Source organism: Canis lupus, chromosome 30, assembly GCF_011100685.1.
Source record: "Canis lupus familiaris isolate Mischka breed German Shepherd chromosome 30, alternate assembly UU_Cfam_GSD_1.0, whole genome shotgun sequence".
Taxonomy (NCBI): Eukaryota; Metazoa; Chordata; class Mammalia; order Carnivora; family Canidae; genus Canis; species Canis lupus.
This window is the reverse complement of record NC_049251.1, coordinates 40,527,127-40,643,782: the sequence shown is the minus strand read 5'-3', so window position 1 is coordinate 40,643,782 and position 116,656 is coordinate 40,527,127. Positions and strand designations below refer to the sequence as shown.

The 116,656-nt window shown below is 41.6% G+C and overlaps 2 protein-coding genes across 6 annotated transcripts; both read left to right on the top strand.

Moving 5' to 3' along the window:
- Positions 1-19,296: 19,296 nt before the first annotated feature.
- On the top strand, positions 19,297-77,969 carry UBE2Q2 (ubiquitin conjugating enzyme E2 Q2). 3 transcript variants are annotated; one of them, XM_038581090.1, is made up of 13 exons: positions 19,297-19,591; positions 29,653-29,754; positions 33,927-34,031; positions 41,913-41,969; positions 45,801-45,941; positions 49,134-49,218; positions 50,724-50,784; positions 51,533-51,623; positions 56,754-56,812; positions 68,389-68,437; positions 68,876-68,971; positions 74,496-74,562; positions 76,368-77,969. In XM_038581090.1, the coding sequence occupies exons 1-13, from the start codon at positions 19,406-19,408 to the stop codon at positions 76,397-76,399; spliced, it is 1,131 nt and encodes a 376-aa protein (XP_038437018.1). In that variant the 5' UTR covers positions 19,297-19,405; the 3' UTR covers positions 76,400-77,969. The 3 variants fall into 3 exon arrangements, 2 of the variants coding, with proteins under 2 accessions (XP_038437018.1, XP_038437019.1); XR_005381903.1 differs by lacking the exon at positions 56,754-56,812; XM_038581091.1 differs by lacking the exon at positions 33,927-34,031 and having other exon boundaries at positions 19,374-19,591.
- A 2,831-nt stretch (positions 77,970-80,800) lies between these two features.
- On the top strand, positions 80,801-108,630 carry FBXO22 (F-box protein 22). Of its 3 annotated transcripts, none has more exons than XM_038581088.1 (7): positions 80,801-80,970; positions 81,164-81,302; positions 86,276-86,363; positions 87,334-87,429; positions 91,733-91,897; positions 104,433-104,598; positions 106,641-108,630. In XM_038581088.1, the coding sequence occupies exons 1-7, from the start codon at positions 80,837-80,839 to the stop codon at positions 107,056-107,058; spliced, it is 1,206 nt and encodes a 401-aa protein (XP_038437016.1). In that variant the 5' UTR covers positions 80,801-80,836; the 3' UTR covers positions 107,059-108,630. The 3 variants fall into 3 exon arrangements, with proteins under 3 accessions (XP_038437016.1, XP_038437015.1, XP_038437017.1); XM_038581087.1 differs by having other exon boundaries at positions 86,273-86,363; XM_038581089.1 differs by lacking the exons at positions 80,801-80,970; positions 81,164-81,302 and adding an exon at positions 85,226-86,088.
- Positions 108,631-116,656: the final 8,026 nt, after the last annotated feature.

The following is a 116,656-nucleotide window of genomic DNA, read 5'->3' as shown; positions in this document are numbered from 1 at the left end:
ACCCCCCAACAAAAAGGGCCGGATGTGGCCTCACTGGGCCCTGGGTGTGCCCCACAGATCCAGGTCGCTGACCTAGGGCAGCCCTGGGGATCCCGGGACACCCCAGGGCAGGGCAGCAGGGGCAGGCCCGTGGGCCCCACCCGCACCCACACCAGGAGGCAGGTTCCTCCATGTGCTGGGGCTCCAGCAGTCAGTCACCCGGCCCCAGGGGGCCCAAGGCCAGGGTCCAGCTGCCCTGCGGGGACCCAGCGCAGGAGCCCATGGGCCGCAGGTCCAGGTCAGCCCTGCTGTCCCCAGAACCGCCTCTCAACGCCCCAACCTAGGACACACGCCCCCACCCGGAGTCGAGTCCGCACAGGCTCCCAGGTGGGGGATTCCAGCACCCGCACCCCTGTGGGATTCCCGCTTTCCTCTAAGGACAGGAAGGTCTCCCAGGGGAAGGCACGCACCCTCGGCTCTGAGTCCCTGTTTGCTGTTGCAAGTTCAATAAAGTGTTGTTGTGTGAAAATGCACGGCCGGCTCATTTCTGCATCTCCCGGAGCTCTGTGCACGGGGTAGGGAGACACCCCCAGAGGGGAGGAGGGGGCACCGCCCAGGCCCCGACCAGCCCCTGCAGGGGCGCCGCCAGACACACACAGCTGACGTCCCCACGTGCCTTCCAGGGGCGGCCAAACGCCAGGGTCAGGACCCCACAGACTCTACTGCGACTCAGCCTGTGCCCGCGGCCAGGACGGGCCTGGGACAGAGTGACAGCTGGGGAGCCTCAGGTCACCAGGGTCTGTGCAAAGTGCCCTGGGAGGTCTGTGCCCCCTCTGTCCAGGGGGCCTGGGCTGCCCGGGCTCCGGGGCACTTCCTCCCCTCCCCGCCCCGGGCCTGTGCGTCTGGGGCACAGAGGGCCCGCAGGGCGGTCAGCGTGGCCCCGGAGGGGACGTCAGGACAGCAGGCCCTTGCAGCTCTCACACCTGGGCCACCCTCACCCAGCGGGCTCAGCGTGCACACCTGGTGCTGCTGGATCTCTCGTACTGGAGTGTGGAGGGCACCCTGCATGCCCTAGAGAGTAGGGGCTGGGTGAGCGTGGGGCTCGGCCTGGGGGCAGGCAGTGCAGGATGACCGAGGGACCCCAGCCCCGTCCCCACCCCGACTCCCACACACAGGCAGCCCCAGGGCTTCCCCCATGGGCAGCCGGCTCCTCAGGAGCTCCTCTCAGGGCAGCCCCGAGGTCTGGCTCCCCGCTGGAGAGGCATCGGGGAAAAGAGAAGCAGCCGGCGCTCAGGGGGGACCCACTGCCACCCACGGGAATGTGGCCAAGCCGGACCTTCCAGCTCAGCTGACCCTCGGGCGGGAGGGCACGGCACGAGGGAGCCCGGGTCGGCCAGGAGAACCCAGCTAGCCGCCCAGCGCCAGCACCAGAAATGATGGTGTTTCAACCGTTTCGGCGTCAGGACGACGTGGCCTGAGGATCAGATCGTGGCACGGCCACAGACACACACACACCCCAAACCCAACAAACGTCGGAATCCCCTGATTGTTGTCAGACCGCAGCCGGACAGTTACAGACACGACGCTGGGGTCCCTGGTAGGACACACGGAGGACGCTCCAGACCATGGCTGCAGAGGCGCTGGAGGCCTGGGGATGTGCCTGCGGGTGCCGACGGGGAGTGCGGGGCAGCGGGAAGCACCCTACAGAGGGGGGCCCCTCCTGGGAAAGGACGCTGGGTCCCCGCGAAGGCTCTGGATGCTGATATCTGTCCTCCTCTCCTTCAGCTTCTGGTTTCCCCCCTATTTTGTTCTTCCTGCTTCTCCTTCGGCCTCCACCCTGCATCCGAGCCACTGACCACATGGGCTTCTTTACTATGTCGGGTCCCAAAAGGAGGCCGAGCTCTGGCTCCCGGGATCGGGAAGGACCATCGCCAAGGTTTATGCTGATCCCCCGAGCTCGTGCCTTTCCGGGCTCTTCTCTCTTGCAGAACGAGGGGAGGCAGGGGCCTTACAGGGAAGGAAGCCCACTCCCACTCGGGCGGGACCGTCCCTCGTGGAGGACGTCATCTGGGCCCAGGAGTGCAAGCGGGGCAATCAAGAACAGGTCGCAGGTTAGACATAGTCCGCTTTGAGGTTTGTCCTGAAGCGAGCACTCACCTTCCATGTCATGCTTTGTTAGTTCATCCATTTATTATTTGTTAAAGATTTTATTTTTATGTTCTCTCTACACCCAACATGGAGTTCAAACTCACAGTCCTGAGATCAAGGTCCCCCGACCAGGCCGGCAGGCACCCCAGGGCCATGTTTCTCATCTCTTTGCTGGCTCGCCTATCTCTGCACCCAACTGGGACATCGAGTCCATGACGGGGGAGCTTTAGCTACCTCCGAACCTAGAACGTTCTCGCTGTATCCCCATCCTAGAACGACCTTCGCCATTGAATAGCAATTTAAATAAATTGACAGCCAAATGACTCCTGGTAAAGGAAATGGCCAACTTGTCACGTGTGTGGGCCCCGCTCCCTCGGCTCCCGGGGAGGCTCTGCTTTCTTTAACATCGATCAAGGTCCCAATGACTCCACCGCACCTTGACGAGGGGGCTCAGTGTCTGCCCTGACACAGGCAGCACGTCGGCTTCAATTAATACCTAACAATCAATCAAAGGGAGCCTGGCCGCTCGGTGTGGTTCGTAAGAACACGCGACTCTTGTTCTTGGGGCGGAGAGTTCAAGCCCCATGTGGGTGTAGAGATGACAGAAAAATAAAATCTTAAAAAGAAAATCAATCGGTCGGTCTGGGGGAGACGCAGCCCCGGACCCCACAGGGGCAGGGAGCCAGCTGACAGGTCTACGCACAGTATTAGAAGCAGCAGAGCATAAAGTCAGAACTTCCAGAAGTCTGCTAGAGTGGGGGACACGCCGGCCTTGACGGTGCTCGGGAGGCGAAGTCGGGGGCGGCCCCTGTAGCGACAGGGTGGGCTCAGGGTCCCCGGGGTCCCAAGGACGGTGGCGCCAACGGTTCCCAGGCTCAGGAGCGGGGACCCCGGCAGAGAGCCGCGGGACTAGGGCCAGCTGTCTGCCCTGTGTGGCCACAAACTGCAAACCCCTGTGCAGTCGGGGCCGCGTCCCTGGGCCGGGCCAGCAAAGGCCAAAAGTGGGAGGAGACCTTCCCGGGCGGGAGGAGCACGGGTCTCCCCCAGGGCAGTCCCTAAAACTTGGAGGTTTGAAACTCAGTCACTTGTCCGAGATCAAAAAACAAACAGAAGCTGGGCCGCAGGCAGGGTGAACGCAGGGTCTGCAGAAGCGGCGGAGGCCCGGGGCCCGGGGGCTCCTCTGCGGAGGCCCCTGCAGACCGGGGGCGGGATGCTCAGCCCCAGGCCTAGGGGACCTGCCCGCCCCCCCGCCCACATCCCGCCCTCAGCGCCAAGGCTCGGGGGCAGCACAGCGCCGCCCGCGGGAGGCCAGACCCTGCCTCGGACCCGCAGGTGCATCGCTCCCGAGGCAGGTGCATCGCTCCCCGAGGCAGGTGCATCGCCCCCGAGGCAGGTGCATCGCCCCCGAGGCAGGTGCATCGCTCCCGAGGCAGGTGCGCACCTGATGTCAGCGCCGAGGCTCGAGGAGCAGCACGGCGCCGCCCGCGGGAGGCCAGACCCCGCCTCTGACCCGCAGGTGCATCGCCCCCGAGGCAGGTGCATCGCCCCGAGGCAGGTGCACACCTGACGTAAGCGCCGCGGCCCCGCCCCAAGATCCCGCCCCAACCCCTCACTGCCGCCAGTGGACGGACCGCAGAGGCCGCAGAGCTCCAGCTCCGCGGGGAGAGTGGGGTCGAGCTTCCTCTGTACTTTGTGCTTGCTTTATTTTCATTTCTTTTCTTCGACTCTTTTTTATTAATTGCTTGATTTTAATTTTCATGTATATACCTTATATATTACTTAGTTTTGTTTACTTTCATTGTACTTTGATTTTCTTTCTTATTTTGGAATTTAGATTAACAAGCAGGCCAAAACATCTAGTGGGGTTTTTTGGGTGGTAGGTTGTTGTTGTTATTGTTTTCTTGTTTTTTTTTCTTCCTTCTTTCTTTTTGGATAAAATAATGAGATGGAGAAATTCACCTCCAAAGAAACCTCCTGGTACTCACAGCTAGGAAGTTCATCAATACACAGATATGATGTCTGACTAGAGTTTAAAACATGATTTAAAAAGATAGCAGCTGGGCTGGAAAAAGAGCACAGAAGAAAACTCGAGAATCCCTTACTGTAGAAATAAAAGAACTAAAATCTAGTCAGGCCAACGTTAAAAATGCTATAACTGAGATGCAGTCCCAAGTGGAAGCCTTAAAAACAAGAAAGGTTATGGACCACAGAGGCAGACTTAGGGAACTCAGCCACTTATTAAAACAATAACATTCATATCATAGGAGACTCAGAAGATGAAGAGAGAGAAAAGGGGGCAGAAGTTTTATTTGAACAAATTATGCAAACTTCTCTAACCCGAGGAAGGACACAGACACTGAAAATGAAAGCACAGAGAACTCCCACTAAATTCAACAGAAGCCGACCATCGCCAAGGCACATCATAGTCAAATTCACAAAATACACAGACAAGGAAAGAATCCTGAAAGCGGTGGAGGTGGGGTTTGTGGGGGGAGGGAGTCCTTAACCTACAAGGGAGGATGAATCAAGTTTGCAGCAGATCTGTCCACAGATTTGGCAGCCCAGAAAGGAGTGGAAGGAAATATTCAATATACTGAATGGGAAAAGTATGCAGCCAAGAATTCTTTCTTCAGCAAGGCTGTCATTCAGGATGGAAGGAGAGATAAAGAGTTACCCAGACAGGCAAAAAATAAAGGAGTTCATGACCCCTAAACCAGTCCGGCAAGGAATTTTAAGGGGGACTCTTGTAGTGGGGGAAAAAAAGAGACCCAAACCAACAAAGACTAGAAAGGACCAGAGAACATTGCCAGAAACACCAACTCTACAGGTAACACAAAGGCACTAAATTAATCTTTTTCGATAATCACTCTGAATGCAGATGGAATAAATGCTCCAATCAAAAGATATAGGATATCAGAGTGGATTAAAAAAACAAGATCCGGGATGCCTGGGTGGCTCAGGGGTTGAGCCTCTGCCTGCGGCTCAGGGTGTGATCCTGGAGTCTGGGATCGAGTCCCACATCGGGCTCCTGGTGGGAAGCCTGCTTCTCTCTCTGCCTAGGTTTCTGCCTCTCTCTCTCTCTCTTTCATGAATAAATACAATCTTTAAAAAAAAAAAACCAAGATCCATGTATATGCTGCCTACAGACGCTCACCTTAGACCTATAGACACCAGCAGATTGAAAGTCAGGGGATGGAAAATCATCTATCACGCTAATGGACATAAAAAGAAAGCTGGAGGACCCATACTTATATCAGACAAACTAAATTTGAAACCAAACACTGGGGACACCTGGTGGCTCAGTGGTTGAGCATCTGCCTTCAGCTCAGGGTGTGATTCCAGGGTCCCAGGATCGAGTCCCACATCGGCCTTCCCTTGGGGAGCCTGCCTCTCCCTCTGCCTGTGTTTCTGCCTCTGCTTCTCTCTGTATATCTCTCATGAATAAATAAATAAAATCTTTAAGTTAAAAAAAGAAAGAACAAATACTGTAAGAAGAGATGAAGAAGGGCATTATTTCATAATTAAGAAGACTCTCGGGATTCCTGGGTGGCGCAGCGGTTTGGTGCCTGCCTTTGGCCCAGGGTGCAATCTTGGAGACCCAGGATCGAATCCCACATCGGGCTCCCGGTGCATGGAGCCTGCTTCTCCCTCTGCCTGTGTCTCTGCCTCTCTCTCTCTCTGTGACTATCATAAATAAATAAAAATTTAAAAAAAAGAAGACTCTCTATCAATCTCTATCTGATTATCAAACAACTGTAAATATTTATGCCACCGACATGGGAGTACCTAAATATAGAAACCAATTAACAACATACAGAAACTCACTGCTAATAATACAACGACAGGGGATTTTAACACCCACTTACGATCATCTATGCAAAAATCAACAGAGGAACAATGGCCTTGACTCTCTGGACCAGAGCGACTCAACAGATAGAGTCAGAACATTTCATCCTAAAGGAGCAGAATATACATTCCTTTCAAGTGCACATGGGACACTCTCCAGAACAGATCACATCATGGGCCACAAATCAGCCCTCAACAGGTACAAGAAGATTGAGATCATACCCTGTACATTTTCAGACCAAGACACTATGAAACTCAAAGTCAAGAGCAAGAAAAAATTTGGACAGACCAAAAATACGTGGAGAGTATGAACATCCTACTAGAGAATGAATGGAGCAACCAGGAAATTAAAGAGGAAATTTAGAAAATATATAGAAACAAATGAAAATGAAAACATGTTTCTCCAAACCTCTGGGATGCAGCAAAGGCAGTCCTAAGAGGGAAGTACATAGCGATACAGGCCTACCTCAGGAAACAAGAAGTCTCCAATACGCAACCTAACCCTACACCTAAGGGAGCTGAAAAAGGACAGCAACAAAGCCTAAAGCCTGCAGCAGAAGGGAAATAATAAAGATGAGAGCAGAAATAGACAACACAGAAACAACAAAACAGTAGAATGGAATAGCGAAACTAAGATCCGGTTCTTCAAAATAATTAATAAAATGGATCAAGCCCTAGCCAGCCTTATCAACAAGAAAAGAGAAAGGACCATCTCTAAATAAAAATCACAAATGAGAGAGGAGAGATCATAATCAACACCAGAAAAATAAGACAATTATAAGGGAATACTATGAAAGATTATACGCTAACAAACTGGGAGACCTGGAAGAAATGGACAAATCCCTAGAAATGTGCAAACGGGCAAAACTGAAATAGGAAGAAATAGAAAATGTGAACAGACCCATAACCAGCAAAGGAATTGAATCAGCAAGGCACCTGGGTGCCTCGGTGGTTGAGCATCTGCTTTGGCTCCAGTCAGGAATCCTGGGGTCCTGGGGAATTGAGTCCCACATCAGGCTCCCTGCATGGAGCCTGATTTTCTCTCTGCCTGTGTCTCTGCTCTCTCTGTGTGTCTTTCATGAATAAATAAATAAAATCTTTTTTTAAAAAAAGAAAGAGACACGACCCAAATAAAATCACAAATGAGAGAAGAGAAATAACAACAAACACCACAGAAATACCAACGATTATAAGAGAACATTATGAAAAATTATATGCCAACAACTTAGAACCTGGAAGAAATAGATCAATTCCTAGAAATGGATAACATAGCAGAAATGAAAAAGGAAGAAATAAGAAACTGGAACAGACAGATAACCAGCAAAGAAATTGAATCAGCAATCAAAAATCTCCCAACAAACAAAGTCCAGGACCAGATGGCCTTCCCGGGGCAATTCCACCGGATATCTAAAGAATAGTTAATATCCATTCTTCTCAAATTATGCTCAATCTACACATTTAATGCGATCCCCATCAACATAGCAATGGTATTTTTCACAGAACTGGAACAAATGATCCTAAAATTTATATAGAACCACGGAAGATGGGCTGCCGGGGGTGGGGGGGGGTGTAGGGGGGGCTCAGCGGTTTAGCACCGCCTTCGGCCCAGGGCGTGATCCTGGAGACCCGGGATCAAGTCCCATGTCGGGCTCCCCGCATGGAGCCTGCTTCTCCCTCTGCCTGTGTCTCTGCCTCTCTCTCTCTCCCTTCTCTGTGTATTCTCATGAATAAATAAATAAAATCTTTAACAAAACAACAACAAACCACAGAAGATTGAAAATAGCCAAAGCAGTGTTGAAAAAAAACCAAAGCTGGGGTTTCAGATTTCCAGTTATATCACCGAGCTCTAGTGATCCAAAGAGTATGGTGCGGGCACAAGAAGGAGAGCCTTAGATCAATAGAACAGAATGGAAAACTGGAACAAGACACACACCTGTAACTCTATGCTCAATTAATCTTCAACAAAGCAGGAAAGAATATCCAACGGCAAAAACACAGTCTCTTCAACAAACGGGGTTGGGAAAACTAAGCAGCCACATGCAGAAGAATGAAACTGGACCACTTTCTTACACCATGTATGTAAAAAATAAACTCAAAATGGATTAGGGACCTAAATGTGAGACCTAAAACCATAAAAAGAAGAAAAGATAGGCAGCAATGTCTTTGACATTGGCCATTGGATCTTTCTAGACACGCCTCTGAGGCGAGGGAAACAAAAGCAAAAATAAACTATTGGGACTTCATCAAGCTGAAAAGGTTCCACACAGTGGAGGAAACAACCGTAGCAAAAAGGCAACGTACAAAATGAGAGGAGATATTTGTAAACGATGCATCCGATAAAGAGTTAGTGTCCAAAATAGATAAAGCAAATATAAATCTCAGCATCCTAAATACAAATTACCAACTGAAAATGGGCAGAAAACATGAATGGACATTGTCTCTGACAGGACATCCAGATGGCCACCAGACACACGGAAAGTCACTCAGCATCACCCATCACCAGGGAAATGCAGACCCAAACCACGATGAGACGTCACCTGACAGCCGTCAGAATGGCTAAAATTCACAACACGAGAAACAACAGGTGTCGGTGAGGCTGGGGAGAAGGGGGAGCCCCTTACACTCCTGGTGGGAATGCGAACAGGTGCGGCCACTGTGGAGAACGGTGTGGAGGGGCCTCAAGAAGTTAAAAGTAGAGCGACCCTACGATGCCGGAATTGCGCAGCGAGGTACTTGCCCCGAGGATACAGAAGCACAGATTCGAAGGGGGACGCGCAGCCCAGTGTCTGCAGCAGCATCATCAACAGCAGCCGAACGGCGGACCGGGCCCAGGCGTCCACCGACAGATGAGTGGGCACAGACGATGGGGGAAATACAGTCACTGCGACGTCGCTCGGTCATCAGAAGGGATGGCATGAAGCCATTGACAACGACGTGGGAGAACCGGAAAGGACTGACGCTAAATGAACTAAGTCAGTCAGAGAAAGACAAATACCATACGATTGCGTTCACGTGTGGATTTTAAGAAACCAAACAAACTGGCAAAGGGCCGGGGTGGGGGGGGGAGATGAGAGAAGCAAACCAAGAAACACACTCTTAACCATAGAGAATAAAGTAATAAATACCAGAGGAATGGGGGGGGGGTGGATAGGGAAGTGGGGGATGGGGATGACGGAGGGCACCTGTGACGAGTACCAGGCGTTGTAGCCAAAGGTTGAATCACTATGTGGCACACCTGAAACTATGTTATACTGTGTTAACAAACGGGAATTCAATTAAAACTTTAAAATGACAATTGTTAGTATTGATGGAACGGGTGGGCACAGCGAGATAAAAACAGGAAGGAAATTGAAAATCCAAATAAAGAGTACTTAGAGCCGCAAATCCCCTCCCTAGCTCAGGAGACGCCTGCCATGGCTACTGTCACCTCAACAGAGGCCTGGAGTTTGATCCTCTGGAGAGGCTTCTGAATGGATGGATGCCAAGCACATACCCTAACCCCAAACATAACTAGAACACTTAAAACTAACCCATTGAAGCTACTGGGAGTCCCAGTGTCAAGCACATGACCAGATCCAATCTCTACTGTTACAGACAAAAACCCTAACCCTAATCGTAACCCTAACCCTAACCTAGCCTAACAGCAGACCTATCAGTAACCGAAACCAAACACTAACCCCTAGTCCATAATCCATATACCTAACCCGGATTCTAACTATAACCGTAAAACTAACCCTAAAAACCCTAACCCTAACCGTAACCCCTAACTCCTGACCCTGACCCAAACCCCTAACCCTAACTCTAACCCTAACCCCACGGCCTCCCTGAGCCTCCCCGCGGGTCCTGAGGAGGCCGGGTCCCTGTCAGCGTGGACGCGGCCCCACGGCCTCCCCGAGCCTCCCCGCGGGTCCTAAGGAGCCGGGCCCTGTCAGCGTGGACGCCCCCCCCACGGCCTCCCCGAGCCTCCCCGCAGGTCCTAAGGAGCCGGGCCCTGTCAGCGTGGACGCCCCCCTCACGGCCTCCCCGCGCACCCAGGCTCCCCTCAGCAGGCGGACGAGGCTACTGCGCACGCGCCCCCTGGTCCGGGCCTGGGCTCGGGCGCCCCCTGCGGGACGCGCAGGCGCTGCAGGAGGCCGAGCGGGAGGCGGTGTCCCCGCGCCCAGGGCCGCCCCCGCCTCCGTCCAGGCTCCAGCCGAGGCCTGTGAGCCGCCGAAACGTTTCCCCGACGCGGAGCCCAACCCCGGCTTCCCCAGGACACTGACGGACGGTGACCTGGAGCCCAGGGACGCGACGTGACATGTGGACCAAACTCTCACCACGTCCAGCAAAACTCACTGAACGTTGTACGTAAATTTAAAACACACAGCTATCAAAATATCAAAAAGAAAACATAAAAGAAAATCTACATGACCTTGAGTTTGGTGGTGCGTTTTAACACACAACATGAAACACTGATCCAAAAAAAAATATATATATATATATATATACATAATGTGAACTTTATAAAGGTAAAACTTCTACTCTGTGAAAGACTTTGCCCAGAAAACTAAAAGACAACTCACAAACTGGGAAAATATTTGCAAAACACACATCTGATATTCAAACTACTTGATTTTTATCCAATCTCTACAAAAAACGCTCAGAAGTCCACAATAAGAACATAGCCGTATAACCACGGGTGGATATCTGTGCAGACACCTGGACAAAGCGATGTACCAATAAAAAACAAGCCTGCAAAAATATGGTCTACATCCTCTATCACTAGGAAGTTACCAATGTGAACAGCAGCGAGATAGTGCTACACACCATTTAGAGATGCTAAAGTCCCAAAAAAGGATCCCAGTTGCTGGAGGGTTGTATATGACAGGAACGCTCCTTCATGCTGGGGATGTGCATACGGTTGCTTTGGAAGACAGTTTAGCGGTTTTTTCCAAGGCTAAATAAATCTCACCTGAGGGCCCAACATTCATACTTCTAGTATTTAGACAATTGTTCTGAAAAAACTGTTTCCACGCAAAAACTAGCATGCGAGTATGCACGGTAGCTCTATTCATCATAGCTAAAACCTTAAAGAGATCAGGATGTCCTTCAATACATGAACCCATAAGCAAACTGCGGTGCATCCAAGTGAAGGGTGCCAGGAAGGCCGCACCAGCCTGCGAGAAGGGTGCACATGGGTCCGGCTGGGCCCGTGCACACAGCCCTGTATGAATCCATGCGTGTCACCCGAGTGCCCTCACCGGTCAGGGCTGTGCTGGCCCCTGGAGCCGCCTGGGCAGAATGGGGCCAGGAGCACTCACTCTTCCCAGGTGGGGCAGTGGAAAGAACAATACATAACCTCTGACACCCTCCACAACCCCTGACTGGGTTTGGGTTGGATTTGAAACAGTGACCAGGTAAACATTTCATTCTTCTATTAGATTCTAGGCACTAAAAAAAAAAAAAAAAAAAAAGATTCTAGGCACTTCGGCTATTCCAAGCCCTAGTGTAATTGATTATAGCAAAGCCCAAATATAGAATCAAGTCTGTGTTTCCATAAACTCCTCCTGGAAATAGCACCAGCTTGAAGCACTAGACTGTGCACAGGTGAGGCCTCTACACCCAGCACTTGCTCTGCAGAGAGGATGAAAGGCTTAATGGAAGCCTTGGCAGGTGGGCCAGAGAAGGAAAAGCCTCTGCCTAAACTCAAGGCATAAAGAGCCTTCAGTCACCTCAGTCTGGGGAGAAGGAATTCATCCAAAACAAAAGTGTGAGTTGAATTGATTGTGTCAGCTTCTGAGCTGCTTCTAAGCCAGGTGTCCTTTTGTGATCGAAAAAAAGGCAGCTACATACCCACTGGCCCTTTAAAATTCCTTTGCAAACTCCTTAACTGATTTACCTATCTCTACCTTAAATATCTAGAAATCAGTTTAAAATTATTTCATTACATAAACAATACGTTCAATGAAAATATTTCGGAAAATATAAATAAACAGAAGGGAAATTGAAATTGATTGAAAAGTCACCACCGAGAAATGACCACTGTTAGCATTTTGGTATATCTTTCCAGAGCTATACACAACTTCACTCTAATGGCTGCAAGCTATTCCATTGTTTGAATATACCAGACTTACGGCATATCCAGTTCTAAGATACTTGGTCCTTTCTTGTCTTTTACTACTATCAAAAGAGGTGGAATAAATATTTGAATCAAATCTTTATTTATTTCATTGACAAAGAGCTATAAAGATAAAGACCCTCATTTAAGAAAATAAAATGGTAATAATACTACAGTCACACCTAAATAATTAAGTAATAATTGCATAGTATCATCAAATATTTAATGTTGAGATTTCTCTGATTGGCTTATCAATTTTTGATGTTTTTAGTCATTCCCTCACTTTTGGTAACTAAATCTTGATATATTTGCTTAATTAGTTATTTAGGATAACTGCTTAGATTTGAAATTACTGTGTCAAAAGTATATTATGCCTACATCTACAAAAATGTTCTCACTCATTAGCCTCAAACATTCCAAAAGAACATTTTGTTGGACTGTGACTGTGGAAGGCAGGAGGAGGAAATCTTTCTATTTGAAGCTTTCATATGGTAGCAACAGAGGGAAGATAAAACTCAGAGGTTTCTAGGTATTTACTCTGGTACATTCCGGGCTGATTTCCCTCCTGCCTCCCTTCATCAGCTTCAGTGGGTTCAGGAGGCTAAAGAGTGTCTGTGCCTTCTCAGTAGCCCAGGTGTTTTTTGAAGAGCTGGCATCTCTCACTCAGCAGTCAAGAATTTACCTGTAGAACCAGGGATCTTCCCAAGAGGAGGATCTATATTTCAATTCAGTGTGGTTTGTATGCCACCCTGCCCTCTCAATGCTGTTATTATTTTATATTTATCTAAAGTATTTACATTTATTTATATTTATATTTATGATTTATATAGAAGCAAGAGTGTAGTGAAGACAGCTAGACAGACCTGAGTTAAAATTTTGACATTATCAGTTATGGGCTGCATGAGCTTGGGCAAACTATTTCCCTTTTCTGAAAGTCAGTATAATGATAGTTTCCTAAGATTGCTACAGCAATGAAGTTACTTCGCACATAATAGGTACTTAATAGATATTTGTCTAATAAGTATTTGCTTACTAGAGTCTTTTTTTTGAGTTAGAAGAAATCTAAGTGTACATCCTTTTTATTTTAGAAACGTAATAACTAAGATCAGAGAAAATATGAAATTTGGCCCTTCAGTTATTCACTCAACAAACATTGATTAAACACTGAACCTGTATCAGGCACTGAAGATACAACGCGTAGTAATAAATGGTCACTGTTCTCAAGGAGTAGGGATGGCATGTTTTTAAAAGTGCTCCACTGGCTCTATGTGCTGTCATAGTTATCTACCACTGTGATGCCCAGTACAGTCACCGTTAGCCACATGCGGCTATTTAAATTTTATTACAATTAAATAAAATTAAAATCCAGTTCCACAGTCACATTCACCACTTTTCAAGTGCTCAGTGGCAACACATGGCTGGTGGCTCCTCTGCTGGACAGCACAAGTACAGACAGTACTACACGGCGCTGCTCCGGACCTTCTCCCCAGAATAATATTCATATGTGTATCTATTTCAAATTCATACACTTTCAATGTATTTGTATCAAGGTCTGAAAGCCCCTTACAATACGGGCAAGAGAGAAATGATGGGTGTTGGTAATGAAGTTAAAATCAAAAGTAGTTTTAAAAAATTTTTTTTTTAAAAAGTAGTTTTAATGTAAGCCAGGGCCCAAACTTGTGAAAATATGACCTTAGAACAGTTTCTCACTGAGTTGGCTGTGGCAGAATAATGAGTCACTTGTTCATGTCAACAGGGATGGGCTCCGTTTCCTGTGCCTTGTGAGGAGCTCTGTGGTTGTCTGGGCACATGTGGCCACATGCTGATGTGTGCACACTTCAGCCAGGGAGAGGTCACAGCTTCCCTGAGATTTCAGTGAAACTAGACCACTTTTCTCACTTACTTGCAGTCTCTTTAACTGAAGGCCTTACATGGATTTCACTTCTGGTGGTCTGTGGCCACTCAGTGATCACGTATTGCATAGTTTCTATGTCCCGGGGATCGCATTATGTGTTACAGATATGAAGATGATTTGACAAGTTTATAATCTAGCAGAGGAAGATAAAACTAGCTAAAGGTGAGAATAGCCAGTCATCAGCCAAGGTGAAACCAAAAAAGTAAGTGCTGGAACAGACAAGGTACTGAAAAATTAGAGAAAAAGAGATTAAATTTAACTTAGGGGGACCAGAGAAGGCTTGATAAAAGAGATGGCACCTGAGAGCAGCCCTAAAGGATATGTTGGGACAGAAAAGAACGAAATACACTATCACTGAGAATTATTCTGCATTGAAGTCCTTGAAATAAAAACTTTTTAAAAGATTTTATTTATTCACGAGACACACACACACAGAGAGAGAGAGAGAGAGAGAGAGAGAGAGAGAAGCAGAGACACAGGTAGAGGGAGAAGCAAGCTCCATGCAGGGAGCCCAACGTGGGACTTGATGCCAGGTCCCCAGGATCACGCCCTGGGCTGAAGGTGACGCTAAACCACTGAGCCACCCGGGCTGCACAAAGTCCTTGGAATTAAAAATTCTTCCATACAGGTTTTGATTTCTCCCACTCTTTCATACAGAACTTGCTCTGATTTCTAGAGACTTCCACTCTTACCCCATTTGATTCTCATGGCCCTTCAGACACATCCAGGTGGGATCCTATGGTCAGAGTTCTCAACCAACTTTTGTCAGCACTCCATTGTTCTCAGGCTTCTGTATTTCGGTCTTGCCCATCCCCAAACTTGCCTTGCTGAATTCCAGGTCATTCCGTTTGAGATCCCTTAATAACCCTCCATTGCAACGCAACATTTCTTAGTCTCCCTCAACCCATTCTCCCCATGAGTAACTCCTTATCCTCTCCTTTCCCTCCTCTTCCAGGGCCTAGTTCTATGTCGTATCTCCCCATGTCTATCTTCAGTTTTCATTGCCTAAAAACGACTCTAATTTTAGGGGCAGATCCAGGTTTTATTCAATCTCTGGAGCGTTCTTCAAGAAAAAGAACACAACATTACAAATACCAACTTAGGAACAAAAATGAATATTTACAGTCGGCCCTTGAACAATGTGTGGTTAGAGTCCTGATCCACCACACAGCCAAAAATCTGCATCTAACTTCTGACTCCCCAAAACTTAACTACCAAAGCCTATGGACCAGACGCCTTAAGGATTGTATAAACAACAGATATTTTGCATGTCATATGTATTATATACTGTGTTCTTACAATAAAGACAGAAAAAAGAAAATGTTACTATGAAAACCATGAGAGAAAATACATTTACAATACTGTACTGTATTTATCAGAAAAATATCTGCGTATAGATGGACCTGCTCAGTTTAAGCCTGTGTTGTTCAAGATTGAACTTTATTTAGAAGAGGCCTGTACAAGTGTAAGGAGCCCTGAAGGTTAGGCTTCACAGTAAATCCACCCTCTGTCTACACTGTAATAAAAACAAAGCAAAACCCTAAAACTTCCTTTCTCTTTTTCTCATCACTCCGAAACCTTTCCAAGAAGTAATCTACACATCGTGTCTGTGCTTCTATCCTGTGTCCATTCTTCTGCAATGGTTTTCTCTAAAACACTATTGACCTCCTAATCCCTAAAGCCCATAGATTTTTTTCTTGGCCCTTATCTTTCTTGTCCTTTCCACAGAGAATCTGACACATAGGTCATCCTCTGACTTCTCCAATGACTCCTTACCACTAAATTACCAATGGTATAGCCTTACACAATGGCCCGAATTGTCTTCTCTCCCCTGTGACTCAATGATCATACCCACACCCAAGGTGTCTACTATCATTCTGTGTGGCTGAGCTGATCTGCAGTTACATCCCTTGCGATGACTTCCCTCTTAAACTCAAGGCCTATAGTACACATTCTCTACCTGAGGTCCCACCGTCACCTCAAATTCATCTTTTTCTGGCTGTTGCAATAGCATCACTCCCTCTCAGCCACCTACTCAAGAAATGTCAAAGTTACTTTAAATAAAATTCTCTCCCTCTCTCTCTGCATCACCTCTAATATCTAGCAGTTCTACCTCAGAGATATCCCTAGAATCAGCCCAGCTCTTTCTATCCCCACTGCCACATCTCCTACTTCAGTGTTTCTATTGACTTGGACCTGTCCAAAAGCCTAATGTCTGAAGCTGAAGAAACTCAGGGCTGGATGTGACTCGCCCTGTTGAATTAATGGCAGGTCAGCTCTAGAATCTCCGTTTCCTGCGTCTCCTTGGTGGCAACATCACAGTTTTAGACCCACCGAGATCTGTTTTGTAAACACTAATGCCAGGTTAATCTTCTTAAAAGTGATGATTCATCAAATGAAAGTGTAGTCCCTGGCATGTACTTCAGGGCCCTGAAATCAGGTGTCAGAGAATACCTCCTCAACCTTTTCTTTTTGCATTGTACTGCGTAATCGACTGGGCTCTTGGATATTCTCTGAATATGATAATATTTTCATGCAAGTAATTTCTGGAATTAATTTCTTCCCTGCTATGTAGTAGTTCAGTAGTTCAAACTTCTTATCAATTATGGTCTGGTGTTGTCCTTATTTGCATGTTTGTAGTAGACACAGTGATTGCCTCAGCATCCTTCCCATCCCAGATGATTGTGAAGTCCAAAGAATGATCCAACCTATTTCCTTGTGATTGGTTTAGGGATGGGCATGTGATACACTTTGGCCAATGACACAGAAGGGAAGTCAGCCAGACAGAATCTTGGGAAGGTCCCCATTTCTTAGGAGATATGGAAGAAGCAGTCCTTTCTGACTCTAGATACTCTCCTGGCTGGATGTGACCCACAGGAACAGCCATAGCCACCTTGCTCCCCTGACAAAGGAGATGGAGAGGATCCGGGCTATTGATCTTATTGAAGATCTGATCAACCGCTCTTGTATGTAAAGTAATATATCTCCTATTGTCCTAGCCATTTTAAGTCACAGCTTTCTGTTATCTGCAGCCTAAATCATCAGGAAACAGTGTTTTGTTTACAATGCTAGACCTTAAGCTTCTTGAATTCAATTTCTATTTCTGCCTAGCCCTCTCGTGGCTTGGCACACAGCAAATGCTCACAACATGATTGTGAAATTGATACTTATATATTTATTTCTGATATAACTAGTAAAAGCATTTGCAATTTATAAAGCTCTTTACTCATAACAATTTAGAGATAACAAAATAAACCTTAGATTAAATAATATGTTGAGGGCATTTTATTTTTCAAAGTCATGTAGGTTCTGAACAGGTTGTTCCCCTTTGTCTGAAATCCTTGTCCATGACTCCCATGCCTGTTAGGATCCCAAGAGTACTGAGGACTGATGGAAAAAGCAAGCAGCGGGCCCCTCCGGTGTCTAATGGGGCAATACTGCCTATTAGTATCCTAGTTATTTCTGACTTAGAGCTCGGGACTGGAACTCCCTTCTCCTCTCAGTCCTTATTCATAATGCTATCTCTAGGGCCAGGGCAGACCACGAATCCCCACAAATACAACACTTTATAAGCAGAAGTATTTCCCCAGGAAAATGGATCATAGCTTTTATTAAGTTCTCCAGAGGGTCTGTGACTCCCTCAAAGCTGAGTAGCGCTATAACATGATACAATGTCTCATAAATAAATGAAAATAAAAGCTTTAAAAATATCCCTCACTCAGTGGACCTCGTATCTCCCTGTGTTGTTCTGTGGTGTGTGATCTAAGGGACCAGTAGACCAGGGACCACTTGTAGATCAGGAAGCAGGAGACACTTAGGCAGAGAAGGTTCGATAGGTCTTGTCAAGACTAGTGTAAAAGGGAAATGCAGAGCTCCTTACTGAAAAGTCATTAAGGATTTCAAAAGAGCTACAGCAGAGCATGGAACCAAGCGCAGGGCTCTTCTAAGCTGGAGGCCCTGTGCACCTGCAGAGGTCGCACAGCCAGGGAGTGAGTCCTCCTTCTAGGCCCCTGCCCCCCCCCCTCCCCCGTTAGGCTCGGTCCGTTGGAGGGACCGCCAGGCATCCTCCAGGCATCCTGCACCCGCACGGAAGGCGCCGGGGCTTGCAGCACGTGCTGGGCAGGCCTCCCAGGAGCATCCAGGCAGGGACGCTGCGTGTCCGCGAAGGGCCTTGTTCCAAGTCCTGGATGCAACTCTGAAGAAGACATTCGTGTTGGGCAGAGACGATGGACAAATAAGCAAAATATCAGTGATTGGTGCTGAGTAAAAACGTTAACCTAGGATGACGCGGTGTTGGGTGACTGGGCGGCCCTCTGACACATTTGAGCTAAGACTTCACTGAAAATAGGCCAGTCCTGCCTCCTGGGAGCTCAGAGGGTTTCCTTAAGCGTGGGAAGGGGACCAACGCTCAGGGCAGGAAAGGAAAGGAAAGACGCTGGCAGGGGCCCGGGCTAGCGGGGCGGGTCCGGGTGCGAGCAGCTGTGCGGCCCTGCGCCCCCTGCGCCCCGTCCCCACCCCGCCCAGGTGGCCCGCCGGGCTCGGGGCAGAGGCGCGCAGGGGTCTGCGGATCCTGCAGGTGACGCGCCCCGGGGCCCGCCCGCCCCACACCCCGAGACCCAGGGCCCGCGGAGCGCGGCCGACGGGCGGGGCAGAAGCGCGCGGGGTCAGGGCGGGGCCTAGGGGGGCGGGGCCTAGGGGGCGGAGTCGGAGAGGGGCGGGGCCTAGGGGCGGGGCCGGAGAGGGGGCGGGACGTGCAGACGCCGGAGCCGCGGGGCGGGGTCGGAGAGGGGCGGGGCCTAGGGGGCGGGGCCGGAGAGGGGGCGGGACGTGCAGACGCCGGAGCCGCGGGGCGGGGTCGGAGAGGGGCGGGGCCTAGGGGGCGGGGCCGGAGAGGGGGCGGGACGTGCAGACGCCGGAGCCGCGGGGCGGGGTCGGAGAGGGGCGGGGCCTAGGGGGCGGGGCCGGAGAGGGGGCGGGACGTGCAGACGCCGGAGCCGCGGGGCGGGGTCGGAGAGGGGCGGGGCCTAGGGGGGCGGGGTCGGAGAGGGGGCGGGGCGTGCAGACGCCGGAGCCGCGGGGCGGGGTCGGAGGGGGGCGGGGCCGCACGGGGGCGGGGGCGGGGCGTGCCGGCGCTAGAGCCGGAGCCGCGGGGAGGGGGCGGGGCCGCGCGGGGGGCGGGCGCGGGGGGGCGGGGCGCGGGGCGGGGCGCGGGGCGGGGCGCGGGGCGGGGGCGGTGGCGCCGTTGCCCTTTGAAGCCGCGGGGCCGCGCTCACGGGCCGCCGAGTCGGTTGCCGGGAGCCGCCCGAGGCCCCGCCGCCCCCGCCGTTTCTCGCCGCGTCGCGCGGGCCGGCGGCCGGGGGGCCCTGCGGGGCTGCGGCGGCCGTGACGGCGGCTCCGGGCCCGCCGGAGATGAGGGCAGGATGTCGGTGGCGGGGCTCAAGGCCGAGCTGGAGCTCCTGGCGTCCGTCTTCCACAAGGACCACGAGCGGCTCCGCGTCGTCAGCTGGAAGCTGGACGAGCTGCACTGCCAGTTCCTGCCGCCGCCCCCGGCCCCGCCCGGCAGCCCGCGCCCGCCGCCGCCGCTCTCGCTGCACTGCAATATCACGGTGAGGCGCGGGGCTCGGCCGGGGCTCGGCCGGGGCTGGGGGGGAGGGGGGAGGGGAGGGGAGAAGGGGGTTAGGGGACGGGGCGGGGGAGAATGGTTAGGGGAGGGGGCGGGAGGCAGGGGCAGTCGCCCCTCAAGGCCCCGGCCCCTCCCCGGCCCCCGCGGGGCGCAGGCCGGGCCCTGGAGCGAGGCGCGGGTGGAGGAGGGGGAGGAGGGGAAGGAGGGGAAGGAGGGGGAGGGGACGGAGGGGGAGGGAGGGGGAGGAGGGGGCTTACCCCCACCTGTCCCGCGGGGCGGCCGTGGGGCTGCGGGCGCTCGGCCCGCTCTGCCCCCTGGGCCCGCCCGTGTCCCCGCGGCCGCCACACCCGCTGTCCCTGCGGCAGGGGGAGCCCCGGCACCCGATGGGGGGCCCCCTACTCTGCAGTCAGCTGTCCCTGGGCTCCCTTATTCCCCCAGCTACGTTTAAGGAAGAGCTGACGCGGGGAACTGCCGCCTTCCAGGGAGAGTGGAGAACGCAGCGTCCGGTGCTGCTTGAACGACCCCTTCCTGCAGGCCTGGCTCCGCGCGGGCGGCCGAGCCCCAAGGGCGCCTCGTACCGGGCTCGCAGGTGCTGCCGCGGGCTCTGGCCGCCGGGCCCCCCTGGGCGTAAGCCTCGGGATGATCTGCAGGCAGAAGGGGATGTTTGTCCAAGCCTTCTGCCCGGAAAGAGGATTTTAGGCCACAAAGCCCAAGCGGCAGTTTAAAGCTCCCTCTTTGGGTTAAATTGGAGGCTCGTTAGGAACAGCGGGATTGGCGTTTCATAACCCTTTCCTGGGTGTGTTTGAGGGAACGGTGACCCGTTGACTTGGGGTGCTGTTCCCAGCCGCGGAGTAGCTTCTGACAGCAGGAGTCCAGGTGGCCGCCGGGCGCTCCCTGGAGCCAAGTCTGGTGAAGCCGGTGGCACTGGGGAGTTGGAAAGGGCTGGAAGTCATGATAACTGACGGTGAAATCATTTTCAGACGCTCTGCGGGAGCAGCTGTGTATTTTTGAGAGACAGAGACAAGTGCTGTGCTGGGGAGAGCAGGCGTGCAGCGTCTAGGTGTGCTGTTCTAGGGCCGGTTTGCAAAACTGGGTAGAGCAGTTTTCAGAACAAAATCGTCTTTGGGGAAGAGGTTCGTATGACCGAGGGTTGTCAAGCTCTACGGGGTCGTTAGGAAAGCCCGAGACAGCACTTAACTAGAGTTTGGTGTGTGTGTGTGTGGGGGGGTGGCAGTGGAGTGGGGCCTTCACAGGTGAGTAGAATCTTGGGCGTGGAAGCTCGGTTCAGGCAGAGGGAACTATCCAGAAAAGACACCAAAGCTTGAGAAAATGGGGCTTGCCTAGAAGTAGACAAAGTATGAGGCTATAGGCTGGTAAAGGACAACATTTCCCACACATGGGAAGCAGGAAGTAGTAGTGAGCATGAAGGAGACTGGCCTGAGTGCTGACCATTGCAGGGAAGCTGCCCAGGACGTGGTAGGGCTGCCTTACGTGCTCAGATGCACCCTGTAGGCTTCTGGCAGCTCCTAAATTCCTGAGGTAAGTCGGGAAAACTGTGCTTGCCCTGGCCAGAAGGAGTTCTCTCCGGGGTGTGGTCTCAGGAAGTGTGTGTGGATGGCTGTGGTCACCTCGGTGGCCATAGGGTCACACCGCTGCTGTGCTGGCGCCTAGTGCCAGGGCTCCAGGGGTGACAGATGTCCTTTAGTGTCCAGGCTGTGCCCACAGCACGACGCCGGCATCGTCTCCAGTGAGAAGCAGAGGAGGCTGATAGGAATCAGCTGCACAGAGCAGAGCACAGCACGGGGGTGGATTAGAAACACCGGGTGGAAGGAGGGTGTGGGATGGACCAGTATGAGGAGCTACTCAGGATTGTGAGAGGTCTCACTAGAAAATAGTTACCATGCTGAGTGCTCAGTGTACAGGAACGTGTATTAACTTTTTATGGAAAAACCTCAAACATGCACAAGTTGAATAGTGTGGAGGACCTCCATGTCTTCAGCCTCATCAATGGTCAATTTTTGGCCAATCACCAATGTCACCTGTACCCCACCTCAGATTAGTTTGAAGCAGGTTCCTGGTCTGTCACTCCATCTGTAAATATTTCAGTGAGTATCTCTAAAAAATAGACGACACTCTTTAAGCATAGGTAGGTGTTTGATAAAATCTACATGGCTTGCTGGTGCCCATACCGCTTGCTTAGAGGGGAAAGAGCAAAGAAAAAAATGAGGTTGGATTTCCTGTCTATTGTGTTTGTGAATTGCTATTCTCTAAAATGTTATAGCTCTTAAAAAAAAAAATACTGAATTTTATCTGTTTTTTGTTTTTTGCTCTTATTCCCAGATATTTATTGAGCTCCTCCACGTGCTAGGCCCTGTCTTTTCCCTTGCTCACCAGGAAGCATACTTACACAGTGTCTTTAACATTTGAGAAAACTGCGCCTCACCCGTTTCCTTGCACTCCTGCTTGCCAGTTTCTGAATAGTCTTCTCAAGATCCTGTGCCCCCCTTTTCCTTTGAGGCTTCTGAAGCCATTTTTCCCACGTGGAATGTACCCCTTACCCACCCCGATCTGTCTCCACATCTGACCATCCCTCAAGGCTCTTCTAGGAAGTCCTATTCAGTCACTGGTGGTATTTATTTCCCCTTCCTCCCTTCTAGAATCTTTACTGCTTTGGTTATGTTTCCTAATGTTCTCTTCTAATAGTTTTAGATGTTTGTCTCTTTTTATGACAGGGGAGAAGAGTCTCTATGCTCTTCATCTTCCACTCAGTAAATGCTCAGTAAATATTCTATTTTAGCTATATTCTGTTTCAACAAAAATCTTAACTCTTGTGTAAGTTAACTGCCAAGAATTTGTCAAAAGTGTGGAGGTAACATCAAGACATATTTTAAATATTTCAGTATTTAATAGGTCCCTGGATAGGAAATCTGTAATTTGACTTCATATGAAAGATAGTTTTAAAAAGGAAAAAACAAAACATAGATGTTCTTTGACTCTGTAGGCCAAGGGAATTGAGCTAAGTCTTTTCCTGTTATATAGATTTGTCCTAATCTTAAAATATGAAGGGAAAAAAATGCTACTTTTCCACCTCAAAGAGTCTTTTTTATTACTTGCTTTGTGTGAACTCCTGATACGGAGTGTCATGCAAACAAATCTAATTGCCAGTTTCCACTAACACTAACATGCAGTTGTTATGCTCACACCTAGAAGCAAAGCAGCATGTGCAGCCTTATTGGGAGCTAGTATATGGCATTCTTTTAGTCCCTTTGAAATATTTAACATAACTTGGCAACTCCATTTCTCCTTATATGGACTTCTGGAAATCTGGTAACTCTTGATAGGGAATTAGTATTTCAGAGTGAAAATCTCCCCTCCCTCACCCCACCACCCACGGTGTAAATTAGCTGGCAAACAAAACTTCATACTAATGTTATTGTTTGTGTAGCATAAACCATAAACTCTTTTTTGCATGAGTGGCTATTTGCCAGGCTACTTGTGTTTGCACATTTTCTTTGTTTTGCCAATTTCTACTGGTCATTGCCAAAGTCCGTCCCCCCCCCCCCCCCCCACCTACAGCAGGGCACTAACATAACAAACATTAGAACCCTGAGTTTAGGTGAGAGCAAAAGGTTTAGTCTATACTTAGTAGTTGGGGCCTTAAATCACTTTTTCTACTGTGTTTTTCTAAAAAAAAAAAAAAAAAAAAAAAATTAGACAATACTTTTTGTCCCACATGAAAGCTTATGTAAGAAAGCTCTTTAGTAGTCATAATGTTTTCTACAAATATGAAACTGATAGTGTCCCTTGTGTCTGGATAACAATTTATTTTGAAAATCCTTTCTAACAGCTTTTCATGGGGAATAAATCAGTGCTGTTAATGAATTTTTTTTCAGGTTTCTTTTCTTTACACTAAATAAAAAGTAGCCCTGTGAAGGTTATACAAAGGAAATCATGAGCCAACTTGATTAAAGAGCCCAATACCTTTTCTTTGGTCTGCCCTTCTGGGACAGATTACCTTTCCAAATTGAACTCCTGGAGAATCATTTGGAAATAACACCTAAGTGGTACTTTCAGGCCAGAGGAATCATTGTTTTCAATCATCTGACCAATTTATAGAGTCAAATTCCTAGTCCTTACCTATCTATCCTCCCTTATTGCCATTTTTATACCCTTCCTTGAAAGAACAGACATGTGAAAAAGAGACTCAGGTTTCCATTTTATGAATGGTGTATCCCTGAGTAACTTGATGTTTTTGTTGTTGTTTTGTTTTTGTTAAACTTCCTTAGACCTGGGAAAGGATAGTATTAGATGGATGTCAGCTAGTGGAGAGGTGGGGACTTGAACTGAAACAGTCACTGCCAAACGTAAAGCATTCCTGGAGAGCCAGGGGATGAAGCAGAGTCCCTGTTTCCAAGGCCATTGTAACAGTGCTCTGCTCTGTTCTCTGTTCTAAGGGATTATTCTGAAAGACAAAGTAGACTCAGAACCAAGGAAACTGTCCATTGGTTTCTGCAGATCAGGTGGTTTGGATCTTCTCCAGCATCTTTATTTTCTCTGCCTCAGTTTAATTAGAATGATGTTTTGATTAGCTGCGATTTGCTACTCAAAACACTTAAGCATTTTTCAGATCACAGGGTATGTATGCATTTTTCTTTTACCAAGTGTTGATTTTTCACTCTGCTTCTCTGGGCTCTGATCAAGTTACTTCGTTGTTTGCTTGCAAAATGATTAGCAGGGAGCAATTTCTTTCTTTGGGTAGCCTTTTTTTCCCAGATGTCAGCATTTAGGGGCACCTGGGTGGCTCAGCAGGGTGTCTGCTTGAAGATTCCCTCCCTCTGCTTCCCCCCCCCCAACTCATGCATGGGCCCGTGCATGTCCACTGTCTCTAAAAATAAATAAATCTTAAAAATTAAATGTCAGAGACTTTTTTTAGACTCTTATTAGGGCACTGAACGGTAATTCTGTCAGTATCATTCTTAACCCCAAATTTCTGGAACACAGTGTGAAAGTAATGTGTCCTATAACTGGTCTCTGAAAGAATTAGAACTGTTATGCTCCTGAACCTTCAACAAAAGTTGTATGTGTCCATCTTCAGAGAGTGATGAAGTCCTTGCAGATGACCACGTTCTATTATTTGGAAAGATAGTAGAAACGGACCATTCTGGCAGAGTTTTGCTGGTGGTCCTTGATATGGAGCCACACATTGGGGTTAGTGGACTCATGTAGAAAATAGACACAGAAAGTTATTTCTGAATAAGACTGATGGTTTCTCTCTCTCTCTCTCTTTTTTTTTTTTTTTCTATTTTAAATAATGCTTTGGACTCTAAGAGCTAGAGCTAAATCCTTACGTGTATAGGTAATGTCCTTTGAAACTTCCCTGGAAGTGTTGGCTTTCCATTCCTATTCAATCAGTTGGTTTCTGGAGACAATACAAATTGCATAGGAACTTTTTTCCTTCCACGTAGGAGCTTTTATTTAACATTGGTAAAAATGTTAGCAAGTGTGCCGTGAAATGGGTGTTCTCACAGTCATGACAGAAAATATGACCCTCTAGAAAACAATTTGGTTTGCATAATCCCTCTCTGTTTGGAAAGATAAATACTATCTCAGGGTGGCCAACTTTGTCCTTAAGACTCTAGAGCATCCAGAAGGTGAATTTTAGTTCCAGAGAAGACCTCGATTTGTCTCACTTAGCCCATCTGACAGCTAATCACTGGGAGTAGGATGGGCTCATAGAGACCTGTGCCCAAGTTTTGGGTCAAGGGAAAGAGATGGGCAGATGGGAACAAGTTGGGGAAACGAGCTCCAGTAGAACCACATAGGTTAGTAGAGAGTGGTGAGGGATGTTTCTTGTAAGGAAGGGCTGGGCTGCAGGAGGTGTGGAGAAGGCAGCTATTCTAAAACTTCTTGGAGTTAACACTTTCATACTGTTTAAAAGTGAGGGGTGCCTGGGTTGCTTAGTTGTTGAGCTTCTGCCTTTGGCTGGGGTCTCGAACTCAGGGTCCTGGGTTGGAGCCCTGTGTCAGGCTCCCGATCAGCGGGGACCGTGGTTTTCCTTCTCCCTCTGCCTCCTCCCCCAGATCATGCGCGCGCTCTCTCTCTCTCTCTCTCTCTCTCTCTCTCTCCAAAAAAAAAAAAAAAAAAATTCTGAAGATGAGGGGCGCTTGGGTGATGCAGTCAGTCAAGCATCTGACTCTTGGTTCATGCTCAGGCCCTGATCTCAGGGTGTTGTATGGAGCCCCTCACAGGGCTCTGTGCTCAGCATGGAGTCAGTCTGCTTAGGGTTCTCCTTCCCTTTTCCCACCCTCTCTGACCCTTACCTCCTCTAAAATAAATAAACAAATCTTAAAAAAAAAAAAAAAAAAAAAAAGAGAGTACTGAGGGCCCAAGGAGCTTTTATGTAGGTTAGCTATCAATATTTATCATTAGAGATTTAATGACAAATACTTTAAATAGTCATTAAAATAAACATATGAATAAAAATACTATTATGAAAAATGGCCATATTTTGTCATCTAAAACATTTTAGTAAGAATAGTGGCATAATTTTACATTTCTTATGAACCTCTTTGATGTCTGGTCTGTCATTTGTTTTTGCATTCAGTCTGTGAGGGTATGTTGTTTTGGTTGAAATATGAAGAAAATTCAGCCTCCTACAGATATTTGGTTGCAAAAAGTAGGAATATTTTAATAGTTATTTAGATAATTATAGATATTCTTTTTGGATAGTTCACCAAAACTTGGTCTTTCTTGAACTGTGAATGGATTTTCTATCTTTGCATGATCTATAACATAATGTATTGGTCATGTGGAAAATATGGCTCGCTGAAATCCTCTAAATGTTGATCTGTTTCATTATGTAATAAGACATTATATTAAGATCAGCGGCAATCTCATCAGAATATTCTTGGAAAGCTCTCAGGCTCATAGTAGTGGATACAGATTTTCCAAAATTCTAGTTTTTGCTTGAAAGCTTGAATATTATTATAGGCAATAAATACTGTTCTTTGTTTTCCTTGAAATGACACACTCTTTATTCATGTTTCAGAAAATGTCTGTCAGAAACCCAAGTTGAAATAACATTGTCTATCAGTCATCCTTTCAAGTAAAGTTGGGGTTGCATTAAAGTGGTTGGTTCACTTCACAGCGCAGCCACACAAACGCTTTTTCTCGGGTGTTCTCTGAGTTCTCGTGGGTGTGTTCCATTTCATCAGCTGCACTATTTAAAAGACCTACATAAGGATTCAGATTTAGTAAAGGAACTTTTACTACTTATTCAGATATTCTTAGGTAAAACACCTTTTTCTCTGTCTTTGAAGCATGTTGAATGCCCGGTGGTGAGGAATACCGGGACTCCAAGCTTAGTTTGTGGTTCCAGCGGCGTCACTGCCTTTTATTTGCGCTGCCGGCTCAGCAGGTTCCCCTCAGGGGTCGAGGACCTCACTTTGGAAAAGGTTGAAGTAGTTGCTTAGACCGACCGTCCATCCTACCTTCTCTAGGATTAAAAGAGCACGTCCTAGGTACTAACTGATCTCAGTCATGTTTTGTTGTTACAGGGGTCATGATATGGTTTTAAGGGGTTTTAGTCCAGAGCAACAATTTATATATTTTATTTTGGTTCGCAGAAGTTTACTAGACAAACATAATCTACACAGGGAAGTTCTAAAATATAGTTGGCTGGGGGTTTTAGTTTTAGTTTTTGTGTTTTGTTTTGTTTTTTTGGCTACAGATACAAAACTAAGGCCTAGATGGTGTGTTCCCAAACAAGGCTGAAGAATTTGAAGAAGAAAATGTAATACTCAATAAGTAGTTTTCTTTAAGAGCAAGATTAATTTTGAAGATAGTTTTTCTTGTAGTCTGTGAAGAGGTTTGGGACACAATAAGAATTAGAAGAATGAGAATATAGAATAAACCACTACTGAACAGATTTAATGATGTCCTCCTTCAATCCAAATTTTTGTTCTTTAAAATTGAGAGCTTCAAAAATAGTCCGTCTCTTTGACTTCAACTTATATTGTAATTAAAATTATAGTTCTCAAAGCAACGCATCTTTAATACTGTGTTTCTGCAAAATTGTTTCTCCATAACTAGAACCTCATGGTTCTGTAACTAGTATCTAACAATAATGAGTTTCCCTAATTTGTAACAGAAAACAGTAGAGAGTAAATGTCTATTGGGAGGTGAAAGCATGTAATACTTTATTCATTAACTTTTAAAAAACCCATGTGATTGTACTTTGAAAAATATGTAGCTATAGCATTTCTGGTTAGTACTCAGTTTGTGATGGAATAAAATATTGGAATTTTATGGGGTTTAAATTAGTTCTGTATTGCTCTGTAACAGACGTGGCCCCCTAAAACAGCCACCGGTGCCTCAGTCTCTGTGTGCCGGGATCTGCCCGGCTTCTCCGGCCTCACTGGGGCTGCGTCTCCTGCAAGGCAGTCAAGGTGCTGCTGGTGCTGCAGCCGGCCCACGGCGAGATTGCGGGGAACCTGCCTGCAGCCTCTCTCCTGCCGTAGGATTAGTTGCCTCTCCTGGCAGTTGGGCAGAGGCCTCGCAGGTCCTTGCCAGGTGGCTGTAGACTTCTCCGAAAGGAGATGGCTTCCACCAGAGGGAGGGTGAGCGACAGAGAAGGGCCCGTCTCTTTGTCCCCTAACCCCAGAGGCGACCTCCCCTTGCCTGCTGGATTGTGTGTTAGAAGCCAGTCCAGGGGCGGGAGTCCCACAGGAGTATGAATCCCAGGGCTAGGGCTGCTGGGACCACTTCCGAGCTTGCCCACTAGGCGCTGAGGGACGTCGTGGCCTCGGAGCTGTAGCACCCAGGCGGGGGCTGTGCAGGGAGGACGTGCAGGGAGGACGTGCAGGGAGGATGCCATCTCAAAGGCTCGCCTCCGTGGCCAGTGAAAGCTGTACGTGGCGCGTGGTCACCACGGTGCTGGCTTGTTCTGCCTTCCAGCACAGCAGTATTCAAGAAACAATCCTCGCCTCGTTTAAGGAAGCTGTTCCTTTAGAAATTCCATCCCTCCCTACGATCTGAGGATCTGAGGAGGCTTGGAAAGGAGTAGGAGAAAGGTGAAATCAAATGGGATTGATTTGGGGGCCAATTTTCAATGGAGAAAAATCTCAAAGAAATTTCTGTAATTAGAGAGCAAGGAGTATAGTAAGATTTATAAAAATCATTTTAGAATTTATAAGGTTTTAAAAACAAGTGCCTAGATTATACTCCTTTGCCCTACCTTTAAAAATTAGGTTAGAGCTCCTCTAGATGAAGTTTAGAAATGTAGCTTTGTTTTACTGAAAGGCAAAAGTAGTATGGTTTGAATTTATAGATTATACTTCAGGGTTGTGAGGTGGTTGTATTTGGGGTTTTGGTTGTTTCTGTTCTTTTTTGTTTTGCTTTTTGAGGGATTTATTTATAATTCCAGATTGTAAAATCCTTAAAAAATGTTAAAGCTGCAGAATCCAGGCCATAATTGACCTTTCATTGTAAAGGAAAGAAGCCCATCTTTCCTGGTGCCTGAGTACCATTTTTTTTCCCCCAGCTTTCAATAAAACCTAACATTTTGCAGTGTTCCTTTTTTTGTTTTAAATAGCTACTACTGACTGGGTAAACTACTTTTTTTTTCTTGATTTTTTAAAAAAATATTTTATTCATTTATTTATGAGAGACAGAGAGGCAGGGACACAGGCAGAGGGAGAAGCAGGCTCCATGCAGGGAGCCCGACATGGGACTCGATCCCAGATCACACCCTGAGCCAAAGGCAGGCACCAAACAGCTGAGCCACCCGAGGATCCCCATTTTGCTTGATTTTTTTTTAAGTGTACAAGTTATGTAACATGGAGGAGGCAAAATTACACCATAAAACTTCTTTAAAAAAAAAAAAAAATTAGAAAAAAGTTTTCTCCATGCATAGATTTTAATGTTTTGCTTTTCTTCACTGTGATGTATTTTACTTAAATCCATTGTCATCTTGCCATCTGGCCAACTTGCATACCCAGATTAGTCTGTATGTAAATGTGTTTAACATAGATGTCTCTGTAACAGGAATCTTATCCATCCTCTTCACCAATATGGTTTGTGGACTCTGATGACCCAAATCTGACGTCTGTGCTGGAACGTCTAGAAGATACTAAGAACAACAATTCGGTGAGAGGATAAGCCAACCTACTCTCTTCCCCCCCCCCCCCCCCACCCCAAAGAATGTTATATGCAGAACTTAAGTGTTAAGAGGTAATAGGATATAGAAAAGTGATTAGTGATTATTTGATAACCTTAAAGAAGCTAACCACCAGTTTCATTTGTTTTTTGGCCTTCAGATTCTGTACTACCGGACTTCTCTTTTTTTAAAATATTTATTTATTTATTTATTAGAGAGAGAGAGGCAGAGACACAGGCAGAGGGAGAAGCAGGCTCCATGTAGGGAGCCCGACACGGGACTCGATCCCAGGACCCCAGGATCACACCCTGGGCCGAAGGTGGTGCTAAACCACTGGGCCACCAGGGCTGCCCCGACTTATCTTTTTTATTCCCCATAGGTTAAGCCTTGATTTAGATAAGGAGTTAGGTGGTCTCTTTTCTGTGAAATCTGATTATTAAACCAAGCAAGCATTTTTGGTAGGGACCACTAGCCAAGGTGGAAGATAGAAAAAGGAAAAAAGACTGCAGTGGATTTGAGGGAGAAATCATGCTAGAATGATATCAGTGCTAGTTTTGGGGAACGGCTTTCTCGATCATGAGTCTGTGACTGCAGGAAAAGCCATAGGTACACAAAGAAAATGTTTTTTTTTTTTTCAATATATGAAGAAATATAACTTTCCATTTTACAGAATTTGGAAAATCTATTTTCTATGATTTTAAAACTAAATGACTATTGTGAGAGAACTTAGTTAAAATGAAGGGAAATAGAAATTTTGGAGAAGATTTCTGCCTAAGATAACCACTGTAGACATGATAGCTATTTTCTATCAGCATTTTTCCCCTTGCTAATAAAATGTATAGACTCTAATAGATATGCTTAAAGAGTTGAGGTCATATTCAATACAGTTTTATACTCTTTTTTAAAGATTAACATGGAATGAAAGACTTGACTACCATGTTCCTGGATGGGCAGATTCCATATTATAAATATGTCTATTATCTCCATAGCTTTATGTTAATAGAAATTGAATGCAATTAATTCCCCTAAAAATCCCAACAGTCTTATTTTTGGAACTTGACAAAATGAGTCTAAAGCTTGTTTTTTTTTTTTTTTTAAAAAGCTTGTTTTAAAGAGTAAATAATTAAAAAAAATTAAAACTAAGGAGAGACTTGTCCAATTAGATATTAAATAAAAATATTACGTACTGGCGTTGGACTGGACAGATAGACAATAGTTTAGACACAGTCATGCAATTGAGAATTCAGAGTAAGTTAAAACACTCAAAGAAACACTTAAGGATAGGGGAAGTTAGAATCTTACCTCAGATTCTTGTCAAAATAAGTGATGGGTGGCTTAAACACATCTATTCCTAAAATTAACAGCAGAAGAAATCAGTTGAAGAGTATTTTAAGAGTAGAGACTGGTCCTGAGAGGCAGGAAGGATAGAGGTAAAAGTAAAAAGCTAGACAGACATACGTTTGCATCTCCAGCAGGAGAGAGTGACAGGACAGGGAAATTAGTCCCTTTACTGCTATCTTCTTTTAGGACGGTAACTCTAAAAAGGTCCAGAAGTATGAGTCTTATAATAGTAGTAATGACTGTTTTCCGCTGTCTAAAATTTTTCATCAAAAAATGCTCACAAAATGAAATGAGCTAGGGCATAAAATTGGGTCTCATTGTATTTTTTAAAAAATTAATATATTTACATAAAAGAAGAAAACCAAATTACCCTCTATTCTTATAGTCTACCAGTTATTTCATAACCTCATTCCACGACAGATGTTGTATTTCCTCACCTTTGCTTTACTTAATTCGTTATAGTCTAGATTGTGCCTTCATTTTTGCACTGAAAAAGAATTTTTTTTTTTTGCACTGAAAATTTTTATGTCTAGTTGCCAAATACAGGGACTCCTTTTTTAACCTTAAAACTGACATCTTTGCAGCAGTTTCACAGTGGTAATTTTTCCCTTATTGAAACATTCCTCCATTTAACAAACATTTATTACTTAAAGTCGCCAATAAAAAGTCAGTTAAAGGCTACCAGTTTTATGATATAATAGTTTATTGTAGTTAATTCCATAGGAATGCATACAACTTTCCAAGATGTGCACGTGAAAAGGCAAGGCATAGAATATTGTTCTAATCTGGCCCTTTTTGCAAACAGTGTTGTAAAAATCCGTATTTGTGTGGGTTTATAGTTTTACTCCTCCTGGGTGTGTACAAGAAACTCTTAATAGTAGAACAGAGAGAAGATTTTGTTTTGTTTTAATTGACTGGCTTCCATATCAGGCTGTGTCATCAGCGGTGGGTACAGAAGTCAAGTCAAATCCCTCTTCTCTGGGAACTGATAATCTTACGAGAACTTCATCAGGTCACTGTCTCCTGTTCCTGTCTCTGAACCCTGCCTTGGTCTTCTCAGAGCTCCCTTGGTCTTCCTCTTCTCATTGCATGCTTTCTGTGAGAAATCACTTTTACTACTGTTACTTAAATCACGGTCTATATTCCATGGATTCCTAAATCTGTACCTTTAGCTAAAATTTATGTCTTGAGTCAAGCCGGTGTATCTGTCTATATATCCTGTAGATCCAGGGAATCTCACTTGGATGTGCCATGACTGTTTAAAATGACTACATCTAAATTTGAGCCTACCTACCTATGGCACTCCACCAGCCCCACCCTTTCCCTTCAGTCATTCTCTTTGTGATTATGAGCGGGACAAGATGAAATAATGAAGCTTGTCACCCATGCCTGAACCTGGGAACTAAAGGTTCTGCATACCTAGATTTCCCGACACCTCCCCTCTCCAAGCTACCTACTGAGTTGCTAAGACCTGTCCGTCTACCTTCTAAATATTTCCCACCATCTTAGTTTCTTCCATCCTTCAAACGCTTCTTTGGGGGAGGGAGTGTAAAGTTGAAATTCCTGAAAGATGTACAGCCCGAGTTTTCCTGTTTGCGCTGTGACTCCACCACACTGCCGCTGCTCCCCGGCACGCCCATAGCTCTTCCTTGGCCGGGGGTTGGAGTGTCTGGGTCTGTGTCCAGGTCACCCCTTCTCATCCTCATTATGTTCTTCTGAGCTTATCGGAGGGCTAAATCCACAGTACCTTTTAAATTTAAATTTAAGTTTTTTATCCTAATTTATTACTCAACTTTCCTAATATCTGCTTGTTCCTTTGATAACTTTGGAAAATCTTACTCTGCTGGTAACCCATTCTAATCCTGTCTCTGCTTTCTTAGTCCTTCATAAACCTGCCTTTTCATCTCTTTTCCTGGTCAGAGACATCCAGGAAACGGTTCCTAACCAGGTGAAGTAAGTTACCTTATTAGCTCTGGGAAAAGTCTACTCAGTGTTGAACATTCTTAAACCATAATTCCTAAACGTATACATTGAAAACAATTTTTTTTCAATAATGAAAAACATGTTTGTGAACGTAATTTACCTCGCTGCTTTGCTTTGATGAGTAGATATGCTTACAAAACAATCTGGGTGTAAAGATGGGAACTTAATGAGTTACCCTTATGGTTTTCCTAGTGCATCTTTTTCCTTTTTTTTTTTTTTTTTTTTTTTTTGACAAACGTTTAAGAACCTAAGGGCCAAGTGTTTCCACAGAAGATTTTATTTCATCTTTACCATTATAAGGAGTTTTTAATTTCCTTATTTTACAGATGGGAACCCTCACACTCAGGGAATTAGAATGATGCCTGCTGTATCCAGGGTCCTTTAGATTCCAAGAGTCTGTCTACTAGGCCACATTTGCCTCGACTTTTAAATGAATATGACTGAAATGTATAATTTTATAACCCATGTGTAACAACACTACCTCTATTTTTTTGTCACCTCATTAATGTAAACGTATTCTTGTCTGAAGTTGTAAGTTACTAAGAAAAGTAGCTAGCAGCTAAAAACTTGACAGCGTCTAGAGCTCCCCTTCCTCAGTCTTTGTCGTCATTCTGCTAGGTGTTAGTTATAGGGATTGTATTCAAGCCATAGTCACCTTCTTACACTAGCAGCCCCTAACAATATTTCTTAAGGACGGTTATTTTATCTGTGGGCTGGAATTGAGTTGTGACAAACTTTTTTCATTTCCTACTGGATTGGTTTACGGTAGTCATAGCATTATTCATGTCTTCTAAGGGCTCTTTAACATAATGTTTATTTACCGAAATGTGTTTTGTAGCTTCGTCAGCAATTGAAGTGGTTGATATGTGAACTCTGCAGATTATATAACCTTCCTAAGCACCTGGATGTTGAGATGCTAGATCAACCAATACCCACGGGTCAGGTAAAGTAAAAATTCTCCAGTGTTCAAGAGTTAAATAAATTGTCTCGAGCAAAAGTAAAACTAGGATGATTTTTCTTCTCACTATACAACTTACTTAGAAGTTAGTCTTGTTGAATTGTTTTGTTTTAGATACTAAAAATAACCTGTTTATTCTCTGGAGCTGCTGGTATTCACTATGAGGAGAAACACCTGCCTCCCTCCCCCACTTACCACCTTTTTGTTGGTACCGCTCCTGATTTCTGTAACCATTCCTTCAGTTACCTTCACCTGGATTGCCACCTCTAAGTCTATCTGTGCTGCTTAAGGCCTGACCCAAGGTTACTTCTCTGGCAGCACAAATGCCCACTAGTTTACCACCACCTCTAACTTTTCTGGATTTCCAGATTTACCTATTTAGGGCATAATTTATTGACTTTGTACTATAAATAGATATAAGGATTTAACTCTCATGCCACGCACATTCCCACCCACTTCCCTTCCTAAAACACCATTTATATTTAGTCCTATGAACAATCACTGTTTATCATTAGGACTTTGCAGTGTCGAGTTTTCTATTTTGGCATTTCTTATAGAGCTCTTTTGTTTTGCAATGTCCTCCTTATAATAATAATTCTTAATTTAAAAAGTGTTGCTTGGGCAGCCCCGGTGGCTCAGCAGTTTAGTGTCACCTTCAGCCCAGGGCGTGATCCTGGAGACCCAGGATCGAGTCCCACATCGGGCTCCCTGCATGGAGCCTGCTTCTCCCTATGCCTGTGTCTCTGCCTCTTTCTCTGTCTCTCTCTCTCGAATAAACAAAATCTTTTAAAAAAAATTAAAAAAGATAAAAATAAAAAGTGATGCTCTGTCTCTTTCCTGTGAGCTCTTACTCTCTTCCAGAGCCTTCGGTTCTTTTGCAGCAGCCTTGCCAGGTTGTCCTCTGGGCTGGCTGTGCAGCTGTCATCTGGAAATATTTGTCTCCTCCACTAGTGTGGATCCACTGTCATCTGATCTCATGTCCTCTTTCTTGCTAACCCTTTCTCATTTTGCCTGAGTACATCCCCAAGGAAAATCCTAGCTTGAAGGAATAGTACATTTTCTGAGTTCTAACATTGAAAAATATATATCCAGACCACTGTAGGTTTGAATCTTGGTTCTGCTACGTAATAGCTGTATGATCTTGAGATGATTACCTAACCACTCTGCTTTAATATCTTGTTTGTAAAATGGGGGAGATAGTAGTATCTCTATTTTGGGGGAGCTATAAAGAGTAAATGAGTTAGTACATGTAAATCATTTAGAGCGGTGCCTGGTGTATAGTAAATGCCCAATAAATGTTACTTGCTATTATATTTTACAGTCGTATTTGATTGATAGTTTAGTTGAATATATATAATTCTAGGTGGAAAATAATTTTCCCTCAGAATTTCAAAGACTGTGCTGTCGTCTTCTAGCCAAAGGTGGTGTTTAAGCCTAATGCCATTCTAAGTCTTCCTCATCTGTGCATGACTCGGGAGACTTTAAAGAATTTGTCTTGGTGTTCTCAAATATTGCAATGGTATATTTTTAGTTGTGGCTTTTTTTGTGTGCGTGTTTTGCTTTTGTTTTCATTGTTGCTGGACACTCAGTATGGATGGTTCTTTTCAAATGTTGGACTCCTTTATCTTTCTCTGGGGGTAAGTGTGCTTGTATTCTGTGATGACTTTCTCCTTTCTGTTTTCTCTATTTGTTCATTTTTAGAATGCCTACCAATGGGATTTTAGACCTCTTTGAGTCTTTGCATCCTTTATTCTCTCTTTTTTTAATTTCAAATTCTGGAAGTTTTTCAATTTTTAAAATTTGGACAGCATAACCTTTCAGTTGTTTTAATTATTTACTGCCTCTTAACCAGTTACCCTGAACTTAATTTGTTTTATTTCCTACAATTGTGTGGGCTGATTAGGCTTAGCTCCACAGTTTTTTTTTTTTTTTTTTTTTTTTTCTGCTGGCCACACTGCACAGTCAGATAGTGGCTGGGACCAATGGTCATTTGGACACGACTGCACTGCAGTGTCCAAAATGCTTCTTTACTGGGACACCTGGGTGGCTCATCAGTTGAGTGTCTGCCTTTGCTTAAGGTCATGATCCCGGGTCCAGGGATCGAGTACCGTGTCGGGCTCCCTGCGAGGAGCCTGCTTCTCCCTCTGCCTGTGTCTCTGCCTCTCTCTGTGGGTCTCTCATGAATAAATAAGTAAAATTTTTAAAATAATTAAACAAAACAACAACAACAACAAAAAAAAAAAACAAAATGCTTCCTTACTTACCTGTCTGGTACCTTGGTATTTCTTCACATAGCCCTTCTTTTCTCCTGACATCTCATCCTCTTCTTGGATAGACCTCTTCTTGTGGCTTCTCTTTCTTCAGAAAGGTAGTCCAAATTCCTAAGTTTTAGCTGCCAAGAGTGCAAAAGTAGAAGCTGTCAGCCCTTCTTAAGGCTTATTAGTTCTGGAACTGGCCCAGTGTCCTTTCTACCACATTTATTGTTAAAGCCGGTCATGTGGCCAGCCTAGATTGACTGTGGAGGAGGGGACCATAAAAGGGGATGAATGCTGGGGGATGTGGTTCATTGGAGGAACTCTCCAATGGTGTACCATAAGTTCTAAGAACTTTTTCTTGTTCTAATTATTCTTTATTCATATTATTTTTGATTTATAGATGTAATCATAAGTGTCCTTAAGGAGTTACTTTGATATCCTTGTCCTCTCCCTCTCTGGCATCTCTATTTTCTCTTTAATACATTTAAAGAGAAATGTATTATCCCCCTGGTTTATCTTTGTTTTTCTTTTTGAAAATTTCCTCAAATATCTATTCTATGTTATTCATATTTTTTTTCTTTCTATTTCCTTTCTTACTTCTATTTGAGTGAGGTACTGAAAAGATAATTGAGAGTTCTTTGTGGCCAAGACTTGTCAACTAATAGTGTTTAGGAGGAATTTAAGCTGACTTCCAGCTGCTGTCCCCTACCCCCCTGTTCTGTGGTGTAATAATAAATGGAGGCTGGAACTACTTGGTTTCTTTGGACACGACATTTTATAATCTCCTGTTTGAGGTAAATATGTCTGCCTAGGTGCTGTGTAAGGACACAGGGGAAAGCATTGTGTTTCAGGGACTGGACATGTTCTGTGTTTTGGCTTTTGGTTGATCTGTAATTCCTGCTGTCTCGTGTACCCAGTGTCTTGGAGTCTAGAGGCTCTCTAGGGTGCTGTGGGGCAGATTTGCCTCCTGTAATCCCTAACCTACTGTACTTGTTTGCTCCACTAATTCCCATTCTTCCACATATTGTCATCTGTTAACACGCGTGAATTTTCTTTTCTGCTGGTCGGCCCATTTCCTTTTTTTGTTATCATTGTGTGTTAATACAGTTTTGATTCACAACAACTATAATTCTGGTGCGGCCTCAGGAAAGAAACAAGATGGGGAAAAACATATATAAATGCTATGTTCAATTTGCCCTCTCTGGAATGTCTGCAACTTCTGTTTCTCACTTAACAATATATCATGAACATGGTATGTGTGGATTTATCTTGTTTTTCATGGCTCTGTGTATGTAGAGATACAATTTGTGAATTACATGTAGAAATTTACTAATTGTGAATTCATCCTTATGTTCATAATACTCAGCACTTTCATGGGTGGTGGCTGGAGGGACAAGATGGATATAATAGTACTTTATTTTTGGCTTTTTCTACTTTAAGTGAAATTTAATGTAGTTTGGTTTATTTACTTCCTTTTAGGCTCCTCTTGTCTCATTTCAGAATCAGGATTATGTAGTCTCATAGGATGACTTGGTGAGCTTTGTGTATTTTTTTCTAAAATCTAGGACAGTTTAAATAAAATTTCAAACTGGATCCAGTTTTGCCTCCCATGAGACATCTGGAAATACCTGGAGATAATTTTAGTTGTCACAACCAGCTGAGGGGGGGGGGTGTGGTGTGGGCATTTTGTGGGTAGAGGGGATGTTACTAAATGTCTTACGATGTCCAGTCCTGCATGACAAAGAATTATGTTGTGCAAAATATCAGTACTCCTGGGGTTTAGAAATCATGTGTTTTGTTTTTTTTTTAAGATTTTATTTATTCATGAGAGACAGAGAGAGGCAGAGACACAGGCAGAGAGAGAAGCAGGGAGCCCGATGTGGGACTTGATCCCGGGGCTTGAGGATCAAGCCCTGGGCCGAAGGCAGCCGCCCAACCACTGAGCCACCCAGGCGTCCCAAGAACTTTCTCTCTTAAGTTTAGTCTCACTTTGCATCATAAAGCACATAAAGGAGAAAAGCCCAATGAATGCAGTCAGATTCAGAAAGCAGAAATCATGGTTTAAATAAACGTCTGAGCTGGATACGTTTTTTTTCTACACATGAATCTCCATTTTTTTTCCATTCCTTTAGTCAGTTTTAGTAATTTTAGATTCTAAAAAAAAAATCACTCATCCTTACTTTTGAATCTATAGTTATGAAGCTCTTTTCATTTCTGAAGTTGTTTTCTCTATTGTGACTACTTGTCAGAAGCTTGTCTGTTTTATTATGTTGGCCTTTTGAAAGAATCAGTCCTTTTCTTAAACCTAATTTTCTTGAGTATTTTTTTCTTTTGCTTTTCTCGTTTATGAGATCACCATGATTTAAATTGCTTTAACAAACATGTAAAGGTACACATTTTCTTCTGTGTGCCATTTGACTTCATTGCATAGGTTTAGTATATTTCTAAATAGTTTGTATTTCCTAAGTGCTTTGATTCCATCTTTTGTTCATATTTGTTCTATTTCACAAGAAAAAGTTTTATATGTATTGAAAACATAAGTTACAGTGAATACTTGGGAACTACCACCCAGCTCCACCCAGGTGAAGAAACACAATATTGCTAGCACTAGAAGCCTTTTGCAGGCTCTTTCCAGATGATGGATCATTCCCTTCTGTGCTAATCTTTTCCTTTTCCCTAGTTTTGTCACATATCTATCTGCATCTCTGAACAAGATGGTTTAGTGTTGACTGTTTTTTTAAGCTTCATATTAAGAGTCGTACTATATGTGTATTCTTTCTCATTTGTCTTTTTTTGCTTGACATTGTGTGTTAAACTTATTCTTTTTAGCTGTAGGTTTTTCATTGCTGTATTTGTTCCATTGTTTGAATATACCATAACGTTTATCCATTGGAGTTGATTGCAGTTTTAGGAATAGTGTGGGGCACCTGGGTGGTGCAGTTGGGTAAGCAGCCACTTCTTGGTTTTAGCTCAGGTCAGGATCTCAGGGTTGTGAGGTCAAGCCCCATGTCTGCCTCTGAGCTCGAAGTGGAATCTTCTTGAGATTTTCTCTCTACTCCCCGCCCTGTTTGTGGTTTTGCTCATGTTCTCTCTCACTCTGTCTCTCAAATAAATAAACCTATCTTAAAAAAAAAAAAAAAAAAAAAAAAAAGAACAGTCTGCTGCCATGATCATTCTTGTCCATATTTTGTGGGATACTTGTGCAAGTGTTTTTCTGGGCACATACTTAGAAGTTGGATTACCGGGGCATGAGGGTCAATTTCTTCTTAAATTTAAGAGTTCTTAAGAAAAATTTTTTTAACATTCGCAGATGGCATTTGGGCTATTTTTAGTTTTTCACTGTTTACAATATGGCCTATAACTTCTCAGCTGAATTGTCAACAATTGCTTAAACTTAACCATTGGTATTATTAGGTCTTTGCTTATTGCTGTTTCTCATATTCCATGGTTGCTTCCTAACTCTGAAAATAACATCCCTGAATGATGTCCTTTATTTTCATTTCTAGAAAGGCTTTCTGGGAATGTGTGTGGGAAGTGTTTTTATTGTTCATCGAACACCTATCTATCTGACTCTGTGCAAAGTACTCTATAGAAATGCTGAGTAGGGATCCCTGGGTGGCTCCGCGGCTCAGCAGCTGCCTTCGGCTCAGGGCATGATCCTAGAGTCCCGGGGTGAGTCCCACGTTGGGCTGCTTCCATGGAGCCTGCTTCTCCCTCTGCCTGTGTCTCTGCCCACCCCTCTTCCCTCTCGGTGTCTCTCTGAATAAATAAATAAAATCTTAAAAAAAAAAAAAAAATGCTGAGGATCCAGTGGCAGAGAAACACAGATGTGCTGTCTGTCCCGATGGAACCAGATACAGAATTGAGTCTCTTCTAGGTTCTTTACATTTTATCTTCCAGTACTTCTTGTCACAAGTGAAAAGCCTGCTGTCTGGTTCTTCTTTTTCTATATTTTTTTCTTTCTGGAAATTGGTAGGGTTTTACTTTTCAGTATTCCTTTTGGGGCATTCAGAGCCACTTAATATTCTGAAGTCTTTCTTTAGCTTGACAACCTTTGTCTTCTTTCTTTCCCTCAGTCTTATGGATAAATAGTTCTCTGTATTCCTATCTCCCATTTCCCTTACCTCTTCTAGTTTGGTACCCTTTCCCTCCCCATACGTGTCTCCTTTTTCTCCACATTCTAAGGGAATGTCACAGTTTGGTCATCTTCTAAATTGCAAATGCTTTGGTCATTCAAATCTATTGAGCTCTCTGGCCCTTCTACTAGTGTTTTTTTTTTCCCTTTTTTCTTTATCTTTTTTTTTTTTTTTTTTTAAGAAAATCTTTTTGATTTCCCAGAACCATCTTTTCCTTTGCATATAATCTTTTTTTTATATTTTGTGGATACAGCAGTGTCTTCTCAAGTACTGCTAAGGATTCCAATTAGGTTTTTTTTTTTTTAATTATTATTTTATTTTCTTCATTAATAATGCTTCAGGTCACTTGTTCTTTTTTGTTCGACTTGGTGCCTTTTTTTCCAGATTGCTTGTGTTCTTCAAATATCTGGTGATACTTGGTTACCTGCTCCTTTATAGATGAAGTATACCATTGATCATTGTCAGTGGTGGATGTGAGTCCCGTCAGCAATTGTCGCTCTTCTCTGCTGTGGCCTCCCCCTCCGGGTTTGTACACCTGTGTTCTGACTGTGGCATGTGAATGGGGAGGTACTGACAGGCCGACTTTTCCAACTCCTGAGTTACAGGAAGAGATGCATTTGTTAGATTTTGTTGCTTGTTGAGTTATATTTTTTAAAATGTGTCTTTTCTCTCTGGTTCTGACACCCCTAGTAAGAGGTCATCAGATTAGGCCTCCTGTTCCTTACCAGCTGTAGTTGGAACAAATACAGCAAGTATTTCTGGAAGGAAGAAAAAATTCCACTAACTTTATTGCATTGCATTGTGAACTCTGCTCTGGTTCAGAAAACTTGCCAAACTAGGTATGAAGACCCTGCCTAAAATCCCGTCAGATTCTTTGTGAGTGAGTGGTAAATTGTACCTTGTAGAGAAGTATTCTGTGGTAGGTGACATGCTGTGAAAAAGAAAAATGGTTCTTTAGTGAAATGGTGATCATTTTATAATTTTTTAGTTTTGTGAAATGTCTACTTTCTAACACGTTTTACCTTTTATAATGTAAGGCAGTGGAATTTATGGAAAGAATCAAGCCTTCCAAAGTTAAGAAGGTAGCTATTTTAAGGAATACATGGTTTGGGATATTTATTTCAAGTGAAAGAAGCTGTTGACCTTATATACATAGCCCTATACGTGAAATGTTTCCTTATTTTGAATTAGGATGTTCTAAATTTTTTTCCAGTTCTGCTTTATATTGGACTATTTGCCATTGTTATTCTCAAGGTATCTATTAAGTTGAATTGGTCAAAATTGTTTCATTTTCAAAAGCTGATAGATATTACTTGTCACATCAAAGCTGGATTTAAAAGTAAATATTCAACTTTAGTAAATTCTGTTAGTGGAACTGTAGCGATAGAAGATTGATAGTTTGTCCCTAAAGTCTTCTAATGTACTCAGTATGTGCTTATTCTGTGTGGCCCTAGCAGATTCTTTTTCCTTTTCAGAATGGGACCACAGAAGAAGTGACTTCAGAAGAAGAGGAAGATGAGGAGATGGCTGAAGTAGGTATTTTATGTGAGAATCACCTTTTATAAATACTGTATCTTCATTTTTGAATATTTTAGTAATACTCTAATCTCCTTTATAAACCAGTGTTAATGTAGAATAATGAAAACCACATTGTATTTGAAATTTAATGTAATTTCTAAAATCTGGCTTTAGCTTTATTTTTTTTTATTTTAAAAATTTTATTCATTTGTTCAAGAGAGGCGCGTACACACACACACACACACACACACACACACACACACACACAGGCAGAGACACAGGCAGAGGGAGAAGCAGGCTTCATGCAGGGAGCCTGACGTGGGACTCGATCCCGGGTCTCCAGGATCACGCCCTGGGCCGAAGGTACAGTGCTAAACCGCTGAGCCACCCGAGCTGCCCTGGCTTTAGCTTTAACTAATGATATGTTTTTGAGCAAAATGCTTATTCGATTTCCTAGAAAATAAATGCTCTTAACATTTAGCATTAAAATTATATTTACATTTTATATTAATCAATATTTAACTCATATTTGGTTGTTTTTAAGAAGAGGAACTATTTTCAAAAATTCTGGATTTAAATAATTTGAGAACATTTCAGGGACTACTCACTAGAAGTAATGAAGATATCTCATGTTGAAAAATCCTATAAGAATTTGGTAGAACAGATTCTAAGACCTTGACCTTAGGCCAGTTCAGTTGCCAGCCACTGATACAATTTGAGGTTTTCAGGCTCTGAAGCTTTGTTTAAATTCAGAATTCAGAGTGGAAGTATGTGTCTACATTGATCATGTAAAACATATCTGAATTCTACAGTCTTGATTTTAAAACCTTCTTACTGTTTTTGGAGTTTATTTTTTAATTTTATTTTTTTAAGATTTTATTTATTTATTCATAGAGACAGAGAGGCAGAGGGAGAAGCAGGCCCCATGCAGAGAGCCCGATGTGGAACTCGATCCCAGGACCCCAGGGATCACACCCTGAGCCAAAGGCAGGCACTAAACCACTGAGCCACCCAGGGATCCCTGTTTTTGATTTTAGAACCAATTCTAAATTAGTGCAAAATCTTAAATTTAAATACACTTCTTAGGATGTCTTAAAACTAAAGAAGTAGTTGTGGTTTGTTCTGTGAGTCTGGGCACAAAATAATTCTTAACATTGTCCAACTTGTATGGCTTTTTTGGGATAGAGCTTGTTTTTAACATTTACGTGCAGTGTAACTTAGGTAGGATAAACTGCAGGAAAACGTTAAACCTTTCCCGTGGGTTTGGTATGCAATGAGGTTGACATTCTACTCAGAGTTTACGTTCTTCTCATTTTCCCTTCACAAGATAATATAAAGAAGGGATAGCAAGATTTAGGGAAATCTAGAAAGATAAGAGCCTGGACCTTGGAGATGTCAGATCAAGACAGATGAAAAGAGGATAAAAAGGCACAGAGCAACTTTTGGGCACGGTGTGTTTAGGTGCATTAGAGCTGTCTTTTTGGAAGAACAAGATTGATAAAAAGCAAGGTTTCCTAGAAAAGCAGATGGCTAAAAGTCTTGAATTAGAGACAAATGTTTTTATTTGTTGTGATTGTTGACAAAAAGGCCTTAAGCAAAGGCCAATGGGCTGAGAATGTTTTATAGAGATAATCTGCACAGAACAGAATTCATCATTAATGCTCAAGTGGAGATTTAGGAGTAGGAATGTGGCTGAGTTTGAAGATATAGGAGTAGGAGATTTAGACTAAGGGCATTTGTGAGAACTGAAGAAAATAAGTGTGGGATAGAACATTGGGGCTAAAGGGTACAAATCAGGGGAGGGAGCTCCGTGAAACACAGAGTCATGGACAGGGTCTGAATACGAAAAAATTGTAGTAAGGGTGGAAGAGATGAGGGAGTCTAAGACCATTGGGTCTGGATGGAAGTGGTTTTTAAACTGGTCTACAGAGATCTATAGATCACAGCGAATTTAGTTTCCTTAAAAAAAAAAAAAAAAAAAGGAGATAGTAAGTATGGACTCTATTCCTTTAGAGATTTTGATGGCTGAAGTAAAGAGAAGATAATAGAAAAAGGGGATCCCTGGGTGGCTCAGCGGTTTAGCGCCTGCCTTTGGCCCAGGGCTTGATCCTGGAGTCCCAGGATCGAGTCCCACGTCAGGCTCTCTGCATGGAGCCGGCTCCTCCCTCTGCCTGTGTCTCTGTCTCTCTGTCTCTGTCTCTCTGTCTCTCTCTCTCTCTCTGTGTGTGTGTGTGTGTGTGTGTGTGTGTCTCATGAATAAATAAATAAAATCTTAAAAAAAAGTAATAGAAAAAGGTTAGAATTTTAAAAGTTCTGCATAGATTTCTTTAAGAGTAGATGATACAAGAAAGGAGGAAGGAGACTGATGTAGTAATTAAAGATGTCAGCCAAGGGCTATTATTCAAATTCCTCTTCTGACTTTTCTCCTAATTATAAGAATCAGTAGGTGCTCAGTATAGAAAACTGAGAAAAGAAGGAAGAGCACTAAATGTCTCTAGCGTTTAATTGTTATTATTTCACTATATGTCCTTCTAGTCTCTTTTCTTTTCTGTGCTTATTTTAGTGTGATTGAGATTATATTCAGTTTTGTATTTTGTTTTTCATTGCATTATTTTTTCCATTTAATATATTTTATTTAACCTAATATATTCAAATTATTATCATTTCAACGTGTAATTGATATAAAACAAAGAAACGAGCTCTTTATATCTTTTCTCACTAAGTCTACCGAATTGAGTATGGACTGTGCACTTACAGCACATCGGAGTTCAGACGCGCCGCATCCCAAGTGCTCAGCAACTGCAAGAGGCGAGGGTCTGCCCCGTTGGACAGCGCAGCTCTAACTAGTACAGGCCCTGCGGTCGTCTAGGGGTGCCCAGTCCCCCAGCTCACCCCAGGGCTGTGTGGGATCCTCCCCTGACGGGTTCTCAGGTGTGAGTTGGGGCAGCTGCTCTGCCTCACGTCTAGGCAGCAGCCAGAAGCAGCAGGTGGGAGCCAGCTGAGCACAGAACCTGGTGCCCACAGTGGCCAGCCTCATCCACTCACCTCGCCACCCCCCCGACAGAAGGGATTGGCATCCTGCTGCCCTCACCACTCTTTTATTTCATTGTTGATACAGAAGAAACAATTATGCTTATGTTGGCATTTTAATGGTCTTCTAATATTCCATGGAATTGAGTTACCTGCTCTGGATTTTTTTAAGATTTTTATTTATTTGAGAGAGAAAGAGTGACTACAAGTGCAAGTGGGAGGAAGAGGCAGATAGGGAAGGGAGAGGCAAGGAATCTCCTCACTGAGTGGAGAGCCTGTCCCTGGGCTCCATCTCACGACCCTGAAATCATGACCTGAGCTGAAACCAAGAGTTGGATGCTTAGCCAACTGAGCCACCCAAGTGTGCCTCCCTGCTCTGATTTTTTTTTTTTTTTTTTTTTTGCACATGCAGTTTGGGGGAGGGGGGAGGTTGTGGCTATAAAGTTTAAATAGGCATCTTTATGCTTGAGTCTCTGTTCACATTTTAAATTAGTTCCTTACAATAGATTTCTAGAAGTCAAGTTACTGGAACAAGATATAAATAAGCTCCTTGATATCTAATGCTTAAACGGTTTCAAAGTTCCTCTCAATAGGAGTTTTTTTTTTTTTTTTTTGGTAATTATAGCTTAACAAATCTATTAAATATGCTTTACTCAGATTCTAGCTCTTAAACAAAATGTGAGGTACAGAAGGAGGGAAGCTGAACTGAATGTGAATGCTTTTTTCTCTTCCCCATTCTCTTTTCTGTTTCCTATTAAATCAAGAATAATTGAACTTTTGGCATAAGCTTCAACAAACTAATAGCTTTCTTGTAGGACATAGAAGACTTGGATCACTATGAGATGAAGGAAGAAGAGCCTATTAGTGGAAAAAAGTCAGAGGATGAAGGAATTGAAAAGGAAAACTTGGCAATACTAGAGAAAATTAGGAAGACTCAAAGGCAAGACCATCTCAATGTAAGTATGTGCAAATATCTAGAACCTGGACTTTGGGGATTGAGTAATTATAGGTAATAATTAATATAAAACTGGGCAGTTCATTAGGATAGCAGTCTAAGCTGCCCTCTCCACTTTCTCCTCTGTTGTACACTCAGCCATGTTTTGTTTACCTGATGGGTTTTTGTTGTTGTTGAAGTTTCTCATCTGTTGGTATCTTTCTTCCATGCTCCTGTGCTTTTTACGTGCTGGAATTAACCTGCTACTCATTGTTATGGCTCCTTTCCAGCCTATTTTATGCTTACCCTTCTGTGAGATCTGTGTATTTAGATTCAGTGTCTTCTACAAAGTACAGTTTAAACTCTTCCCCACCAAGCTGCCCTCCGATCTCTTGTGCTCTAACGAAGCCAGAAGTATTTTTTTCTTTGACTTAACATCTCTTTTATGTGAAGTGGAATGGGGCGTGAAATGAACAGTGAGTCTGGTAATAGACACAACTCAGTTTCCTCAACTCTAAAATATGGATAATACATACTTTTTGGTTGATTGCTGAGAAGAATAAATGAGAACGATGCATATAAAATGCCCAAAGTAGGGAAACGTGTACAAGTCCGGCTATTTGCCTCAACACTTCCGACTTACTTACTGCCTTCCATTAGAGCTGTTTATCCAACCCATGACATCTGAGGACCTTTGCTTTAGACACAGGTTCTCAGAAGCCAGGATTCAATTACTATGTAGGGAGATGCTAGATGTTGTAAGGAGATAGATTAATCTCTCTCCTTCTGTCTTACTGTATTAATTTAATCGGCAAATCTTTTTTTCTCTTTTTAGAGAGTAATTTAGCTCTACTTATCTTGATTACCTAAAAAAATCCTTGTAGCATTTAAATTAATGATTTACTTTCTGTCGTGATTGCTTTCAGTTTGTATATTATAGTCAAAATGACTACGAATTATTGAATATTTTTGCAAGAGAGACACTAAGCTAGGTACTCTACCTTCCGATTTAACCTTTGTAGCCACTTTATAAAATATTGTTCTTATTCATAGGTGTGAAACTAGGGTTTAAACCAGTTAAGTAATGTATTCAAGGTCACAAAGGTAGAAGTAAAAGCTTTGTGAATCTGATTGCCACCCATCTCCCAAAGTATAGTGTGGACATTAACATTTTAAATTTTACATGATCCGATCTTTTTTAATTAAGGAATTCTAAATGTTTTTGTTTTATGAGAAATAGTTGCATTCATATTTATTTTTTTATTAAGATTTTATTTATTTATTCATGAGAGAAAAAGAGAGAGACACAGGCAGAGGGAGAAGCAGGCTCCATTCAGGGAGCCTGACGTGGAACTCGATCCCAGGTCTCCAGGATCCCGCCCTGGGCTGAAGGTGGCGCTAAACTGCTGAGCCATCAGGCTGCCCGTGGCATTCATATTTAGTCTTAGAATAAGATATTGGTACATTTTCATTTTTAAAGAAATCCCAACATGGAAAAGAACTGAAACTAGTTGCATACAAGTGCAACTTGCATTATTTTTCTCAGTTTCTTTTTTTTTAAAGATTTATTTTTATTTATTTATGATAGACATAGAGAGGGAGAGAGAGAGAGGCAGAGACACAGGCAGAGGGAGAAGCAGGCCCCATGCCGGGAGCCCGACACGGGACTCGATCCAGGAACTCCAGGATCGCGCCCTGGGCCAAAGGCAGGCGCGAAACCGCTGAGCCACCCAGGGATCCCCTTTTTCTCAGTTTCTTAATATGTAAAGTAGGCATTCATTATTGCATTCTTGCCTATAGTTTGACTAATGAAACTGTTTTAGTTGATAGTGTAAAATGGTAAGGGTTTTCTAGTATTTTCAAAATTGATGGTGACACTACATAACTATAAGAATAGCCCCCCCCCCAAAAAAAAAAATTGGGGCAGCCCGGGTGGCTCAGCGGTTTAGCGCCAACTTCAGCCCAGGGCGTGATCCTGGAGCCCTGGGATCGAGTCCCACATCTGGCTCCCTGCATGGAGCCTGCTTCTCTCTCTCTCTCTCATGAATAAATAAGTAAAATCTTTAAAACAATTTAAAAAAGAATGGTTCAAATCAGGAACACTGACAACACCAAAGACAGGTGAGGATGTGAAGCAATAGGCACTCTCACTCGTTGCTGATGGGAATGCAAAATGGTACAGCCACTTTGAAGAATCCTGGCAGATTCTTACAAAACTGAACAGTTTTTACCACGTATTCCAGCAGTTGCACTCTTTGGTATTTACCAAAATGAGTTGGAAGACTTATATCCAGACAAAAACCTGCATACAGATGCTTATAGCAACTTTATTCATAATTGGGAAGACTTGAAAGGAACCAGAGTATCCATCAGTAGGTGAATGGATAAACTGTGGTCTTTTCCAACAATATAGAATGTTACTCCCTGATAAAAAAAAAAAAAAAGAAATGAGCTGAAAACTCATTGTATTGGAAACTGTATGTTTCCAACAAAATGACATTCTGGAAAAGGCAAAACCCTGGAGACAACAAAAAGATCAGTGCTTGCCAGACTTGGGGTGGAGGGATAAACAGAGCACAGAGGATGTTTAGGGCAATGAAAATACTCTGTATGCTACTATAATGGTGCATATGTGTCGTTATGCATTTTCCAAACCCATAGAGTGTGCAGCACCAAAGGTGAGCCTTAAAGTAAATAATGGATTTCGCTAGTAATGATGTGTCAGTGTAGACCCTTCAGTTTACGAAATATGCCTTCTGGTGAGGGATATTGATAATGAGGGGGGCTGTGTGTGGTGGGAGCAGTTATATGGGAAGTCTCTGTACTTTGTCTCAATTTTTCTGTGAACCTAAAAATGCTCTAAAAAAATAAATCCTAAAGAGAAAAAAATATTTTAAAAAATCAGTGGAGTTTGAAATAGGTTAATACTAAGTTCTAGGCTATTGCAGGAGCCATGGTGATCTAGACTTGTGGTTAGACATTTTTTTGTTTTTCAGATGTTAACAAAGAGCAAATGAGCCAGACTTGTCCCCCATTTTATATTCCTATTTAAACTTCATAATCGTCAATTAAACTTCTTTGATTTTTTTTTAAATGTCTAATTGTGATCTGTTCTTATAATCTCATTGTAAACCTTCATTTCAGATTTCTATACCTGAAATCTTCAGTTATTTGACTCCATAGATCCTGGTAAACAGCAGTTTTTATGTTGCAGGGTGCAGTGTCTGGGTCTGTGCAAGCTTCAGATAGACTTATGAAAGAGCTCAGGGACATATACCGATCACAGAGTTATAAAGCAGGTAAGGACCTCTGGATCTCTCCTCTCCTTAATGCTGTTTTTAATTTTCAGAGAGAGTAATACTTCAGTTCTTATAAGTAGATAGAAACAGAAATGGTTGTTAACTTTATTTTAGGAATGTAAAATGTAGATTTAATCAAGTTAGCAAAAGATGTGGAAGGTAACGTAGGATGAGTTTACTTGGTCTTTGGATTTTTGAAAATGGTTATAACTTTTTTGTCTTCTTGCTGATGGGGATTAACTCATGATTTTTAGCTTCTGGGAAAGATATAAGTGATATCTGCTTTAGAAGGTAATTAAGATACATATATTATTGTATGAACAAAGAACTGTTGCTGAGTTGATTTTTCCCCTTTTTTAAAAAAATAATCAGCTTTTATTGTGTATTTATGATATAACTTTAAAAATAGGTGGGTTAAGTTAATTTCATAGTTTGTTCTTTCTTACCCATTGTGACTTAAATATTGTGGAACCTCTAATTGAAGTAAAGTTCCTTTTTATTGTCACAGAGATTCTAACTGTATTGAATAAGGGAAAGAGTTTAACTTTAATATGTTTGAAGGTAGCTTTGTTATCCATTCAATAATTCTCAGAGTCATCAAATCTAAATCATTAGAGCTCACTAAAAATAAAAAACAAGTAAAAAAAATTCTGCTTTAGGGTGTTTAGGTAAACCATCCTTGTGTGTGAGTTATTAGAAGTTTTGGCATCCTGTTTTTCTTGTAAGAAATCTAAAAGTTTATCTGTAGAAACCCAATCAAATACAGTTAAGTACTTACCTATGGGTTTACTTTTAAATGTTAAATAATTATTTGTATAGCATTGTAGTAAAACATTAAAAATTAATAATCAGATACTACATGGAATTCGTTAAATTGTGGTATATCCATAAAATAAATGTCCATAGAGTCATTAAAAAAATTTACAATAGACTCCTTATATACTAAGTTGAAAAGATGCACTGGAAAGTTGAAGAAAGATTATAAAACTACGTAGAGGGATTCCATTTTTATAGAAATACTTACATGTATATAGAAGAGTCTTAAAGTACATTTGATTTTGCATAATTTTTTTCTTCCCACTCACAATTAGTGGTTAACAGTTTCTCAACTCATTAAAGAAGCCTTTTCATTGATGGCTTTAATTATCTGTTAAGAGCCTAAGCTACTCAGGTCCAATAGCAGAATATTTACAATATAGCTTAGTTGTTCTGTGTTTTAACAGCAAAATATCTAGATTTTATGGTTATCTAATGTGTTCATTTACACTGAAGTAATAATTAAAAAGATCAAATAAAGAGTAACCTAGGGGGCACCTAGGTAGCTCAGTTGGTTAAACATTTGATACCTGATTTGTGCTCAGGTCTTGATCACAGGATTGAGCCCCACATCAGGCTCCAGGCCAGTTTGGGATTCTCTCTCCCTCTGCCCCTCCCTGCACCTATCTCCCTTAAAAAAACAAAACAATAACAAAAAAAAAACAAATACATGTTCTGTATCTTTACAGGGATTTATTCAGTGGAACTCATAAATGACAGTTTATATGACTGGCATGTTAAACTACAGAAGTAAGTGACTCTTCTATTGCTAACCTAATCTTCGTAATGATGGACTATCACAGTGGAAATCTTTTTCCCCCTGATTTGATGCCTCTATGATATGGTTTCTACTTAGAACTGTGTTTCTATAGAAATACTTCTCAGGTTATTAAAATCAACTGTATCTTAGGCTAAAGTAAGTAAAGTCAGCAAGAGGAAGGAGAAAAAGGGAGGACCCGCTGTGGGATAAAATGTTTTATGGAGTTAGTGAGATAATTGGGAACTGTAGAAACAAGTGTGTTTAATAACCTAATTGACCATGATAATCAGTTTACTTTTGGAATAAAGAATTTGAGTACGACCTGCATATGTAGAACAGTTGTAGACAGATTTTTAGATTTTTGTTAATGATTTCCTTTTTCTGGTCCTGTCCGTGATAAATTTCGCTCCTTGAGCCCCTTGGCTTATAATACAGTTTTAGAAGAGCAAAATAATTTTTTGAGTTCTGGAGAAAATTTATGTACTATGATTTTCCTTTAGAATGACTGCTAACTTTGAATCCCCTCATGGGCATGGATTTAAAAATACAGTGATCTTCTTGGACATTGAATCCCAAGGAGTCAGAGGCTATTGTGATTTATTTTTCCAGGGACCATATACAGCAGTTTTATGTTTGAAACTTACCCAGGGGCTCTGTTAGCTCTTGAACTGGTTCATTTTTGTGGTTAGTAAGAAACCTCTCTTGGTTTTTCATTTGAATTGCTTTTGTGATTCCTAGGGTTGATCCTGACAGTCCTTTGCACAGTGATCTTCAGATCTTAAAAGAAAAAGAAGGCATAGAATATATTTTGCTTAATTTCTCTTTTAAGGTAAGAAAATGTTAAGGAGACTCCATATGCTTCTAATGGGAATGTATATTTTTAGAATTGCTTTGGAAAACAATTTGATATTACTTGGTAAAGTAGAAGGTATTCATTCCCTGTGGTTCAGGAATTCTCAGAGTGTATACTGTGCTGGAAATGAGTACTTAGGTACCCCAAGAGACCCATACAACACTGTTCAGAGCAGTGTTGTTTATAATAATTCCAAACAGAAAATAACCCAAGTGTGTCTGTTACAGTAGAATGGAAAACTGTGATATTCATATAAAAGGAAATAGAGCTATATGCAGAAAGGTGCGTGAATCTTAAACACAGTGGTGAGCAAAAGAAACCAGATCCCAAAGCATGTTTTGTACAATTTCATGTATATAGAGCTCAAAAATAGGTAAAACTAAATTATATTGTTCAGGGCATGCATTCTCAATAGAGACAATATCCCCACCATTGGGGTGAAAACTGGCCTGTGGAGTGAAAAAAATCTTAGATATTATAATAGTTGGTGGCCTTATAAGGGGACACAATACAATACAATACAATAAACAACACAGTATGTATATCTGTGTTGGGGGATAGAATAAAATTTTTTTCTAAAAAGCCTTAGTGGAGCAAAAATGAAAAGCCTGAGAAACACAGATTTATGGATTCAAACTTGGGTAGTTACTTTCAAGGAAAGCAAAGATGTGATTACCATACAGTTGAGGATAGGGAGTACTACGAGGTGAGAGGGAGGGAGTTATGAGCTGAAAGGAATATCTGGGGATTTCTTGGATACTGGCTCTGGCCTGTTTTCTCTAGGATGCTGATTACATGGATGCATATTTGATAATATATAATGGTGTACCTTTATATGTTATGTACTTTTGAATTTATAGGTTATATTTAATATTTTTAATGTTAATAAAGGTTGAAAAATAGCAATGAAATTTAGATAAAATGTAGTGATTTAATACGAAATATGGATAAATGTAGTCTATTTTAAATCTTTGTTTCAAAAAAATTAGGAACTGATTCTAAGGAGTTATATATTTGAATTCTATGGAGCTTCTTCTTCCGGTGTTCTTTTAAATTGGGAAGAAAACATTTATGTAACAATTGTCTTAGAGAGATGTATATTTTTTCCATTTCAGTTAGGTAGACTTCAGTGCATTAGGGGCTGTGGAAGGCTTGAGGATATGAGGCATCTACATATAATTCACGTTCTTCAAGAGCCTGTATTCTTCCTAGGGGAGAAATCTGTGATGAAGGCCGTAGAGCTTTGGAGACCATGATGAAGAACCTGGGATCTTAGCCTTTACAGTAAAGACTTACTAGAGGTTTTTAGGTAGGGGCATGATTGATCTGTTAGGCTTTTTATTATTACTTTTTAAAACAATTATTAGGTCTTCAGTATCCGAATAGGGTTTGGATAAGATAGAGTAGATTTCTGGGAGACTAGTTGGGGCTTTGATTTTAATCTGGGCAAGAAGGAATGAAGGATGATGGTGGTAGGAATAGGTGAGAATAGACGGGTATGAGGTTTTTTTTTTTTTTTTTTAAACATTTTTTAAAAAGATTTTATTTATTCATTAGAGAGAGAGAGAGAGAGAAGCAGAGACACAGGCAGAGGGTGAAGCGGACTCCACGCAGGGAGCCTTGATGTGGGACTTGATCCTGGGACTTCAGGATCAAGCCCTGGGCCAAAGGCAGGCGCTAAACCACTGAGCCATCCAGGGATCCCCAGTATGAAGGGTTTTGAAGGAAGAAAGCAAAGACATGAAAGGGTACTTTATACTTGCAAAAAAAATAATTTTCTGGAAGCATCTTTTGCATGTATATATTTTTGTCTGGGGATATATCTTCATTTATGATTCAACTTTCTTCAATTTACCCAAATGTCAAATGTCTGTATTTTCCCTCAGTTTTGTTATTATAGAAACTCTTGTGGTTGTCAGTTGAGATGCTTTTCAACTGAGTATAGGTATTCCCAGAGTGAGTCTGGTATATATTTACTGAAGTTGCTAATGACTGCATTTTTATTGATTCGTATGTTGAAAAAATAAACCAGGACAGTAGCTTTTTAGAAAGAGTGTGTGTGTGTGTGTATTTGTGCAGAATATTTTAACGTGAACAATCTATTAAATCATATTCCCACATGTCCAATACCAAGGTTAAGAAATAGAACCTTACACCTGAGGGATCCCTGGGTGGCTCAGCAGTTGAGCATCTTCCTTCAGCCCAGGTCGTGATCCCTAGGTCCTGGGATCGAGTCCCACGTCGGGCTCTCTGAATGGAGCCTGCGTCTCCCTCTGCCTGTGTCTCTGCCTCTCTCTGTGTCTCTGTCTCTCATGAATAAACAAATAAAATCTTTTTTTTTTTTTAAAAAAAAAGAACCTTACACCTGAAACTGATATAAATTGTGTTAAAAAAAAATTGTCCTTTTGTTTTTCATCAGGACCTTTGAAAGCCCCCTGTATGTCCCTGCCCTCTCACTTCTTTCTCAAGAGATCTCTTTAAGGAAATATAAAATGTTGACCAGGCAACTGAAAGACTTGTGGCTGCACTTAATGTTTTCATGGTATTTTCATAATCTAGATAGAACTTCAGGGAGGGGACGATCTGGAAGGTAAATAGCTGAAATTCTGTATTTGTCTTTCTGGACCATGACTCCCTGCCAGTTTGCTAGGGCTGGAGTATTTGTTAAAAGGACTAGGAATAATATGATTGCTCTGAACTAAGTGACCGTTGCAAACTGAACTACTGAGTTATTAAGTATCAGGATTCACAGATTTTGGAGGTATGACTCAGAAAGAAGGATTTACAGGAAGGAGCATCAACAGTGTTTGTGGCCTCAGATGTCCATGGTGACAACTTGAAAGTCATAAGTAATAAGAGAATGGAGCTTGAGATAAAATATAACACAAGTTTGGGGATTGTGGACCTACTAGATTCGTCTGCAGCTAGGCTAATGTGTTATGCTGTGTTTTTTAAAGAGGTGGTGGTCTGGTTTTTCAAGCCGTATGTGAACTACTGAGCTGAATTCTGAGGTGGTATTTTGGGAAGGGGTTATCCAGACAAATATAGGTTCATTTAGAGAATAGGGGCAAGGATTTGAAAGCTATTTCCATGTCCTAAGATAGGTGGTTAAACTGTAGGTTTGGAGAGAAGAACATAGGGATCATGAGAGCTTGTCTTCAACTATTTAAAGGAATAGTTATGTGGAAGCTTTTGTCTCGGTTTTTGATTAACACAAAGCATGACATTAAAACTAGTAAGTCAGACTTTAAAGAGATGCTTTTCAACTGAGTATAGGGAAGTGATAACTATGTAGAGCCATCTGGTGCCAATCTTTCAAGAGTAGAATGTTCCTCATCATTAAAAGTATCTTGAAAGCCCAAGGTATTGAACTGGAAACCTCATGATCCTTGTGAACCTAAAGATCCTCAGTTTTGGAGTTAGTATGCCAAGATAACTCAAATTTCTATGTTCACAGTCATCCCCATCCTCCCCACAATAACCCTTTAAGGAACTCTTATTTCTGTAAAATATTGATTACTGAGTTCCCGGGTGTAGTTTATGGAACAGAGTCCCTCGGTCTTGATGTGGAGGAGTTACTCTGAAGAATTACTTAAAATGAAGGTAGTTCTCTCAGTCATATAGTCAATTAAAAACAGTTTATCATTTTGGATCAATACGTAAAGATCTAAAAAATAGATTAAATGACATTGCACTTTATTTACCAAGCTTTGCATCTGTGTCTTTCATTACATCTGCTAAGTAGCTCACCTTTTATCTACAATTTATTTGGAAGTAGATTGTAATAATTGCCATTAAGTTGGCATCTTGTGTGGGTAGGTTCTCCCTTGCAGTAGAAATCTATTTGTCAGAATACTCATAGCACTTAAATCTTGTGAAGTCTTTCTGTTTTGGAAAATACTCAGACATTCTCTCCAAATACTGCATCAGTCCCGTTCTCTCCTCTCCTTCTAGGACTCTACATAAAATAAGCCTATTCAATACATTCACCTGTGTCTTGTTATTTTCTGTATTTTCTACCTTTTTCTCTCTCTCGGCTTCATTTTGTATGTTTTCTGGCCTGTGTACTGAATTTCTCTTTCACTGAGTCTCTACTTGTGGCTAAATTCATCTGTTAAGTTTCAGAATTTCTATGTAATTCATTTTTGTTATTTTAGTCCTTTGCCAAGGTTTTCAATCTTGTCTTTTCTTTGCTTGTACATATTCAACATAGTTATTTTAAAAGCTATGTCTGATGGTTCTATTTAATCTTGCTCTCTTACAGGTTTTGTGTAATTTGCTTCTCACTTCCTGGACATGCTTGTCTTTAAGTCTTGTGTAATGGGCTATTTTTAATAATAGACATTACAAGTGAAAAATTAGCTAATTTGAAGCCTTGGATGGTATTCTTCTCCAGAAAGGGTTTACATTTGCCCCACTTGGGCACTAGCAACCAAGGATCACTGAATCGGGTCAGGGATTAGGTGATGTAAAGCTGGACTTCGGTGCTTGTCAGTTAGGGCAATTTATCACTTGTCCTTCAGGATCCTGACCTTAAGGTGTGGGAGACTTGTCTAGGCCTCTCCTTGGCCAACCCCAGCTCCAATATCTACCTCCCCAGCCTTGTGAGTGTGAGTCTGAGTTATACTGATCTTGACTGCTTGTCTTCCTCTTCTATAATTGAAAGAAAACCCAAAGTGGGAGTGGGGTGGAGGGAAGAAAGGACCCACTCTCTAGGGCTCCCTTTTTCTTCCAGATCTTGGCTCTGTAATTGTCATATTTTGTCCACCTCTTCTAGTTCTCGACTGGAGGATTGATCTAAGTTACCTAGTCTATCATGATTGGAAGGGTTCCTTTATATAGTTCTATTGCAAGTGGAGCCCCTTCATATTTTTCATGACTCTATTGAAAGCACTGTTCTGATTTGGTAAAATCACTGACCTTGACTTCATTTTTATTTGCTTTGGTTTTTACTTCATCTCAGTTTTGATGCGATTTTTACTTTTATGACCCTCATCATCAGATAATAAATGCACACATTCTTTACAGACTATTTAAAGGTCTTTGAAATAATACAGTGTTCAGGATTTTCTTAAAATGACTTAAATTTGCGTATTTGCTTTTTAGGATAACTTTCCATTTGATCCTCCATTTGTTCGAGTGGTGTTACCTGTTCTCTCAGGAGGGTAAGTTTCAGTAACTATTCTCTTTGATAGTGTGCATCAGAATCATTTGGAGGGCTAGCTAAATGCTAGGAGGCCTAGAATGCTGGGCTTCACCCCAAGGCTTCTAATTCACTAGGTCTGGGATGTGGGAAAAGGCTGAGAATTTGCATTCTACATTTCTAAGATGGTCTCAGGTGAAGCTGATGTTGCTAGTTTGGGAACCATCATTTGAGAACCATTGGTTATGAACTATTATGTTATCAGTAAGAGTTTATTATGTCTCCTGTTTTTATATATTTTACCATTAAAAAAAACAAATGTTTTTAAAATATAAATTGTGATTGAGGATTTAGAGAAAGATTTGAGAATGATTCTCACAAGCCTGATACCTGGAATAATCACAGAAAATCTCATGGCCCTGTGGACCTGGCCATCTAATTCCTTGCAAAGGTGGTGGTTTCAGTTTGGTAGAATCAAATTGTCTTGCATTTTTATTGAAGCTTGTATTGCTTTTTTGTTATTAGAAGTCTTATGAAAGATGGCGAAAAGATCAGAATTGGTACCTAGGTTAGTTATTAAATGTTCTGCAGGTCCTTAAATTAGGAGCAATTAAACTAATTAGAGAATTGTGAAATTGTAAATTGACCAATTCAACCTTGTGAGGTAATCCATATTATGGTGTAAGATCTAAAAATCTTCAGTCCAAAAAATAAAAAAAAATAAATCTTCAGTCCTTACTTTGATCATTGCTATTGTTGACATAGTAATAATTTCATTTAGATAAAAAATATAGATGGCTATAAATGATTAAGGAAGAGATTTCAAAAAATTTTTGTCAATTCAGGATAAATGTATAAAAATATTCTTATCAGATCATTTTGAAATCTGATCTAACCTTGAATAGCATAGATTTTTCATATTTTGTCATGAGAAATCCTAAGAAATTTAAGTATTTCTGATCTTTAGTTTACCATCTAGTTGTGGAGACAAAGACATGAAGTTGAATAATACCAATTTCAGTTTAAAAATCTGTTACATAGTTTCTCTTCATTGCTGTCTTTTTCTTTTGGGTGTTATTAATCCCATTATACAAATGAATGATTTGAATAGTAAGTCAGCTTGTCAGCTTACCCAAATAAACCTTCTAGTAAAATGTTTTTTCATTACACCAAAAGCCAACAACTAAAAGGAGATTAAAAGTAAGAAAATTAAAAGTCAAAAAAATAAAAGGAGATTAAAAGCATTAAGTACTTCATTGATTTGCAAATGTGAAGTGTGGACTTGAGTTCTTTGAGGTTAAAGAAAAAGGGAGTTGCCTCCAGTATAGCGATCTGGGAAGACTGTGTCCCGCAGGTGGGATCTGGGGGTGGGGGTGAGGGGTGGGCATTGAAGTAAGAGTGAGTTTCGCTGGTGGAGGTTGAAGGAAAATTATCTACATAGGTGAAAAAGTAAATATAATCACATATCTAGGAAAGAATGTGATGTATTCATAGCACACCAGACCAGACGAGTTTGAACTAGACAGCAAGGTGGGTAGAACTCCTATGGAAGAGTTACATGAAAATGTGGTTTTTATAGGACTGTGGAGTGGTGCAGGGCTTTTTGTTTTTTTGTTTTCATTTTCTTTTTTCCTGGTAAGCAAACTATGACCTGAGGGTATTGAATTTCTCTCTCATTAGCTGGTTCAGGAACAGGAAAATACAGGAAAGAGAATGTTTTAGAAGGAAATATAACAATGGAAGAAGACAATGGTGTTCAGAAAGCCTAGAAGAATGCAAGGCTAGTTAAGAGCTGATGGCCCTGTCTTGGGGCATCTGAGTGGCTCATTCTGTTGATCATTGGACTCTGGAATTCAACTCAGGTCATGATCTCAGGGTCCTGTCAAGCCCCGTGTTGGGCTCTGCATTCTGCATGGAGGCTACTTCTTCTCTCCCTCTGCCCCTCCCCCTGCTTACACAGGCTCTTGCACTCATTCTCACTCTCTGGCTTGCTCTCTCTCCCTCACAAATAAATCCTAAAAATGAATGAATGGAATGAATGAATGAATGAGCAAGCAAGCAAGCAAGCTGATGGCCCTGTCTTAGAGTAAAGTGAAGACACCCTAATTTGGTACCGTGGAAGTGGAAAGATGAATGGAAGGTGAGCACTAATGTGAAGCAGAACCGCAGTGACTTGGTCTTCATAGTCCACTGTTACATGATGGGGAGGACTTACTGGCTGATGAGAGAAGAACTAAAAAAGGTGAAGGCCTGATGAAGGATTGATAAAACACAGAGCCTTGGAACCTCAGGCTCAGCCTAACACTTAAGCACTGAGTCTGATGAGATTATTGAGCTGTTTTTGTCCTATATATGTTTTATCCTCCATCTTCTAGCTATCATCCTCTTCCTCTGTTTCTTATCACAGCCAAACTATTTTTTTTAAGATGTTATTTATTTATTCATCAGAGACAGAGAGAGGCACAGACACAGGCAGAGGGAGAAGCAGGCTCCATGCAGGGAGCCTGATGTGGGACTTGATCCCGGTCTCCAGGATCAACACCTGAGTCAAAGGCAGACGCTCGACGGCTGAGCCACCCAGGCGTCCCCACAGCCAAACTATTTTTTAAATAACAGTTTCATTGCTTCGTTGTGATACAATTCACATATGCTAAAACTCAACCTTTGAAAGTGTACAGTTCAGTGGTTTTTGGTATATTCATAGAGTTGTGTAAACATCACCACTGTCTTATTTCAAAACATTTTCATTACTCCCTGAAAGAAATCCCGTACCCGGTAGCAGTCATTTCTCATTCCCACTGCAGCCCCCCACCCACTGCCAACCACTAATCTCCATTCTGTCTCTAAGGATTTTCCTGTTTGGCACCTTTCATATAAGTGGGACCATACAAAATGTAGCCTTCTATGGCTGGCTTCTTTCACTTAGCAAATGTTTTTAAAGTTCATCTACTGTAGCATATATTATTAATTCCACTTTATGGATGAATAATACTCCGTTGTATGGCTGTCCCACATTTTATCTATGGACATTTGTTGTCTCTGCCTTTGGCTACCATGAAGAATGCTTCTATGAACATTCACATGTTCTGATCTGCATGCATATTTTCATTTCTCCTTATATATACACCTATGTGGAATTACTAGATCCTCTGGTAACTGTTAAACTTTTTGATGAAACGCTGGACTCTTTTCCAAAGTGACCACCCCATTTGTACTCCCACAGCGACGTTTCTATAATCACACTCTTCACTTTCTGGTTACTCTTCAGCCTCTCTAGTCTGGCATCAGCGGTTAATATTCCCCCCACTGTTGCCAACAGGGACTTCCATGTTGGTAAACTCAGGGGGCCCTTTTCAGGCTTTATCATATTTGATGATCTGAGAAATCAGTATTGATTTCTCAGTAACATCGCAACATTTTTCTCTTGGCTGCTGGCTGTTTCCTCTTGGTCTCTTTAGCTGGTAGCTCCTTTTGTTCACCTAACTTCTCCATGTTGGAGTTCTTCAGAAATTGGTACTGGGTCTTCTTTCTTTTGTCTTTTCCTTCTATTCCTGTGGCTTTTTTTAAATTGAAATGTTTGAGATAATTGTACATTCACATACAGCTATAAGAAATAATAAAGATTCCTTGTACACTTTGCCAGTGTAACATTTCACAAAACCATAGTGTGATATTATGGTGAGACCCTGATACAATCCATAGACCTTAGATTTTCTGAGTTTTTCTTATATCTCATTTGTGTGTATGTTTGTATTAAGTTCTGTATAACTCGATCGCCTGTATAGGTTTGTGTATCCACCACCACAGTGAAGGATATTGAAGTTCGAAATACACAAGAATCTGTCTTGTCTTTTCAAACCACACTCACCTCCCTCGTATACGCCCACTTCTCTAACCCCTGGTGGCAACCACTAATCTGTCCTGCATTTTTAATATTTTGCCATTTCAAAAAACGTAGTTACATAAATGGAATCCTCTATTTTGGAATTGTAACTTCTAGGGATTAGTTGTATTTACTCACCCACTTCCCGGGAGATTCATCTACATATATGACTAGTTTGTTCGTTTTCATTGCTGAGAAGCATTCCATGGTTTAACCAGCCACCTGAAGGACTCCTGGGCTGATTCTAGGGTTTGGCTCCTGCAAAATGAAGCTGCTAGGAGTGCTTGTGTACACTGTTCTGCTTTCTCTAGGGTATGTGTCCAAGAGTGCTGTGGCTAGCTCATATTCTTCTTGTAGTATATTGAATTTTTAAAGAAATTGTCAAACTGTTTTCCATAGTGGCTTTACCGTTTTATAGTCTTACCAGGGATGTGTAAGTGATCTAGTTTCTCCACATCTTTGCCAGCATTTGGTTTCGCCACTTGTTTTTATTTTAGCTATTCTGATAGGTAGTGATACCTCATTATAGTTTTAATCTGCTTTTCCCTAAGGCATATTTCCTAATATTGAGTATCTTTCATATGTTTACTTGGCAACTTCATAGACTCTTTCGTGAAATATCTGTCCACATCTCTTGCCAATTTCTCAATTTTGGAAAAAATTTTTTAGTGTGGTCTACATAATAGTCCTTTGTTGTAATAGATGGTTTTTAATTTCTCCCAGTATGTACCTTCATTTTGTCTTCCTAACAAAATCTTTTGTAGAGCAAAGGTTTTTAGTTTATCTATTTAAATTGAGATGTAGTTGATGTATAATATCGTTGGTTTTGGATGTACAACCTAGTGATTTGCCAGTTTTAAGCATCAGAAAGTGCATACTGTGTCAGGGTGCCTGGGTGGCTCAGTTGGTTAAGCGTCTGACTTTGGCTCAGGTCGTGATCCTGGGTCCTGGGATCGAGTCCCGCTATTGGGCTCCCTGCTCTGTCGGGAGTCTGCTTCTCCCTCTGACCCTGCTTGTGCTGTCAAATAAATAAAATCTTAAAAGAAATAAAATGCATACTGTGATAACTGTAGTTACCATCTGTCACCATACAAAGTTATCACAATAGTATTAACCATATTCCCTATGCTGTACTTTCCATCCCTGTGACTTATTTTGTAACTGGAAGTTTGTACCTGTTAATCCTCTTCACCTATTCCCCCCACTCCCCTCACCACCTTCCCCCTACTTATTGGCCTGGCAACCATGAATCTGTTGTCTGTATTTTTTTGCTGTTTGTTCATTTGTTTTGTTTTTTAAGTTCCACATAGAAGCGAAATCGTGTGGTATTTGTCTTTCACTTTTCTTATTTCACTTAGCATAATACCCTAGGCCTGTCCTTATTAACAAATGGCAGGATCTCATTCCTTTTTAAAGCTGAATGCTATTCCACTGTGTGTGTGTGTGTGTGTGTGTGTGTGTGTACACACACACCCAGAAGTGGAATTACTAGATCATATGGTAATTCTCTTCTTAGTTTTTTGAGGAACCTCATACTATTTTCCACAGTGGCTACCAATTAACCTTCCCACCAACAGTGCATGAGGGTTCCCTTTCTCTACATCCTAGCCAACACTTGTTTCTTATCTTTTTGATACTAGTCATTCTGACTGGTGTGAGTGGATACATAATTGTGGTTTAGATTTGCATTTTCCTGATGACTAGTGTTGCGCTTCTTTTCATATGTCTGTTGACCATCTGTAGGCCTTCTTTGGAAAAATGGTCTAGTTAGGTTCTACACTGCTTTTTAAATTGGATTGTTAGAATTTTTGGTGTTGAGTTCTATGCATTCTTTATATATTTTGGATATTAACCCCTTAATGCATATATCATTTGTGAGTATCTTTTCCCATGCGGTGAGTTGCCTTTTTGTTTTATTGATGGTTTCCTTTGCTGTGCAAAAGCTTTTCAGTTTGGTGTAATCCCAATTGTTTACTTTTGCTTTTGTTTCCTTTGCCTGGGGGACATATCCAGGAAAATATTGTTAAGGATGGTTTATAAGAGTTTACTGCCTGTGTTTTCTTCTAGGAGTTTTATGGTTTCAGATCTTAAAATTAGGTCTTTAATCTATTTTGAGTTTATTTTTGTGTATGATGTAAGAGAATGGTTTCATTCTCTTGCATGTAGCTCCCTGTCCAGTTTTCCCAACACTATTGAATAAATGGTCGTTCTTCCCCATTGTGTTTTCTTGTCTTTGTCATAGATTAATTGACCATGTATGTGTGGGTTTATTTCTGGGCTCTCTGTTCTGTTCCATTAATCTACGTGTCTCTTCTTGTGCCAGTACCATAGTGTTTTGATTACTATAGCTTTGTAGTACAGTTTGAAACTTGGAATTGTAATACCATCAATACCAGAGCTTTTTTGCTCTTTCTTAAGATTGCTTTGGTTATTCAGTCTTTTGTGGTTCCATACAGATCTTAAGATTTTTTTTGTTCTAGTTCTCTGAAAAACACTGTTGGTATTTTGATGGGAATTACACCAATCCATAGATAGTTTTGGATAATATGGGCACTTAAACAATATTCTTCCGAGTCATGGGCATAGTATGTCTTGCCGTTTATTTATGTCACCTTTTATTTCTTTCATCAGTGTCTTAGAGTTTTTAGAGTACAGGTCTTTCACCTCCTTGGTTAAATTTATTCCTAGGTATAATTCTTTTTGATGAAATTGTAAATGGGATCATTCTCTTAATTTCTCTTTCTGCTATGTCATTACTAGTGTATGGAAACACAACAGATTTTTTTTTATTTTGTGTCTTGCAAAAAGTTTTTAGTTTTGATGAGTTTCAATTTATAGATGTTTTTCCTTTTATGGATAATGCTTTTGGTGTCAAATTTAAGAACTCTTTTCCTTGTCCTAGATCCTGAAGAAAGTCTCTTATTTTGTGTTTTCTCAGTTTTATAGTTTTACATTTTACAGATGAGTCTGTGCATCATTTTGAGTTAACTTTTGTATAAGGTATGAGATTTAAATCAGAGGGTTTTTCCTTAATGGTCCGATTGCTCTAGTGTTGTTTGTTGAAGAGGCTCCCATGGCTTTCAAAATATCTTCCGTGTCAGCGACTGCCAGGTTTTATAGCTAATGTTTTTGTCTTTTTTTTTTTTTTTTTGAGTTCAAAATTTGCCAACCTATAGCATATCACCCAGCGCTCATCCTGTGTTTTTGTCTTTTCTACTCCCAATATCGACCTGCCTTTTTGACATCTCTACTTGAATGTCTCTCTGTTTTTAAAAATATTTTATTTATTTATTTATTCATGAGAGGCATGGAGAGAGGCAGAGACACAGGCAGAGGGAGAAGCAGGCTCCATGCAGGGAGCCTGACGTGTGCCTTAATCCCAGAACTCCAGGATCACGCCCTGGGCCCAAAGCAGAGCTCAACCGCTGAGCCACCCGGGCGTGCCAACATGGATGTCTCTGCACGGGCATCTCCAACTCTATAGCATGGAAACTCGAACTCCTCTTCTTTCCAGGCTCTTTGCCCCATCTTCTCCATCTCCGTTATTGAATGTAGTTCTTCTTTATACCCTCCCTTCCCACCTCCAGTCCTCTAATTCTCCTCCTCAGAGAGGTCCCAGATCCAGTTACTTGTCTCTGTTTCTGTTGCTACCACCACCGTTTCTCACGTGGACCACTTCCGAGGCTTCCTGACTGGACTCCTGCTTGTGTTCCTTCTGTCGTGTAAGCTTTTAGCGTGATCTTTTATAAATTTGTGTTTGATTATGTTGTTCTCCTGCTTGAACTCATCCCTGTCTTTCCATTGCTCACAGGTTGGTGCTCTTCCCGTATTCTGTAAGCTGTCTGTGATCTTGCCCTTGGCTTCCCCTCTAACCCTCTTGGACGCTACTTGTCCTGTCAAAGCTGGTGCCCCACTCAATGTCTTTCAGTACCGGCATGTGTTTTCCCTCCTAACCTTTCTTAAGCATGCATTCCTCTGCCTGGAATGTTACTCCCGCCCACACTTCTACCTCCTACAAATCTCGGCTTGTACGTTACTCGTAGAGACACCGTTCCTGACCAGCACATTTTTAAAGAGTCCCCTGGTTATTCCTTCGAGAGCTCTGAGTCCCCTTTCCGTACTTTATTTGTTTAGCCCGTGATCTTAACTAGATGGTACACGTGAAGGACAGGGTCCTGTCGTTTTTCTTCAGTGTATCCTCTCCCTGGTCGGTGTGTAGTATATTTTTGTGCGGTAAATATTCATGAGTCAGTGAATTACAGTAAGTTAGCAAGATGTGGACAGCTTAGGGTAATACGTAATTCCAGGCTTGGTTTATATTTTTCTGAAATTGTGTTTTGGATTTTATTTATTTGAGAGAGAGAGAGAGAGAGAGAGAGAGAGAGAGAGAACACGAACATGCCCAAGTGGGGAGAGGGGCAGAGGGAGAGGCAGACTTGCCACTGAGTCCCAGGACCCTGGGATCATGACCTGAGCTGAAGTCAGACGCTCCCAGCCTCCCCCAGCCTCCCCTACCCAAGGCTTGTTTTTTTGTTTTGTTTTGTTTTTTTTTTTTCAAGGCTTGGTATTTTAATGAGCCATCAGTACTTGGCTATCTTTCTTGCTTAGTCCAGGTCAGAGTATAGTAACTTAAAAGAGAATCATAAAGATTATTTATTTTTTATCTCATTAATACATTGTGAGCAGCTATCCATAGGCAACTGAAAATACTTTATTGGTTAACATAATGTGAATTTTTATTTGTGCCCCATTCATCCATGAAGAGAATGTTTCTACTTCTAGATGACCGTGGGTTGTTTCTGTCTGTATTAAGGGAATGTGTTCTGAATAGTCTGGTTTTAAGTGCCAGCATTTTCATTTATTCCTATCTAAAGTCTCTGTTCTTACAACGTATAGTTTATTTCCTTACCTCAAGAATGGGGAGGGTCATGACTGTTTTATGTGGCCTGGGTAAGCCCTCCTTTTTTTTTTTCCCCAATGTGACTATTGTTTTTTTTTTTTTTTCAATGTGACTATTGTTAAGAATTTGACTATAATATAAAATTTTTATATTCCTCATCTCTCTTTTTTTTTTTTTTTTTAGCATCACTTAATCATGTTCTATGAACACTGATAAATGATTTCTGTTGTTTCCTCATCAATGCAATTTAAGTGATCATCCTAGCTTGTGGATGAGATTAACTGGCAAACATTCTTGCAAGAATTTCCTAGTATAACAAAAATTATACATTGCCTAAAGAGGCTAAGCTTTAGGATAGTGTTTGCTATGCAACTTTGGCAACTGAAGTTATTTATTTGTTTTGGTTGGGGATTTCTTTTTTGTTTTGGTTTTATTTTTATTATTATTATTTTTTTTTATTGGTGTTCAATTTGCCAACATATAGCATAACACTCAGTGCTCATCCCGCCAAGTGCCTCCCTCAGTGCCCATCACCCAGTCACCCCAACCCCCCTCCCACCTCCCTTTCCACTACCCCTTGTTCATTTCCCAGAGTTAGGTGTCTCTCATGTTTTGTCACCCTCGCTGATATTTTCATTCATTTTCTCTTTTCCCTTTATTCCCTTTCACTAATTTTTTATATTCCCCAAATGAATGAGACCGTATAATGTTTGTCCTTTTCCGATTGACTTATTTCACTCAGCATAATACCCTCCAGGTCCCTCCACATCGAAGCAAGTAGTGGGTATCTTGTTTTTCTTAAAGATAACTGTTTTTAAGTAATCTCCACACCCAGTGCCAGGCTCAAACTCCTAACCCCAAGATCGAGAGTCGCACATTTCACCAACTGAGCCAACCAGGCGCCCACAACTGAGGTTTTTTTAAAATTGAAACTATTACCATGCCCATATGTGGTATATTATCTTTAAGTGACCCTTAGATTATTATTATTTTTCCTTTTTTCTAATATTCTTGAATTGTCTCAATATTCAGCAGGAACTATTTGAAGGCAAAGAACAATAAGTATTTGGAGCATATATTGATAGAGTGAATACAACTCAATGTGGAAGTAGAATCAATCTCTCCTTTTATAGGTGTAAATGCTACTAATAGTATGTGTTAAGGAAAAGTTTGCTTTCCTCACTTTTATGTAGGTTCTAGAGCTGTTTCTTGTGTTTAGAGATCCAACAAACATTTGTGTAGTTAAGGCCTTGTAGAAAATTAGTTTCTTTTGGCCCGTGAATACAAAATCTTGCCTTCTTCCCACCTGAAAGACTCTCCATGCCCAGAATGAAGAGTGGGTGCTAAAAAGAAAGGTGGCAGGTAATTTGTAACTTGGGCTGGTCTACACAACTCTTTTTTCCTAAGATAATAGTCTGAGTCCCTGTCTGTATTTAGCATTTCTGAAGTGTAAAGATCAGTAATAGTGTTAACTCATTAACAGATGACTAGAGTTTGAGCAATTTATGGAGAAACCAAAATTCAAATGAAAGCATGGATCTTCTAATTCTGTTAAATCAACAAGTGCTTATTTAAAGCCACTTTATACAAGATACTCTTTGAGCCCATTGGGAGATTCAGATGATTGGAGATGTCTGTGTTTTAGAGATCTAGGAGAATATACAAACAAGTTTGTAAATCTTCTGATTCTCTACCCAAATTTAGTGTTTTGAAGTGTTTTTCTTTCCCTCCTATATTAACTGTGGAAGTTCCCAGAGTTTGGTGCAGTCAGGTTAGGGAGACACTAGCTTAAATTCTCCAGGATGTGGGACTTACTGAATAAATTCCATTACTGAATAATTTTACTATAACTAATAATGATAATGGTCTACAATAGAAGTTTTTAGATTCCTTACTTTTCTGTAATTTGGTTTAGTCAACACAAGGAGGCATTTGGGTAGCCAGAATGCAAAATCTGTATACTAGAATGGTCTTGGCAAGCTTTACTGGAGAAAGATACGGCATTTGGAAAAGTAGGGAGCCAAAAGAATGTCAGGCAAGGGAAAGACATGGGCAGAATTCCAGAGGACAAAAAAGTTTGTAATGGCCTTGGTGTTCAGACTTGTGGTCTTAGCTTATGTATTTTCAAGATTTATCAGTCTGTCTTCTATAATTATTCCCTTGATTTTATTTTAGGCATGATATTTAATATATTTTGAAGGTCAAAATAACATTAAAGGAGAAATGAAATTATTTTGTTTGAGGAAGGGTTAAAAGGTTGAATAATCTTGATCTAAATAACGATTTCCTAAGAGAAATCTGGGAGATTTCCAGAAGTTGTCTGGTTCAGAGAACAGTTCTCAGGATTGGAAAGAGAAATTGAGGAGTCCCAGAGAAGGGACTCTATGATGAGAACCACTTGATCCTCACAAAGAGATGGATGAAAACAATTTAAACCACAAAAATACCATGTCATGTTCATTATTACAGATGGGGCAAAACTGGTGTCATTGGCTAACATAACTGTTAGAGAAATTTTCAGATGAATGTAATACTCCCATTTCCTGGGATATTCAGGAGTAAGTTCCTAGTTTCTGATATCCTTAGATTAAGTATTCTGTCTCTAAGAACTATTTTTTTTTAATTAAGACAGTTATAAAGCAATGACATTAGAATTGTTTAACTATCCTTAGTCCTGGAACCCTAACCACTATTCTCATTTTTGGATGTTATCTTCTAACCTTGACTTGTATGTATTCCTAAGTGGTGGTACTTTAAATAAAAAGGAACGCTGACATTTAGAGAATTAAATATGATTTCCTTTTCTCTTTTTAAGGTATGTGTTGGGTGGTGGAGCACTATGTATGGAACTTCTCACAAAACAGGTGACTGGTTTTCTTGTGGTACTCCTGTTTTTCAATTTCGGTGGAGTGTTTTGATGATGTTAAATTAGATTCTGAGTGAAAAAGCTCTGATGTAATGCCACCAAAAAATTGTTTTGAAGAGTACCTACTTTTAATAATGAAATGCTATTTAAGGCAAACCAATAAAATGACATTGTACTTGGTGCTTAATCTATGCAAGGATAGGTGTTCTGAGAGCGATGTTTCTATAAGGTTATAATTTGCTCATGTTTGATACTTAGAACATAGATTTTGTTTTTGTTTTTGTTTTACAAGATTTTTAGAAAGTCCAACTTTACTTTTTTCTCTTGTATACAGACTTCTTAACATTGTCTTGCTGTTGTCAAGCTGCTACGTGCCATTTTAAGTTTTCCCAAGTGGGAATCAAGAGTACCACTGTGTTTTTTCTTCTTCCTGTAGGGCTGGAGCAGTGCCTACTCAATAGAATCAGTCATCATGCAGATCAATGCCACCTTAGTGAAAGGCAAAGCCAGAGTGCAGTTTGGAGCAAATAAGGTACCTTTATTAAGAAGATCACATAAATGATAATACATGTTTTCTGTTACCTTATGAGACATCTTCTTGTTCTTCTAGTCTTTGTTATTCTTACTATAGGTAAACATGTCTATAATTTGAAGTCTTGTATGTATATGCTAATGAGTTAAAAATTATATGTACTTTAAAGATTGCCGAAATTGAGATCATGTTATAATAGTTAATTCCCAGTGAGCATTTATATGCTAGGCTCTGATCTAAACTTTTTACTTGTAGGTACTATTTCAGTCCTTTTACTGACAGAAGAGTAGGTAATATTATCGTCCTCATTTTGTGGATGAGGAAACTGAAGCACATGGAGGTTAGATAACGCATGTAGGTAAGGTGGACAGGTGGCAGAATGAGGATTGGAACCAGACGGCCTAGTGTTAGTCTCTACTCTTACCCACAGAGTTCTGTTCTTTATTCACTATGTCAGAAACCTCTTTCCATGTCTAATTGTAGTTGTCTATAAACAGTTAAATGGACCAAGGATAATACTCTTAAGTTAGTATATTTTGCAGAAATATTTGTTGATGGAAATTATCCTGACCTAACATTTCAAAAATTTGGGTGTTCCTAAAGGTCTGTGTGAATTTTGTGTTAAATGCCTATCCAAATAGTTTGAAATCTAAATTATGTATTTATAACTATATTGCACATCAAAGCAGGAGTCCAGTAGACTCTTAATTAATTCACAAAGGAAGAAAAAATTGAAAAGGCTATTATAAAAATCATTTATTTGGGGTAGTCCTATATAGTCAGTCTTACTTGAGTTCTTTTAAGAGATGTTTCTTTACACTGGAACAAAATAAAAATAACATTTTTTTATAAAATCTACAAGTTAATTATTGAATGCTAATGAATTGCTTAACTACATTTAACTAGAAATAATATTACCATTTGGTATACTTCTGGTCTTTTAAATTTCTTCCTGGCATTTATTTTTTTTTTTATATAGAACTTGATGTGAAATTTCATCATGTTTTTTTTTAATTAGCATGTTTTTCTTGTTAAAATATATAAAAGGCTTAGAAAGAGGATTGTTTTTGAGTAATTGAGAGAACATTTTACCAGTAACTCACTGTGTAAACTTACCTCTTCTGGGTGTCTGTATCTTTACCTTAAAAACAATTGTCTGGATATTTTCAGTCTCTTCCAGTTTTAAAATTCTATAGTACCAATACTCTGTTCAGTGGCACAGTTCTCTTGGAATCACTCAATGTCAGTATTATTTTCAACCCTTATGTTTCCATGATTTATAGGTTTTATACAGAGTGCTAAGTTGGGCAACTAAGCACATTTGCATATTAAAGTATGTCTTACAAGGTGAATTTTTTTAATGAATTGTTATGATAAAACTTCACTCTTTCAGTTTTTTTCTTCTTATTAATAAATATCAGTTAAGAATATGGAAACTTTATATAATTAGGAGTTTTACCTTCAAGGATTTTAAACTACAGGAAGTAGTCTGAATGTTAACTTAAAAATACTGTCAAATCATGTGCTAAATGGTGTTAAAAAATAGGCTACCATTTGTGTGTGTGTGTGTGTGTGTGTGTGTGTGTGTGTGAGAGAGAGAGAGAGAGAGAGAGAGAGAGAGGGAGGGAGGGAGAGACAAGGATGTATTATGTAGATGTGTCTTTTTTTTTTTCTTTTTTCTTTTTTTTTTTTTTTTTTTTTTTTTTTTTTTTTTTTTTAAGCAGAGACCATCTCTGTAAAGATATTCAAGAAAGTATTATTTCTGAAAAGGGGGTATTGAAATATTGATGGGGTAAGTTAGAGATGGAAGAGAGACTTTAAATCATTTGTGCTCTTTGAATTTTTTTGACATATGACTATTACTTCAAAAATATTTTAAATATTTTTAATGATACTATTAGCTGTTGATTAAAAATAAATGAATGAATTTGTTTCCTGAAAATATTACTAAAATGATACACGTAAGTACTGGAGAAAAAAAAATGCCTCTCAGAACATACGAAATTTGGAGATAGGGTCAAATTGATGTTGCTCAGGATGTGCAGCTTTCTGCAGGCAAGAGTCATTGCACAGCCCTGCCATTAGCTTGCTCTCGTAGGCTCAGCCAGCAGGAGCTGAGAGTAAGCCATGGGGCAGAAGGATGTCGGCCAGGCTGGTTTTCTGGTCAGTTAACATGGGCTACAGGCTGTAACATTAACTCCAGGCTGTAGTAATGAGAAAGCCTTCTAAAGTAGAGTTCTTCTATTATGACTTGGCAAGAATTTGGGGTTTGGATAGGCAAGGTTCATTCACTGCATAGAAGGCATGATAGTTGGGGTAAATAAATAGTCAAATCCTAGAGCACAGCAACTGTTGGAGTAGCTCCTAAACTATTTCTACAATCAGGAAAGGCACCAATAAATCATTCCCTGTTGCCCATAGACTTGAAGAACAAATTAAGCTTGGTCAAATGGACAGTTGTAGAACTCTGTAGCCAATAGTTAGGTACTACATCTTTCCCAAGCATTATTGGGATATGGGGGAAAATAATAAATTCGTAAATTAATTTTTTTATGATTTTATTATTCATGAGAGACACAGAGAGAAAGAGGGGCAGAGACACAGGCAGAGGGAGAAGCAGGCTTCATTCAGAGAGCCTGATGTGGGACTCAATCCCGGGACTCCAGGACCATAGCCTGGGCCGAAGGCAGGCACTAAACTGCCGGCCATCCAGGGATCCCCCATAAATTAATACTTAAAAAACAAGCCCATAGCAGTTAAGGTTAGAAGTCAGTAATGAAAAGATTAATGAAAATCCATATGAATTTGTAAATTAAACACCATTCTAAATCATGCAGCACCGAGGTGGCTCAGTGGTTGAGCGCCTGCCTTCCCGGGGTCCCAGGGTCCTGGGACCTATGTTTCTGCCTCTTTCTGTGTCTCTCATAAATAAATAAATCTTAAAATAAATAAATCATGGTTAAAGAATCTTATGAATATTTAAAAATACTTAGAACTGAACCATAATAGAAATACTAAAGTTCTCCCTCTGTCCCTCTTTCCTTCTCTATCCCTTTATCTATCCTTCCTCCCTCTCTCTCTCTCTCTCTTTCAAACATTCATGAAACTAATCCTGTTCAGTGAAGAAAACTTCAAATTTTCGAAGTGGGAAAAGGATAGATGTCATCCTCTGATCCTCATTAAATTAAAAACTTTAACAAGAAAACAAATGTTCCTTTTGTGGAATTATGAAATTCAGACAGCCCTTAATAGGGGCTTTGAAATGAAAACTGCAGGATAGCTAGAGAACAGCAATAATGAAATTACTGCGTGCTAGGAAGTCAAGGAGAGCTCGGACTGAATACTCCTTGCCCTAAAATCCTTGTATCATTAAAAAAAAAATAAAAAATAAATGAGCCAAGCTTCTAACTCAGTGTTAGAAAAGACAATCAGGTAAGCTGAAAGCAGAAGGAAGGAGTTAACAATGATATGTGCAGAGGTCAGTGGAGCAGAAAACAGAAAGGGCCAACTCCCTGGTACCAGAAGCCTCCACAGTGACCTTCTCTAAATTGGACGAAGATCCTGATGTTGACAACTGGGAATGGGCAAGGCTGATGTTCTTTCTTTCTCCTCTTGTAGATGGGCAGTAGGGATAGGAAGCGACTGCTGCTCCATCATTTGCAAGTTCCCATCTATGTGTATTTTTCCTGTATAATGTTTCTCTTGTACCTTTGTCCCTTGGTGAACAGGCTGACTGAATAACACTACTTTTCATTAACTTACAGATAACATTAGGGCACATTTTCTTTGTTTTACAGATGCGGTATGGGAGGGTTTTACTGTTTTTAAAGAGGTCTTAGATGGGGATCCCTGGGTGGCTCAGTGGCTTAGTTCCTGCCCTTGGGAGCCCAGGGCGTGATCCTGGAGTCCCGGGTTGGAGTCCCACATCGGGCTCCCTGCATGGAGGCTGCTTCTCCCTCTGCCTGCCCCCCATCTGTGTCTCTATGAATAAATATATAAAATCTTAAAAAAAAAAAAAAAAAAGTCTTAGAAAGTGAAAAAGGCTACACTGTAGAAAAAGAAAGACCTAAAACATCTATTTGCAGAAATAGAAATAAATAGCTTGTGAACATTTGGAGACACACTCAGCCTCACTCAGTAATGGAAATGCAAATCAAATCCCCCCCCCCTTCCTTCCACCTCTGATATTACAAATAACAAAGGTTTGTAAGAGGGCTCTGGTGAGATGGTATAGAGGCATTCCCACCATTCCCACACGTGGAGCCCATTTATACACTCTTACTTAAGGACAGCTATTTTAGCAACACCTCAAGATTACAAAGGCCTATATATCTTTTGACCCAGCAGTTCTGCTCAAGGACTTTTCCCCAGGACTTTGGAAATATTTGTTCAGGGTTACTCACTATAACACTGTGACAACAAAATACTGAAAACAACCTAAATGTCCACCAATTGGAGATTAATAAGATATTTGACTCTCCATGTAACAGAATAAAAACAGGAGGATTTAATAAAACAGGAGGATTAAGCTTTTTGCACACTGATAGGGAACCAGGTCCAAGATTCAGGGGAGATAAGGGAGTAGAATGGTGTCTGCAGCATACTACCTACCATTTCTTGGGAGGAAAAGCAGGGGATGGTGGGTACTAACAATAAGCTATACATGGCTTTTCTTATATAATCTTAAGGAGATACAAGAAAGTAACGGTAATTAACTTGAGTAGGAAAAAGGAGGGTGGATGAGAGGAAGAACCGGATGGTTGCGGGACAGGTAGGAAGGAGAATTTTCACCTAGAATGTTTTATACTTTTTAATTCTTGTGCTGTGTGAATTTATTATTAAGTTCTATGATATAACGGGTGTGTACCACTATGAAGAATGCTCATGATATATTGTAGGTTAAAATGTTGCTCAGTTGTACTGATAGAAACAAAATCAATCCTAAATTTGGCCCTTTAAAAGAGGATCTAAAGAGGCTACCAAAACAGGAGTCCTTTAGTAATGCCTTGGTGCCACTTATGATATTTTTTTAGATTTTTAACTTAAGGTGTCATTGATACACGTAGTCCTCAAAGCTTAGTGTTACCTTATCTAACGGTCATATTTCAGGCTTTTTGTGTGTGTGTGGTGGCTTTATTGGGGGGTGGGGGGAGGGACGTGGCAGTTATGAGGAAGAGAGATGGGAGTTTTACTCATGTCCAAATAGCATTCTTTGACTTGACTCACCAGTGGAGAGGGGCACTAGAACTATAAAGCCTTATACTTGTCCAGTAAAAGGATTTGTAAAAGTGAACTGTGGAGCTTAAATAGATTTTTATTGTAGTACAACTTTGGTTTTGTTACTCTAAAGTGGTAGAGAATAATGAAATTGAGAAATGAGGGTTTGAAGTGAAAGTTATTTTTGAAATGGAAATATTTCGTTTCCTGTGTTCTTTTAAGCATAGTAGTAATACATCCAATAAATTATTTGTAATGATCTTCATCTACTTACAGTTTTTATTTAAAATGTGTAATTCTCTTTCAGAATCAATATAATCTAGCAAGAGCCCAACAATCCTATAATTCCATTGTACAGATACATGAGAAAAATGGTACGTTTAATTCAATAAGTATTTATTACCATTTATGAAGTTTTCTATGAGGTACTTCCTACTGATAACTTTTCCTGTTTTTGTTTTTGCCTTAAGTTCTTAAAGTACTGTTACCACAATGAAAAAATTTAACTTTTGAGGATGCACACACTGCTTCATTAAAAAAATCTTTGTATCCTAAATACTTGGCCTGAGAACCTGAGTCAGTCAAGATTTTTTAGTAGATTAATGAACAAATCACTTTACTTGCTTGAAATGTCTGGTATTTGGATAGGAATTGGGTTCAAGGCAATTGTGCAGGTGGAGTTCTTGTTCTTGATACTGAGTAAATGCAATCAGGATCCTGAACCAGCTGTTTCTGAAACATCTTCAGACTACCTAGTGCTTTTTGACAGTCATACACATTTATCTATTCAAGTAAAAACAGACATATAGACATAGAAGAGTATTTGAGTTGGAAATTTAAAAAACTTAAAATATCTTTCATGAAGTTTATTATACCTTAAATTTTGCTGGTATTCACAATGCATGTTTTGAGTTTTTGTCTCTAACAGGTAGATTTGGAATTAGAAGACTGATTTTTCAAGTATCATTTGTGTTACTCACTAGCTGTGTGTCTCTGAGCAAGTCCCATTTCCTCATCTCTAAAAAGGTGCTATCTGTCTTGCCAGACTTGTGAGGAAAAAGAATAGTGTATACGCATGGCACTTTGTAACTAAGTGCTGATAACAAGATATTCATTATAGCCATGGTAGTGAAACTGATGCTTTGTTGTGCAGAGCAAGTTAATAGGAAGTTTTCTTTAAGGAGAGTATTTACAGCAAAATGTTCTTTACTAGAAATGTGGTAGCTTGTGACTTAATACTTGTGCTTTGTGCACACTTTTATTTTAATTTCAAAGCAAATTCACCACTTTTTTCAGTGACTATTTCTGAAAGTAATATTTGAAACAGTTCAAGTTTCTAAAGGAAATGATAAAACTTGAGGGCAAGGCTGGGTTTTCATAATAATTCATAGCACGCTAAATTAAATCCACAGGTACTTGTATATGACTTCATAACCATGTGGATGCTCTACATATCTTGGTATATTCATACTGTTCCAATGGCCATTTCGTGCGAAGCAATACTTAGTTTCGTTAGCCTTTCTATAGAGAGCTTAGATTTTTGTTGTCTGGGAAACAGTCACATTTTTTCTTTTACTTATTTTTTGTTGAAGCAAACATTGTAGTCATCATTCCAAAATGTTTATGTAAATGTATTTTAGAAAGTGGGTGTGTATAAGCTTAGCTTTGGTAAAAGAGCATTTGATTCAGAATCAGGAAAGGTTCCAGGTTGGTTTGTGCTGCCAACTCTGATCCTAGGCATAGTCACTGCACTTGCTGAGATGACTTCCTCACTGGTGAAATGGTATCGTTGTATTAATGACAGTCCAGGTTCTTATTATTTTAAAATGCCAGCATTTTGTTTGGGGGATAGTTATTTTCAGTTAGGTTTACTTTTATGCAGTTGAAATGGAAGAGCAAACCTAGCTTGTAGTCCGTTGTTCCATGCTATCACCTTTAGCTAGATATTCAATTAGTGTAGAAATTTTATGTTGAAAACTCAAGTACAATTTATTCATGGAAAATAACTTTGTTGTGCACATATCAAAATGCTATGTTATCAACCCGAATGTAAGTTTAATTTTTACAATAGGTTTAAACAAGAAAAATATGAGTAGAGGAAGTAGCCAAACTTAAACGAAATGCCATTACTCTTACTGACTCAAGAAGGTCTTTTAACATTTTTTCCATTGTGTTTCAGGCTGGTATACCCCTCCAAAGGAAGATGGCTAAATATGTTGACTGTCGTACCTTTGAACCAATGTTGCTTTAAAGAAAATCTTTCCAACATCCAGACACAAGCTTTGAGTGCCCTTATAACAGCAGTACCGAAGACATTAGCTAATAGATATTTTAGTGGATAATCTGTTGACTGACATCCAGTATGAGTTACAGCCTTTTCATTTTGCTCATTTTAGGTATCTTGGACTGAGTAGTGGGGCATTTACTCATACTGGCCACTCATCTCTTTTTCATGAAAAATCTGTTAAGCAGACAAGTCAGCATCAGGTTATAGAAGTTGCGACTATAGGGTAACTTTCCCATATTGAGCTCATGTGTTATAAGGACTTGCAATATACTGTTCCATTTAGAGCCAATAAAAGTTTGATATTTTAATATTGGTTTAGAAAATTTAAGGTCTTCTAAATCACACTAGCTTTTTCAAATAAAAACCATTTTTTGATATTGCCAAAATAATGACAGGAAACCTCCTCATTAAACTGTTAAACTTTTTTATGGCTAGGTGAAAATATGAATTGTTTCCCAAAAATATGCTGAGTTGTATTGTACCTTTTAGGCAAAGCAAAGCAAGGCTGTGTAAATTAAAGCTTTGTGAGTAGTACTTTCCACTGGGGCATCAGTCTTGCTGGGCTGAATCCGCTTCTTTGTTGGTTCAGTATTTCTTATGAAGAACTGCAGTATAGAGCTTGAAGTTATTTAAAATACTAAATCATTTTACTTTGTGTTTCCATTTTATTAACGGGATGTTGCAATCCTTTTTAAACTAATAAACTTGTAAAGTGATTGGCACAAAGAGAATCCTTGAGCAAAAAGTTGCACAGCGAAGCACAAAAAGATATCTAATTTGGAGACTCTTAAAATTTTTGCTATAGTCATAACGATGGCTTTTACATTGAAAGACTAATAGGAATCCTGCCATGTTCATTCTTTTATAAAACGTGACTCAAATCAGCGTACCTCCATTTTATTGCCTTACTTGAATCAGTCTGGTTTAGGTTGGTGATAGATTTTTTTTTTTTATCTACCCAAGTTTGACTTAAAAGCAAATTCTAGTTATTAAGCACTTTTAAAATGAAATCCAGAAGCACATTTTTCTGCACAAACATGTTACAAAATTCAAAAATGTTTCTTACACATTTGCTCTAAGTTTCGATTCTTAACTTTGTAGACCACATCAGAGAAACTTGGCACTTCTGCGTTACTGTGTGTGTGTGACTTGTTTTTGCTCTATTTTGGTTAAGAGAGAACAGTAGAAAAATATTTTCTGGCATTTTTGTGTACTTGGGTTACATTTGTATAAAGTTCTGATCGCCAGTTGCTGAGATAATAAGTAACCAGCCAGGATTCTTTAAAAGCATTAAAGTTCCTTAAACCTAAGGCTAAATCTTGAATACATTATTGAATTCTTTAATATCCTGATGGCTAGCAGATCGACAGCTGCACACTTGGCATGCTTTGTTTTTTGGGGGTTTTATTTTTCATTGCAGATTTATTTGGCAATGTACAGTAAATTTTGTAAACTTGCATCAAGTTTATGAATAAAAAACCATTTAAAAAATAACTTTGTTACTTTTCCCTTGTAAGAGATAATAGAGCTTACAAACACCTGAAGCCAAGAGTGAGGGTTTTTTTTTGAAGTAGGATTTATATATGGTGGGATGGGGTGAGGAAGAGGGTTGAGAGGAACAGAGGCAGATTGATTTAACAAGAGGAACCTAGGGAACCCAGAAATGGTGTACATGGACTTGGTTATACTCCGGTTTTCCTCAACCTTCTCCCTCTCCCGCTCTTTCCTTAATATAAATCCAAGTACTGCTTTCTCCATAGCCATCCCTAGTCCCCCCCTCCCCCGTTAACAAGAGTCTGCCCCCTCCGTGGTATTCCCGTGGCCTCTTTACAGACAGCTATCAAGTCTTCTCCCAGAAAAACTTTGGTCGGAAAACTCAGGCCTGGGACATCCGGGCTCTGCTACGCTGCTTTGAGATTTTTCTGTGTTGGCTTTATCTTTGGATTCAATGTTATGTCTGGGTGCTGTATCCGCGTTCCTCTGCGCAGAGGCAGATGATGGTCTGGTCTTTTAGAAGCTGCCGCCACCCACCCATCCACCCACCCCGCGTACTGCTCTTCACTGTTCCTTGGCTGGAACTGGGGCTTGTGCCCACCTCTCAACTGATGGCTGAATTCATACTTTGTGCCAGCGCTAGTCAGTGTACGATCTGGGGAACTCTGGAGACCCCAGGGACCCTCCCAGGAGGTTAGGGTCAAGTTATTTTCCTAAAACATTTGCCATTTTCTTACAAGCGTACAGTGGGCTTTTCCAGAGCCCGCCCAATGTGACGGCGCAACAGATGGCATTCAGAAGCAGGTCCAGCTGGCTTCCATTAAGCCAGAAATTAGAGGTTTGCCAACTAAAGCGACCCCACAACTGTTCACTATTGGATGAGGGAGGGCATAGTTATTTTTTCACAAATATTCTGTTAGTCTTTGTTCATCTGGACTTACTATTTTATGTGAATCAATATTGAAGTGTTAATCTTTAATATGGCCAATAGTAGATCCAACCCACACAAGCTCCGTGGGGTTGTCATTATTAACGTGTGAAGAGTCCTGAGGCCACATGCTTGGGACCCGCTGCGTTAGGTGAATCGAGTTCACCCTCAGGAGACGGGGCTGGAGGCCGGCCCCGTTGGAGGGCGCAGCAGGGGTAAGGGACGTCGGCGGGGATGCAGCCGCGCCTCCCTCGGAATCCCAGGGAAGGCAGGAGTCGCGCGGAGGGCGTGCCCACACCCGACGGACACGCGGGGGGAGATGCTCAGCGTCACGGACCACAGGCGCGTGCAGGGGAGCGGCCACCTGACCCGGCGAGGGGCTTAAACGCCAGAAAAGACACGTGCCTTGGTGAGGAGGCAGAGAAGGGCGAGTGCGCCGCCGGCGGGGCGACCCGAGGGTGCCTGGGAAGGGGGGGCGGGGACGGCCCACGGGCGCCTCGGGGGGGTGGGGGGGGCGGGGACGGCCCGCGGGCGCCTCAGGGGGGGGGCGGGACCGGCCCGAGGGCGCCTCAGAGGGGGGGCGCGGGACCGGCCCGCGGGCACCTAGGGGGGGGCGGGACCGGCCCGAGGGCGCCTCAGAGGGGGGCGGGGACGGCCCGAGGGCGCCTCAGAGGTGGGGGGCGGGGACGGCCCGCGGGCGCCTCGGGGGGGGGGGGCGGGAACGGCCCGAGGGCGCCTCAGAGGGGGGGGCGGGAACGGCCCGAGGGCGCCTCAGGGGGGGGGGCGGGAACGGCCCGAGGGCGCCTCGGGGGGCGGGAACGGCCCGAGGACGCCTCAGAGGGGCGGGCGGGACCGGCCCATGGGCGCCTCAGAGGGGGGGCGGGACCGGCCCGAGGGCGCCTCAGAGGGGTGGGCGGGAACGGCCCGAGGGCGCCTCAGAGGGGTGGGCGGGAACGGCCCGAGGGCGCCTGGGGGGGGCGGGAACGGCCCGAGGGCGCCTCAGAGAAGGGGCCGCGAGAACGGCCCGAGGGCTCCTCAAAGGGGGGGGACGGCAACGGCCCGCGGGCGCCTCAGAGCCCGGGCCTAGCCATGGCCCCCTCAGCGGCGATTCCCCGCTGTTTACAGAGGGCGGCACCCGCCCGGCACAGCGCGCCTTCACAACCGCCCACTCGAAGTGCGTAGAGACGCGGGTTTATCGATTCGGGCCAGAAAAGAGGCCTCGCGGTGCGCAGGGACGCGGATGGGCCCGGCGGGCCGAGTGCCGAGCGACGGGAGTCCGGCAGGCACAGGCGTGGACGCACCTTGGGATCTACGCAGAAGGAACAGATTCTGAGCACTTGGACGCGGGGACCAGTGGTTGGCGGGGGGCGGGGGCGGGGCCGGGGCGCTCTTCCCCGCTACCCGAGCCCGAGTCTACACCCGAAACCCCTGAGCGCTTAGACGTCGGGGCCGCGGCTCCGGCCCGAGTCGGGGGAGCCCAGGCGCGCCCGCGTCCCCCGCCCCCGCGCGCTCCCCCCAACTGCACAGTCTGAAGAAAGCATTTACGTGGGGCGGCCCGGGTGGCCCCGCGGTCTAGCGCCGCCTCCAGCCCGGGGCGTGACCCCGGGGTCGCAGGATCGAGTCCACGTCGGGCTCCCTGCATGGGGCCTGCTGCTCCCTCTGCCTCTCTGTCTCATGAATAAGTAAAATCTTAAAAAAAAAAATTTACGCCAAAGCTTCCCGCAGCGCCCGCACACGCGGAGCCCGTCGCTACCGGAGCGGGTCAAGGCTGGGCTCGCGCTGACACACGCCCGCCCCCAGACGCGCCGGAAGCGCCTGCCGCCCCCGCCGGCCGGAAGTGACGCGCGGGCCTGCGCCGTGCGCCCGGGGCGGGAGGTCGGCGCCCGCCTGCCCGCGGCCTTCCGCGTCGCCGTGGGGCTCGCCCGGCGGCCGCTGCGGGATGGAGCTGCTGGGCGGCGGTGGCCGAGGCCCGTGCGCGGACCCACAGGGCACCTTCGTGCTGGGCAACCTGGCGGAGGTGGTGGAGCGCGTCCTCACCTTCCTGCCCGCCAAGGCGCTGCTGCGGGCGGCCGGGTGAGAGGCGCGGAGGCGGGACGCTGACTTCGGGACGTGCCGCGGGCTCCCCTGGCTGGCGGGGCGGGCGGGCCCCGGGGCGGCGTCCCCACCGCGAGGTACGCCCGCCGTGCCCCTCCGGCTGCCGCGGGGTCCGGGGGGCGCGGGCGCGGGCGGGGCCGCGGGCTCACGGCCTGTGCGTTTGCGCCCCCAGCGTGTGCCGCCTGTGGAGGGAGTGTGCCCGCCGGGTGCTGCGGCTGCAGCGCGGCGTGACCTGGGTCTCCGCGGGGCTGGCGGGCGCGGGCCGCCGGCAGGACCACTGCTTGGTGCGCGCGCTGGCGGAGGAGCTCGAGGCAAGTGCGGGCCGCGGGGGCGGCGGGGCCGGGAGGGCGGGCGGGGTCCTCTGTCGTCCCTACTGTGTCGCCCTATTCCTGTAACTCGGGGAACGTTTTCTCGTGACGTGAGGAGTGTCCGTGACGAGGGCTCTCGCGCTGGCCGTTCCGTGTGCGCAGGTCTTAGGATCACGACTGTGCAGGACCTTCCCGTTGCCCGACCCGAGTCCTGTGGTCACTGCTCGCAGGGGGGCCGCCGGGTTTCCCTCCGCCGTAGCGTCCAGGACGTGGCCCAGAGATCCCGGCAGCAGGCGCCGTCCTCCTTCCTCCCGCGTCTCCGGCCTGCAGCCCCCAAAGCCGGGCAGGACCCGGGGGCTCGGGGCGTGAGCGGGGGGCGCGGCCCGGGGCGGCCGCCTTGACCAGGGGGCCCTGAGGCCGAGTTTCCGTGTGCCCCGGTGCTCGGGCAGGCTCTGCGGGCCTCGTCACGGTGCGGGGAGTCAGGAAATACTTAAAAAAAAATTTTTTTTTTTAAGATTTTATTTACTCATTCACGAGACACACGGAGAGAGACATAGAGGCAGAGACACAGGCAGAGAGAGAAGCAGGCTCCACGCAGGGATCCCGACGTGAGACTCGATCCCAGGACCCGGGGGTCACGCCCTGGGCGAAGGTGGCGCTAACCGCTGGGCCCCCCCGGGCTGCCCGAGTCAGGAAATTCTTTTTTAATTTCTTTTTAAATAAATTTTTATTTATTTATGATAGAGAGAGAGAGGCAGAGGGAGAAGCAGGCTCCATGCACCGGGAGCCCGACGTGGGACTCGATCCCGGGTCTCCAGGATCGCGCCCTGGGCCAAAGGCAGGCGCCAAACCGCTGCGCCACCCAGGGATCCCCCGAGTCAGGAAATTCTTACCGACACATTTCTACCATCCATTCCTCAGAGTCCGTTCAGATGCTGCCAGTTGTCCCGGTAATGTTCCCCGTAACAGAATAATTCAGATTACAGTCTTACCTTGTTTTTGTTATTTCTTTTGAAAAAAATTCTTTTTAATGATCATATTTATTCATGAGACACGGGAGGGGGGGGGCAGGCTCCATGCAGGGAGCCCGATTGGGACTCCACCCCTGCGACTCCAGGATCACACCTGGAGCCAAGGCAGACGCCTAACTGCTGAGCCATCCAGCCATCACCCTTTTAAAAAAATTTTAAGATTTTGTTTATCTGAGAGGGCGAGCGTGCATGTGCATGCCTGGGAGAGGGACAAGCAGACTCGGCACTGAGTGCAGAGCCTGGCACTGGCTTGCATCCCAGCACCGAGATCATGACCTCGGCAAAAATCAAGATTTGGAGGCTTCACCAAGCCATCTAGGCGCCCCTGTCATTTCTTTAATTTTTGAGGTGGAACAGTTTCTCAAGCTTCCCTTGACTTTCACAGCTTTGACAACTATGTGAATTACAGGCCAGTTATTTTGTAGAGCTTGTTTCTTAGATTCAGATTAGGTATCTGGCAGGAATATCACAGAGGTGATGCCGTGCTCTTCTAGCTTCATCCTGTCAGGTAGCATATGACTTCCATTTCTGTCCCATTACTGGAGGTACTACCTCTGATAATTTGATTCAGATGGTCTGTGTCTGCCAGATGGCCCTCCTGTAAAATTATTCTTTTCCACTGTAATTAGGAAGTAATTTCTGAGGAGATACTTTGAAACTATGGAAATACCTTGTTTCAATTTATTCATTGATTTATTTCTGTATAGACTCTTAAGTCTCTTATTTTATTCAATGGAATATGATCTCTAACTACCAGTATTTATTTTGGCATCCAAATTGTCCCCAGTTTGACTAGACTGAGCCCCTTCAGCTGGTTTCAGGGTCTTTGAGAGATGAGTCCATCACCTTTGAGCACCTCCTTGCTTTCTGGCAGAAGATGCTCAAAGTTCATTTTATGTTTTGTCTGCTTTAGTCCTGGAATCAGTCATTTCTTTAAAGAGCTTTGGTTCCTTTTAGTGGAAAATGGTATTTAAAAGCCAAGATCTGGAATCCCTGGGTGGCGCAGCGGTTTAGCGCCTGCCTTTGGCCCAGGGCGTGATCCTGGAGACCCGGGATCAAATCCCACGTCGGGCTCCCGGTGCATGGAGCCTGCTTCTCCCTCTGCCTGTGTCTCTGCCTCTCTCTCTCTCTCTCTGTCTCTCTCTGTGTGACTATCATAAATAAATAAAAATTAAAAAAAAATAATAAAAAAAAAGCCAAGATCTGGCCAACTCAAGGCAGTTGAAGGGTTTGCTGCTCCAGAGCCCACTGGACAGAGATAAGGAATATATACGTATGTATGTGTTTGTGTATGCATACATACGTGTACACACGCACACAAACCTCATCCATACACACACATTTACAAGTACATTTTTATATATATGGAAAGTCAGGAGTTTGCAACAAGCACATCCCATTTCAGTCCAACATAAGATTCTTCCCAATTTTCTTTTCTCTTAGGTATTTTTTGTACTTTTCCTTTTAGAAATCTGGCGCTCGGCATTCTTAATATGTCTAAATATTAGACAAATGCCCGACAGGTAACCAGTCTTCTGTTTCCTTCTTCTCGTGTGGATTTTCTCCTTACTCTGGTCTCTAGGATTCAGATCCAAAGCGGCCGGTATCCACAGGCAGGCTTGCAGTAAACTTTTCTTTGCACTTTGGCTCAAATCCTGCCCAGTGTATTTCTAGAGGTTGTCACTTGGAGAAATTCGAAATGCAAACACTTCCATAAAGATGTTTGCAGCATCATTTATTATAAGGGAAATTGAAAACAACTTACAGTGTAGAAATAAAGCCACTTACTGATGACCTGTAAGATACAGTAGTGACAAGAAAAAATGTTCATGTCGTAAGAAAGCAGGTTATGAAATTAGTATAATCTGAGTTATTAAAAACAAAAGGAAGACTAGAAAAGAAGCTAATATGTCAGCAGAGGTTTTCCTTTTGGTGTACAATTGTGTGATTTTATTTTTAATGTTTTAAATTTGCTTTTTTTTCCTCTAAGTTTTACCACAGCAGGTATTATTTTTATATAGCTTTAAAAGTTTATACAATATAATGGCTGTTATAGCTGGACAGATTTAGGTTTGAACCCATCTTTGGTGCATACTAGCTGCCAGTCTCTCAGAAAGTTACCTAATCTCTCTGAGCTTCAAGTTCTATCTCCATAAAATGAAAAGACAATGAGAATTTTCCTCATACCCTGAAAGAGTTGTTCTAACGGTTAAATAACGGAAGATGATGCATACAAATACATTAACTGCAGTACCAGGGATAATATTTTCAGTAAATGAAATTATTCTCTATTATCAGTGTCATCATTAAAATTCATACAGTAATGCCCTTAAAGAAGTTTATTCAGTGTAGTAAATGCTAGCGTGGTTAGACACAAACATGTAACCTTGTCCAAATCATGCTGTTTCCTTTGTGTTTGCCGCATTACCTAGTGGACATGGTACTATTTTAGCCATAAAGATAATTTAACTTTTATTAGATTTTAAAGTCCACTAAAATTTTTATAAAATATCTTGCCATTTTGGAACTTCTTTGAATGGTGGAGTAAGGATGTAGTTGTCTCACATTGTGCTTTAAGAACATTTCCTGTTGAGGACTGTCACTGTTACTGCTTCTAATGAGAATTAGGAAGGAAGACTAAGCAAGTGCTTTTCATTGGGTACCAGGAGAGAGAGAATCATAAACCTTCAAGACTATACCTTCTATCTCATTACTCCCTGTACCAGATGACTCCAAAGTTAGGCAGATAATGAAGTTGGTAACCGCATAGAGAGCAATAAGGCCATGGCACACCAGGGCGTACTTGCCTGCATTTAGCCCAGTCCAAGTGTTGTTAGAATGTCTAGTTTTTTGAAAGAATCTGGAGGCCCACATTTTCTGTAAATATTTTATGGAATTTTAAATAATTGGTAACCAGGTTATATTCTTTGAAAATTCTGTGCGGACCAAGGGCAATATATCCATAGGTTATCAGCCTTGGAGCCATCACAAGGTCATCATTCTGTCTCAGTATCTTTTTTGAGTTTGTCTATACGAAATCTACTCTGAAACATCATAACATTCCCCAAAATTACAGTGGAGTAACATTTTTTTTTTAATAACATTGAGGCTTTGCTATATGTGAGTACTTCATTCTGTTCTGACAGTTAAGTCTTTGAAAATAACCAGTTCAGAAAAAAAAGTATGTTCATCCTTTTGTTTAATTCAACCACTTTGTCACTTGTCTGTACTGTGACATTTAGTGGGAAACAGGAGTCTGAAGAAGCCCAGCTCGTGAGTGCAGGTGAGGCACGAGTATGAATGACTGGGATTTGAGGACTGGGGTCCTGAAGGAGTCTCAGAGAAGGTTTTGTAACAGAGGTGGCACTTTGAGTGGTCTCTTGAGGGAAACAATCCTAAATTAAGTACAAAGTGAAAAGAGCTGCAGGAGAATCCCCGAACGGCAGTGTGTGTGTGTGAGAATTATAGGAAGCAGAAAGGTCCCTGGAGGGAACCAGACGGTAAGGTGGAAGTGAAGGTCTGGGATATTGATTTGGTAGGCAGTGGAAGGAGTGGTACAGGGTGTATACCTTCCCTTTGTTGCTGAGGTGTTTCTGTGACTGTAATGCCTATTCAAACAGAGCAAAAGTGGCAACTTTTGCTGGCACTTAATGTTTTTGTTTAAGAGTTTAAATTATGAAAATGAACTTGTTGAGTCAGGCTGGAATGAGTTTGACCTGAGAAGAAATAACAGATGCTCAAATGAATGGCCTGAAAAGGTAAGAGCATGAGTGGAAAATGAATGGGAAGTGGTTGGAGTCAGAATGCTAACATTGACCTGAAGAGGAGGGTACGCCAACAGCAGTTTGGACCAGGGCAGAACTTTAAGGAACCAGGAGAGCACTCATGGATTCATGTGATCTAATTCCTTTTTTTGTTTTTGTTTTGTTTTGTTTTTGTTAGCAGAATGTTCACATCTTACCACAGACAGTTCTTTATATGGCTGATTCAGAAACGTTCATTAGTCTGGAAGAGTGTCGTGGCCACAAGAGAGGTAAATACTGAAAGAGAAAAGGTTTGGGGGTTTTTTGTTCCTTATATACCTCTGGAGTTAAGTACTATCCTAGTCTTGAGAGTTACAGACTTGGTGAGGCTCTCGGCCTTCTCCCTATGGCAGATGTGAATACATTGTCTTTGAAACTTGAAGACCCCCCTTCTGCTTCAGACTGATTTCTGAACTTTGGAGTACAATTAAAACGTTCTTTTGAAAGATGTTTTTCTCATTTTGAAACAATTTAATCCTCCAGCCACTTTTTCTTACTAAACAGGATGTTTATCTTTGGCTATTAAAACCTTTTATTTTGTGATGGGGACCCGTTCAGGGACACCAAAATTACACTGTGCCTTCCTGACTCTGTTAAGAGAAGTACACCGAGTGTCCCAAGCTGGGCACACGGAGGCCCAGAGCTCGACCTGGGTAATCACTGTCTAATTTGAATCCAGGTGACTTGTTTATGCAATGAAAAAGTCATGCTGTAATATCAGCTAAACAGAGAGGTACCAAAAATAAAAAAATAAACTGAGAGGTACAATAGCAAGGTAAAATGTAGCTGCTGTTGCTAGATTTAACATCATTGGGGCATAAGTAGTATATGAACCAAGCAAGAAAGGCAAATGGTGGTGCTGAGGGTCAGATTTATAATTTAATAAAACAGGCCCCAAATGGGAAAATGTTTTCATCAAAGTTGTTAGTCCTTTTTTTTTTTTTTTTCTTTAAAGTAGGCTCCACAGCCAGCATGGAGCCCAACATAGGGCTTGAACTCATGACCCTGAGATCCAGACCTGAACTGGTATCAGGAGTTGAGTGCCTACCCCTTCACCACCCAGGCACCCCCATTGACTTTCTCATAAAGCAGTGGTATAAATGACTTAAACTTTATTCCGTGTTTGCTGTTTTCCCCCCCACACCATCACAATTGACCTCAAATGAATAATGTAATAATTTTGCTACTGTATTATTACAGCAAGGAAAAGAACTACTATGGAAGCAGCATTTGCCCTTGAGAAGCTATTCCCAAAACAATGCCACATCCTTGGGATTGTGACCCCAGGAATTGTAGGTGAGAGAAAATACCAATTTGATGATTTCCTGCCTTGCATTACTGAGGGATCCTGTAGATTAGCAAATTACTTGTAGCCTAAAAGCACATTTATATTTTTGGCCATCCAGAATGCCATAAAGTTAGTCGTATTTACCATGGTATTATATTTGACTTCTGTTAGTGTTCTTTAGGTTATTGTGGCTAGTAGTCTCAGGGCTGTCTGTGTAAACTAAATGTGATGCATATCTTTCTAGGGGAGCCATTCGTGAGAGAAAAAAGCTCACATTCTCCCTCTCTCCAAATTAGAAAGCTTTAAGTGAGCATTCTCACTTTTGTCAATTCAACCAGTATCATTTCTGGTAGGCAGGAGAGTGTTAGGGCTAGGAATAGAAGCCACAGTAGATCTTCCTAGAAATCTCTCTTTCTCTGCTGGGACACCATGGTTTGACGTTTATAGCGTGAAATTATACCCTTTCCCAAGTTCACTAGTGAATTTTTACCGTTTTTTATTATTCTTGATTCTTTTCCATAGCCCACGGGGGAGAGGCACAGTATTGAAGAAGTCACGGTACAGTGATTCAGGTGCCTGGAATAGAATCCCAACTGTACTTAGTATATGTGTGACTTTGGGCAAGTTACCTAACCTCATAGGACTTCAGTTTCCCCATATATGAAATGGAGATGATTGATAATACCTCTTTGGAGGGTTATGAAGATGAAATGAGTTAGCGCAAGTAGAGTAGAGATGTGCAGGAATCAGTGAGCACATGTTAGTTCTTACAACTTTCTTTTTTTCACTCTGTAGTACTCCATAATTGACTTTCGACCTAAATTTAAGAGTCTTATATAGTGAGGTAGAAGGATTTCAAGTGTTCACAAATGAATAAGGGTAAATACTGGTTGATAGAAACTATTTCATCTCTCCCTCTCGTTATCTGCTCTCCACCCCCTGCTATGACATCCACCTATTACCACACATTTCATTTCTCATTGGATTAAAAAAAGGATATCAGAAACCATGCTTTTCTTTTACGTTTGAATCTTCCTTAAATGAGTGATCTAGGTTTTGCCATTACTAGTTATTAGCAAATGCTTACATAGAATAGTCGCTTCCTCATTTTCTTTGGCCTCCCCACCTCATCCACTGTGGCTTTTTGAAAGCACAATCACATTTCTCCTCTAAAATTTCAGGTGGGAGGGTGGACTTGGGGAGGACCCCGTTGTGAGGGCAGGAGGTCTACCTTAAGCCTGCCTTACGGGCTCCCCTTACGCTGAAGGAGTTTTAACGTTACCTATTCCGAGTTTGCATATGATCTTGACATCAGGAGGAGGTGCCATTGCAGTTCCATCACGTTTCCCTGGACACACTGATTTGGGTTCCCTGGGAGCCAGGTGCTTTCTGTGAGGCAGTCCCATGTATATCCCAACAAAACTTCTGCCAAGACATTTGGTTGGATTTCTTTTTCTTAAGCCACAGTTTAGTGATCATTTCTAAAGCAGCCATTGGCTACTGGCCTATCTTCCCTCTTTAGGTTCAGAAAGCTTCAGGTTTGAGAAAATTTTTTCATTCCTCTAAGCGTAGAGGTCATTTTCTTTCTTCTAAGGTGAACTTTACTTACAGTGACCTGTACAATTTTAAGTGTACAATTTAATGAGTTTTGACAAATATATACCCTTATGTAACCTTACACACCAGTCAAGATAGAGAATATTTCTGTCATCTCAGGAAGTCCCTACGTGCCCTATTCCAGTCAATCTGCCTATAAAGGAAATCCCAGTTCTGATTTCTGCGACCATAGATTAATTTTCCTATTGTATGTCATACAAATGGAACCATATAGTATATACTCCTTTTTATGTCTTGGCTTTTTCTCTCTGTAAAAATATTTTTAACAACATAATATTTTTGAGATTTCTTTATGTTACTGTGTTTATCAGTAATTCATTTAAAAATTATTGAGTGTAATTCTGTTACATAAATAGACGATATTTCCACTCTATGGCAATTTGGATTGTTTCACATTCCTGGCTATTATGGATGATGCTCTCGTGAACATTTTTCTTTTAAGATTTTATGTATTTGAGAGAGAGAGCACACACGAGAGCACAGCAGGGGGAGGGGCAGGGGCAGGGAAACAACAGACTCCCCACTGAGTGAGGAGCCTGACATGGGGCTGGAATCCAGGACCCTGAGCCAAAATCAGGAATTAGCCGCTTAACTGACTAAGCCACCCAGGCGCCCCAGGTTGTGAACATTTCTATGTAAGTCTTGTAGCCATGGGTTTGTTCTTGGGCAGTTACCAAGAGGTGGGATTGCTGGGTCTTGGGGTTGGTATATGTTTATAAGAAACTGCCAAACCATTTTCCAGAGCCATTTTATACTCCTCAGCACTGAATGAGGGTTTCAGTTGCTCACTGTTCCATATCCTCGCTAACACTTAGTGTCTTCAAAGGAGTCTTTTCATTTTAGCCATCATAGTGGGTATGAGGTGGCTTCTTGTAGTGGTTTTAATTTGAATTACTCCAATGATTTTAATTGTGTTGGCATGTTTTCATATATTTTTTGGCTATTTGTCGGTTTTGTGACATTTCCGAGTCTTTTATTCTTTTTTTATTGGATTTTTATTTTTGAGTTGAAATTATTTATATATTCTAATATAAGACCTTTTACAGGTATAGGTATTGTAAATCTTCTCTCCCAGCCTATTGCTCTCTTTCTTTCTGTTAACAGTGTCTTTGATGATCAGTGAACTTTTATTTTGGTGAAATCCAGTTTATGTTTTTCTTTTTATGGTGAATGTTTTTTAAATCCTCTCCAAGAGGGGGATCCCTGGGTGGCTCAGCGGTTTGGCGCCTGCCTTTGGCCCAGGGTGTGATCCTGGAGTCCCGGGATCGAGTTCCGCATCGGGCTCCCAGCATGGAGCCTGCTTGCTTCTCCCTCTGCCTGTGTTTCTGCCTCTCTCTCTATGTCTTATCATGAATAAATAAATAAAATCTTAAAAAAAAAATCCTCTCCAAGAAATGTTGGCCTATCTCAAAGTCACAGAGGTATTCTCTTATGTTTTCTATTAGCTATTCTATTTAGCTCTTATATTCAGTTCTGTGACCTAACTTGAATTAATTTTTTATATATGGTGTGAGATAGGGGTTCAAGGTTAATTTTTTTTTCATACATTCATCCTATAATTTCATCACTCTTTGTTAAAGGTTTTTTTTTTTCCTCTAATTGCTTTGGCACCTTTGTTAAAAATAATGACTGCATGTTTATAGGTCTTTCTGGATTTAATTCCATTCCATTGATCTATTTGCCTATCCTTTTTTAAAAAATTTATTTATTTGAGAGAGAGAAGACATGAGAGAGAGAGCACAGGTAGGGCAAGGGGTAGAGAGAGAAGCAGAGTCCCTGCCGAGCAGGGAACCCAATCTCCTTTTGTGCAATATTTAAATCTCTTTTGAATGTCTTCTCAGCTGGACTACTAAAGCACTTTCTCAGTAATCTTCAGTCTTTGTTCTTACTTCTCTTGAGAATATTATCTGCAGAATAGTTTAGCTCCACATATGAATCACATTACCATTCTTCTGTGGGACTTGATCTTCTGTGGGATCATGCACTGGGCTGAAGGCAGACACTTAACCAGCTGAGCCGCCCAGGCACCCTGTATTTGTCTATCCTTGAGTCAGTGCCATACTACTGTAGGTCTTGATCCTCTTTTTAAAGATTGATTAGTGTAAGTTTTGATGTTTTTTTAAATCATTTTGGCTATCTAGGTCATTTGCATTTCCACATATATTTTAGAATCAGCCTGTCCATTTCCTTTTTGTGTGTGTAAAAGTACTTTGCGTATATATAGCTCTGTGTGTGTATATGTACATCTATACATACTTTATATAATTGTCAATATTTTTAGGATAATTTTTAAAAGTAGAATTGCTGTGAAGATGTATTTACTACCCCCCAACCTCTTATTTAGAAACACTTCAAATCTTCCAAGTTGAAGAATGACAGGATAGTACAGTAAACATCCATATTCCTTTCATCTAGATTCACCATTTTAAAAAATTTTGCAATGGTTGCTTTTTTTTCTGCTTGTTTGTAAAACATTTCTTAACCATTTCAAAGTAAATTGCAGACAGCATGACACTACCCCTAAAATTTCAAAACTGAGAAACTTGTACTCAGCTTTTAACTTGTTGATTATCTTGGTTACCCAAAGTGTAGTTATCTAAGTGAGGCAAGATAGGTATCTAAGTGGGGCATGAAGTGTTACCAAATTTCAGCTTTATTAAATCTGTTCATAAAACTGTTTAACTTTTTTCCTAGTGACTCCAATGGGATCAGGTAACAATCGACCTCAGGAAATAGAAATTGGAGAGTCTGGCTTTGCTCTGTTATTCCCTCAAATTGAAGGAATAAAAATACAACCCTTTCATTTTATTAAGGACCCAAAGAATTTAACACTAGAAAGACATCAACTCACTGAAGTAGGTAAGTCACTGTTATTTACCATTAGTTGCCCAATTTGTTGATTGATTTTGTTCCTTTGAGAGTCTAAATTAAATACACATTACTAGAGATGTGGGTAATTCAAATTAGTGATTCACGGAGGCTACCGCAGTACACTCTTGGTAAAATTTACTTATTTTTAAGTGTTTACTTACTTTTGATGGACTGTGCAATTTTCTTTTTATTTCTTAAAAGATTTTAATACGCTTTTTAAGTTATTTTACTTATGTTAAAGCCTGAGAGAACCAGAGATGAAAAATTTTCCAAAAATACTCTTGATAATAAATGTCTTTGTATTTAATTCTTAATCTTGAAGCACTTCTTTCTCTTTGAATATTTAATCATTTGACCTATTTTTATTTTCTGAAAAGTTTTTTAAAGCATTTTCTTAGACCAATAAAAGGCATTTATTGGGAAAAAAATTTTAGAAGCTAGAGGTTAGTTCTATGTCGATTAATTTAAATGGGAAAAAGTATAGTGAACTTGTTAAGTTTTAGAAAAGCTGTAAATGAAGGTAGAATTTGTCAAACAAGTATTTACTAGGATATGTCAGAGTAGATAGGTCGTAAGGTGATTTTGAAGAGGTAAAGGGTTGACTTAATTTCCAGGATCTGATGAGAAATTTTAATTTAATATAGTAAGCAACAGAGGAGTTACTCAAGCAGAACAGTGTTAAGGCTTTTTGCCTATACCTACAAATGAACTTATTGGCATTAACTCATTAAAATCTGTTAGCATAGAAGATACTCAGTGGTGACCTGTTTATGCATCAATCAGCCAGTCTGTAGAGCTAAGCCTCTGTTATTTGAAATGGCACCAAATCCAGTGGGAATAAAAAATTATGTAGCAGTGAAGGAAAAATTTGTGATTGGTTTACTGATGAGAAAAAAAGGAGTCTACACATTGAGACTGACTTGGACAGCTGTCCTTTACAATGTAAAAGAAAGATGTAAAGTGGTTGATGGCGATGGAAGGAGGAGGCATTGGCTGCGAAGATCAGCAGCTGGCAGCAGCAGGCCTCAGTAACATAGAAGAGAGTTGTCAGGTACAGGTATAGGTACAGGTAAAGCCTTCGAGGTTTCAATAGCCAGTGTGTGGGGTTGGGCTGGATACTCTAGCTAGTAAGGACACAGGCTTGTAGCTGACCTAGTTCTGCTACTTTCTAGCTTTCTAGTTCAGGACAAGTTTCTTAACTTTTCTAAGCCTCGGTTTCCCATCTGTAAAGTGGGAAAACGAACTTCCAGAGTTGTAATGATTAGATGAAGTGGCTTATGTAAAGCACTTAGCAAAATACATTGCTGTGTAGATGGTAGGCCAGTGTTGGCCTCTGTACCTTAGGCAGGCTTTGCAGTGGGTCACAGTGATGCATCTGCAGTGTGGCCTTGGGGTGTGTGGAGGAATAGTCTAGCGGGAGCTCAGGAAAAGGACATTCCGGGAAAGGGCAGCGAAGGTCTTGGATATTCGAGTTACATGCTATTTCTAATCCTCATGAGAGCCTTGCCAGGTAGCAATTGTCACAGGGTGTTGTTGGTGAGGAAACTAAACTCTGGCAAGAGTAGAGAGCAAAGGCTCTTAGACTACATGGTACATAAACAGAACACCAGAGTTATCATAAAGCTGCCTGAAATCAAGGATGCCAGATGGAGTCTAAGGAAAACTTCAGATTGGGCCTTTTAAATGGATCTAATATTAGCTACAAAGGCAGAAAGAATTTTAGGAGGAAATGTGACTGTGTAGCCAAACCAGAGAGACTTTGTCATATTATAATGAGATTTGTTGGAGTTAACAGTGCTCAGCAAACCAGAACTCTCTTAGATTGGTGGCTAAAAGTTTGTGGGTCTCAAAGTCAAGAAGGAGTTGAGGTCAGAGTTGTTGGTTTGAGAGCCATTTGCATATATATGTCTTGGCAGTCTGTCTGTGAAGAGTGTCCAGGACAGCTTAGTACAGACTTTGGAAAATACTCCAGCAGCGAATTTACAACAAGGAAGGAAGAAGAGAGAGAGTTTGATGCTGATGAGAGGATGGGTATGTTCACTGGGTTCATGATAATAGAAATTCTATGTTAATTTCATTCAGCATCATTAAAAGGTCCCATAGGGCTAGAAAACTAATTGAATGCCAATTCTGTCTCAGTGCTACTCCAGGAAGGGTGTGACAGGTACATACATAATTACAACCCAAATAGAAAGTGAGCTGTGCCTCTGTAGAAGATCTGGAAAGGTTGCTGTAAGGATCACCAGTGGGAGGGAGAGTAAGGAGACTTCGTGGGCCACATAGCATTTAAAGCTTTGAAGGATGAGAAACATGAAAGGTAAGAGTGGTAACAGGATAGGCTAGATGATTAGCAGAAACATAGGCACAGAGCCAGGTAATGAGAGTATGTAGGGAAAGTAGTAAACAGTTTACTTTTGCAGGACAAAGGATGGGGCACAGTGAGGCCTGGCTAGAGAGCATAGTTAGTAAATGGCAACTGTTAACCAGAAATCTTCACCTAGTTGCGATTGTGACCCTTGGAAGATAGTGGAAGCAGGGAGACTAGTTCGGAGGCTCCTGCAAGAGTCTAGACAAGCACTGTAAGGCAGGGAAAGACCACCTACAAGTCTGTGCCAAGTCTGCCTCCCACATTTCTGTAAATAAAGTTTTACTAGAACCCAGGCATTTGTTTATGTATCACCTATGGCTGCTTTTGCACTCCAATGGCAGAATTAAACATACAACTGAGAGTATATGGCTGGCAAAACCTAATTAACTATCTGGCCCTTTAGAGAAAAAGTCCTCCAACCCCTGTGGGATACTACCATGAATGGGGTGCTTTCCAGTGTTAGAGAACACAGAAGAGTTGCCCCAGTGCTTAGGCACCGTGATGAGAAGACCTGTGAAGGGCAACAGAAAGCATTGAAGTGGCTCAGTTCTCCATGAAATTGGAAGTGCCTCTTGAAGACGGGGACCTTGCGTTTGAGAATTGTAGTTCTTCCTGACCTTGTGTAGAGAGGATGTCATTGTCTGGCCCAGCATCATAGTATATATAATTTTATACACACATTCTTTCTCTTACTCTTTTTGAATTTACAAAAATGGCACATTTTAAAAATGAGGGACAGGTGTTCCTGAGGTCTGTGTGGTATCCTGTATTAAAAATAGTCTCTGGGATGAAAAAAAAATATGTGGATGAGCACTTAATTTTTGAGAAGGGCAGAAACACCTTACCAAAGTTTCAGAAAAAGCCATTGTTTGTTCTTTTAGGAACTGTTTGCATGCATGCCATATGCTAGGTGCTGTATGTGTGGGACTCTAGAAATACATGGTGAAGTTCCTGCCTTCTGGAGCTTCCAGCCTAGCAGAACAAACTGACTGCTTCCTTCAAGTACCATGGATGTGAAATATGTGCCAAGTAGAAGCACAGAGGTGCTAGGAAACCTGTAACCACAGTACTTAAAATCTGTTGTGGGGTTTTGGGAAAGTGACGTGGACAGGGCCCTAAGAAGAAGCGACCTAGCTTGCGGAAGGGTCCTCAGATGTGGATAGTGAGGAGCATCATTGGAGTCTTTACCTTCTTTCTCGGTTACTGACAAAAATAGAGCAAGGTAGCCTAAGATCAAGGACAGGAAATAGAAAGGGCCTGATAATGCACCTTCATAGAAGTTGAAATGCTGTGGATTCAGTGCTTATTTGTGAAACATGAAGAATCTGGTGTGTCTGGAGTAGTGAGGACAGCTGTCGGGGAGAGTGTGATGTGAGGTGAAGCTGCAGAGGCACGTCATGCCCATAAAACACGGTAAGAAATTTAAAGGGAAGTGGGAAGCCAGGAGTCTAAACAGGAGTGACATAATCAGATCGGTCTTTTGACATAGACCCATTCTGGGTACTCTCTTCTGTTCCACTGATCGATGTGTCTGTTTTTGTGCCAGGACCACACTGTCTTGATGATCACAGCTTTGTAGTACAGCTTGAAATCCATCACAGTCACAACTTGTGATGCCCCTGGCTCTGGTTTTCTTTTTCAATATTCCCCTGGCTATTCAGGGTCTTTTCTGATTCCACACAAATCTTAAGATCATTTGTTCCAACTCTCTGAAGAAACTCCATGATATTTTGATAGGGATTGCACTGAACGTGTAAATTGCCCTGGGTAGCATTGACATTGTCGCAGTATTAACTCTTCCAATCCATGAGCATGGAATATTTTTCCCATCTCTTTGTGTCTTCCTCCATTTCTTTCAGAAGTGTTCTATAGTTTTTAGGGTATAGATCCTTTACCTCTCTGGTTAGGTTTATTCCTAGCTATCTTATGCTTTTGGGTGCAATTGTAAATGGGATTGACTCCTTAATCTCTCTTTCTTCAGTCTCATTGTTAGTGTATAGATATGCCACTGACTTCTGGGCATTGATTTTGTATCCTGCCACACTGCCGAATTGCTGTATGAGTTCTAGCAATCTTGGGATGGAGTCTTTGGGTTTTCTATGTACAGTATCATGTCATCTGTGAAGAGGGAGAGTTTGACTTCTTCTTTGCCAATGTGAATGCCTTTTATTTCTTTTTGTTGCCTGATTGCTGAGGCTCGGACTTCTAGGACTATGTTGAATAGCGGTGGTGAGAGTGGACATCCCTGTCGTGTTCCTCATCTTAGGGGAAGGGCTCCCAGTGTTTCCCCATTGAGAATGATATTTGCTGTGGGCTTTTCGTAGATGGCTTTTAAGATGCTGAGGAATGTTCTCTCTATCCCTACACTCTGAAGAGTTTTAATCAGGAATGGGTGCTGTGTTTTGTCAAATGTTTTCTCTGCATCAATTGAGAGGATCATATGGTTCTTGTTTTTTCTCTTATTGATATGCTCTATCATGTTGGTGGTTTTGCAAGTGTTGAACCAGCCTTGCATCCTGGGGATAAATCCCACTTGGTCATGGCGAATAATCCTCTTAAGGTCCTGTTGGATCCTATTGGTTAGTATCTTGTTGAGAATTTTTGCACCGGTGTTCATCAGGGATATTGGTCTTTAATTCTCCTTTTGCGGGGATTCTTTGTCTGGTTTTGGGATCAAGGTAATGCTGGCCTCATATAACGAGTTTGGAAGTACTCTGTCCCTTTCTATCTTTCAGAACAACTTTAGTAAAATAGGTATCATTTCTTCTTTGAATGTTTGATAGAATTCCCCTGGGAAGTCATCTGGGCCTGGACTTTTGTGTCTTGGGAGGTTTTTGATGACTGGTTCAATTTCCTCTCTGGTTATTGGCCTGTTTAGGTTTTCTATTTCTTCCTGTTCCAGTTTTGGTCACTTGTGGTTTTCCAGCAATGCATTCATTTCTTCCAGATTGCCTGATTTGTTGGCATATAGTTGCTCATGATATGTTTTTAAAATTGTTTATGTTTCCTTAGTATTGATTGTGATCTCTTTAGTTCATGATTTTATTAATTTGAGTCTTTTTCTTTTTAATAAGGCTTGCATAGGGGTTTATCTATCCTATTAATTCTTTCAAAGAACCAGCTCCTGGTTTTGTTGCTCTGTTCTACAGTCCTTCTGGTCTCTATTTCATTGAGTGTTGCTCGAATCTTTATTATCTCTCTTCTGCTAGGTGTAGGCTTTATTTGCTGTTCTTTCTCCATTTCTTTTAGGTATGAAGTTAGCTTGTGTATTTGAGATTTTTCCAGTTTTTTGAGGGAAGCTTGTATTGTGAGATATTTTCCTCTTAGGACTGCTTTTACTGTATCCCAAAGATTTTTTTTTTTTTAATAAAATAATTTTTATTGGTGTTCAATTTACCAACATACAGAATAACACCCAGTGCTCATCCCGTCAAGTGTCCCCACAGTGCCCGTCACCCACTCACCCCCACCCCCCGCCCTCCTCCCCTTCCACCACCCCCAGTTCGTTTCCCAGAGTTAGGAGTCTTTATGTTCTGTCTCCCTTTCTGATATTTCCCACACATTTCTTCTCCCTTCCCCTATATTCCCTTTCACTATTATTTATATTCCCCAAATGAATGAGAACATATAATGTTTGTCCTTCTCCAATTGACTTACTTCACTCAGCATAATACCCTCCAGTTCTATCCACTTTGAAGCAAATGGTGGGTATTTGTTGTTTCTAATGGCTGAGGAATATTCCACTGTATACATAAACCATATCTTCTTTATCCATTCATCTTTCGATGGACACCAAGGCTCCTTCCACAGTTTGGCTATTGTGGACATTGCTGTTATAAACATCGGGGTGCAGGTGTCCCGGCGTTTCATTGCATCTGAATCTTTGGGGTAAATCCCCAACAGTGCAATTGCTGGGTCGTAGGGCAGGTCTATTTTGAACTCTTTGAGGAACCTCCACACAGTTTTCCAGAGTGGCTGCACCAGTTCACATTTACTGTATCCCAAAGATTTTGAATGGTTGTTTTGATTTTCATTAATTTCCATGTATCCTTTTAATTTTTCTCTAATTTCCTGGATGACCAATTCCTTTTTTAGTAGGATGCTCTTTAACTTCCACATGTTTGGGTTTCTTCCAAATTTCTTCCTGTGATTGATTGAGGTCTAGTTTCAAAGCATTGTGATCTGAAAATATGCAGGGGACAATCCCAGTCTTTTGGCATCAGTTGAGACCTGATTTTTGACCCAGTAAGTGGTCTATTCTGGAGAAAGTTCATGTGAACTTGAGAAGAATGTGTATTCAGTGGAGTTTGGATGGAAAGTTCTGTATATATCTGTACAATCTGTTTGGTCCAGTGTATATCATTCAAGGCCCTTGTTTCTTTGGTGATGTTCTGCTTAGAAGATTCGTGATTGGCAGAGAGTGCCATGTTGAAGTCTTCTACTATTAGTGTATTATTATATAAGCATGTCTTTACTTTGGTTAATTGATAGACTTGGCAGCTCCCACATTAGGGGCATAAATATTCATGATTGTTAGGTCTTCTTGTTGGATAGACCCTTTAAGTATGATTTAGTGTCCCTCTCCATTTCTTACTACAGTCTTTGGGATAAACTCTATCTGCTATGAAGATTGCTACCCCAGCTTTCTTTTGAGGACCATTTGAATGGTAAATGGTTCTCCACCCCCTTCATTTTCAGGCTGAAGGTGTCCTTAGGTCTAAAATGAGATAGATTAGGTAGGTAGGTAGGTAGATATAGATTTTATGTGTGTATATATATATATATATATATTTTTTTTTTTTAATATATAAAATGAGTCTCTTGTAGACAGCAAATAGATGGGTCTTGCTTTTTTATCTAGTCTGATTCCCAGTGTCTTTTGATGGGATCATTAAGCCCATTCACGTTCAGAGTAACTGTTGAAAGATAATGAGTTTAGTGTCATCGTATTACCTATTCAGTCCCTGTTTTTGTGGATTGTTTCTCTGGGCTCCCTGTTTATTTTACAGGGTCCCCCTTAATATTTCTTGCAGAACCAATTTGGTGGTCACATATTCTTTCAGTTTATGTCTCTCCTGGAAGGTCTTTATCTCTCCTTCTATTCTGAGACAGCCTTGCTGGATAAAGTATTCTTGGTTGCATGGTTTTCTCATTTAGTACCCTCAGTAGATCATGCCGGCCCTTTCTGGCCTGCGAGGTCTCTATGGAAAGGTCTGATATGTCTCCCCATATAATTTAAGACTCTCTTGTCTCAAGCTGCTTTAAGAATTTTTTATCTTTGGAATTTGCAAGTTTCACTATTAAATGTCGAGGTGTTGAACGGTTTTTATTGATTTGGGGGGGGGTCCTCTCTATCTCCTGGATCTGAATGCCTGTTTCCCTCTCCAAATTTGGGAAGTTCTCAGCTATGATTTGTTCGAATATAATTTGTGGTCCTCTCTCTCTCTCTCTGAGTCTCTTCTGGAATCTCAATTAAATGTATATTCTTCTCAAGCTATCATTTATTTCCCTAAGCCTTTCCTTGTGGGCTCTTTACTGTTTTTCTTTTTTCCTCAGCTTCATTCCTTTCCATCAGCTTGTCTTCTATGTCACTCACTCTTTCTTCCACCTCATTAACCCTAACATCCAGTTTGGATTCATCTCATTTAATCTGTTTTTAATTTCGGCCTGAGTAGATCTCAATTCTGCAGTAAGGAAGTCCCTAGCATCCTGTATGCTTTTTTGCAGGGCCACCAGTATATCTATAATTATACTTCTTTTTTTTTTTTTTTAAATTTTTATTTATTTATGATAGTCACAGAGAGAGAGAGAGAGAGAGGCAGAGACACAGGCAGAGGGAGAAGCAGGCTCCATGCACCGAGAGCCCGATGTGGGATTCGATCCCGGGTCTCCAGGATCGCGCCCTGGGCCAAAGGCAGGCGCCAAACCGCTGCGCCACCCAGGGATCCCCTATAATTATACTTCTGAACTGAATTTCTGACATATTTAAATCCAAATTCTGTAACTCTTTGGCAAAGAGTTTCCAGTTATTTCTTTTGTAGTGAATTCTTCCTTCTGGTCATTTTGTCCAGTGCAGAGTGACTGTATGTGTGGGCTGAGTCAAAAATATCAACCACGACGTAAGTAAAATGTACCCTTGGTGATTCCAGAGAGGTCAGAGACCAGAAAATAAAAGAAAAAGAACAGAACAAAATAAAAGGACCACTGAAGTAGAAAACAAATTTAATTTTTTTTTTTTTTTTTAGAAAACAAATTTTAAAACAAATTAGTAAAAGTAAAAAGCCAAAAACCAACAACAAGAAAAAAAAAGAAAAAAAAGTCAAGAAAAAGAGAATAAACGGGGGTGGAGGGATAGTGGTGGTGAGGAAGTGGTAGTGGAGAGAATGTGGTCTCCCTGTGGGGTCCTAGAGGGTGATCCTCTTGGTTCTGAATGTATTATGTTCTGTATGTTAGAAGGTGCTCAATCCCAAATTTATATAAACTGGCAGTACTTAGATAAAGCCCCAATATTGAACACACAAATATAAGCAAGATAAAAGAGGGGGGCAGAGTGAGAAGGAAGAGAGAATATAATCTCACAGGATGAACCAGCATGGTGTTCCACTTTGTTCTGGGTGTATGTCCGTTGTGTTTTAGAAGGTACTAGCTTCCACCAATGTAAAACAAAATGAAACAATAAAAACAAAACAAAAAACAAATACCCATATCTCATATATCTCCAAAATTAAATTGAATTCGTTGAAGGGAATCCAGAAGTGAAAAGTACATCTAAGAGATGTAATTGTAGAATTATGAAAGTCAAAAAGGAAAAAATTTTAAAATGAAGATTTGGTAAAATATTGTAGTTAAGGTGGGAAAAGGGAAATTGTTATTCTGATTTAAAAACAAGTGTAACAGAAAGAGAAAATACAACAAAAAAAGGGACCCTCTAGTTCTATATACTATTTTCCCTCAGTCCTGGAGCTTTCTAGCCCTGCTTGTTCAGTAAACTTGCTCTTCTCCTCTTCCAGGGGAGAGTCTGCTGTGCTGATTCTCAGGTGTGTGTACCTGAGCAGAGATGCTCCACCCTCTGCTGGGTGCTGGGCTCAGTGGGAGCTGTTTACCCCATGGGGCCTTTGTTCTCTGGCAGCCCCACCTCTCCACAGGCACAAAGTGAAACAAGGAGGAACACCAATGGCCACAGCCAGATCTCCAGCTCTAGAGTCGAGCTCCCCACGAGTAACTAACCACAGCTCCCAGTCCTCCCTGGCCTAGATGCTCCAGGGGCTGGAACAGGTGTGCTGATCTGCACAGCTGGGGGGCACCCAGCGGCAGGAGAGTCCTCACTGTCCTGTGCCCTCCCCGCTTCCACCTGATATGGGGGGAATGGAGCATCACTGGCTTTGTCCACTTGGGGGCCCTGGTGTCCAGGGCCTGGTGCCGCTGGACCCACGCTCCCAGGGACCGCCTCTCCCGAAGGGAACAGAGTGGATTACAGCCACCTCCATCTGTTACCAGGCTCTATTGTAAAGGCTGCCCCAGAGCCGCCCGCCTAACCAACTGGCTTCTCCCCAATGCCCTGAGGGCTGTGGCCCTCCAGCCTTTTACTCACCACGGTTTGCCTTGAGCTTTCCCGGGGGCGGGGGGGGGGGGGGGGGGGGGGGGGGCCTCCTCTTACAGTGACTCCGGGAATCTTGAGGCTTCACTGCCCCTCCTGCCATTCTGCCCTATTTCCCTGCTGAGCTCTTTTCTGTCAGGAAGAACTCAGGTGCAGATTTTTAAAGTTCCTGCTTCTCCAGGGCTGGGCTCATGCCCCAGAGGCTTCGCAGATCTGCTTTAGCCCTGCTAGTCACGGTTCCCCTCCCCAACTTGATGTTTTATTTTTTTCACCATCCTATCTTGGTAAAAGCAAAAACTAAAGTTATCTAGGTAAGTTTGTGGGGCTGAGTTGAGGACCCCTACTCTTCGATCATCTTGCCCCTCCCTCCTATTAGCCTCATTTTAAAGAGAGATTTTCTTTGAAGTATATTTTCTGTGTGCATTTAGATTCAACCACTTTGAAACAAATCATAAGACATTTGTCTTGAGAGTGGCTTCTCTAAAAAGAAGAGAAATCTGAACATGCAGTCCTAAAGTTTTTCCAAGCTTTCCCGGCCTGTCTTTGGAGTATTTCTTCATATTTTTGCTTTCCTGAATCTGACATGGGACTTGGTGTCTAGAGTACTCAGAGTACTCAGATGAAAATGTTAGTAGACAATTGTGAAAGAGAGTCTAGAGCTTAGAAAACATTAGGGAAGATAGATATTTAGAAGCTTTAGGTTTCTGAAACATAAAAATCTGAGTGGAGATGTGGGTTTTAATCTAGACCCTACCATGTAACTCTCTGGGCTTGTCACTTTTCTGGGATTAGCAGTCCTTACTTGTAAGACTAGACAGTTGATCCCTCTTCCAACTTTAAAAAGTATTTTAGAAGAGGAAAAACATTTTTTCCAAATGTGCTGCTCTGGTCTTTGTGGGGGAAAAAAGACCTTTTAGTAGGTTTTAGGATATATGGTATGAAAGTCTTGGATTTCTAGAATAATATCCTTTTCACCCTCCGTATCATTGTATAGAAAATTAAAAATAGAGCAGAGGCAGTTTCCCTTGATAAGTCATTACTTGCTCTCGCATGATTTATTTCTTGTTAGTAATCAGTGATCCCCTGCCCCACCCCCACCACAGTTTGCTTAAATGAGCCTTATTTCTGATGACTGGCACCTTAGGTCTGTCAAGAAGGAAGTCATGTGGCTGACTCAGTGGAAACAGGAGTGTGGGTTAGGTGTTGGATTTTTTTTTTCCTGTCCAATTATGAGTTTGATAATGCCAGAAATTTTGAAATTGATAATCTTAAGTCCCAGAGGTTCAGGTGAAAGCAGGGGAGTTTGTAGGGAAGTGCCTGTCTCCTGTTGGGCTATACCACCCCCTAATGGAAACTGCTTTTTGTTGATATGCTACAGAATAGAACACTTTTTCCTGTTTTGGAAAGAGTTTAAAATCCGTCTTCACTCCCACCCCCTTTCCTGGAAAACGTAGATTGGGCCTGTATGTATTTTCATGATGTACTGGTTTCCTGAGACTGCTATAACAAACCCAGAGGCTTAGAACAGCAGAACTGTATTCCATCACTGCCCCAGAGGCCAGAGTCTGAAATCCAGGTGTCTAGTGGGATGCACCCCCTCTGGAAGCTCCAGGGTGGATCTCTTCTGTGTCCCCCACCCTCTGGTGGCTGTTGATAGTCCTTACGGTTGCATCACTCCACTTTCTGCCTCTGTGGTCACATTGTCTCCTCTGTGTCTGTGTTTCTTCTAAGCACATTTGGCCTAGTATTTATGGACCCTGCCTGGATAATAACAGATGATATCATCTCAAGATCCAAAGGCAGCCCACCTGGCTCAGTGGTTTGGCGCCTGCCTTCGGCCCAGGGTGTGGTCCTGGGGTCCTGGGATCGAGTCTCACATCGGGCTCCCTGCATGGAGCCTGCTTCTCCCTCTGCCTGTGTCTCTGCCTCTCTCTGTGTCTCTCATGAATAAATAAATAAAATCTTAAAAAAAAAAATTCCCTAAACACATTTGCAAAGGCCTTTTTTCCCCATGTCAGTTCACATTCATCCGTTCCAGAGGTTTGATGTGGATACATTTTGGGGGGGACCACCATTGGACACTACAGGTGGTTGGTGCCTTGTCTGTCCATTTTCTCTGGATCTTTAAATTATCACTGCTGCTAACTCTGTTCTGTGTAAACCAGCGTTCCCTTTTATTCCAGGTGTGTCCTGTATGGAGACAGCTTCTATCAAGATCCACCACAGGTGCTGCTCAGTTACATAGCAGCTTCCTTATTTGTGTTGAGTGTGGGTTGTATTATTTTCAAATAGCCATTTCATTTTTTTAATGGGGAAAATTAATGCCAGCAAACATGTTAAACAGTGCTAGATTTTGTAAAAAAAAAAAAAAAAAAAAAAAAAAAAAAAAAAACAAAACAAAATGGGAAACTGGACAGCATCACTAAACTGCATATAAGTAGAAGTGCAAGTAATTAGCAGAAACATTGCATTTTGCAAAAATGTAGAAGATTGTAATAAAAATACTAATATTCCTCTTGGAAAGCTATCTTTAATTGTTGCTCTTCTTTTCTCTGCAGGCCTTCTAGATAACCCTGAGCTTCGTGTGGTCTTGGTATTTGGCTATAATTGCTGTAAGGTGGGAGCCAATAATTATCTGCAGCGAGTTGTCAGCGCTTTCAGTGATATGAACGTCATATTGGCTGGAGGCCAGGTGGATAACCTGGCATCACTGACTTCTGACAAGTAGGTCTCCTGTGCTTCCAGTTTCTCCTATGCATGACCACAAGTGTTCTCAGGTTTTTCTTACCTAGGCTTTTTAAAATACATGTTTACAGAACTGCTAAGCTAATAGGTCACTCTGTTTTGCAATACTCAACATAATTCTGCTTACTGTTAGGGAGTGAAATTTTTATGTTTTCTTTTAATAACTTATTTTAGTTGAATTCATCCTCTCTTCTAAGTTGATTTTCAGCATTGTCTACTGGAGTCTCCCTAACAGCTCTGAACCCTGTACAACCATAGTGATCACTTCCTCTGTAGTTCTGTTTCCTCCTCTAAAGGAAACACATGGTTACACAGTGAATCCTCATGGTAAAACTTCTTAGAACCTCCGGTATGCTGAGTTCTATGGAAATTCTCTGGAGAGGGAATAACATTACCTGTGACAGTTATCAAATCTGTCTTCCTCACCAGAGAGGAAGAGGTGAAGAATGCAAGTGCACTGAATTCTAAGCAGTAGAATCACCTAATTCTCAGTGATTACCTGTGGATTATTTCTCCTCAGACCTGATCTTCTGTGCGTCTTTGCTTTTACCTCTGAATTGTATGTCAGCGCAGTGATGATTTAGCACCTCATTTACCTTTTAAATGCCAATCTCACTCAGACCAGGCATACAACATCTGGGATGCGAGCCTGTTAGCATGGTCAGTTGACTGTATAGCATTTTCTTTCTTTTTCTTTTTTTTTTTTTTTTAAGATTTATTTATTTATGATAGAGAGAAGGAGGCAGAGGGAGGGAGAAGCAGGCTCCATGCCGGGAGCCCGACGCGGGACTCGATCCCGGGGCTCCAGGATCATGCCCTGGGCCAAAGGCAGGCGCCAAACCGCTGAGCCACCCAGAGATCCCTGTATATCATTTTCTTTCTGTACCTATTGTGGGAAATAAGCCTCAAGAATCGTTACATTAATTTTAATGTGGTCTTCGTACTGTGTCAGTGGGTAAAAGAAGCCATTGAGTAAATCAAAGCTCCGTTTTGACAGTGGCCAGATATACCACCTTGCCAAAAAAAAAAAAAAAAAAGGATAATAATCTTTGAGACAAGATACTGACAATACACATTGCGATTATATGTCAAAGAGGAAACATAGTAAGTTTAAGGGGGCAGTGGAGGACTTGAGAAGGTGGATTTTGCTCCTCAGTAAAGGGTTTTGCTACTAAGTTAGCCTTACTGTCTTAATCATTTAAGCTTTTAGAATTAAGTATCTTGTTAGCCAAGTAATCTTGCCCTTTCATCAACTCACATGTTGGTAAACATGATAGAAATATAAGGTATTTGTTTTTCTCCTATAGGTGTTCACTATATTATGCTCTATAACTTTGATACTTTATATTTTCTTTAGTAAGGATGAAATACTTCATTTTTTAAAAGAGCAAATATAAGCAAAACATGTTTTTATCTTTAGATTAAGCTGAATTCTAGGCTGAAAGTAATAAATAAGACCCAGCAATAGAATCTTGTTTCTTTATGGACCAGATAATGTTAAGCTAAAACTTCTGGAGTTACAGGTTCCTAATAAGATTATTGTTCATGATTGAATATCTAATATATCTTTTTTTAGAATGTGACAGCCAAGGTAAGGGGGAGAAAGATACCAAACATGTAAATAATACTAGAAAGCTTTATTTAGTAGATATCATGTATATGTATAAAATTTTTAAGATTCCTTCTAAGAAAGTGAAAAAGGTTAAGGATATTTTATATCTTTCTAAAAACCCATGATGGTTTTCAGAAATCTTTGTGGAGATACATTTGCCCCTCAAATTTGTGACTGAAAAAACAGTTGTTTACTTCCTCATAGATCTGCTTCCTTGCCTTCTTTTAAGTGTTTTCATAGTTTAATTTTTAATCCCTATTATACTGCTCTTAGCTAAAGGTAAGCCTCGGGCTAGATGGAGGCTGTTAAAGACAGCAGCTCCTGGCCAGTGAATCACTTTTCTTTTACCTTTTAAAGTTTATATTTTATTTCATGATGTATCACCACATTTTTCTAATTTGATTTCCAGACAGCCTCTGGATATTGACGCCACTGGTGTGGTTGGACTGTCATTTAGTGGACACCGAATCCAGAGTGCCACGGTGCTCCTCAACGAGGATGTCAATGACGAGAAGACCGTTGAGGCTGCGATGCAGCGCCTCAAAGCTGCCAACATTCCAGAACGGAATACCATTGGCTTCATGTTTGCATGTGTTGGCAGGGGTTTTCAATATTATAGAGCCAAGGGGAATGTTGAGGCTGATGCATTCAGAAAGTTTTTTCCTAGTGTTCCTTTATTTGGCTTCTTTGGAAATGGAGAAATTGGATGCGATCGCATAGTCACTGGGAACTTTGTATTGAAGAAATGTAATGAGGTAAAGGATGATGATCTATTTCACAGCTACACAACAATAATGGTACTGATTCATCTTGGGTCATCTAAATAAAGCCGCCTGTAAAGTGGCTTTCACAATATATGACTTCCGGCTCTGCCTTTCCTAGAAAATGGAAACAGATGTATATTTCAAAAAAGAAACAAAACAAGAACAACTTTATATGTGTATCAGTTTTGTAGCTTTGAATCTCTAAAGATTATATTAGGGGTGGTTTTTAATAAGTTTGGTGAAGGACAGCTTTGTATATAACATACCACAAACAGATTTGGGAGCTTTTGCATCATGCACAATCCTAACCGACGATGGCTGTATTGTACCAGATTATGTAGCTGCTGTGTAATGTGACTTTATAGTCTTCCTAAAGCATAGGAAGATTGAGAGAGGATTCATCAGTAGGATGAAGATTTAAGACATTCCATGACTACCTCTGCATTGTTAGATCTTTTAGTAAAATCATGAAGACCTTTTTTTCTCCCTTACTGAAGGAGAAAAATACATGGATAGCTTGAGAAATCTTTCTCTGCTTTACGGTTTTGCCTATTTTTTCAGAAGCTGTAACAAATTGCTGACTTTTTACTTATTTGATAAAAATTAAATAACTATTTTTGTTCTAGTGCCCTGAAGTTGCTTAGTCAAATAATTGCCAAGACTAATCAATATTTTATTACTTTATAAGGAAAAAATTTTCCTTTTCCCTCAGTGAAGAAATTCTAAGAGAAAATCCTTTTCTTCACCTAGTTCTATATAGCTGACAATTACATCACCTTATTTTGGTTTTATACCAATAAAACCTACCTTGGAAACTCACTCAGACAGTGTTTTTTGTATATCATTGCTTTTGGTGAGTGAATGATGGAAGTAAATAATACTTTAGAAATGAAAACCCAAAAAAAAAAAAAAAAAAAAGAAAGAAATGAAAACCCAGAATAGTAATTGTCAGCTAGTAAGTCTTGCCATGTTCCCCGCAGAATGATTTTTAAACTTGTATTTCTAATTATGCTAATACCTAAAGGAGCTATGTTGAGAGAACACCAATTTTCCCCACTGACCTTCTTCACATAGTGCTAGAACCTTGGATTTTCAGCCAGGCATGTGCCTCCCATAGCAAAGACTGCAGTTCCTATTGTCCCTTGCCATTGACTGTTGTGCCAGTGACATGACATGTAAAAAATGGTGTGGCCAGTTTTTAGCTCTTCCCTGTGCTTGATGCTTGGGAGTGGATCTGGCAGTGAGACATCTTGAACTCTTCAGAAGAGACGATGCCCTTGGGGGACAGAACCATGTCCGGGGTTGCCGTACAATTTTGTTGAAGGGCTACCATATGCGGCTTGGATTGTCTCTCTCCAGACTGTCTTACAAGATCAGAATCAACATGAGTCTTGCCTCAGCCACTGTTTTTTTCCAGCTCTTATAACAGGTGTTTATAATAGCATAGTTTACCTAATACAGTATGATATGACTAATGTATGGCACTTTTGTAATGGTCAGTGGTTCTAACAGAACAGTAGAAAACCTACAAGGTAAGTGAAATCAAATGTATTAACCTTCCTGCTTTTCTATTTTTAATCATTTTCCTCAGTTTTTACATTAAAAGGTTTTCTTTTGCTGTTTATGTGATAAAAATACTTACACATTTATTTTATAGCTATCCTAAATCTTAATTCCTAAAGAAGGTGCAAAGAAAAGTTTTAGAACTTTTTATCTGTGAATAATAATAATCTCACCTTTATTTAGTTATTAAGTTTTTCTGTTATTTGACATTGGTTGCCCATTATCACATAGACAATACTCAAAATTCAAGTCTTTGGATATGCTTACATAGCACAGAAGGAAAACACTAAATTTTCTTTGCTATAAATGAGTCGAATAGTAGAGGAAAAAGGATTTGAAAAACTAAAAATATGAACAAAATGAGCAGGACAATTGAATGGATTATTTTATTTTTTTCAAATTAATGCTCATACAAAAGAATATTACTTCCCAAAGGAGAGTCTGCCGCAGGATCATTTCAATACATTGTTTGAGGTTCTAGAGTTCCTTTGTATAGCTGAGCTTCAGGGGCTTAGTAAATTCATTTGACTACAAGGTTGTAATCGTGCAGAATAGAAAGGGGAAAGATTGACTCAATAGAAAACAAAGATAGTATTGATGAAAACAAAAGCCATCTTTGCTGCCTCTAGAAGTTTTGATGTGGCATGTAAGGGAACAGGAATTTAACCAAAGTTAAAATGAAATAATTACAGTTTTAAAGATCTGTGTTAAAAGCAAGCATTAAAGGATTATTTTTTCAGCTAATAACATACTAAATTCCTAGAAATGGCAACTTTTATATAGTCATTTTTGAAACTGGAAAAAGATCATACATGAAAACATACGTAAGCACAAGAGAAGTAAAGATTATACTCTGTGTCATAACACTGAACTGCCTTCTTTCAAGTGATCAGACTGATAGGATGACTTAATCAAGACATTTAAAATGCTTCCTTTTAATGCTATCACAGCACTATCCTGCTGCAATTTGCTCTATGAAAGTCTGCTTCAAGGAATTATATTTCCATTCTCTTTGTCCCCAAGTAGAACTAAATTCCTTCCAAGGCATCTAAGGAAAAGGAGGAAAGGCAGACCTTGGGATTTAGACCTAGAAAGAGACACACTGCATAATGACATAATAATCTGCTGTGACTGGTACTAATGACAGGCATTCATAGGCCACTTAGAGTTCCCTTAACCGTGCCTAAAACTGGATCATTAGCAAACAGCAATGTCTGAAATTTGTAAAATGCCAGATAGTAAAAGGTTTGCCATTGATTTATATCACAAGTTTAACACATTGAATATGCAAAGAATGTAAAACTTACAAATCTGAGAATTTTCCTATGCATTCTACAGAAATTTTTGAGAAAAAAATAAAACTACCTTTGTCATTTTGTGCCCACACAATGTAACCCAGAATATCACCACCATAAATTCAGTTTTAATGGAAACAAGACACTAAATCTTCTTGTTTGGAAATTGTGAGATTTTTTAGATGACTGACTTGATTTTCATTTGTAGAAACAGGGTAGGAGTCCTAAAATAAAACATAGTAACCGTTAGTAAGAACTCCTTGTTGAGTGAACAAAGTATATTATGTGAAGAATGTATTACCAGAAAATTAGTTTAATATTGGCCATAGGTATAGCATAGTGATACATCTGCAACGCATGTTATTTTCATTTTATATATTTCACTTCTGCCCGACACAGCAACTGAGAGAGGTTACAAAAATATATGCTACTATAAAGAAGAAAATATTAGCCAGTAAACTTCATTTAATGTTTTGGTACTAAGAGGGTATAGAGCATTTTCATCTTATAAAGGTTATATGAACCATCCTCACAATCAGCAAAAAAGGCAAGAATGATAACTACAAGGAATTGGGGAGAAAATATATTCCTTTTAACCTTAATTTTAAACACAATGATAAGGATGAGAATTTTTAGACCATTTCCTTAACATTTACAGAGTACTTCCAAGTCTGACCAAAATTCACCATGTTCAAGGCCTTGTCATGATACTAGAATTACAGACAACATAAGTGACCTGAGTGACAAAGCAAAATGGTGGTCTAGGACACTCTACAATTCTAATTTGGATTTGTACCTCTACTTTTTGTCTTCCCCATAATCTAAGAGACTATTAAAACAGGAGCTTGTCTATGTTTTCAGGTGCACAGTGCTTAAAGATGTAATTTTGTGACAGTAATAGCTGAAAGGAGACAAAGACAGGGTTATATAAGAGCAGAGCTTTTATACACTACTGAGCTTTTATACACTACTGCCATAAATTCAAATTAGAGTGTTATTAGTTTAGAATGTTAAGTGGAATCCCTAAGGTAACCACAAAGTAGCTATATAATGTACACAAAGGGAATGAGAAAATGTTTTACTACCAAAAAAATTCAACTGGATACGAGAGACAGAAAATGAAAGACAAAAAGCTAGAAGGCACATAAATATCAATCACATTAGTCCTTTATCAATAATTAAATATAAATGGATTTAAAGACACGATCTAACTGTATGCTGTCTGTCTACAAGAGACTGACTTCAGATCCAAAGACACAAATGGGTTAAAAATCAAAGGATGGATAAAGATATTCCCAAAGGGAGCAGTGGTGGCTCTACTATTATCAAAAACACCTTAAATCTAAAAAGGTTACAAGAGACTAATGAAGGACATTAGATATTAATAAAAGGTTTAAGATACATCAAAATTAAACAGTTAAGAAACTTTGCACCTCTAATAACAGACCCTCAAAGTACAACAAGCAAAACACACCATACCAAAACTTCTGTGATGCAACAAAAGCAGTGCTAAGAAGGAAATTTATAGCTGTAAATGCTTACCTTAATATATAAGTGTATAAAATACTCTAGAAAAGCCCTAAAGCTAGTATAAGATTAAAGCTAAGATAAGCAAATCAAAATGATCTTAAGGGTGGAAAAACCTTTATTTAGGCCAAGGGGGGGGGGGGAAGGATTCAACTTACTAAAAGCAGACATAAAAATGGGGTTATTAGTAATGCTTTTATAGAAGCATCAGCACTATAAGCAGCTGCACTTCCTATAAATTGGATAATCTAGAGGAAATTGATACACTCCTAGAAATATAAAACCTCACCAAGACTGAATCATGAACAAATGAAATCTACACAGACCTCCAACCTAGGAGACTAAATCGGGATCCAAAACCTCCCAACGAAGGAAAACTGCATTAGGCTTCACTGGTGAGTTCTACCAACAATTTAAGAAATAAAACCAGTCCTCAAACTTTTCCAAAAATGTTCAAGAGAAACTCATGCTCTAAGGTCAGTACTACCCTGACACAAAAGCTGACTACAACAGAAGAAAAGCCACACTACACATTAATACCCCTGGTAAATAATAATGCAAAAATCCTAAAGACTATCAGCCACTGAAACATCACATTAAACTTCTACACACTTTGAACAGGTGGATTTAGTCCAATTCAAGGATAGTTCAACAAGTGAAAATGAATTAATACACTATATTGACAGAATGAAGGGGGAAACCCTTATAACAATTGATGTAGAAAAAGAATTTAACAAAATATGACAAGATATGGTTTTCTTTAAATAACAACACACTAGGAATAAAAGGAAACTACCTCACCATAATAAAGTCCACATACGAAAATCTCACAGGTAACATCGTACTCAATGGAGAAAGACTGAAAGAACTTATCCTCTAAGATCAGGAACAAGACAAGGATGCCACCTTTTGCTACTTCTATTGCACCAGGTGTTGGAATTTCTAGGCATAGCAACTAGTTAAGAAAGACAATTTGGAAAGGATGAAATTATCTTTGTTGACAAAGTGATCTTTTATGCAGAAGACAACTAGTCAAATTAGACAACATTTAAGGATACAAAACCAAGGGATCCCTGGGTGGCGCAGCGGTTTGGCGCCTGTCTTTGGCCCAGGGCGCGATCCTGGAGACCTGGGATCGAATCCCACGTCGGGCTCCTGGTGCATGGAGCCTGCTTCTCCCTCTGCCTATGTCTCTGCCTCTCTCTCTCTCTGTGTGACTATCATAAATTTAAAAAAAAGGATACAAAACCAAAATCAGTTGCCTTTGTAAACATTAAGAATGAATGAAGTATAATTCCCTTTACAATAGCATTAAAAACTACAAAATACTTGGCAGTTAAGACTCATACTGAAAGCTACAGAACACTTCAGAAAGAAAATAACAATAAAGGGAAAGCTATCCCATGTTGGAAGAAAGAAGTCAATGCTACCCAAAATGATCTATGGATTCAATATAATCCATTTCAAAATCTTAAAAATATTTTTTATGGAAATAGAAAACTATACCCTAAAGTTCAGTGAGATGTCTAGGGACCCCAAATAACCAAACACTTGAAAAAGATCTAAGTTGGAAGGCTCGTACTTCCTGATTTCCAAACTAACTGCAGAGCTACAGTAATCGAAACAGCATAGTACTGATGTAAGGACAGACATGTGGGCCAATGGGATAGAATAAAGAATCCAGAAATACCTATATGGTCAAATGATTTTGAAGAATATACCGAGACTGGAAAAAAGACAGTTTTTCAGCAAATGGTGCTGGGAAAATTGGACATCCACATGTAAAAAAAAATGAAGTTAGATGCTTACTTAATACCAGAAACAACAAAATGGATCAAATAACTTACCATATCAGTACACCTAACTCCGGTAAACTACACAGAGACTGCCACCACAGGCTCCACAGTTAATCACAGAGAGAAGGACATACTGAAAAGCGTAGAGGGACACCTGGGTGGCCCAGTGATTGGGCATCTGCCTTCAGCTCAGGGTGTGATTCAGGGTCCTGGGATCAAGTCCCACATCGGGCTCCCTGTGTGGAGCCTGCTTCTCTCTCTCTGCATCTTATGAATAAACAAAATCCTTTTTAAAAAGAAAAGGGTAGATAACAGAAACCAAACTCCTAGTGAGACTAACCACAAACAAGAGGAACACAACAAACATGAGGGAAAGGAGAAGGCAGGCTCCACACCAAGCAACCTAGGCCCAGGGTACCTGCACTGGGAAGATGAGTGTCCAAAACACTTGCTTTTGAAAACCAGCAGGGCATTAACATCACAAGTTTTTACAATCAGCAATCCAGGTACTGTCAAAGTCAACAGGTTTAGCTCTGGGAGAGAACAAAGAAGCAGTCCATGCCCTTAAAGAGACAGCAAAACCATCCCAACAAGATACAACAGAGAAGCGGCACTTTGAAAAGCATCTGGGGTATGCATGAAGGACGTGTATCTCAGAATACGTACTGGAGGGGCACAGATTTTTAGGATACTTCTGCAAGAAAAGAGCTGGGAAGCAGGATTTCTCCCCACCAACCTCAGCCTAGATAGCTGGACACTTGCAGGAACCAGTGACAACACTGTCCACCTACTTTACTAACATGATTTGCCCTGTTCTTCTGTTCTGTCGATCCAACTCACCCCACTGGCCAGGCACCCCTCCCACAGCAAAATCCAGCAGGCAGCCCAGGCAGGGACCAGTGCCAGTCCATAGTTGACACCTGCTTTGGAGTAGGGAAGATAATCACAGATACAGGATACAATGCAGCCTGAGCCGACTGAGGACAGGCATCTGGTCCTACCCTAACCCTCCAAAGCAGCAACCTCTCTGGTGGTAGCAGGGGGCAGCACAATGGGAGAGCCATCCAGTTTGACGCATCTACAGCCCCAGCAAACAGGTCAGGTATATGGTCTGACAACTGACACCATCCAACTACAAACCAACAGTAGCCCCAGACTGACCTCTTCAACAGCACAGGACCAAAACCTGCCCACAACAGACAAAGTGGACCATTGCAGCCGACTGCACTGAATGCAAATGTAATTCAGCCACAGTATTAAGGATGCACACAACCTACAGAGCAGACACAACTGAAATGTTTGTTCTGGGGAACAGGACACTGGACTACAGGGCACCACATACGGCCACTACTTTCTTTTCTTCATATGGCCACTACTTTCAAGATCAGGAACTATAGCTGACTTTCCTAACACAGAGTACAAAAAATAAGAATAAAAATAAATATGTCCCAAATTAAAGAACGAGACAAAATGATAGCAAAAGAGAAATGAAATGAAGATAAGCAAATATATGTGGTAAAGAATTCAAAGTAAGAGTGCCTGGGTGGCTCAGTTTAAGCATCTGCCTTTGGCTCAGGTCATGACCTCAGGGTCCTGGGATTAAGCCCCATGCCAGGCAGAGTGGGGAGCCTGCTTCTCCCTCTCCCTCTGCTGCTCCCCCTGCTTGTCCTCTCTCTCTCAAATAACTAAAAATCTTCCAAAAAGATGATTTCAAAATAATCATCATAAAGATACTCACTGGACTCGAGAAAAGAATGGAGGACATCAATGAGACCCTTAACAAGGGGGTTAAAAAAGAACCAATCGGGAATGAAAAACACGATAAATGAAATGAAAAATACACTAGAGGGAGTAAATAGTAGGCTATGGAGAAGAATGAATCAGAGACCTGGAGGACAGAGGAATGGCAAGAAATGAAGCTAAGCATGTGAGATGGGGGAAAAATATGCAAGATAAGAATAGACTTAGGGAGCTCAGCAACACTATCAAGCATAATAGCATTCACAATATAGGGATCCCATAAGGAGGAAAGAAGCAGGTAGAAAATTTATTTGAAGAAATAATAACTGAAAAACTTCCTAAATCTGAGGAAAGGAAACAGAAATCCAGATCCAAGAGGCCCAGAGATCCCATCAGCAAGGAGGAAGGGAGCAAGATCCCTTCAACCCAAGGAGGTCCACATGAAGACACATAATAATTAAGATGGCAAAAAGTAATAATAGAGAATTTTTAAGGCAGTGAGGAGAAAAGACAGCAATTAAATACAAGGGAAACCCCATAAGGCTATTAACTGATTTCTCACAGAAACTTCCTAGGCCACAAGGAAGTGAAAGGAAAAAAATATGCAACCAAGAATACTCTATCCAGCCAGCCTACCATTCAGAATTGAAGAAGAGATAAAGACTTTCCCAGACAAAAGATAAAGGAATTCATGACCAACTAACTACAAGAAACTACAACAACTACAAGAAATGTTAAATAGGCTTCCTTGAGTTGAACAAAAAGATCATAAGTGAGAGCATTAAAAGTAGGAAACACCAGAACAGTAAAAGTAAGTATATCTGTAAAAATCAGTCAAGGGACTCATGAAATAAAAGGATTAAAGTATGACACCATATACCTAAAATATGGGGCTGGGCGGAGAAGTAAAGATTGTGTTCAAACTTAGGTGATCAGAAATTTAATACAAGCTAATTAACATATACAGAAAATGTTATGTACAAACCTAATGGTAATCACAAATCAAAAAACAATAAAAGAGGGCAGCCCGGGGGTGGGGGTGGGGGTGGGGGTGGGGCTTAGCGGTTTAGCGCCACCTTCAGCCCAGGGCGCGATCCTTGAGACCTGAGATCAAGTCCCACGTTGGCCTCCCTGTGTGGAGCCTGCTTCTCCCTCTGCCTATGCCTGTGCCTCTGCCTCTCTCTCTCTTTCTGTCTCTCATGAGTAAATAAATAAAATCTTAAAAAAAAAGTCCCATCTATATGCTGCCTACAAAGACTCATTTCAGACTGAAAGACACATGCAGATTTAAAGTGAAGGGGTAGAGAAATATTTATCATACAAACGGATGTGTAAAGAAAGCCAGGGTCGGGGACACCTGGGTGGCTCAGTGGTTGAGCATCTGCCTTTGGCTCAGGGCATGATCCTGGAGTCCTGGGATTGAGTCCTGCATCGGGCTCCCTGCATGGAGCCTGCCTCTCCTCTCTCTGCCTGTGTCTCTGCCTTTCTCTCTCATGAATAAATAAATACAATCTTTAAAAAAAAAAAAAAAAAGCCAGAGTAGCATACAAAATAAAAATAGACTGTAACAAACAATACAAAATACAAAATAAAGACTGTAACAAGAGACACAAAAGGACCCTATGTAATCATAAAATGGAAAAACCAAGAAGATATAAAAATAATAAATATTTATGCATCTAACAAAGAAGCATCTAAATACATACAGCACTTAATAACGAACATAGAGGAATTAATAGT

What these genes read in the sequence shown, in the direction of transcription:
- FBXO22 (XM_038581087.1), top strand. Translation starts at nt 80,837, where the DNA reads ATGGAGCTGCTGGGCGGCGGTGGCCGAGGCCCGTGCGCGGACCCACAG. An exon ending in GTGTCGTGGCCACAAGAGAG is followed by an intron (nt 86,364 to 87,333) that starts GTAAATACTGAA and finishes GTATTATTACAG; the next exon opens with CAAGGAAAAGAACTACTATG. An exon ending in TGTGACCCCAGGAATTGTAG is followed by an intron (nt 87,430 to 91,732) that starts GTGAGAGAAAAT and finishes CTTTTTTCCTAG; the next exon opens with TGACTCCAATGGGATCAGGT.
- UBE2Q2 (XM_038581090.1), top strand. Translation starts at nt 19,406, where the DNA reads ATGTCGGTGGCGGGGCTCAAGGCCGAGCTGGAGCTCCTGGCGTCCGTC. An exon ending in CGCTGCACTGCAATATCACG is followed by an intron (nt 19,592 to 29,652) that starts GTGAGGCGCGGG and finishes TCTCTGTAACAG; the next exon opens with GAATCTTATCCATCCTCTTC. An exon ending in TGGAACTTCTCACAAAACAG is followed by an intron (nt 68,438 to 68,875) that starts GTGACTGGTTTT and finishes TTCTTCCTGTAG; the next exon opens with GGCTGGAGCAGTGCCTACTC.